Consider the following 139,268-nt stretch of genomic DNA (forward strand, 5'->3'; position numbering starts at 1 on the left):
TATGGCTTGTTTCCCTCGCTCCTTTTTTTCTTTCCCCTTCCCATATGTTCGGCTGTTTTCTTTCTTAAATTCCACATATGAGTGAGATCACGCGGTATTTGTCTTCTCCTGTCTGATCTACTTCACTTAACATACACGGTAGTTCCATCCATGTCATTGCAAATGGCAAGGCTTCATTCTTCTTGATGGGTGAGTAATATTCCTGTGTGTGTGTGTGTGTGTGTGTGTGTGTGTGTGTACGCGCACGCGCACCACATTTTCTTTATTCATTCATCAGTTGATGGACATTTGGGCTCTTTCCATAGTTTAGCTATTGTTGACAATGCTGCTATAAATATAGGGGTGCATGTATCCCTTTGAATCTGTATTTTTGTATCCTTAAGGTAAATACCTAGTAGTGCAATTCCTGGATGGCAGCATAGCTCTATTTTTAACTTTTTAAGGAACTTCCCATACTGTTTTCCAGAATGGCTGCACCAGCTTGCATTCCCACCAACAGTGCAAGAGGGTTCCCGATAAGTACTTCTAATTAACAAGAAGAAAACACTAGGTTACATAATGCAAAAGTGAGACTAAGAATAATGATTCATGAAATTTCCTTTTTAAATATATGTACATGTTTATTTTGTTAACAAGCACAATGAAATGCTTACCAGGTGCCAAGCTTGTCTGATTTTTACCAGTCTTCTAAATTTATGCCACTTATGAATAAATACCTATATGCTATTTACAGCAAGCATCATCCTTGTTACGAATCCAGGAAAGACTCTAACACAAACCAACAATTCATGTGTGTTCCATCTTTCATTGCCCGTGTAACATGAGAGGTGCTCACAGCTAAAGCAATTAGAGACAACTTTGGTCTGTAGGAGAGGAATTTGTGATGATTCCTACCACGATGATGATGATAAAAATAATACTAGTTCATCTTTATTCTTGATTATGTCCTTGTTTCTGGGCCAAGTTCTTTATAGGCATTACTTCCCTTAACCCTCACAAAGTCTTAGCAAATGGTACTATTTCTGTTTCTCATTTTGGCGAGAAAACAGATGCACCAAGCATGTTAGGTGCAAGTTAGTTTTCATACCATTCTCTGCCACAGCTCTAAGGAATATTCACAGCAGATACGGAATGGTGGTTGTCTCAAACCAGAGAATGGAAAGTAAGAGCAGTCATTACATGGCGTGCCTGTTCCGTGACACTAGCCTAGGTGCTGTTGGACACCTTCAATCCTCAAAACCAGCTGGCAACATGTTACATGGATACTTGTGCTGATGAGAAGACTCACCCAGGTTCATACTGCTTATGGACAACAGGACCGGGGAGAAGAGTTCCAGCACCTCCGGAGAGTAGCCCAGTTAGAACCGCCCTAGATGTTAGGTATCAGGAAGGGGACTTAAAGCAAAACCTTCAAGCAGCAGCTAAGACATTATGTCAAAATCTTTGTGTTCCAATCCATGCTAGAGCTACAGATTGGCCAGAATTTGCTCTAACAACACCAGCCTCTTAGAGACCTTGGTGTAGTGTACCTCCTTTTTCCTCTTTGAGAAGAAGGAGGGAAATTCTCCCGTAGAGACAAAGTGATTGGCAAAGTTCACACAGCAGAAGGGAGGCTAAGGTGAGATCCGGGAATAAATTATACTGAACAGGTTTCCCAGTCTTTCCCAGTCTTTAGTTCAGTGTTCTTTCTACAAGACCATCCAGTCTCTAGTAACTCATTCGTTAGCTGCCCCCTCTGCAAATGTCCTCAGCCGGTCTTTTTCTTTTTACGTCTCAGACAGGGATGGAGTCCTCCGCTGCACGCATGCGACAGAATGATATGGAAGATGGCATCCATATCTGCTTAGCACCTGCCCGTCTTTCTTTTTCCTGTAAAATGATCTCCAGGTTCTTCGCTAGTGCAAAGAAGATGTGTAAAGTCATTTTTTTCTCTCCTGGTGTGTCGGTAAATTAATCTAGCATCACAAACCCAGTCACAGAGTTAGGTGATGTGTGTGTAATGGGTTTAGGCAGTGAGTCTCCGGGGCTTAGGCTGTTCAGCATAAAAAAGGCCATAGAAATCTCCCTCTCCGTGAAATCCTCTTGCACATAATTCAGGAAATGTACAAGACAATGAGAATACAGTCAAACTATTGGAATTTCTTTTTGAAGAAAAAAAAATATATCTTGCAAGGGCAAACTGTTGATTACCAACACTGGTCATGGTGGGAGGGCTAGCTACCTTGCAGTTATCAGATGTAAAACTCTGAAGGCTTGGGGGAGGGTTGGGCCATTTAATAACATGTCAATATTAAATTACATCATAAATAATCAGAACTTCCTGCATATTTAACGGGAACTTTGTTGTATAAATTTGGAAATTATCCAAATAGAACAAGCGACTTCTGTTATTACTGACCGCCCCCCCCCACCCCGGGGTTCAACATATTGTGGGGGTTTAGTTGTCGTTTTGAACTTTGGAACTCTTAGCAGAGAGTAAAAAGAAAGGCCCTAAACCAATTTACTTTCGGTGGTCATTCTCCCTTCTCTTTGTCGGTTTTAAATGGATTAATGGTTTTCTTATGCAAATAAGATAAAATAAAATCCAAAGCCAGGACCCAAAGCAAAACATGTGAAGTCACTGTTTAGTCGGAAAATCTTCAACAGACTGAGCCAGCTTGATGATGATACCCTTTGACCAATCTTGCTGTTGCCAAAAGGGACACTTCTTGACATTTGCCACGTCTGTTAGATCATTTCTAGCCCAAGGATATTTTAGAGGCTTAAAACGTTAACGTGAGTTGGTATCAATCCAGACAGTAAGATTCGAGTTTCTAACCTAAGATAAAGTATAAAGATTAGTTATTATGATGACCCAAAGAATAAAGTCTCAAGGTCTTATTTACAATTCAGACCCTCCCTATATGGCTCCAGTTGGCTGACTAACCTCATCTCCCACTGCTCCTCTGCTCTAAGCCCTGGGCCAAGCCCTACCTAGAGTCTTCTACCTGCAATCCTGCTTTCACAGGAAGGAGGAGAATGGACCCATTTCTTACTTCTTTCTGAGTCTTCACCAGTCTCTGAGCTGAGGTTAAGTTCTCTTTCCTTCCTTTTCTAAGATTTTATTTATTAATTTAATTTAATATATTTATTTGAGAGAGAGCAAGAGCATGCAAGAGTAGGGGGAGGGGCAAAGGGAGAGGGAGAAGCAGGCTCCCTCCTGAGCAGGAGCCTGACTCGGGGCTCCATCCCAGGGCCCTAGGATCGTGACCTGAGACAAAGAAAGATGCTTAACTGACTGAGCCACCCAGGCACCCTACAAATACATATTTTAAGCCTCTCCCTCCTAACTCTATATAAAAAGGGCACAGCACTGTGTATGCCATTCTGCTTTGACATCTCACTCCCTATTTTCCATTTCAGGACAGCTCCTAGAGTGCTCGCTTTTATCCTCCCAGTGTTACTGTGATGTAATTGATATACAACATTGTATAAGCTGAAGGTGCACAACATGATTTGATAGATGGATATATTGTGAAAAGATCCCCACAATAAGTTAACATCTATCACCTCACATAGTTATAATTTTTCTTCTCATGGTGAGAACATTTAAGATCTACTCTCTCAGCAACTTTCAAATACACAACACGGTATGGTTCACTATAGTCCCCATGTTGTATGTTACTTCGGTAGGACTTACTTAAATTCCCCCCTCCCCCCACCCGTCTCTGGTAACCACCAATCCGTTCTCTGTTTCTATTAGTTCTATTACCTAGATTCCAAACACAAGTGAGATCATCTGGCGTGTGTCTTTCTGTGTCTGGTTTATTTTGCTAAGCATGAAAGTCCATCCATGTTGCTGCAAATGGTAGAATCTGGAGTACTTTCCATACCAATGCTCCAGAATGTCTTCCCCCCCTTTTCCCAGCTGCATACTATTCCATTGTGTGGCTGTAGTTCCTCATGATGGACACTCCGGTTGTTTTTAATCTGTCCTAAACAATGTTGCAGTGAATGGACCTTTGCATGTAGCATTTTATATGAATGCAAGAGTATCTGGAGGATAAATTTTAAGACTGGAACTACTAGATCAGAGGGGCAAAGCATGTGAAATTTTCCTAAATGTCATCAAATTTTCTTCCCTGGAGGCTGTACCATTTTTATTTTTTTAAAGATTTTATTTATTTATTTATTTGACAGACAGAGATCACAAATAGGCAGAGAGGCAGGCAGAGAGAGCGGGGGAAGCAGGCTCCCTGCTGAGCAGAGAGCCTGATGTGGGGCTTGATCCCAGGACCCTGGTATCATGGCCTGAGCCAAAGGCAGAGGCTTTAACCCCCTGAGCCACCCAGGCACCCCGGCTGTACCATTTTTTATTCTCATCACCAGTGTATGATAGTATGGCACAGGGATTAGCATCCCCATTCTATGTATGAGGAAACCGAGGCACAGAAAAATATAAGGGGACGCCTGGGTGGTTCAGTCGGTTAAGCCGCTGCCTTCAGCTCAGGTCATGATCCCAGGGTCCTGAGATCGAGTCCCGCATCGGGCTCCTTGTCCAGCAGGGAACCTGCTTCTCTCTCTGCCTCTGCCTGCCACTCTGCCTGCTTGTGCTCTCTCTCTGACAAATAAATAGATAAAATCTTAAAAAAAAAAAAAAGAAAAATATAAGATCATGTAGTTACTGTTCAGGCAGGGACTCACACTTGTGCTCTGCTGCCTCCTACTCCTTCAGTGTTTATCATACTGTTATCAGTGTTGTTACTTATTTTATATAGAGATAGGCCCAATCCTTCTAAGGCTTTATGAACACAAGTCCTGATGTTCAGATCTCTCTAGAAAACAGAAATTGAGGCAATTAAGTCAGTGCATGGTGAGAGTGTGGGAAAAGGGAAATGCAGTAGGAAAACTTGGGAAACAAATACAAGGTCACAGCTGGTCACTGAACAGGTGCTCCGGTTCGGCCACCAGGGATGTCACCGGCCAAGGAGGACTGGAAAATCATGCCACTGGGTGGAGGAAGGGAGAAGGAATGTGTTGAGCTCCTCCATGTCCTTCTCACATTCAGGGGGCAGACACACCCACACTTCTGGTTGGGTCAGCAGACCTTCTCAGATGCTGGGGGAGTGAGATCCCAAGCTTTGCAGGCTCCAGGTATAGCCGGAAGAGCCCCAGATGGGTCACTATGATAGATAAGGGTCCTAGAGACAGGCGAGGACAAGGGATCCTGAGGAAGTCCACAGATGTATTTAAATCTAGGCATTTTCTTTAATTTGGTAATTTATGCCGAAAAGGTGCTCCATGAAAGTCTTTTAATGGACACATTAATTTGTAGTGATATTAATAGAGAGAAATATTCTTTATTGTTATCCTTGTACATTAATGGACAGTAATCAAGAGTCCAGCCTCTAGAGCCAGGATACGTGGGTCCGAACACAAGTTCTGACACTGACTAGGGGTGTGCTCCTGGTCGGGACACCTCATGTTGCTCGGCCTCAAGTTCTCTCATTTGTAATACGGGACTCATGCTTGAAATAATACTTGGCATAACAAGTGTTATATAAGCATTAACTATTATTATTATTATAAGATCTAACTTTTATTTATATATCTATTGCGAGACACTAAGTATTTACATGTTTTACCTCAGTTAATCTCTCTAGCAACCCTATGAAAGGAGGTCATATTATCAATCCTCCATGGGGTATTAATATCATCTCACTTTCAGAAATGACGAGAAGAAGACTCCAAGAGTTTAAATAACGTGACCAAGCCCAATGAGGTGGAGTCAGAATTTGATGTAGGACGGCTTGACTCTACTCAGTCTATCATGTTATTCTTAGAGAACCAGTTTTAACATTTATTTTGAATTATAAAGCACCCAGTTCAGATCTAAAAGTCATGAAATGTACATCTCTGTGTCACTTAAGCATCTGTCAACCTTCTATTCATTGTGGGCATGGGCACTTGGCTCATGGTATTTCTCTTAACATTTCTCTCAGTCTCGTCACTGTCTCCCCATCTCTCCAGCCCTGATCCCATAAATTAGGTTAACCCGAAATCTCTACACCACTTCCTCCACCAGCATCCATTAGCCTCCTAGACCTAATCATTACCTGGAACTGTTCCACTTTGGAAATGGTGATCATAACCGAAGACCTGGTGGATTTTTCACTCCTCAATCCTGTAACAACTGCTCTTTAACCTCACAGAAATCTCCTTTTCTTTTGACATCTTATTTTAGTTTATCATTCCTTTCTAGATCACACTGTGGATCCTAGGATTGATGATTTAAATTACTTTCTTACCAATACCCTGTATTATTCTCCTTCTCACACATCACCCAGCAAAGCTCCAAATTTGGATCAGCGTTAGCTTTTTCCTTTACACTTCAGTGGTTACACTTTGATAGAGAAAATCAAACCATCATGCAATGCCTCCACTACGAATTCATGATCCCCAACCTCAGCCAGGCTCTCAGCATCACTCCTTACTCCTGTGATTGATTTTAAACTTTCAATTTTCACCTCTCATTTTTCCTAATGGCTATTCCAAACCCTCACCACCTTCCTCAAGCATCTTCTTTATGTTACACTCCTTGAATTCAGTAAGCAACGTTCCCTCCAAATTCATCAGGATAACTGAGGGCTTTAGATACTGGAGTTTTAAAGCTTGGCCACAACTTTAAAGGTTTCCATAGTCTTCCTGAGGGGATCACTTCTACTTTCACAGCATAAATATGATCCATGCTGATGACTTTCAAGTTTATATCTCCAGCTTAGACTTATCAATCTTGTGGACACCTGTCCATGGAGGTTCCACAAGGACCTCAAATTCAGAAGGCTCAAAATTGAACACACCATTGTTTCTTTAAAACCTGTATCTCACGTAGGACATTACAATCTTCCCAGGCACCATGGGGGTAGGGGGCATGACCACCATCCCCTCAAGCTAGGAGGCTGATGTTATCCTTGAGTTCCTTCTCTTCTTCACTTTCCACATGCAGTTTCCAAGTCCTGCCAAACTTTCTTCTTGTTTATGGAACCTCCCCTCTCTTCTCTGTTATTCTCTTCTCTCTTATTTTATTGTGGTCCTAGTGCAGTCTCTTGATCCAACTGGACAGTCCGGATGGCTTCTGAAGCTTCCCAATTTTTTTGACTTCAGACCTGGCTCCCTCATTCCGTCCTCATCACTGCTGCTAGCTAGATGATGTTTCTAAACACAAACCTGCTCATATCCACTTGCACTTAAGATCTTGCATTGTGTCCCCATTGCCTGCAGAATAAAGTCCCATCTTCTTGGCATGACATGCATGGCCCTCTGTGATGTGGCTTTAGCTTCCTTCTGCAGTGCTTTCATTTACCAATCCCTACATAGTGCCTTAAACTTCAACCACAGGGTAGAGTCTGCAGTTCCTGTGGGCTGCCTTGCTTCTCACTTCTATACCTTTATTCATCATGCCCCCTCTGCCAAGATGCCCTTCTACTCCTTCACCTTTACCTGGCTAACTCCTACTATCTTTTAAGACTTAGTTCATGGGTCAGTTTTTTTCTGGAAGCCTTTCTTGACAAGCCACCTTCCCCTTCCCCCGAACTCCAGGCAGTATTAGCAACACTGCCTTTGGCTCCCACAGCTCCCCTTTGATTGCACTGAAGACATCTCAGCGTACTTACCCATTTATGTGTCTGGATCACAATTACATGATGAGCTTTTTGAACCTTGGGGCTATGTCCTATTTCTCTATATACCTCTTTGCCTAGCAGGGGCATAGAGTAAGTGCCCAATAAGTATTTTTATTTTTTTAATTTCTTTTTAAAGATTTTATTTATTTATTTGACACACACAGAGAGAGATCACAAGTAGGCAGAGAGGCAGGCAGAGAGAGATGGGAAAGCAGGCTCCCTGCTGAGCAGAGAGCCTGATGAGGAGCTCGATCCCAGGACCCTGAGATCATGACAGGAGCAGAAGGCAGAGGCTTAACCCACGGAGCCACCCAGGCGCCCCCTGATAAGTATTTTGAAAGTAAATGTTGCACAAATAAATGCATGACCCATTAATGAAATACTATTTTATATATGAAATGATTTTTCCACTTTATGAACAAGGCAGAGAGTAATCAGTATCAATAAACATTATTTTTTACAACAAAGAGTATCAATAAACTGATTATTTCTCCATCTGATTATGAGCAACTAGAGGCATAGTGATAGTCAAATGGCACCGTGAGATGGGGGGGGACCCAGAGAGGAACCAAGAAGTGTTTACAGTGTAAGTGCTGTGGTGGTGGACAGCTAGGATTCCTACAGAGTAGCCGCCGGAAACCTGCAAGACTTCCCTCCTACTCATACAAAACTCTCTCGGTTAAACCTTCAGGGGTTATAAGTTTTATTTGCTGAATGAGAAATCACTTAATATACCTTAAGTTAAAAACATACAGATTTGTGATTGGAAGTAAAAAAACAGGACAATGGAAAGCAAACTAGAGTTGCTGCTCATTCATCCTGCCCCTCCAGCTGACTTTCTTAGGATCTAATGGTTTCACAAAGACCCAGACATAGTAAGAGCAGAAGACCAAACTGTTTGTCCACCACCACTTTCAAAGCATTTCTTTGTGGAATTCAAGTAAGAAGGTAAGGGAGACTGGCATGTTTTTCTGAAGTTCAGTACTGAGTGTTTTTATTTTTTTTAAGTCGGCTCCACTCCCAGCAAAAAGCCCAACTAGGGGCTTGAACTCACATCCTGAAATTAAGACCTGAGCTGAGATCAAGACTTGGTAGCTTAACAGACTCAGCCACCCAGGGACCCCCGTAGTGAGGGTTTTTGAACTTCAGGTATCACTAGGACTCCTTTTGTAGTTAAAGTAATAATAAGTAATAATGGTGGTAAAAAGAAAAGAAAAGAATAGAATGCTAGTTAAAGTTATTATAAAGAAGTCACAGTCCTCGAATGCCCGGTGAGTGTCAGGTGCTTTTCACTAAGTATCATACTTAACGCTTCACAACAACCTTGACATAGAAATTATTTTTCTCTTTTTCTGTTTGAACAACTGAAGTTCAGCGAGATCAAAGAACTTGAGGCAGGTCCAAAGGACGAGATGGGGAGACTCTGGGACCAAAGGCCACGTTAGCTTCACCAGGTGACCCTGAGCCTCTCCTGGTCACTGAGCTTTGTTACCTGCTCGCGTGTATGTGAGTGCAGGGCGGGATGAAGCTGTCTAAGGAACTAAACACTGAACGTGCTGGAAAGCCTCAGGAGCCACAAGCGGCGGGAAGTTGGAAGCAAGACTGCACAGACTAGGTAGAAGCCAAGAGAAGGGCTGGACTCGCGGGCTCCACGGAGAACTTAGGTGGCGGGGCGAGGGGCGGAGCGAGGGGCGGGGCCTGGGCGGGGCCTGGGCGGGGCCTGGGCGGGCAAACAGGGGAGCGTGGAGACCATTCGCGGACCGGCCAGAAATGCCGCCTCTCCGGGGGAAGCGAGGTGAGGACAGAGTGAGCGAAGGTATTGTGGAGTCTCCGTGAGTTGCTAAGGCAGCTCATCCTCACCATCCTAAACCAAAGCAGAGACCGGACTCCACCTTCCTGGGCCGGCTTTCCCGTAGAGCAAGCAGGAAGGGGATTGGGAGAAGCTCCTGCTCAGAGCGCCCCCCGCCCCCTGGCAGATTGGTACGGCCCATCCCCCCGCCGCTGATCTGGCAGGCTGCGCGCGCACCCTCCGGCGGGGCGCGGGCCGGCGGGGCGCTGCGGCCTCTGCGGCCCGGTTCCCTCCTCCCGCTCCTCGCGTGCTCCTCGCTGGCCCCGCGCCCGCCGGTGACGCGCCCGCGCTCCTTGGCGGAGAGGAGCGCGGCCGCGGGGGCGCGCCCCGGTGGCTCCGCCCCCCCCCAGCTCCCTCCCCTGAGTCCCGGGTGCTCCGCTCGCGCGGCTCGGTGCAAGGAGAGCGGGGACCCCGCGCCAGCCCGCCCCTGCGTCCCCGCCCCGGCGTGCGAGGCGCCGCGCCCTCCCGCTGCCCTGCTCGGTGCATGGAGGGGCCCGTTCGGATCGCAGCCGCCGCCGCCGTAGCCGCCGCCAGCGCGCGGGGGATGACCTGGGGGTGGCTTTCGGAGCCGGCTGCCGCGCAGGAGGTCCGGGGACTGAGGCTGCCCCGCCGAGAGGTGCGGGGGTGGGCCCGCCGCAGGATCGGAGGGAGGGGTGGTCCGGGGACCCCGGGCTTGGGGGCCACGGGGCTCGGGCGCGGGAGGGCAGGCCGGCGCGCCCCGGAGCGCGTAGGGGTACCGGGCTGCGTGCGGGGTCTGGGAAGGGCAGCTGACGGATGCCCAGCGGGGGAGCTCCGGCGCTCCGGATTCTCGGGGACTCTGAGCCACCTCGTGGGAGGAGGCGGGGTGAGGTGTCAGTAACACGCTTAATCTCTTTGACGGTGATCCGCTGGGGCAGGTGAGATCCAGCATAGCCGGGAGTAAGGGGCGCCAGCACGTTTTCCCAAGGGAGCGGGATTCCTCGCCTCTCTCAACCTCCATCCCGCAGAGCGCCTGCGAGAGACAGTGATTTATGTGTAGGGAGAAGCAAGAGAAATTTCCTGCACAATGTATCTTTCTCTGCCTTCACAGACTCAGTGACTTCCCAGCCCCAGGGAGTGTATTTTTCCTTCTTCTCTGTAAAGCTTTCTGTGGATTGCATTATCATTTGCTAAATACATTACAGCTCGCTATTTATTTCGGTCTGCAGCTTACAGACCTTTGTTGCTTTCTCTCCACATCTAGGGATTTCAGTAATAAATCACTGAGGAGGATAGATAGACTCTCTCGCCCTTGCCTTCATTGTTCTCCCTAACCCCACCAAATCAGGTGGAAGGCTCTCCAAAAAGAGCTCTTCTCCAGAATGCCTTCCTTTCCTGGTCAGGACTATCAGAGGGTGGCAGGTGCTTTAAGGGCAGGCTGCTTTCCAATTGAGGTCTAGAATTTAGGGAACACCATTAACAGAAAATGAGCCCCTATGTCCTAAAACAAACGCTGTGAGAAACAGAAAATTGAACCAAAAGCTAACATGAGATTCGTTCTCAGGGCAGTGGCCAGCAAAAATGAAAGAGGCCAGTCGTGTTTCCATGCTTTACTGATACCATTACCCTCCGACTCCTGGCTGACGCTTGGCGTACCTGAAGGGCAGTGTCAAGGAGGAAAAGGTAGGGAGGGGAGCGGAAAAATAAGTGGGTTTATTCTCAGCACAATTCCAAGCGTTCTATGACATTTTATAGCTCATTTAAAATAAGTAGTCTATTTTAGCTGAAAATTGGGGGGGCATTGTTCAACTTATAGGACAAGATGAAAGAAAAAATTTCTGGAAATTTTAAATTAGTGCTTAACTAGAAAGCATTCTTAGGAACCCAGAGAGGCACCAAATACTGTAGTTTCTGTTATGCACATGTTGAAATAAACTGCCTCATACTTTAAGTTATATGAGAAGGATGGAGAAAACCTGTTTCATTTTGTAAAGACGTGCCCTGGGTGTGTGCTTGGCAGTGGGTAGAGCAGAAACATTTATATTTCTATAAAAAACACACAAGTGTATATTGTTTAACTTTCATGCAAAAACTCGGATATAGTATTTGCAAATCTGTCTTTGTTTGAATAGTTTAGTCAACCAGGAAAATCAGTTACTAGAGGTACTGTGCTATTGTTTGTGTAGTAAGTCACTTGGGATGCTTTGATTGATTGCTATGGTTCTCATGAACCTCCTCTTCTGTGGAAAGTACTTAAACAGCTCTGACCCTCAAGCCGGGAAGTACAAAGAACCCTTAGGACTTGGAGCATACTGATCTAGCCTGTGTAGTTTGGCGTCTGAATCAGTCTTACCCTTTGCCTTCTTTGCAAGAAAGGAATTAAGTTCACTTAAAGATGGGACACCCCCCAGCTGTCCCCCCAAATCAGCAAGGTATATATAGAGATGGAGGCTTTGTGTGGGAATAGGAGCGTCTGTCATGGGCCTCTGCTCTAAGGAGGTCAGGTAAAATATGTTGACTAGTTCTCCTGCTTTTCTTTTTCCCACTTTGCCCTTATGCTGTCATAACTTTCTAGATGATTTCATTTATGGGTTTGTCAAGATAGACATTGAAGTAAAAATTTTCCTCTCTAGAAATGTTTCTTTTGCACAAATTTAGACCAAAAATTGGTGATTGTGTCTGAGCGTATCCTGGGGAAATGATTTCAGGAGTTCAGCATTGTCTTAGTGAAATTAGGCTGGGGTAAGAAATTAAAAATAACTAATTGAAAAATTGGTTATTTATAACGTGTAATTACATTAGCTATGGCCTTGTAATTAGCATTTGTACTGTGCAGGAGAATATGTAAGACAGCACATCAGGAGAGCAGATGAGTTGTCTACACAGGTAGTCGTTCTTTAGATATATGATCTTACCACTTAATAGGAACTAATTAGATTAGAAAGAGAATTTGGAGTCTGGTTGCTAAATAGGTTGCTTTGAAGGACTTGATTTTATGGTGATTTTTTGAAGAGTGCTTTTTTTTCTCCCAGAAGTCTTATTAACTTGGATTGAATTAGAGAAGGTTTTATTGTTTTTATTCAAGATTTTATATTGCATGTAAGCATTCCATTTATTTATAAACATTCCATTTATACATTTTTGTTGTGTATATGGCCCTCATTCACTTTTAAGAGACTGAGGAGGAGGGCTTTGATTCTTCTTCAATTAAAATTATAAGATCATGTACAGAATATTCTTCATGTCATTTTAAAAATATTGGATTACAATTAAATGAAAAACTGGTTTGTTGGTTTTTTTTTTTTTTTAAATCCTTCAAGTTTTCTGTCATTGTTTGTGCTCTTTCCCCCATTGTCAGGCTTAAAACATACAGTATCATTGTCATCTGTCCCCTGAATAATGGTCCTGAGGTGATATTATTAATGTGGCTTTTTAAAATCAAACTAATTATACTTGCCTAAAAGAGCCACATGTGTGTGATTCTAGCTGCCTGGTGCCTTTTGAGAGCCCGGGAGACAAGCTAGTGAATAGAGCTGAAAATTCATTCTGTATTTGATTAAATGGAACAGACTCGCTGCTCCTTACCCCAGCAGGGGCTATGAGATCTCTTGATCCCCGAAGCGGCTCCAGGACCCTGGGAATTCCATTAGCGAGCACCTGAGGAATTTCTGCCCTGCAGTGCCTTTTTTGTATGTGTGTATGTGTGTGTGTGGAGAGGGAGTGGAGCTGAGTGGTGATGGGGCGGTGGAGGGAGGGGGGCGGAGAGAGGCTACATTGGAAGACTCCATATGTTAGCAGATCTAAAATCAAGGCATGACTTAACAGCTTATCTTGTAAGAGAAAAGCCCAACCCGAAGGCAGATTGCTAGTCAGGACTTTCCTCCAAGCAGGACTGCGTGGGGATGTGTTGCTAGCCCTGAACTGAGCGCCACTCTAAGTACAGAAAGTCGCTTCTCTGCTTTTCCTCCGAAGCACAAGCATATACACGTTGCAGCCTTGGTAAGTCTTCTTCGAATGATCTTTTGATAAATATGTAAAATTGTGTTACAGTTTGGTCTTGCCTGGAAGGACCGATGTATTGTTCTAATAACTTTTCAAACTGAGAGCAAAATCAGACTTTTATGAGAAGCCAGTTGCTTTACAGAGATGAAAAGCTCATTTGAATAGGCATATTTTAGTGTGCTCTTTTGTTTTTATATCATTTTATTGCATTCTTATTACCTTGTTATAGAATTCAAATTCATGGGCGGTGTATGTTTCTTTCCTGCTGTCTTTTGAGAGTTCTGATTTTTAGTATCTTTTAAGACATTGCTTGGCAGACTTGCTAGAAGCCACAAGCAAATGAAAATATATCTACCAAAAATATTCGTGTAAAATCTTTGGAGCAAAATTTTTGGAAACATGAGTGTGTCTTCCTCCCCTGCCCGCCACCCCCCTCCCCACACACCCACAGCTGCCCCAAATAATTTTTGGATACAGACATTTTTCAGGATATTAGTCCAGTTTGTTGCTTGTGTACTTTTCCAGGAGGAGCAGTTCTGAATCTTGGATGGTATTGTTAATTGATTTTCATATTCTGAGAAGAGTTAAACACGAATGTGAATTCCAGTGCCAGTTTTCAACTGATGCAGAATGCTGTAGCTTATTCGATGGTTAATTTGGTATATTTTGTTCCTAATTAAAATCATGTCGTGTCACAGTGCTTTTCCCCCCTTCCAGCATGTAGTCCTCTCCCAAATTCTCACAATGCAGAGTGCTGGGAAAATAAAGAAGCCTTTTAGAGACCACGTTTAAGTCTTTCCCACCTTACTCCCGGGTATCCCTTTTCTAGTGCCGCCACACTGAAAGGACTCGTGAATGAGTTGGAGTAAACACTGAAGTCAGGAGTGTGCCTGTCTTGGTTCCCAGTGGTTCAGACTCTTTTGCCGTGTGATATATTTTGATGGCCAGAGATCATAAAAAAAAACTACCCCAAAACACATTTTGTTCTGCTACATACCAGTTGGAATGTGCGTAGGACTTCAGTTCTGGACAGCCAGGGATGTGCCTTGCAGTCACAGAATGAAGGAATGGTGAAGTCCCTTGTAACTGAATTCAGAGGGAAAGAAATAGCCGGGTTATAGAACCGAACTGAGATCTAGCCTGCTTTCTGTTTTGTTGCTTATAGCTGCCTGGTCGATTTTATTTTTAGATTACCGTACTAGAAACAGAATGAAAAAGTTGACACATAAAGCTTGCTTTTCAGCTACATACTCATGTTAAGAGACTGGCTCGCTGTTTTTTGGGGGTTTTTTTTTGTGAGCCGGGGCAGTGAACTTGACCGAAATCTTGGTTTTCTCATCTGTAAAATGGGAATAACAATAGTATCTCTTACCACTTGTTGTGGGGACTCCATGGGGTGATGAAAGTGAATTGCTTGGATATACCAAATCGGCCCTGAGGGTTAGCTGCTGTTACTTGTAGTAACTTTTCCCGCACACATTAGTCTATTACTCTGATCCAGAGTAGTTTCTTTGAAGTACTAACTAGTAAGGAATTCTTGGAAGTTAGTACATACAACTATAGTTGTAGTGTGCTCCCATTTTCTTAATTTTGTTGTTGAACTGAAATGTTGCATTTTTCTAATGGATTGTATAATATAATACAATATTGCATTTTTCTAATTGATTGTATAATATAAGAATGTACATGAGTGTACAGTTAATGTACACCGAGCAAACAGCTAGGCGAGGTTTTACATATGCACATATGTGTGGTAACTATGACCCAGATCAGGATCCAGAATATTTCTTTCACCTCGGAAGGTTCCTTGGTGCCCCTTCCCGGACCACCCTGCCTCCCCCAGCAGGCAGTTACTGTTCTAAATAGTCCCACCGGACATTAATTTGGGCTGTTCTCAAACTATGTTTATAAAAATGGATTCATATGGTATATACTCTTTTATATCTGTTTTCTTGCACTGCTCATTGTGTCTGTAAAATTCATCTGTGTTATTGTGTACGGTAGTAATCTGTGCTTTTTAAATTGTTATAGCATCTTTGGTGTGTTTTGAAATTTGTAGTAGTTAATTTTATCGGCACATGGGGTATGTGGCCACTGGGAAGAAAGAAAATAGCATTTCTTCCTAAATTATTTGACAATCAGATCCTCGTGGCTAGCTTAGAAAAATTACCATGACCTTATTTTTGTACCTAAAATTGGGTAAAAGTAGTATAATTATTCTTAGTCATAATTACATAAAGCAAATCCATTAATAACTGTGTTGTTGTATGTGTGTATTTTAGTTTCTAATATTTTGTTTAATTTTTAATTTTTTTTTTCCGAGAGAGGGTGTGTATGAGTGGGGAGGGGTTGGGGCAGAGGGAAAGGAGGGAAAGAATCTTAAACAGGCTCCACACGGAGCTCAGGGCCTGACACGGGGCTCCTGCTCAAGACCCGGAGATCCCTACATGAGCTAAAATGAGGAGTTGGACACCTAACGGACCGAGCCACCCAGGCACCCCTTTTGTGTGTGTATTATTAGAAGGGAAGGAAGAGACCCTCAAAGCAGAGAAGGAGGACCATCTAAGGTAGCATTTAATCCATAATCAATACTTAGAAATGTACAGAAGAAACAACTAGCCCGGCATTAGCGTGATGCTCTTTTAGAAGAGAACAGAACAACACAATGTTCTTTTGAAAAAGAAAAAAAAAAAGCACCCAAAAGGAAAGAAAGTGGAGCTAAGATGTTGTTATGCTACGGAAAAATTTTGGAGAACAGGACTGTACCCCCTTCAGGGAGAAGGTTTTGGCTTCTTCCTTGCTGTCAGACAATGCCTAGATGTTTAAAGTTTCTGTCCGTGTTGTTGGAATTCCCTCATGTGCTAAATAAAATTTATTTCACCTAAACAATGCAACGAGGCTACGAGATGAGGTCACTGATTTAGAAGGCCACTCGTTTGTTTCTTAAATTTTGGAGGGGTTTGTGGTTGAGGTAAATAGCTTGTATTTCTGTTCTTGGAAATGTTGAGGGAGGATTTTCTGGATGTTCTGCTTGAACACAAGCCACTTCTCTCTCAGGACACATTGTATTTTGCAGCTCTTGTAATTTTATTAAATCTTATGATTTCATACTCCTTGACACGAGGTCGTTCTTCACCGACAGCCATGTGCAGGGATGGGTTCCCCTGGACTCCAGAGAGACAAGTTGTCTCCTTTTCTACTTACATCAGACCACCAGGGGCCCAGATTTCGGGGAGGTGGAGAGAGTTGAAATAGTGGTCCGTGATTCATCTTTTGTCCCTAGGGGCGCTCCAAAGATGCAGATTTTGGTTCAAAAGAAGGAAGAACTGTGACAAATAGGACTGCCTCATGATAGAAAATGCTCTTTTGAGGGGACTTGAGCTCCTCTTACTAGACACTTGCTGAGGACACTGTGGAAGCCATTTCTTCCTTCTGTGAGAGATTGAACTGCATGACTTCTAATGGCACTTGCAGTACTGAGACTCCATGAAATGGGCTTTTCTGAAGGAGTGATTTTACATAACCAATCCATGTGTAATCTTGGAGGGAGAAAAATACGTTACAAAGTCCCAAACAGCCACTGAAGAAATACATTTTCTGAGACCAGCCCTAGTTTAAAGTTGAGGACGGCCTCTGCTTGTCAGCTCTTTTCACTCTAAATATAATTCTTCATTTAACACTAATGAGTAAATGTCAGATATTCTGTCTTTCTTACTTAAAGAGAAAATAGGGACTTTTCCAATATTCTAAGTATGTAAGTGTCAGAAGCAGTAATGCTTTAAAAGGATAGTAGTTGCTCCCTTTTTATGGAGGGGCACAGTGAGAATTTCCTTGAGTCCCTCAACTGGCTCAGTTATTTCTTCACTCCTACAACAAGTGTACAGTCAAAATGATTAAATATACATCTTTGCTGTCTGCCGTCTCTCCTCCACCCTACTTCTCTGTACTTGAATTTCAAAAGAGAGATAATTTGAGGGGGAAAGACTAATACTAGTGACTTATCCCATCAATAAAACTGTATTTGGGACATTTTCTGAGGTCCATAGTTATTTAATCCAACCATGTACACATCTTGTATCTGCAAGTATATGTTAATAATATTTATTAATGGATATTTAGAATGATTGAAGGGAGTGTAGAATCCTGAGTCACCAAGATAGTATCTTCCCTATTTTATAAAGCAGAAAAGAATAGTAGATGGAGTTTTCATGGTTTTGTGTTTATGCACACGAACCCTCTGTGCCCTCTGTGGCTCTCAGCAGGTCTCTGTCCTCTCTTCTCTGTTGCTGCTACCTTTTAAGCCTCCAGCATTCTTTTTACAATTTGAGAGAGGAATGAGAGGAGATTCAGAATGTGAGACCAAAAAAAAAAAAAAAAAAAAAAAGTGATTCTGCATGGTAAGCACAGCTTCAAATAACGAAGATAATGCTTTAGGTAGAAAATAGTTAAATGTCACATTGTGATTGGAATTCATGCATGATGTTTTACAATTTTACTTTTTTCTTGAAAAAATTTTTTTAAATTGTAAATGGATGAAGTTTTAAACTTTTTTTTTTTTTTTTTTTTTTTTACATTTAAAATGTGTATTTCTCTTCTGTGCAACATTTGGTGTCCAAAGAGCTGATTTCAAGTCCTGTCTGTTTCTAAGATACTCGACATTGCAGGTGTTCTCTTGGGTATATAGGTACTAAAAAGTGCATTCTGGCTTCTGTCTCTTGCCAGGGAAATGCCTGACAGTTATTGACTTTTTATGGTATCAGAGTAAAAGTAATTAGTATTCTCTATTTTACTATAATGGTGATATCTGTTCAATGAGTGATTGTACACACTGCCGGGTTGGAGGTAAATTTGGCATGGGGACGAATGTTTAATGGATAAAATACTACTTTTATCAGGCCATGAAATTACTCTAGTGACATCAGAACTTGGCAGCCTCTTTTATTCCAATAAAAACAAAAATAGCATCATAAGCTAGGGATAAGACATTTTTCTTGTCCATTTATTTTGGCTTATTTTCATGGTTTTGGCCTCAGGGTGTGCGTATAACAAAATAACAACACAGTGAGTAACAGGCAATAAGAATTAGGGAGTGAAGGTAGTTTCAGCTGAAACAGACATGCTGTTTATCTGTCCCCTTGGTTTCAGGCGTTTAAACTGTTCCTCTCAGTTTGGTGACTAGGCGAGCATTAGGGTGGGTATGAAGAAGCCTCATCTGTTAAATGGAGTTAAACTTCATCATTTGGCTTGATAGGACCTCACTTGCAGTACGTTGAAAAAGTTTGATGATCGGCTTATAAAATTGTCACATGTCTGAGCGTGATTACAAATGCGACAGTACGGTTTTGTAGAAAGGGTGCTATTTAATCCTTTTTATAATCACCAGTGTAAAATAACATCGTGTTACCAGTTAGTTCAATTTGATTGGGTATAGTGTTTCCTCCTGCCTGTTTTACCCTGTTCACTCTTACTGTGAAATTAGATTTTTAGATGTTATCATGATTTTTTAAAAAAGATTTATTTATTTGAGAGAGAGAGAGAGAGGGTGGAGTGGGGAGGAGATGGGCAGAGAGGGAGGGAGAGGAAGAAGCAGACTCACTGGGTGCAGAGCCTCATGAGGGGCTCAGTCTCAGGACCCTGAGATTAGGACTCGAGCTGAAACCGAGAGGTGGACTCTTACCAGACCACACCCCCCAGGTGCCCCCATATGTTCCCATGATTCAATGACAGTGCCTATACCGGGTTTCATTTTGGTGTCCCGGCATCTGAGCAGTAGGTCTGTTGACCCAGGGACTACTAAGCACTGAGAAGATACTTTCATCATTCTTGATAGGTCATTAGACTCCTGAGTAGAACCATACTAATGTCTAACTGCTACGTTCTCTCGTGATTTAACTTGTGGGTTCACCTCACTGTGATCACCTTCTTAAACAAGCTCATTTTATTTCTCCATTAAATCTTTTATAGTAAGGAGAACTATAGTTCTGATGGGTTAAAGTATATTTCAAAGTTTTTTTTTTTTTTTAAAGATTTATTTATTTGAGAGAGGGAGAGAGAGAGCATGCACACACAGAAGGAGAAGGAGAAGCGGACTGCCTGATGAGCAGGGAGCTCGATATGGGGCTCGATCCTAGGACTCTGGGATCATGATCTGAGCCGAACGCAGACGCTTAACTGACTGAGCCACTCAGGTGCCCCCAAACCTGCTTCTAAGTAGCTACTTTTACTTTACCTGTTTTTAAGTCATATTATAGTCAGATTAGAATGGTTCTGATCTCTTCATCCGATCTTTTGATTCCTATTTACTGATGGTTAGGCCTATTTTCTCTTTTTATGGTCAAATCCTTTTTGAGGTTAAAATAAAAACATCAAAATCCTACCTAATTCCAAGATCTAGTCGTCTTGTTTTAGATTTGTACTTTAGTTGGATTTCTCTTTTAAAAGAAATCGCAATACTCATGTTTTGACTGTAGACCTATATAGGTCTTTCATATAATTTTTATCATATATTTTAGTGCTAATTTTTTTTTTAATCCCATGGCTAACTAAAGCCCATTTGAGTCATTATAAGATGGGTTGTTAACTGTGGTCTCCTATTAGGCTAGCAAACACAGTTGTCATTATTTGTTACTTCTTTTGTGTTTGAGGATGCGTTTTAAAAGAGCTATTGTCATAGTGGTTAGGTCTTAAAATAATTTCACATTTGTTACTATGACAGCAGCCACAGTGGGGTTTTTAATCATACAATACAGCTTGTACAGAGATTGATATCAGCATTCTGTGGCATCAAATACATTTTAGCTCTGGGATTTGACTACATACATCTTTCTGTTGTCAGTAGGGGTTCTTGTAGCCAGCTCCCACAGTGGGTTTCTAAAAGTGGCCCTTCCAAGTCTGGGCTGTATCCCACCCCACAGGAAAATAGCATAAATTGTTTTAAAGAAAAATTGTCAATGTTTTACTTATTTTGGGATCTCTCTTTGAGATAGCAGCTAATGGAAAAGATAAGGACATGAATTAACCCTGTAAGACAAAAGATCAGATTCATGTTTTTTTAGTTAGCTGTGCTTAGATACAGAATACTTAATTAGTCGTGATCACACTAACGGATAGGCACTACCTATCCAACAAACTCCTGAGGCCTTCAACACACAAGAAAGAGAAACTGAGTTGAGTTTTTCATTCATTTCTGGGTTGATGAAATTATTCCCCCCTTCATGCTGAAATGTGAGTCATCTGGCAAAAAAATCCTTCCACTTGACATTGGAAATGAAGCCCCCATTTACTTGTAAAAGTTCCTTCTAATTCACTGAGAAATACTAACCTCTTTTGTGTCTGATTTACCCGGAGTGAACGTAGGGCTGGTATACTGGGGCAGTTAACAGTAAGGAGCGTGGTGACGGCAGACGGGCGGATTGCTTTTGCAGACTGGGAGTCTTGTCTTTTTGGGTGCCCTGCAGACGTGCAAGAATGGTGCCTCCAGAGGACTGGGAAAGCAAAGTACTGTTCCGTCTGGTGTTGCATGCACAACACAAGTGGGTGTACCTGGACCACCCCCACCCCCACCCCCCTGTGCTCACTTAGCTCTTTGTGGAGGAGTGACCCGTCCCAGCAATGACTACACCGGTCTTATGGGTCTTTTTATTCCATACACAGAATAATTTTCTCCCGTCTCTGATGTCACCATTTCTTAAATAACTTTTATACAGCCCTTTGTACTTGGCAGAATGTTTTACAGTTTTGGTGTGTGTTTGCTCTTCTGCTTAAATATTTGACGTAGTAAAATTTTCATGGGAATGGAAACCATGAATACAATACGCGATTGAGCATTAGTATCAGATACGAGAGTTTTAATGTAGCTCAAAGTTAGGTGATCTTTAAAATCTCTGGAATGTTGGGAAAGGAGGTTCTTTGGAACTGTAGTCTTTCTAAGCTTTAAGTGGGTTATAATTGCACACTTGTCTGTGCTTAGGAATAGAATAAAATACTTCTAAACTGGTTATTTTTTTTTTCTCTTTGACATTTCTATGCCACAGACTCTGTGTTATACATTCTTTTGACCTAAGGGAAGTTATGGAAGTGAATTTTGCCCAAGGTGAAATTGATTCCCTGGCGTCTTGGATTTTTAAAGTCTTTCCTTTATAGAGGTCACTTTATTTTTATTTCTAGCCACAGGGATGCTTCTTTCTAGTACATTTCTTTAGAGCAGGTACTTATGTGCTTAGAAATTTTGTAATAGAATGTCCCTGGTGAAAATGAAGTTCAAAAGCCCTTTCTAAGCCTATGTAAAGTAAACAAAATAGCAAAGGGAGCTTTTTAGAAATAAATCTCATTTTATATTTGTGCTTTGATTATGGAATGAATATAAAATCTAAATTGATATGCTCTTTCTCTTAACAGTTACTCCATGATACCCTTGTATCCAAAACATGACGGGTGGTATTGAGAGATAATTTGGTTGTTCGTTTCTTGGGTATGTAGGAAAATGAATGCGAGCTTTACAGTTTTCAGTGAGCCTTTTAATGTTGCTTTGGTCCGTTATTGGTTATTTCCTTTTCATTTTGTATCAGTGTGTCATGTTGGCTGAAACATATGTGAATGCTAAAGCATTTGGTCACAGCCAATTTGGGTCATTTCGGTGAAAATCAAACCAGTTGTTAGCTGTTTAATGAAACGATTTAAAAATGGCTTTGATGACCTGGTTGAGAAGGAAAGAAAGAAACGTAGATATTCCTAAAGTCAAATCCTGCCCCTCCTCCTTCATTGGAGTGAAGAGGGAGCTTTAATAACCAACAGAGACCAGCTCCCAGTAAGAGGTGTGAGGCTGTTTATTTTCACTCTGGAGATGTATATACTACAGAAGGAAAACTCTGGCCTTGCTTAACCTAAGCAAGTCATTACTTATCTACGATCTGGCAAGCAATTTGATTAAAGTTGACAGAGCTCATATAATATCAGAACCAAGCCCTCTTAATGATTGATGAAACTTGTCTGTAAGTCTTTTTTTTTTTTAAAGGAGAAAAACTAAATAAGAATGCATACTTGTTCAGATCTCTAATAACCAAGTATAAGCCAAGTCTATAATGTAGTTTTGTCTGTAGTGATTAATAGGTATTCATTTGTATGTTTTTTTTTTTAAGGTCATGATTAAATGGCTTCAAAATAATATTTTTATGTTAGCAGGTTAATTTGGCTTTTACATGATTCAATTCTTGAAATTTTGAAGTTCCTACTTCATATTTTTAACATCTTTTAAAGGTGGTTTTCTTTGTTATTTCTTTGGTATTCTTTAGTGGTAGTTTTGATCAATTAAGAACTTTCCTCTTTGTTCTCTTATCAAATTGAGTTAGTTGAAAAAGTCTTCAGCTTTTTTTTCAACCCCTTGCTCTCTAACAGTGTAAACATTGTTCAGACAATTGTCATAGCATATTTGGACTGGGAAGTGTTGTGGCTCATTTCTTTGCTGCATTTCTTATTCTCGTTCCCAACAGATTGATAGCAAGTGTGACTTGAATGTGCGCAGTGGTTTGGGATGCTTTAAACCAGGATTCTGTGTACGGTGCTGAACCCAACTTAAGAGGATCATTGTTTCATGTCGTCCATATGCTGCCTAGCAGACAGTACTGGACTGCCACACCCTTCCCCCACCCGTACACCTTGTTTTAAGTAAACTTAGCACGTGCAGTTTTCAGATTAATGAAGCAGATTAATGAAGCATTAATGAATCGAGAGCGAATTAGTTTTCTGTAAATGGAATTTTCTTAACCTGGGAATTTTCAGGCTTTGTATCATCAGGGTTTGGATGAGGGTAGGCTCAAGGTGTCAAAACCAGATTCCACTACAGTCTGGTGACACAACCTCCCTGTGCTTTAATTTCTTCACCTGCATGATGGGAATGGATGAGAGCTTACCAGGCTGTTGGGCCATCTCATTTAAGGTTCAGGTCCTGTGATCAGTGTATGGTAGGTGCTCCTGGAGGGTGAGAGTTGCTGCTCTGATAGAATTTGCTGTCCCAGAGATGAGGGTTTATAGTCACAAAATAGGATGTTATTGTGACATCACTGAATTAGACTGTTGAATCAAAATCAAATGAGTGGGGGTTAAATTCTGGGGAGCTACAGATGTGGGAATAAGCTAGAACTGATGATATGTTTCTGTTTTTGGATTGGTTAGAACTTGGTGCATAGTGAAAATTAAAACCTGGTGTGTAGCAAAGAGAGCTAACGGGGATCTTTTGGGTAAATTTCTGTGAATCTCCAGCATTTGACTTTCTTGTTCCATATATTTAATTTTATAACTTTGTAATCCCCTCTTTCTCCTTTCTTTTTTTTAAGATTTTATTTATTTATTTGACAGACAGAGATCGCAAGTAGGCAGAGAGGCAGGCAGAGAGAGAGGGGGAAGCAGGCTCCCCGCTGAGCAGAGAGCCCGATGTGGGGCTCGATCCCAGGACCCTGGGATCATGACCTGAGCCGAAGGCAGAGGCTTAAACCCACTAAGCCACCCAGGTGCCCCTCTCTTTCTCCTTTCTATCTTCCCAAACTCAATATAATCATATCAGTTTAATTGCCAGGAAAATAAAATTCGCTTTGTGAGGGATGTATTTCATACCCACACTTATTGACATGTTCTGAGAAGAAGGGGCTACCTGTTCTTGGAACCCTCTGCTCACTTTTCTCTTGATGATTTTCCCAACAAGTGTTGTCATCTATGGGAAATCCCAGTGCTTTCTAGAATTCTTATATGTATACTGCATGAGCTTGAATCTTATGTCCTTTTACATTCTTTTCTTTTGGGCTTACATATGGTCAGAACAAATAAACCCTTCACTGGGATGGTTAAAGAACACCAATAAAGTGCCATTCCCCACTTGTTTCCAGAAAGAAATAGGATAGACATGGAATCATCAGATGCAAATATTTGACTTGGAGGTGGGCCGATTATGCACACTGTTGTCAGCCCCACCCGGCAGCTCCCCTATGTTGTTTCTAGCTGGCTAGTATAAGTCTGTTGCCCTCAAGTGACTGTTGCAGTCTGAGGGTTCCAAAGAATTGGAGACAGGAGTTGTAGAATCAGTTAAGTGTTGAGAATTCTGTGTGTTTCTTCTACCCCACAGGTTGGCCTAAGTTTTGGATTTTTATCACTGGAATCCAGGTTTTCAGGGAAGCACAGTAATGTCTATAGTGATACTGAGTGTGTTTGCAGGAGAAGACGTTGGGTCACAACTCTGCAAATGCACAGACTTTAAGATATTCCTTCTGGGGCCTATAATGTGGAGGATAAAGCTTGACTGTATTGCATTTATAGAGTTTTCTTAGGGTAGTGTTCTTGGTGGCTATGGAGGTAGGTAGCATTTATAGGATTCTTTTAACTGTTTTGACTTGGGGAACTGTGAATCTTGTGTTTGGAACTGTAATTCTTGTCCTATCCCTCACCACTGCCCCCCCCACTCTCAGCTCAGATTTGTAGGGATGTGTGAGATCAAGGAAATAGCTGTGTTTTTGATTAGTTAACAGAGTGTCTTAACTGAGATGATAATGGCTTGTATTTTTGCTAAAAAGGGGTCAAACTTGGATAATATATGACTTTTTCACAGGGAAAAATTCTTGTAAACTAATGTTGATTAAATTATTTTTATTACTAATCTCAAGTATATACAAAATAAACTAGATGCAAAATTTTTAGAAAACTAAAATTTACAAAATAAATACAAAACTACAAAACCAATATAGTCGAAACATTAAAAGTCCTTGAAATTTTTTTAGATTATCAGTATTGTTTAATATAGAAAGATAGTTATGCTTATTTTATATTTCTCTTGCCATTTGATTTGGCTCTTTTGATTGAAGCATAATTAATATATTTTTTCTTTTTTTAAATAATGACCTTGTTTTTAACTACCGACCCAATATTTTGTGGACAGTCACTTTGAAAGTGCACTGCTCTGTGTGGTACTGGGAACTTTCAAACCCACTGAATGAAATGTATGGGTGTATTAATACTTATTGTTGATGAACCAGAAAATATGTGATCTTTGTAATAAGTGTGTTCGTAATGTGTAAGGCTGATTGCTGTGTCACACGCTTTTCAAGTTTGTCGAACTTACGCTGCCATGAGCTAGAAGAGAATTCACATCTGCTTTCTTCTCACTGATTGCAAAACTTTCTTTGTCCGCTGTATTCTGTAACATCACTTGACCTTCCCATGTCATGGACCTGATCCCAAAACACAAATGCCAGTTGGGCACCGGTATCTTGTGTCCCATCTTCATTGTCTGGCTGATGACCCACGGTAAGCCTACGGTAACTGAGCTACAGCAGGACAGAAACAGTGAAATTCATAAAAAATAATTTTCATGCCGGGACACCCGGGTGGCTCAGTGGGTTGGAGCCTCTGCCTTCGGCTCGGGTCGTGATCCCGGGGTCCTGGGATCAAGCCCCGCATCGGGCTCTCTGCTCCGTGGAGAGCCTGCTTTCTCCTCTCTCTCTGCCTGCCTTTCTGCCTACTTGTGATCTCTGTCTGTCAAATAAATAAGAAAAAAATCTTCCAAAAAAAAATTTCTTTTCATGCCTCCAGCAACCCATCTGCAGATTAAAATGGAGAAAGAGCTAAAACCTGGTAGGCTTGAGAATCCCTCTGGAATGAGAAGTGGCTGTGGATTCACACTGAAGTCAGTGGACATAAAAACAGATTTGTACTCAACGCTTACTCAAGGTAAGCGTAGGCCTGGGATTGCCCTGGGTTCAGACGTTACCCCTGCCATTTTTTAGCTGTGGGACCCCTATCAGAGCCTTCTTCACTGTTCCCTCACTTGTAAAATGGAAACAATACCTATCTTTAGGATTGTTGCGAAGATCAGTAAAAGTACACGTAAAATCCTTTGCCTATAAACTTAATAAATGGTAGTTGTTGTTACTCTTTGGAATAATTAATCTCTTAGGACAGCTGTTTGGTAAGATGTACAAATAGATGTATTTCCACACAAACCACTTATTCCCTAGTGCCTAGTGGAATCAAGAGGCAGGGGTGTGGTGAAATATTGGAATTATTTGGCAAGGTTTTTCAGGCTGCGCAAAGAGCCCGCCTCCTTATTACCATTTCCAAGGGACCTACCCTTACCCCTGGCAATGGACCATTGCTCTCTGGTGCTGGGGCAGGAAGACGGCAGAGTACTGACTGAAGCAGGAGTCTTTCTCTGGTAACTCTGACTTAAATACTCGTACGGTCTTTTGAAATCCTAATTTTATAAATACTTATAAAGATGAACTTATTTATTTATACAAACAAATCAGCAAGTTGAATTGTCTGATCTTGACAGGGAGTATCTAATCTAACCCATGTGCATATATAAATTAGCATTGTGGCATTTGGCTTTAAAAATTTGCTTGTTTTCCTTAGGTATTTATTTACCAAATTCGGGACTTTAAAAAGTGTTATGAAGATGGGACAGATTGACTTGATAGTTTGGGGGTGGGGGTTGGGCAGCAAAGCAAGGTTTATTGAGTGACAGCAAAATGGTAGCACAAAGCTTCCCAAGGAGGAAGGGGACCCAAGAGGGTTGCCCTTGATAATTTTATAAAACTATTTGTGGGTTGACCCAGTTAACTTGGCCAGTACTCTTTAAGTATATTTGAAATTGCTCCTTGAGAGTTATTTTTTAAATTTAATAATGCTTTATGTGGTAGGATTTTGTTTACATGACTTGCCCTTATAAAAATTCATACCACATTGCAGGAAACATGACTATGTATAATAGAAACCCAGATATTTTAGTCTGTAATGCCAGTGTCTGTCATAAATGTGTGAAGAGTCCATTATTTTAGCTACAAATCCTTATAACAGTCCGAAAAGCATAGATTTCCACTTACCCACCGTTGGTCCTGTGCTTTCAGAACTTTCAAGATCACGGTGAATGCTTTGCAGACCCTACTGGGTCATTTCTGTGTGTGAGCAAAGTAAGAGTGCTTTTGGTGTTGTAGGTAGTATCCTTTTCTGTTCAGATTTAAAAGGACTTTTTTTTAATGGCTGCTCTTTAAACTCTTTTTTCTTTTGCCTGTGGCTTTTCTGTAATCCTGGGTCATGCCCTTTGTTTGTCATTTGGGCTAAGTACCTATTAAATTATATTAGTTATTGATTTAAAAATTTGCATAGTAAAACATAAGTAAATATGGGAGTTTGCTTCTATCGAGGACCAGATAAACTCAGTGAACAGGTCATAGACCATTAGTGCTGATTCTCTTAAACTGTTGCTTAGTGATGTGAGGACCATTCTCATGTTATCTCTTTTGGCTTACTAGAACGTACATCAGTCATTTGTGAAATAACTTCATAAGTCCCAGGGAACATTGCTGGGTTTCTCTCAATGTACATTTATCCCTTTATCAACATTTTATTCAACACTCATTTTGTACAAGAAACTTCCCAGGTGTTGGGTAGACTGTCATGAACAAAATAGACATGGTTCATTTCCTTCAATCCAGGTCTGGGTGGGAACCATTTATGTGACTGGTAAATCTCCAGCCTCGTTCTTTTTTCCCAGCGTATGAAGAGTCAGATGAAAATCAAATTCTGTACTTTCTCTTCTAGACGCCTCCTTGGCTATAGTTTTAACCCAGGGGAGGTCAGACTAAAATGAAAATCAAAGTCATTCGTGAAGAAGGAAAGACGTTTTAAAAAGCATGGAGTTTTAGAGTGGCGTGTGAAGAGAGTGTCATGGGAATTTTTTTAGTGGAATGTAGGGGTGTCTGTGTCAATTTCCTGCCTCTCAAATGCCAGTTTCCCAGCAAGGTCTATAAGTCTGGCCTATGTTGAAGAGGAATGTTTCTTTTCTCTTCTTTTTTTTTTTTCTTTTGAAGATTTTATTTATTTATTTGATAGAGAGAGATCACAGGTAGGCAGAGAGGCAGGCAGAGAGAGGTGGGGGGAAGCAGGTTCCCCACTGAGCAGGGAGCCCGATGCTGGCCTGATTCCAGGACCCCAAGATCATGACCCGAGCCGAAGGTAGAGGCTTACCCCACTGAGCCACCCAGGCGCCCCGAAGAGGAATGTTTCTACTGAAGAGTAGGGATCTCAGCCTGGGACCAGTTGAGGATCTTTGAGTGGCAGAAACCTGTCAATACCAGGAAGATTAAACATGCTGCTTTAAGGATATTTGTTGGTTGACATTTAAGATGAAAAGCTTCAGGATGTCTGTGTTTAATGGTCCATTGGGGGCACATGATTTAGCCTATTCTGAAACCAAATGTATTGAGCTGTTGAGATACATATAATTACAGTATATAATTATATAACTGTGTATAACATATGATACATGATAATAATTAATATATATAATACATGCATCTATAATATACATACCGAAATGAATAATATGTAATATGTGTAATACCACATAATATTAAACATACCGATCTAAGACCATGAAAATTTAGCTCTACTGATTAGTTGTTTCTCAGCATTGATTTTCAGAGCAGCATAGTTTGTTTGTTTGTTTATTTATTTATTTATTTTTTAAGATTTTATTTATTTATTTGACAGAGATCACAAGTAGGCAGAGAGAGAGGGAAGCAGGCTCCCCGCTGAGCAGAGAGCCCGATGTGGGACTTGATACCAGGACCCCGAGACCATGTCCTGAGCCGAAGGCAGAAGCTTCACCCACTGAGCCACCCAGGCACCCGAGAGCAGCATAGTTTTTAATGAAGGTTTTATATTTGGAGTAACACGAGGAACGACCAACCAAAAAACATTTAGTAATGACTTCCTAAAGCCACATTTATTCTGAAACAGTGTTTTGCCTACCTGTTTGTTTTGTACTAGTGAGACAGTGACCACAGATGACAGTCTTTAAAATTTTTTTAAAAAAGTATTCTTACTTGGCAAATTGTGGGCAAGCTTACGTGGGACATGCGGGTGCTTTGCTTTAATTTTCAGTGTTCCTGGTTACTGACATCCAGATGTCTGGGAACCGCTGCTGTAGATTAAATCTAGCAAATTCTCAGTATGCAAGTTGTCCATCCTGGGATATGGCTTCTTCAGGGTTTCTCATGCTAGCTGTTTTGTCCATCTGTGAGATTTATGCCCGGGTGTTGATGATGCCTCATTATCAGGAAGGGTTCTCTTCCTTGCTGCAGCAAAAGTTGGCTTTTTAGCCTTCTCCAGCAGAAATGGAAATGCCTCACTTAGTGTTAAGTGCACCTTTATTGTTCCATGTGCTGAGGTCAGGAGGCAAGCACCTAAAAAATCTCGCTATATAAAGGCTGCTTTTTAGATGTTTTATTAGTACTGCTGTTGGTTATTTTAATTAGTAGTATGTTTTATGTGCACCCTGAGGCTGTTCAGGCAAAGAATGTAATTCAAATAAACAAAATAATATCTGATGTTTTGGAACACCCACACCTGCCATCTGGGCCTTTTCTCTTAAGGTGTACTTACTTAGGTTGGCAGGGAAGCTAGGAAGAGAAAAAGGAGATGATTATGTACTGTAATGAAATGTTTTAAACGTCAGTTCTTGGAAAGCTTGATGACCAAGTTTTTAGCTTGGTAATGCCATTTTCTTCATAAGCGGTGGTTCCTTTTTTTAGGGTAAATATGAAGTTTTCATGAGAAGACCTGTCTTTTCCATTGTTTGGCATGTTGCTCACACCTTTTACCTCTTTCTGACTGTGTTTCTGGGGACCTGTGAGTACCTGAGAGATAATTTGACTGTCAAATGGTGGATGGTGCTTTCACAATGCAAGAAAGTTTGCTAGGGTAATTTCCACAGGGTTTTTGTTATGTTTTGTTTTGTTTTACTATAAAGTAAAGGGGCCACCTTTCCCAAGTTTTTACAATGAAATCATAAACTAGTCTCACTTTTTTATTTTTATTTTTTGAGTTTACACAAATATTCTCTTTTCTGTTTGCAAACTGAAGTGAACTATATGCTTTTGACTTAATTTTGAGAACCGAAATTGTGTTGATTTTGGATACCTTTGCTGGATTTTCCTGCCATTCCCTCTTTCATTAAGTATAGTCCTTTTTGGAGTTTGCCAAAGATGAGGCAAAACTTGTGTAAGAGGTGCACCTGACCTTTTAAGTGTGTTGTTTTTTTTTTCCCCCACCTAAACATAGCACTTGTAAAATGTTTGTCATAAAGCTGGAAAAAATTATGGAGGTTTTTTTCCTTCCTTAGAGACGGAACCTAAGCCACACTAAATTAGTAAATGTTCTGCCTGACTGACATTCTCTAGGAAAAAGAAATATATCCATTTAGAACACTAACTTATTTTTTTTTAATATGTTTAACATATATGCTAATATGTTAAAACATTTTATAACATTAAAAAAATACCATTTTTAAAATAAGGGCTACTGCCACTTTTTGAATCTTTTTTCTGTCTCAAAAACAATTTTAAATGCTATTGTTTGTAGGTAACCCAAGAGTTAAAGATGTCAGAGACTTAGGAAATGAGATCATGGTGTCTCTATTGTCTTGTTCTACTCTATTGCCCCCCGCCCTTCTTTTTGTCCCCCAGCTACCTTGAATATAAGTACACAGTACATTTTCTTTGTGTAAGTGAATGAGAAACTGCTTTTTTTGTGTTTTGGGGCTATAGATTCAACTGCACTCACAATCTGGCTTAGAAAATGGATCTAATGAAGAGATTTTAGAGTATTAAGCTAAGGCTACAACCCACAGCACTCTTTTTTTTTTTTTTCTTTTCAAATATTTTATTTATTTGACAGAGAGATTGAGAGAGGGGACAAGCAGGGGGAGCAGTAGGCAGAGGGAGAAGCAGGCTCCCCACTGAGCAAGGAGCCTAATGCAGGACTCAATCCCAGAAGCCCGGGATCATGACCTGAGCTGAAGGCAGATGCTTAACCGACTGAGCCACCCAGGCGTCCCAACCCATAGCACTCTTAAAATTCCAAGACTCACATTAATTATGTCATTATGTAAAGAATGAAACTGTAACGCTCCTGTAAATCTCACCAAAAAACCGAAACAAAACAAGACAAAAACCTCCCCATGTTGTTCATAGAAGCCAATGATGACAAGTCTTTCCAAGAAGAGCCCGGCTACTAGGGTATATAGATGTAGCAACATACAAAATGTATTCTGCGGATGGAAGGTGTGACTATTGTTGGATACATAGGAAATGTTGAGTATAATATAATATAAAAGATTTTAAGAAATATGCCAGAACTTATATATCTAAGTTAGAATCTGTAAGCTGTGTCTTCCATCTCACATTTTTGTTACTGCACCAAGACACTGGGAAACTAGTTATAGCACTGTAAGAAAATTGTTGGTGTTCTTAATTTGTTGGGAAATAGCCATTAATGAATAAATTGTTTGATAATGTTGGAGTTAAGACACTGTAGTTTCGGGGACGCCTGGGTGGCTCAAAGCATCTGCCTTCGGCTCAGATCATGATCCTGGCCAGGGTCCTGGGATCGAGCCCTGCTAGAGGGGAGCCTGCTTCTCCCTCTCCCCCTGCTTGTGTTTTCTCTCTTTCTCTCTCTCTCAAGTAAATAAATAAAATCTTAAAGAAAGAAAGACACTGTGGTGTTAAAAATCAGGTGTGATTGTAAGAACATAGTAAGAATCAGGTTTATACATTGACACTGAAAATAGTTAACAAAGGATTTTCAGGGAGGTTATGCACAGAGGAGTTATCAGTGGGGTAAGTTTTTGTGTCTTCCAAGTGGGGCCAGTCTCCTGTGGTTTCCCCAGTAGTGTATCAGGTGCGTGCGTGCTTGCGTGCGTGCGTGTGTGTTTGAGTGTCACGCGTGTCAGTGTGTCCTTGAATGGTCTTGACCCTCCTGTTTCCTGTTGCCTCAGTGTAATGTCAAAACGCAGACACTGTTTGCTACACACTCAGCCTAGCAGAGTTGTTCCCGCAGGCTTTGCGTTTCTGGGAGACCAGCCGGACCTTCAGCTCTCCCAGCTGGATTAAAATGACTGGCGATATTGTGCTGTGTTTGCAAAGATACCGTGATCTTAATTGATTTTTCCATTTTCTAGTCCACTGGGGCCTTGTATCTTGATCATTTCTTTGACTCTAACTGCCTAGCCAAGTTTTCTGGGGTGCAGGTTTTCTTCCTACAGTCCAGTGCATATTTTTACATATCTAGAGACTTAACAGTCTGAGGTGATTAGGTACTGATTACACAGTCAACTCTGATTGACTTGTGTGTCCATTTGTGAGTGTGCCTCAAGAGCCCCAGGATCAGGGCACAGCCTCTCTTAGACTCTCTGAGAGCTGCGATGGAACTGTGTCTGACCCAGTTCCCGTCACCAGCTGAACAGAAAGCATAGGCAGCTAGGAAATCCAGACTCCTTTAGTGATTTTATGCAGCCATGGTTAAAGGCGGAATGAAGTTATTCGAAACCTGTATCGCTCTGTCCCAGGTCTCTAGGAAGCTTCCAACTGAGCACGTAGCAGAGTATAAAAGTCATTGTGATGGCAGTCCTGTGCTCAGCCAGCATCGATTTCAAGTTTTTTGCAGCATAGATATTTTTCTTAGGTTTCTCATTTTTTCTTATTTTGCTTTCCCCCAAATGTTTGACTGTAAACATTAGAATCCATTGCATGGAAATGAATTTCTCCTTGAGGTTTTATTTCCTTGCTATTAAAATGAAATCCAAACCGAACCCCAAGGAGGGTGAGTCTTTTGGAACATCCAGGAGAACTTTGTTTCATTTGGTAAGGTCTCAGCAATGCGCTGGACATAACAACAGCTATATTAAATTTATTACCTTATCTAGAGCCCCTTTTCAAATGTTTTCATATTCCATCCTGAATCCAAAAAAAAAAAAAAAAAAGTTAGCCAAATGTCTGTCTGGGTCTTTTTAAGATCAGTCAGTTCAAGTTTAACTAGTTCTTAGCAAACTTAAAATCTAATGCTCTTAGCTAGCTTTTGTTTCATGGTTACCAAAACCCTGTTGTTTTTTTTCTTTCCCCGTGAAACCAATGCCAGTGGCAACCTTGAAAAATCTACCGAGTGTTCACCTGTGGCAAGTGCTGCCTCTTTGGTGCCTGCGAAGTAATCCTCTTGAAACTTGGCTATATTTTGTCATTTTAATAATCTCTGCCAAGTCGCTTTGTAGAATTTCGCTGTTTGTCCGCAGCTGTGTTTTAAAATACTCGTAATGCGCCCGTCCAGCTCATGGTGGTTGCCAGAATTATCTTATCTCTGTGATTTTTGGTTTCCTGTGTTCTAGAAGCAGGAAGAAATAGTCTCTTTGAAAGATGGTGGAACAGGAACACTTGGCTTTTTTTTTTTTTTTTCCCCAAACACACACATATTGTGAATAGAACCTAACTCCGCACTTAGACCCCGTTCTCTTTTGGTGTGTAATTAGGACCACACTGACTCCTCCAGCCCCTCACTGTTGCCTTTTTCTGCTGGTGACCTCTGACCCCAGTGACCTTTCCTGGGGTTAGTCCTAGGCCCTTTTCATTGTGTTGGAGCCCAAGCGCCTCATGTGGAGTTGATTATTTCTTTGCTCATTTGGCCTTTTTGGTGCCATAACTCCCAGTCACTTCCATTTTCTTCCTCTGCTTCTGACGGTCCACAGTGAAAGGAAATGCCTTCCGCAGGCAGCAGGACCCGTCTGGGACCCGTCTGTAGGCTCGGCTGCCGCGTCGGAGGCTGGGGGACGTTGGGGGAGGGGTGTGAGGTCTGTCGGAGTCGCTGGGAAGGAGGGTGCGGCCCTTCTGGGCCCATCAGGTGGGCCCTGGGAAGAGCTGGGTGTCCCTGGCAGGGTCCCAGTCCTGGTGGAGGGGGGACGCCCCAGGTCCCGGATGTGGACCTGGCCTCCAGCTCCGCGCCTGGAAGATTTATCTGTTCCTCCCACTGCCTCCCAGCTCCTTGGCAGGTCGGCGCATGCATCACTGTCACTGCACATGACTGACTGCTCTGAGGGAGTCTTTCATTTCTGAAGGGAGGAGGATCACCCCCGTAGATGAACGTGCTGACGGGTCGATGGCGTCTTTGTTGCAACTGGACTCCCGATGGCACTTCGCTGCTTTGTCCTCACCCTCCTCCTGCCCCTACCCACTCCTGCAGTGAGATCACTGAGAGATGTGTGGCAGCTGTTAGTCTCCGTTTTCGAGGCCCCATGGGGACCCCGGGAGGACTGCTCGGATCAAAGGCTGGAGGGATCTCGAGGGAGTCAGCCATTAAAGGGATGGGTCCGATTACCCCAAAGCGGGTGCTGTACCGATGAGTTACTCAACTCTCGGTCTGAAACTAATGATGTCCTACACGTTGGCTAATTGAATTTAAATTAAAAAAAAAAAAAAAGGTAGATGCATATGAAACTCAATGACATTTTGAAACTCATTTTTAAGAAATCTGAGGGTTCATCCCGAGTTCATCCCCCTTTTCTTCTTTGTTTTAAAAGGCTTTATTAATGGTATTGAGCACGTGGATTGTTTTGAATGAGGCATCGCTACCTTTCCAGTGCGGTGGATTTTTTTTTTTTTCAGGATTCTTCCCTCCTTAAAAGGGAGCAAGAGTTTCTTCTGTTATTGTCCCTTCAAATCTCATAGAAGCACTTCAGACTTCTTTCTGCTGGCCTCCTTGATCTCTTTCTTAGAGTTCTTCTTATGGCCAACTCAGCCCATTTTCTCTGTGCGTGAAGGACGCGCTCTCCATTCCCTGCCGCCATCAAAACGGCGACGACAAACCGTGGAAAGCCCTGCTGCTTCTCGTGTGTTTCTTGCACTTGGTGACCGCATGTCCCACACTCACTTGTCCAAGTAGACATCTGGACAGCAGCCTTGTTCCTTGATTTAAGGTCGGAGCCGTGGGCAAACAGAAGTGGACGCTGATGTATTCCAAAGACGTCTGTCTCAGAGACCTTTTCTTTCCCGGCCCAGATCATTCACTATCCAAGGCCTATCAGTGCCACCTTTTAATAACATCCGGTAAATATGTCCGTGTCTTAGAAAAAGTTTTTTTAACCTTTTAAGTCTATCCCCTGCTATTTCTCTAGTGCAGGCCCCCATCCTCTTTCCCCAGGGCCTTCTCAGCCCCATTCCTCTTGTCAGCCATGCTCCACAAGGCAGCGTAAGTGATTTTTTCAAATGCACAAGTCAGATCTTGTCCCTTGCCTGCTTAAAAGCCATTAATACTCCCCTCTCAGGATAAAAGCCAAATACGCTGACCTGATTTATATTGTTCCGTATGCTGTAGCTTCGGCTCACCTGTGCCAGTCCCCCCACCCCCCCTTTTTTTCCCTCCTCGTACTTGGCTCTGCAGCCGTACTCCCTTGCTCCTTCTAATTCTGTGCACACATAGCTCCTTCTCTTTGGGGCACCGCCTCGCCTTGCTCTTTCTCCCTCCCTTCCTCCCTCCTGCCCCCAGACTCGTGCATTCACATTCACCTGATCATTGTTTCCGTGAGAAGTCTTCTTCAACCTTCTCAGTCCGGGTGAAGTGACCCTTCTGTGTTTCCTGTAACACTTCTGCTTTCTTCAGTGGTTCACCCATCCCTCCCTTTTACTACTGTAATTCTGCCTAACCTTTACTTCCTCAAAGCGTTGCTTCTTAGAGAAAACCACTTCCATGGATGTTGATGGGAAAAAATCATGATGGATTCCATCCTGATCCAAGATAGCCTGATCCAGGTAGAAAAACAAGTCAGCTGAGTAATAAAAACAAACTTGTAAACAAACAAGTTGTACAGGTGATAAACAGTATTTTGAGAGTAAATACAGAATGTTCTTAAATACAGTGCAGTGAAGTTACTGTGCTCAGTCGTGGAAGAGAAGGCTGGAGGCTGGTGGCTGGTGGAGGAGGGCCTGGAGGAAGTCCTCCTCCCAAGATGGTGGAGAGGCAGGAAAATGACATTCAGACAGCAGGTCTTTTTCAGGAATGAGCTGCATTCACGCTGAACAGAGTTCAGTGCAGAAAAATCCCTGATGGCAAAATCAGGCTAAGCAGGGAGGTGCTCCCCAACTTCCAGAAACGGGGCACAGAGAGCTTAACCGAAAACGCTCTCTGTCCTCCTGCTCACTTGGCTTCTGTACATAGAGCACTGTGTTTTGGGTTCATTCAAATACAGCAGGCCATTTCCATTCTCCGAGATGAGACTTTCTAGAAAGCTGTGGGGTCATGGACACTGGTGGGTGTATCTTTGCCCGAAACTGTAATATCAAAGTACTGCATTTTCGTTTCTGATTGGAAAAATTGTGATGCCCAATAAAGAAAAGGCGTCCAGAAAGTGGGATGACTGCAGGAGCCCTTGTGGTGAAAAGGCTAATTGTTCTGTGAGGTGAGTGTGTGTTTGGGCCGCCTCATTAGCTGTCACTTCCGTTACCTGAGCACGAGCCGCAGGGAGACAGAGATCCTGCCTATGGCTGAATCCCCAGCAGACCAGTGCATACAAATAGATTCCTCTCAATATATTTCACACTCCTATTGTGCTGATGACACTTTATTCCAAAGCTAATTATGTGCATGCCCTCTTTTCTCAATTAGACTGCAGTATCCTTTAGTTCAGGAAGTATGCCTGCCTCATCTTCCTTAATCTTTGTACCCCCACCCCATAGGTTCTTGCCCAAAGTAGATGCCCTGTGTATGGAATTAACGGACTGTGTATCTTCTAGAAAAAGTAGTGTTCTTTGAAAGCCCGCGCAGAAAACAGTTTAGCTTCCTAGCTAAACTATCCAAATATTCAGAATGAAGAAAACTTCTATGAGATTTATAATTCGATGTGATTAAGGTCAAGGTTGCCTAATGAGTTAAAAAAAAAAAGGGTATGTTTGACTTCCCTCATTGAAATGGTGCTGAATTAATCTTGAGAGAGTTTATTCAAAAATTTTTAGGTAGACATGTTCTATTTTTTCTTTTGTTTAATTACTGCAGAAGACTTATTTTTTAAATCAACAGGAGAAATAGCATGTTATGGAATAGATTATTTGAAAAGAGAAGCCAATCTTGTTTTTAAAGAAGGAAATTACTGTGTCATGCTGAATAAGATGGTTTTTAAAAAGGAAACTTAAAGAATTTTCTGTTTTGAAGACCTGCATGGATCCCAAGCGGAGTTTTTATTCACAGATTAATCACGGTTATTCCCTAAACCTGAAAGAAAACTATAAGAAAGTTTGATATAGGAGTCTAGGGAGGGAGATAATTCAGAGGGACGGCTTTGATCATCCTTAGGAAGGCGAAGGCATTGCTTCAAAAACAAAGAAATCAAATCTAGAAATTCAGGAAAGACTTTTCCCAAAGGATTATTCTGGCAGCATGTTAAAAAGAGGTTATAAAAGCATTAAGTTCACAACCTGAACAATAAGTTAAGTAAATGTTAGGGAAGTATTTCCTTTCTTATTCTAGGACTAGGCATACCTTTAGCTTGCTTTTGCCAATAGAAATGCTGCTAAGCCTGGGCTGGCATAGAAGTACAATAAGTTATATAAGACAGATTGCCTTCTATGTAGAGGTGAAGAAGAGCTTCAAGGAGGCCCGATAACTTAGGACGTATACCAGTCATCTTTAGGAACATCAGGCTAGGACTCAGGGAGCAGCACTCATCCCATGCAAAAGTGGGGAGCCTTCCACTGATTTTTATAGCATGGAGGAAAGAGTTGTGCCCTGATTTGTAGGTTGAATGGGGGTACTACACCAAGCTATTCTGTTTTGGTTTTGGCTTTTTGTACTCTATTAGTCTTTTCCCTGGAGAGATAGTGCTATCAGGTGCTTTCTTGGGAACATCTCACTTAAATCAGCTGCTCACAGCTCCAGTGAAAATAATAGAATCATGTTGACCATTAACTTCCTGTGAAGATATGAAGCAGGTAGAACTTCCTCATGGTCCTGTTAGTTTCTTCGGAGACAGTGAGTGGATAAGCCTCAAGAGTTCTGATTTTCACATAGGGAATTGATCACATCTTTGATGAAGTCCAATAGTAAGACAAGAACAAACCCAATTTAAAATCCAGTTCCTTGAGTTATTTTTATCACCCCAGTACTTTAGGGAAGTAGAGGTGTTTAAATGCTTTATGGCTTTAAATGCTCGGTGGCTCACTTGGTTAAGCATCAGCCATTGGTTCAAGTCATTATCGCAGAGTCCTGGGATGGAGCCTCGCATCCGGCTCCCTGCTCAGCAGAGAGTCTGTTTCTCTCTCTCTCCCTCTGCCTGTGTGCACTCTCTCTGTCTCTCTCTAAAATAAATAAAACCTTAAAAAAATGCTTTCTGGACAAGAAAAGCAATAGGGAAGGGAGAGTAATGTTTTGAAATAAATGGTAATTTACTATTTTGAATGCCAGGAAATATTGCCAGAGTGTGTCTGTCAGCAGTTTTCACATACAAATTTATTTTTAGAGAAATGCATTTTATAAATTAAAATCACCCGGTATAACAACAGTGACCCTGCATCCTACTTTACAATAAATTTTGGGTAAAAAGCAGAGATTTTTGTGTCTGTGGTGTTTTTTTGCAATTGAAAGCTTAGAAACTAACAAGGGTTGATAAATGTCCACAGTGTCCAATCCTTTTACTTTTTAATAAAGATTTCTTTATTTTACAGAATGTGTGCGTGGTGGGGCGGAGGAGGGAAGGGGCAGGGAGGGAGAATCTTAAGAAGGTCTGTGCTGAGTGTGGAGCCTGACATAGGGCTTGATCTCAGGACTCTGAGATCATGAACTGATCCGAAACCAAGAGTCAGATGCTTAACACACTGAGCCACCCAGGCAGGCTCCCTTTGTTGTAGTTATTGTTATTTAAATTTACAAGATTATTTTTAGAAGTCCATGGTAGATTAAATAGTAAATGTTGCTCAGTGCCTTACCAAATACTTTAATTTCTCAAATTCATGTGTAACATCCATGCTTTGCTCACCACAGGGTAAGGATGTCAACCATATTCTAGTGACTGGGAGTCTTCCTCCCACTATGGTGATGGTGGTTATTGGGGGTAGGTTTTACATTATTGCCGTTTTGGGGGAGAACCACTTGACAGTATATATGTTAAGAGTATTAAAAATATTTGTACTGGGGCAACTGGGTTGCTCAGTTGGTTAAGCATCCGACTCTTGAATTTTGACTCAGATCGAACCTCACATTGGGTTTCCCCGTGCTCAGCAGGGAGTCTGCTTCTCTCTCTCTCTCTCTCCCTCTAAAATAAACAAATAAAATCTTTTAAAAAGTTTGTGTTCCTTGACTCCGTAATTCCACTTTAAGAAATCTAAAAATGTAAGTAGAAAAGTAAAGATTTATGGACAAAGATATTTATAACAGCATTATCTGTAATAGAGAGACAAATATACATGGCTACACACCCATATAAAAAAATGTAGCCTAATTACCCAAAAGGGAGTGGCTAAGAAAATTAAAGCACATCTATTCAATAAAGGATCTATGGCTGTTATAGGTTGTTTAATGAGTAAAAATGATCATTAGATAAAAAATGAATAAAGCATGATTTAAAACTATTGCATATATGTTATAATCTCAGTTATGTATATATATATACACATATATGAAAAGGATTAGAAGGAAATGCATCAAAATATTGATGTGTTATCTTTAGGTGGTAGAATTGCGTTTACTTGCTTTTGTTCTGTGCTGAATGTGTAGCGGGTTTTTTTTGGTCAATGAATATTTATAGAAACTTTCTGTTAAGAGTTTTCTACTTGTAAAAGTAACATATTCATTGTTGAATATGTGAAGAAAACTTGAATATTTTATTTAAAATATCATCTGCCTGTTAACTACATTGGGTGCTTTAAAATTTTTTTAAATGAGAAAAACACTGATGTTTGAAACATGACATTGTAATTTAACTCAGAATCCTATTCCATCTGATATGATTTAAATCAGAATTCTGTTTTTAATTGTTGCATGAAAATATCTGGATGTTGTATATGCCAGAACGGAGGTCAAACAGCCTTTGGCGAGTGAGAATCCAGAAACGCTGTGCGGGCAGTGTGTGGGTGTGATCCTTCCGTGGACCTTTTCTCTGCTGCCCCGTTTCCAGATCAGAAGAGAGGGTATGAGGAGGACTGGTTTCTATGCAGAGTTTCTATGCAGTTTCTATGCAGAGGAAATTAAGGTTGCTGTCTCCCTTGCCGGGGTAGATTTCTGTAGGTAAGAAAAGGAAGAAAAGCAATATATGTGTTAAGACATGTAAGAAGACAGTAGGAGCCTTGCTCTGTTGTGGTAAACTTGATCAAAAAAACAAAATTGGGGGCGCCTGGGTGGCTCAGTGGGTTAAGCCTCTGCCTTCGGCTCAGGTCATGATCTCAGGGTTCTGGGATCGAGCCCCACATCGGGCTCTGCTCAGCAGGGAGCCTGTTTCCCCCCACCCCCCGCCTCTCTGCCTACTTGTGATCTCTGTCAAATAAATAAATAAAATCTTTAAAAAACAAAAAAGCCAAAATTGTCCATTTGTTGAAGTGCAGGGGAAATACGGACATATTTACATTATATGTAAATATAAATATAGTTGTTGTTTTCCAGTAACTTCTTAGTTCAATATTAACAGTATCACTAACACTAAGAGTTTCCTTTTTTGGGGGGGGGGACAAAGATAGTACTTTTGGAAGCGACATAGCATTAAACAGTTTTCCAGGAGTGCTAATGGATATACTCTGCTTCGTACATCACCCCACTTTCCTTGCGGTCAGCAGTGTTTATTTGTGAGATTAGACCTCTTGGTGGCTGTCGAGTGTAACTTCAAGCTACCTGACTCCTTTCGCAATGGAATCCAGGTCCTCATTCTCGTTACCACTGTTCTCTAACAAACGCAGCAAGCTTTCCTTGGGTACCAATGAAGTCAACAAATACTTACGTTACGGTCGGAAGTTCTTTCTAGCCTCCCAAAATCAACTGACAGCATGTTGCAAGGAACCCAGTGGAAAGATAGAATTCATACCCGATGATCCTGTGGGATCGTTTAGGTAGCAGTAATGAGCTGTGAAGTTTTAAAGGACAGCTGTAATGTAACTCAGCAGATCATGTGCTGGGGTTAAAGTTGACTCTGCTGTTTGTTTCACTGCTTTCTGATAAATAAATCGTTGAGGAAAGATTTGGCAAAAGGAAGAACGCCCCTCCTTGTCCTCGTTCTCTCAGGACGGCGGCTCCTGTTAACAAGTTGTTTGAATGTTTACTTTGCCTTGACTGCTGACCAGTGGTGTGTCAGTCCTTGCCATTGAACCAAGTGAGAATTCAAATAAACCAAAAAAAGGTTTTCACACAGCTGGCCTCTTCCGCCAATGAGTGGTACCAGAATATCCTCTCCCACTTTTTGAAAGAGGTCAGCAAGAAAAAACTTAACAGGCAGTTCGTGATCTGATGATGATCTGTGATCCAGATGAACTTGAATTGGTAACTCCTAGATTTTGGAGCGCATGGTGCAGAGAAGGAAACAGATCTCGGGAGACGTTATTTGATGAACTAGAAGCCACACTTAAGGCCCTTGCTTTGTATTTCTACCCGATTTTATCAAAGGTTAGAATTGACCTTTGCATACGTGAATATGCACATAGAATTCCCATTTCTAAAATGTCATTCATGTAGCTTTCTCGTTACATTTTGTTGTATTCCGTAGTCCTAGATTCAGTGGCCAGCCCTGACCAAGTACGGATGTGGGGGAGAATTTGCAGACATAATAACCACTCTTTGGATCCCTAGCCCAGCAGGGTGCCTGGCACAGAGTAGTCACTATTAATATTTTCGCTGATTTTAAAAATCACGTATATGAGTGAATGAACAGATGAAGGAATAAAAAATATAGCTAGAATATGCCGCATTCATGTGAGATGACAGGTCTCATTAAATACTACTTTTTAAGGTATTTCTGGGAATTACATTATACTGAGGTATTCCTTTCATTTTGAAAAATGTCTCTTCGGTGCCTGTTTTTGGCGGGGTATTAGAATTTACAGTGTTAAATACTGGCTCCTTCTTGCCTTCGAGGAGGACATAGTTATGTAACCAGATACATTTCAGAACAGAGTGATGAGTCCAGTGGTAGATATGTGTCCAAGGCATAGAGCAGCATAGAGGAGGAATGAACCATATCTGGAAGGTGGCATGGACATTGTTAATTCTAGTAATTTTATTTGTCGTGTTTATTGTCCATTCCCACTAGAGTAGATGGGGTGCATTTTTGCCTGTGTCGCTTACTCCTATTTATATATTTTTAAATTGCTCTCTTACCAGCTTCTAGAATAGTGCCTGGCACATAGTAAGTATTCCATAAGCATTTGTTGCACGAACGAATGATTTTTTTTTTTTTTTTTTTTTTTTTTAAAGAATTTATTTATTTATTTGGCAGAGAGAGATCACAAGTAGACAGAGAGAGAGAGAGAGGAGGAAGCAGGCTCCCCGCCAAGCAGAGAGCCCGATGCGGGGCTCGATCCCAGGACCCTGAGATCATGACCCGAGCCGAAGGCAGAGGCTTAACCCACTGAGCCACCCAGGTGCCCCCGAACGAATGATTTTTGATAGATACTGCAAATCCCTCCAAAAAGAATTTACCAATATTTCCACCAGCAGTAGATGATTGCGATTTCTGCCCACATCCTTTACCAGGGCTGGGTTTTGTGAAACTTTTTTTTTAGCCTTAGCTAAATGTGTTGTCTCTGCATTAAAGAAACACAAAAATGAGCCTTCCCTTGACTGCTGTGTGTCTCCACACATCAATTCTCCCTATTTTTCTGCTTTTATAGCAAAGCTCTAGAAGGAATTTCCTGTGCTTGCTTCGTTTCCTCCCTTCCCATTCTGTCCTGAACCCACCATCAGGTGCTAGTCCCTCCTCCATTGAAACCATTCTTGTCAGTATCACCTGTGCATTATGGTGCCTTCAAGCCTTACTATATTTCTCAGCAGTGTTTCCAGTAGTTGCTCATGCTCTCCTTCTAGAAATAGGTTTTTTCGCCCATTTTTCTCCCTGAACACAGCAGTCTCCTGGATTTCTTCCTATTTCATTGGCTACTTCTTCATGGTCTCCCTGGCTTTTTCCTTCTCTACTTGGTTTCTGAAGAATGAAGTATCCCAAGGCTCCTGCCTGTTCTCTCCTCTCCTATCATACTTTCCTTAGAGCTCATCTAGTGCCGGGGCTTTCATGGGTCTGATGTCTATATTTCTGACATCTATATTTCCAGCTCTGACTTCACACAGTTCTGGACCCCATTATGCACCCGTTGACTTGACAGTAGTACTTGGATGCCTCATGGGTATCTCAGACTTACCTTCCCAAAACAGAATGGATGACTAACCTTTTCAGTCCATCTCCCCCTTTCTGGGTTTCCCCATTTCAGTAAACAGAGCTATTGTGGATTCTGTTACATCAAAAACTAAGAGTTATCCTTGGCACATCTTTAAATCCTACTCTCTAGTCACGTGTTGAACAAATTCTGTCGGTTCTACCTTTAGAATATATTCTGAGTCCACTTTCCTTACCACCTCCTCAGCTGACTCACAGGTCTGACCCACCATGTGCTCATCTCGCTCCTGAGTGATTACATTACCTCCTACTTGGTCTCCCTCTTCCCTTCCTGCCACAGTTCCCTCTAGTCTCACCATAGCGGTCTGTGGGTCTACAAAAAGCACTGAAATGGTGTCTGGCACATACGAAACACTATGTAAATGTTTTTATTTTATTTTATTTTACTGTTTCTGTGTTAGGACTGTGAAGGGGGGGTGCATTTTGGTGGTGGTGAATTTTAGATGCTTACACAAATACTAACAAATGCATACAGGCAGCTGAATGAAGTATTCATGTAAAGTGATGGATTCTGTTATGGAAATATTATCTTAGCGCCTTGGAAGGATGAGCAAAACTCCCATTAGCTTAGTGTCTAGAGATTAGTGTGAATTTGGAAGACACGAGTCATTGAATGCCTTGTATCTGCCACACTCTCTATAGAACTTTCAAAATAAATGGCAGCCATCATGCTCACAACTGGGACTGTTCAGATACAAGATTAAAGCTGTTTTGGGAGTGTAGATGACCTTTTCCTCCTTTCTTTTTTCTGGATGTCTTTCAGTGAGCCAACGCCCGGAAGTCTGTCCTGCCTGCTTCTGTAATCTGGCGCTATGCATCCAGATCCTTGGCCTTTACAGACACTGCTGTACCTCGTTACTCTCACGGTTCTGTGCCCTTCTGTGAATTCAGGTAAGAGCTGAAGAATGGTCGTGGTTTTTTTTTTTTTTTTTGAATTTTAAACCTTAATTCCAGTAACATACAGTGCTATATTAATTTCAGGAGTATGATACGGCGATTCCGCCATTCTCTACATGACTCCGTGCTCGGCCACCATACGTGTGCCCTTTAATCCCCAAGAATGGTCATGTCCAGACTCCCAACTTTTCCTCTTCTTAATCCTATAAAGAAACAAACTTCAGCTTCAAATCCTCACCGGTGATCATGGGTTCCAAAGACATTTCTTTTTTTTTTTTTTTTTTTTTTTTTAAAAGATTTTATTTATTTATTTGTCAGAGAGAGAGAGAGAGAGAGCTAGCACAGGCAGACAGAGTGGCAGAGGGAGAAGCAGGCTCCCTGCGGAGCAAGGAGCCCGATGTGGGACTCGATCCCAGGACGCTGGGATCATGACCTGAGCTGAAGGCAGCCGCTTAACCAACTGAGCCACCCAGGCGTCCCTCCAAAGACATTTCTAAGGTTTCTTTGACCCACCTGAATGATTTAAAAACGGATTCATTCAGCAATTTCAGGATCTTTTGGTAGTGCTTCTGGGCCTCGACAGGCCTTCCCATTATTGTCCTTAAAATTTATTCCCCTTGTTGCCTTAAAAACAAACGTCATCCTATCACGTTCTTTTCAATAAGAGGATATGTTGCAAATGTCTGAATTTGGAAATTATAACGGGAATAAAATGCTGACTCTACACCACTGAAGAAATTTTAGAATCAGCATGTATTAGGACTCAGCTTGGAGAGAACTTGGTTCTTGAAGAGAACTGCCACTTTCTCACGCAACCTTGTCTGAGTTTCTCTCCACTTCTGTTCTGAAAAGCTTAAAAACATAGATTGTTAAATGTGTACATAAGCCCACGCCCAGCACATGGCCCTCAGGCGTATCTTTTAATTTTAGATTCGTGTACAGATTCCTGTAGAAGTCATATAGAAATACAAGCGATGTTTATTCATTAAGTAATATTTATTATCGCTGTTAAGAATACTGTATGATGGGGCGCTTGGGTGGCTCAGTTGGTTAAGCGACTGCCTTCGGCTCAGGTCATGATCCTGGAGTCCTGGGATCGAGTCCCGCATGGGGCTCCCTGTTTGGCAGGGAGTCTGCTTCTCCCTCTGCCTCTCCCCGTTCTCATGCTCTCTCTCTCTCTCTTATTCTCGCTCTCCATCTCAAATAATAAAATCTTTCAAAAAAAAGAAAAAAGAATACTGTATGACTTTTTATAAGCCAAAAAGCTGATCTGCTGGTTTTATTTCTGTTTTTTTTTTTTTTTAAAGATTTTATTCATTTATTTGACAGACAGAGATCACAAGTAGGCAGAGAGGCAGGCAGAGAGAGAGGAGAAAGCAGGCTCTCCCCGGAGCGGAGAGCCCGATGTGGGGCTCGATCCCAGGACCCTGGGATCATGACCCGAGCCGAAGGCAGAGGCTTTAACTCACTGAGCCACCCAGGCGCCCCTTTATTTCTGTTTTTGTTCAACAAGCCACCTCAGGTTTTAGTCAAGAGAGGCACGTCCCTCAATCTTCATTTCTGGTGAAATATCCTGTGAAAGTAGGGTTAGCAACTTACTGATTTTTTTTTTCTTTCAAGTAGTTTATCCCCCCAGATTAACAGTATTCTTGTTCCCCTCACCCTTTTGGGTGGGCAGGGGACATCTGTTTTGATATGTTAGCGCGAGAACGCACCTTCTCCCCCAAGCTGCTGAGGAAATGATGTCACGCATATTCTAAACACCGAATAAAACTTAAAATTGACGCTATACTTGGCTTTATATCCAAAAAAAGGATAGACTTTGTATTTCAGCATGACTGGACATTGTTTTATATTAAAGGGAAGTAGTAAGACCGTAGCCATTATTTATAGAATAGCTTCATCTTAAAATCAAATCCTTGCTGATGTAGGAGAGAATTCTTTTTATTTTGCAAGTTAGCTTCACTTTTTTGGATTCTTAACTTGCATTCTGTAGAAATTCATAAAAAGAGCCATTTGCCATTTCTCCTTACAGAATTGGTATGTTGTCTGATTATATCAGAAGGTTTCTCATCTCTTCTATCCTAATCACTAAGTCCTAGGTTAATGTGTTGCCCTTTTTTCCTTCCAAAAACGGGCATATAAAAATGTTCCTAGAACTTTTATAAGCATTAAGAACGGTAACAGGTATGATGAAATAAGGGCTTGCCTATAATTATATAGATTGAGATGAAATGTTTTCAATATACTCTTCTTTCTCTCTCCCCTTACCTCCTCTCTCTCCCACTCCCCCTGCCCCTTGGCACGTGGGGAATGTTTCCTTATAGGGTTGGCACCTTATTTTATTTCTGAGCCACTGTCCGCTGTCCAGAAACTTGGTGGACCCGTAGTACTACATTGTTCTGCTAAACCTGTGACTGCTCATATCTCATGGTTGCATAATGGAAAAAGACTGGATAGAAACGTGGAACAGATTAAGATTCATCAGGGGACTTTGACTATCGTGTCTCTTAATCCCTCCCTTTCGGGTTCCTACCAGTGCGTCGCCAACAATAGCATCGGTGCCATTGTCAGCAGCCCTGCGACAGTATCCACTGCTGGTGAGTTGAATTTTGTCTCTGATATCTATGCTTTTTCCCAGAATTACCGTTAGCACTTGCGTTGTTGAATAGAGAGAATTCCGAGCATGGGCTGTGGAGCAAACGCATTGGAGTTCTCATCCCAGCCTTGACTCTTGCTGTGTGTTTAACTTGGGGGAAATGTCCTTCAACCTCTGTGAGCTTAACCTCATGTCTTCATCTATAGCGGCCATGGAAATAACTTCTAAGTGGTTAGGAACACAGTTTTCTAATGAGAATTCTGAATTCCTCTGTGAATATTTAAAAGCCCTTAATAGCAACAGCAACAAAAAAGCTGTTGTCTCCTTTGATACTCAGTTGTTTCCTGCAGTCCTTTATCTTTCATATCTAATGGCCTTATTTGTCTTGATTACTGAGTGATTTTAATTTATGTAATTGAAACCAGGCTAAAGAAGCAGGAAAAAAAAATAATTGACCGTAGCAAAAGGAATGTTGAGTATTGAACTTATGGAAAATCTGGAATGTGGTGGTTTTCTTAGTAGGTTTGAGCCATCTGCCTTTCAAATGGTGATGGCTTCCAGTAATGGAAAATGTCTTTGTAAGGGCACCCCTATTTACAGAACAAATCTGGATTCCCCAGGAGTCGTGAGTTTGTCATAACCGAGAAGAGTAAATGTTTTTGTAGAGCTGTGACCCATGGACCGCTCCAAGACACACACTGGAAGGCCGAATTCCTAGTGGCAGGCGGCCGAATGCTTTCAGCCTTGGAGATAATAAAGTGGCTCCATCTGTAGTGAACTTTAAGTAGTGAGAGGGATCAAGAGAGAAATGATACACTGCTTGGTTTTTCAATGTCCTAGGTTCGTTCCTGTGAACCATTTTATTGCAGTGTGAGTAACTACCCACAGAATAAAGATGCATAGGGAAAGTGAGTTTTGATGAGGGACTGGATTTGAAAAGGGTTTATCCCAACAGAATGGGAAGGACTATACTTTATAGTTTTCCTTGACCTTTTAAAATTAATTAATTAATTTTTAAAAAGATTTATTTATTTGACAGAGAGAGTGTATGTGCGCACAAGTAGGCAGAGCGTCAGGCAAAGGGAGAGGGAGAAGCAGGCTCCCTGCTGAGCAGGGAGCTGGACACGGCCGGATCCCAGGACCCTGGGATCATGACCTGAGCTGAAGGCAGATGCTTAACCCATGGAGCCACCCAGGTGCCCCCTCCCCGATGTTTTAAGAGCCGTTTGCTTTTCTTGTAGTCCCCTAGAAGCAGTGACCTCTGGAAAAGGGTGCCATGACTTAGCTCTAGCCCTACCCCAGCTACTTTCTGAGATAAAAAATCACACCACTCTGTAAACGGGGATCGGCTGCCACCAATGGCCACATTGGCAGTTGTGGCTCCTGGTTTTTTAAATTTCCTTTGGGGAAGAGAGTTCAAGTTCACATTTATTTATTTTACTAATTATTTACTTATTTCTTTTAGTTCTTGGTGATTTCGGTTCAGCAACAAAGCATGTTATTACAGCAGAAGAAAAGAGTACTGGTTTCATTGGCTGCAAGGTACCAGATAGTAACCCCAAGGCCGAGGTGCGCTATAAAATCCGGGGAAAGTGGCTGAAACATTCCACAGGTGAGACCTTCTACAAAAAAAAAAAAACAACAACAACAGTGGCGCCCACAGAACAAAATGTCATTTGCCTGCTGTTGAGCTCTGTGTGCTAGGGACTGTGGATACCAAAAAATAATGTATAAGCTATATTGATTGTCTCTGCTCTCCGAAGTGGAGACAAGCACAAGTGGCTATAGTTTATATGTGATTACAGCCCCATTCATTCAGGTCTCCACTCACATATTTCTTTTACTGAGAAGCCCTCTCTCATGGCCCCCATCTAAAATACTATGCCCCGTTGCTCTCTGTCCCCTTTACGTGGCTGCTGCTGCTTCTTTTTTCTACCCACAGCATTGTGTTATATGTAGTTTTGTTTGCTCGTGTCTTATTTATCCCCTTCACTGCCACCCCCATTTCCCGTGCTGGAATGTTGGCTGCGTGAGTGTTAGGCTTTTGTCTGCCTTCTTGATTGCTGTGGGACCTGTGACTGGGCCCTCGCTGGCAGGATTTGTTGAGAAAAAAATGAAAGAATAGACATAAATGGACACTGGGGCATCCGTGCTGTAGGTGGAGGTCTGCTCAAGGTGGTAGCTGTGGTCATTGTCTCTTTTTCTAAATATGCCTGGGCTTTTAGCGTTCTCAACAAACGATCTGTTGTCAGATGTTTCTGCTAGGTTTAATTTTTTTTCCTCTAGTAGTGTTGACTTTTTTTTCCCCCCTGCCTCGACTTTCCCTTTCTTTCATTTAATACATTTTTCCTGATTGCTTATTTGCTGCTCTTCTCACGTCTGAGTTTAAAGCACAACTGTCAACCTTCATTTGTTGTGATTGGTATCTTCTAGAGGCTTAACTGCATTCCCTTCTCTCCTCAGAGAATTACTTAATCCTTCCGTCAGGAAATCTTCAGATTTTGAATGTATCTTTAGAAGACAAGGGATCATATAAATGTGCAGCTTTTAATCCTGTCACACATGAATTAAAAGTTGAACCCATTGGCCGAAAGCTTCTTGTGAGTCGTAAGTATTTGGGAGAATAATGGTAACTAGGAAGAAGTTACCTCAGAGGCCTTCCTTATAAAACATTGGGAAATCAGAGTTCATCCTCTTTGCTTATCATAAGAGAGTCTTATGAAACATTAAATACATAAGTGCATTATGGAATGGTATTGAACCTGTTTTTAAAAGATAATGTATTTTTAGAAGAGAATTTTGGTCAAGATTGACGGAGTGGAAAGCATATGGAGAGCTTGACCCTTCACTCAAGTAAAAAGAAATTACAGAGAAAATATAACTTTATATCCATGGTAATCAGATTGGTGGCTAACTGTGAATTATGAAAAAGTATGTGTTTTTCTCTTGCAGGTTATGGTAGCTGAACTGGGATAGAACCAATAGTCAAAGCACAACAAAGTAGTGGTTTCTGGGCTTGTCAGAAATTTAACATTTTCTCAACCGCTAATTCAGAAATAGCTCTAAAGGGTCACCAAGGGTTTTAGTTTTAATTCTCAACTAAAAATGAATTAGCTGCCAAGTAGGACCTTGTAGCGTAAAGAAGAATAAATGGGTAGGTGGGAAGGTTCTCACACATTTGCTAAGGAAGAGATTGGACGTGAATATTTAATAATAAAAAAATTTTTGTGTTCTTTTTCCAGGCCCTTCTTCAGAGGATTTTCACATTCTGCACCCCACCCTGTCACAGGTATTAGCTGTCCTTTCTCATAGCCCTGTCACGCTGGAGTGTGTGGTGAGTGGGGTCCCAGCTTCTCAAGTGCACTGGCTAAAGGATGGCCAGGACGCTGTGCCGGGAAGCAATTGGAGAAGGTTGTATTCTCATCTTGCCACAGACAGCATTGACCCAGCGGACTCTGGAAACTATTCTTGTGTAGTGGGAAACAAGTCTGGAGACATACAACGTGTGACTTACATGGTTAATGTACTTGGTAAGATGTTACTTATTAAACTGGTTTTTAAGTCAGGCTGATTTCCTGGTCTAACTGATCCTTGAATGGAAGATCTTTTTTTTTTTTTTTTTTTAAGATTTTATTTATTTATTTATTTATTTGAGAGAGAGAGAGTGAGATAGAGCAGGAGAGGGAAGATCAGAGGGAGAAGCAGGCTCCCTGCAGAGCTTGGAGCCCAGTGCGGGACTCGATCACGGGACTCCGGGATCATGACCTGAGCTGAAGGCAGTCGCTTAACCAACTGAGCCACCCAGGTGCCCTTGAATGGAAGATCTATTTGGGAGCTATCAATGAAACAGGGACTAGCTGGAAACACCTATATCAGTAGTCAGAACAAGCTTCATTTTTTTAAAGTCCTGCTGAATTTGGCAGGATTTCACAGCATTTCTTGGTGGCACAGAACATTTCACCTGGGATGCTCGTGAGAACCTCACCCCCAACCTGCTTATGTCATCCAGAGCTTGTTCTTCCTTTCTCATGACATGGAGGACAGAGATGGGAATTCAGGAGGATGGAAGATTCTGGGCTGTATCAGTGTGCAGTACCTGGCAGTAGTAACTAAGAGTACTGAGTGAAAAATGTCATCGTAAAAAGGAATCTGTATCGGAGCGCCTGGGTGGCTCAGTCGATTCAGCGTCCCTTTTGGCTCAGGTCATGATCCCAGGGTCAGGGGATCGAGTCCCACATCAGGCTCCTTGCTCAGCAGGGAGCCTGCTTCTCCCTCTCCCTCTGCCCCTCCCCCTGCTTGTGCTGTCTCTCTCTCTCTCTCTCTCTCTGTCAAGTGGATAAATAAAAAACAAAACAAAACAAACACTATTCGGTTTTATTTTCCCTTTTGGGATGCTTTCACTGTATCTGGCTCATAAAATTGGCATTATTTCCACCCGCATTTCTATATATACACTGTATCTCAAAGCTTCTCCTTTCCTTTCTTCTAGCTACCTACCTCATGTCTAGCAGCAGAACATGTTTTCCGTTATCAAAACAGATTTTCATGCAAGCCAGAAATAGTAGGTAGTAAGTGGTTTCATAGTAAAGATAGTTTTCATAAACTTCTACATGCGTGTCTTTGCAACAATGGCCTGACCTAGGTAACACAGGAAATAAGGAAGGGTATGGTGGGTGAGCTTTAAAGTGCAATGATAATCAGGTCTGATTAATATGCATAATCAAATAATTTGGGCGTATGTTACAAATGTTGGTAAATGATTTGCTTTGTCTCGGTGTAAGTGACTTGATGAATCTTAAAGTATCCATCTAAACTTAAGGCAGGGGGCGCCTGGGTGGCTCAGTGGGTTAAGCCTCTGCCTTTGGCTCAAGTCATGATTTCAGGGTGGTGGGATCAAGCCCTGCATTGGGCTCTCTGCTCAGCAGGGAGCCTGCTTCCTCTTCTCTCTCTGCCTGCCTCTCTGCTACTTGTGATCTCTCTCTGTCAAATAAATAAATAACATCTTTAAGAAAAATAAACTTAAGGCAGAATTGACCCTGGAAAGAATTTAACTTGCAAATAAGCATTCTTCTGTTTTGGCTCTTGTTTAGTGTGAAATCCAGGGAAACTATTTATTTTAAACAAATCACCTGAAACAAAGGCTCAGAGAAGCCCACGGGGTGTGTGTGTGTGTGTGTGAATTAAGTGGGTTGAGAGATCTAGAAAAAGAGACAATTACATATTAGTAACATATGGTTTATCCTATCAGAAGAAAGTCCAGATACACTTCTAATTTCTTCTTGATGACCACAGCAAATGGGAGAATGTGAATGAACAATGCAATTTGGTTTCAACCAGTTACGGGTAGAGGAAAGATTTTCTGTGTCTCGTGTGGTAATTTCAGAAGGTACCTCTTAGGGCCTCGAGTTTAATTGATTTGTTTGATTTTCAGAAAATGCTTCAATTTCAAAAGGACTACAGGATCAGACCGTCTCTCTGGGCGCCACAGTACAATTCACTTGTGAGGTTCACGGGAACCCAACTCCCAACCGTACCTGGTTCCATAACGCGCAGCCTGTTCGTCCTTCCCCACGACATCTCACTGCAGGAAACGGACTGAGAATCACCGGTGTGACTCTGGAAGATTCGGGGCTATATCAGTGTGTAGCAGATAATGGGATTGGATTCATACAGTCTACTGGGAGACTTGAGATTGAAAAAGGTAGGCTTTGAGTCCCGCAATGGTAGGGAGTTTTACTTTTACAGATAAGCTTTTGTTTTGGTTGAAAATATAACATTTTTACTAAAAAGATTTAATCCTATTACCATAACAAAACTAATGCCTATTTCCCACATTCTTTTCTAGTTCCATGATGAAGCAATATTATTTGACCAACCTCATTGGAAAAATTGGTTTTTTTTTTTTATTTTTTTAATTTTTTTATTTATTTGTCAGAGAGAGAGCGAGCGAGCGAGCACAGGCAGACAGAGTGGCAGGCAGAGGCAGAGGGAGAAGCAGGCTCCCCGCTGAGCAAGGAGCCCGATGTGGGACTCGATCCCAGGACGCTGGGATCATGACCTGAGCTGAAGGCAGCCGCTTAACCAACTGAGCCACCCAGGTGTCCCTGGAAAAATTGTTTTTAAGTGGTTTTTTTTTTTTTTAACAATTACTACCTAGTTTAAAAGGCATGTGGTAAAAATCTCTCATTCCTATTCCCCAGCCAACCATATTGCTTTTAGAACTAACTAGTTTTATTAGTTTCTTTCTTTTTTTAAAAAAATATTTTATTTATTTATTTGACAGACAGAGATTACAAGTAGGCAGAGAGGCAGGCAGAGAGAGAGGGGGGAAGCAGGCTCCCCGCTGAGCAGAGAGCCTGATGCGGGGCTCGATCCCAGAACCCCGGGATCATGACTTTAACCCACTGAGGCACCCAGGTGCCCCGTTTTTATCAGTTTCTTGAATATTCTTGTATGTGCATTTACGATCACTCACACATAACATGTCTGTGTGCATTTTAATAACATCTGTTTGTTTTTTTCCCCTAAAAGTTGGTGTAGTCTTCACCTTGAATTTTTCACTTAACGTATCTTGGATATCTTCCCATATTAAAGAGTGTTTCATTCCTTTTTCAAATTGCTGCTTATTAGTATATCATGATATAGTTGTAATGATTCGGCTAGTACCTTATTGATGGCTGTTTCTAATCTTTTGCCATTTTAAGGAGTTATACAGTGAATGTCCCTCTGCATAAATTATTTTACACAGGTGTGAATATCTGTACAATAAGTTCCTAGAAATGAACTTGCTGAATAAAAGCAGGCATGTGTTGGTAATGTGGGTAGATATTACGGAGTTGCTCTGCAAAATTGTTACTGGTTGGGGCACCTGGGTGGCTCAGGGGGTTAAGCCTCTGCCTTCTGCTCAGGTCATGATCTCGGGGTCCTGGGATCGAGCCCCGCATCAGGCTCTCTGCTCAGCGGGGAGCCTGCTTCCCCCTCTCTCTTTGCCTACTGCTCTGCCTACTTGTGATTTCTCTCTCTGTCAAATAAATAAATAAAATCTTTAAAAAAAAATTATTACTGGTCTTTTTACTCTTGCCGACCAGCAACGTGTAACTGCCTGTCTCCTCCTGTCCTCACTAAGGCAGGGTGTTACTTGTTTTTTAAATCTTTGCCAATCTGCTGGGTTAAAAAAAGTACCTTTGGATCTATGTTTCTTCTATTATGGTGAATTGGGCCTCTTTTCATGGGTATAAGTCATTTGAATTTGCTTTCTCATGTATTGACTTTTCATTGTCTTTTGTCCATTTTAAAAATTATATTGTTGGTCTTCTTTCTTGTGGACTGGTAGTTCTTTATATTTTAGGGAAATCAATCTTTTGTCTATGAGTTATAACTGTTTTCAGTGTCAAACAGTCAGTGTCATGCAGGCCAATTCTCTGACCTTCGTGCAATTATTTTAGAAGTTAATAGTAAATAATTTTTAATTGGCATGTATTTGGAAACATAAAATTATACTCCTCAATAGTGGAGTTAAAAAAAAGCTATAATGGAAATTTAATACTTTGGTAATGAAAATGCCACAGATCGAATCAGGTAGGATATAGTAAAAATGGAACTTGGAAGGAAATGTGTGCCCTTGAATGCTTATAAAGAAAAGTTTTTTTCATAAGAAAACTGGTAGGACTGAAAATTAGTGAGCTAAGTGAAATAACAGAAGAGATTTAAAGCAGAGGAAAAGAGATAATAAAGATAGGAGCAGAAATCAGTTGAACAGAAAATGAAGATAAAGGAGAGAGGATCTGTAAAGAAAAAGTTGGCTCTTTGGGACGCCTAGGTGGCTCAGTTGGTTAAGCAGCTGCCTTCGGCTCAGGTCATGATCCCAGCATCCTGGGATCGAGTCCCACAAGGGGCTCCTTGCTTGGCAGGGAGCCTGCTTCTCCCTCTGCCTCTGCCTGTGCTCGCTCACTCTCCCTCTCTCTCTCTGACAAATAAATAAATAAAATCTTAAAAAAAAGAAAAAGAAAAAGTTGGCTCTTTGTAAAATCTAATAGATAAATCTTTGGCAAAATACGAATAAACAATAACAGGAACAAAAAGTAAAAAGTCTTGTAGAGACTAAAAGTAAGAATGTGATGAACTTTGTGCCAATAACTTACAAATATAGGCAGAAATGGACAAATTCTTAGGAAGAATACAGCTTAGTAAGGCTGTGACTTAAAAGGAATTAAAAAGCCTGAATAGTTCTGTACTATCGGGAGGAAACTGATTAGGAGTTTAAAATCTTCCCACAGAGAAAACACCAGGCCAGCAGGTTTTGTGGAGAGTTCTACTAAGCTTTTAAGTAACAGGCCATTCCAAATATTAGACAAACCCTTCCAGAGGAAAGTAGGAAATGGGAACTCTACAGTCAGTATGATTTTGATTCTAAAAATCACATAGGAATGAATGGCATAAGAAAGGAAGATCAAAGGTCAATCTCATTTATGAACACAGATGCAAAAATCCTATGTAAATTAAAAAATTTTTTTTTTATTTCTTTATTCGACAGACAAAGATCGCAAGTAGGCAGAGAGGCAGGCAGAGAGAGGAGGAAGCAGGCTCCCTGCGGAGCAGAGAGCCTGATGCGGGGCTCGATCCCAGGACCCTGGGATCATGACCTGAGCCAAAAGCAGAGGCTTTAACCCACTGAGCCACCCAGGCGCCCCATCCTATGTAAAATATTAGCAAGCCATCCACATATAAGAAAAGGAAATCTATCTTGCTTAAGGAGTTATCCCAGGAATCTGCCAGAAAATTTAAAGTGTCACTCATCCTTTTGATTGAATAAAAAAGGAAAATAATATGATTATATCAACAGAGGTGGAAAAATTTGACATATTTCAGTATCCCTGTTACATGCTCTTAGAAGAATAGAAATAGAAGGGAATTTTCTTACTTTGATAAAAAGTGTCTAACAGAAACTTACCAGAAACATCACTTTTAGTGGTGAAATATTGGAAACATTCTCTTTAAAATCTCTTGTGTTTATTATCATACTCGAGGTTCTAACCACGGAAGGACAAGAAAAATAAACTATATAAGGATAAGAAAGAAAGAGACCAAATCATTATTAATTTATAACTGCTGTGATTGCCAACATAGAGAATTCTCAATTTGCTCACAAATTATTAGAAGTAATAAAAGCATTTAGCAGGGTGGCTGGCGGGAGACCAACAAGCAAGAATCAGTGTCTTTCTATATGCCAGTGTATTAGGTTTCTCCAGAGAAACAAAACCAATAGAATATGTAAGATATAAAGAAGAGGTGATTTATTATAGGAATTGGCTCACATGGTTATGGAGCTGGAGAAGGAGGAAAGCCAGTAGCGTGATGTATTTGTGGAGAGGAGGAGGAGCTGATGGTGTGAGTCCTGACCGAATCCAAAGGCTGGAGAAAGAGAAGGGCTGATGTTCGGTGTCTGAGGGCAGGAGAAGATGGATCAGCTTTAGCAGAGAAAGAATTCACCTTTCCTCTGCATTTTCATTCTACAGGGCGCTCAGCAGACTGGATGGTGCCCACCCATGATGGGCAGTGCCATCTGCTGTACTCTGTTCACCAGTTCTAATGCTGATCTCTTCCTGAAGCACCGTTGCAGACACACCCAGTTATTGGGACATCCCTTAGCTCAATTAAATTGACACATAAAATTAATCATTATAACCAGCAACAAACAGAAAATATAATGTAAAAGTCACCTTTCAGTATTAGCAACATTAAAAAGACCCAGGTAACTTAGAAAGGTAGACCAGTTGGTGGATAACCCAAATTCGGTATTAGATACCTGTCAGGTCATTTCAAAACCTCTTCTGTAGATTCATGCAATTTCAATTAAAATCCTATCAGAATATTTTGAGAATCTTGACAAACTGATTCTGAAATTTATATGGATGAGCAAAGGCCCAAGAATAGCTAAGACATAGGAAAAGAAGAAGAAAAAGAACATGGGGGGCTTGTTGAGATACTAGTATACAAAAATCTGTGGTAATTAAACTATATCGTCCTGGTGCAGGAACAAATAGATTCTTAGAATGAGACAGAGACCACCAAAGAGACATTTGCACGTAAGGACTTGACTTAGGTCACATTGCTGTTGACCAAGAGAAGGCTGTTCATTTCAATTTTGATGCTGGATAATTGGTTGTCAAAATGAAGAAAATGTATACAAAGACAAATTCCTAGTGGAATAAAGTTCCATCTACGAAAGGCAAGATGACCAAAAAAGAAAATAAATAAATTTATTTATTTATTTATCTATAGAAATTTATTTATTTATTTATTTATTTATTTATAGAGCGTGAGCGGGGTAAGGGAGGGGCAGTGAGAGAGTGAGAGACAGAATCCCAAGCAGACTCCCCCCTGAGCATAGGGGGCCCCGATGTGAGGTTTGATCTCACAACCCTGAGGTCATGACCTGAGCCAAAATCAAGAGTCGGATGCTTAAACGACTGAGCCACCCTGGCACCCTGAGATGGCAGAATTTTTGAAGAAAATACAAGAGAGTGTCTATCTGATTGGGTTTCAAAACTTAAGACATTTTGAGCTAATTTATTTTAAAAGATTGACGCAACTCCGTTGAAGATGGAACATCTTTGTTATTAAAGGGTGCCACTAAAAATGGAAAGAAAAGCAATACACTGTGAGAAGGTACTAGTGACATGTAGAACTAATAAAAGAACAGTATCTGGAATTTCTGAAGAACTCTGAACCGTGACAAAAGAGATAAAAAATATGTACAAAAGTCATTTCACAAGGGAGGGAAAATATCGGTGACACAGGTGAAAAGATGTTCAACTTCATTAGTACTCAGGGAGATGCAGGTTATGCCCAGTGAGGCAAGCTGTTACACTGACTAGATTGGCAAAAATTAAGAAATGTGGGGCGCTTGGGTGGCTCAGTGGGTTAAACCTCTGCCTTCGACTCAGGTCATGATCTCAGGGTCCTGGAATTGAGCCCCACATCGGGCTTTCTGCTCAGCAAGGAGCCTGCTTCCTTCTCTCTCTCTGCCTGCCTCTCTGCCTACTTGTGATCTCTGTCTTTCTGTCAAATAAATAATAAAATCTTTTAAAAAAATTCAGAAATGTATTCATACCAAGTGATGGTTTTGTCAAATGTAGGAAGTAGGGCCGGAGGAGGAAAAGGCTGCTCTGGAGAAAATGCCATTTGTAATTAATATTCCATTGTAGGTGCACTTAAAAATAGCTCCAGGGGTGCCTGGGTGGCACAGTCGGTTAAGCACCCGACTCTTGGTTTCAGCTCAGGTCATCTCATGGGGCATGAGATCGAGCCCCACGTTGGGCTCTGTGCTTAGCCCAGAGTCTGCTTGAGTTTCTCTTTCCCTCTCCCTCTGCTCCTCCCTCTTGCTCTCTCTCTCTCTCTCGAATAAATAAATAAATCTTAAAAAAAAAAAAAATCTCCAGGAATGAATACCTACCTAGGACCACAAGGAAAGAGTTGGTGTCACTGTCGTTTGGGAAAAAAGTGTTGTTCATTTATATGGTAAGAAATACGTTCATCAGCTTTTACACAGAACTGGTTTCTCTCCCAGGATTTTTGTAATCAGATACTCCCCTCCCCTGACCCGGGAATTAACTGTGTTTTTGTGAAGGAGTATTATTCTGTTTTATGCTCCTTTGCACTGTTTTCATGTTTAAAGCCTGAGATTTTGGCTTTGCCTGTTCTGTACTTAGAACGGTCAGATGTGTGTGGGTTACATAGTGGAAAGCTCACAACAGATTCCTTTATGTACATCCCTTTTTTCCTAGAAGACAGGATGTCTAAGTAGGAGATGTCTAGGAGCCTACAATGAAGAATTCTACTTTTTTAAAAAATGTTTTTATTTGAGAGAGAAAAGCACAATCAGGGGGGAGCGGCAGAGAGAGAGGGAGAAGCAGGCAACCTGCTGAGGAGGGAGCCTGATACGGGACTTGATCCTAGCACCCTGGGATTGTGACCTGAACTGGAGGCAGATGCTTAACCTGAGCCACCCAGGCGCCCCAAGAATTCTACTTTTTATGGGCAGTTTTACTTGCTAAATTTGAGAAGGGAACTAAAAAGAAGCAAGTTATCTTTGTTTACTATCATTACTGTATCACTCTTTGCACGTGACTTTGCAGAAACTGTTATCTCTGTGAATGAATATGTTCTCCATACTGTTCTGCATGTAAAACACTGCTTAGAGAATTGTTAACTCGATTTACTGCGGTGATCATTTCACAAAGCATATATATGTGTTGAATCATTATGCTGTGCACCTGCAACTAATGTTATATGTTGATTATAACATAAATGTTGATTTAACATTCAGTTAAAAAAAACACTGTTGAAGAAACACATGTATAAAGATGCATTGCAGACTGCTACTTGGTCACAACATTGAGAACATTTATGCAGTAAGATGAGTTGATGTTATTTTGCATTGTAGATACAATGATGTTCTTACTTTTTCTGTGTGTGAATTACTTTTTTAACAGGCGGTGGACTCAAGCCAGTTATAATTACATCACCAGCCAGTGCGCAGGTGGTAGACGGAGACTTTGTGACTTTGTCCTGCAACGCCACTGGAATGCCAGTCCCGATCATGCGCTGGTACGACAGGCATGGGTTGATAACCAGCCATCCGTCTCAAGTGCTTAGATCCAAATCCCGGAAATCACACTTACGACCTGGGGGCTTTGATCTGGAGCCGGTCTACTTCATCATGTCCCGCGCTGGCGCGAGCTCCCTGTATATTCAGGCTGTCACTCAGGAGCATGCCGGGAAATACACCTGCGAAGCTACCAACGAACATGGCAGCGCACGGTCAGAGGCAGTCCTCTCAGTGGGTGAGTGGCCTTTCTCGTTTTTTCTCAGGTGATCAGCTTCCTCCAATGGTAGGTAATAAAGTGCTTTGAAGCATATTATTCTCATGAGTCCAGCAATCATCCCCCCCCACCCCATGATAGTGAAATACAGAACTGTAGTTTTTGGTATTTGGTCTTCACATGAACCGATGAACCTTAATCTCCCTTTCTGATCTTTCTTGTTAGGGCTGTGGTTGTCTTGTGGACAGCTCTCCTTTGGGAGCAAGCCCTAGTTATGACCTCTTTGCGTGATTAATGCTTTTGGTTTTCTAAACTACTGAAAACGGTCATTGCAGACATTTTTTTCAAGGGAGCCCTTGGTAAGTACAGTATCTGGAGTCTCGAGCATCGAGAAAGTGGAATCGTGGTCCTATCAAACAGTACCTTTTACTCAGAGTTACCTTTCTAATGGAATGTATAACATTTATTCTTTTTTTTTTTAAAATTAACATATAATGTGTTATTTGTTTCAGGGGTACAGGTCTGTGATTCATCAGTCTTACACAATTCACAACTCTCACCGTAGCACATACCCTCCCCAATGTCCACCACCCGAGCCACCCTATCTCTCCCATCCCCCTCCCCTCCAGCAGCCTGAGATTAAGAGTCTCTTATGGTTTGTATCCCTCTCTAGTTTCGTCTTTCATTTTTTCCTCTCTTCCACTATGATCCTCTGTCTTGTTTCTCAAATTCCTCATTATCAGTGAGATCATATGATAACTGTCTTTCTCTGATTGACTTATTTTGCTTAGCATGATACCCTCTAGTTCCATCCACAAATCATTGCAAATGGCAAGATTTCGTTTTTTTTTGTTTTTTTTTTTAATGGCTGCATATATAACATTCATTCTTGATCTTCTGATTTTTGGTGAGGATGTCTTAAAAGCTTTATACAGTTTTTGAGGAACTAGTGTATAGAGTATCAATATTATTAAGGTTAATTCAAATCCAAACCTTCTGCCAGGAAGTACTTAGAACAGCCTTCTCCCGCAGGTGGTCAGTGCAGTGGAGACTGTCCCCTTACTTATCATGCAAGAGGCAGCGTACTGCCCGTAGTTTTGGCAGCTGAGGGCCTTGCCGTGGGCTGCTGCTTTAGAGAGCTTCGTGTGGCCTTCTTCTGCCTGGGCCCTCAGATCCCACAGGTCAAAAAGTCCACGGGGTCAAGGGGTTGTGCTTACCCAGAGCCTGGCACCCATGTTCCTCCCTCCGTACAGCAGGACGGGGCTCTGGGATTCCTTGCTTTCATTAGTTCACAGTCTGGTTCCACACAGCTCTCTCTCCGTGGCCTGTCCTTCAGAGTGCAGGCCACACCACCAGTGGCCGGGACCGTTAAGCCAGGAGAGTGGACAGGGGGGCAGTCTTTTGCACAGGAGTGAAGGCGAAGTAGACAGAGGTTGGATGTGTACACGTGTATTTCCATTCACATGCACACAGGGACCCTCTAGCTCTAGATGAAGCTGGAGGTGGGGAGAAGTGGGGAAGACCAGGCACTTCCATTATCCTCTTGTGCCCCTCTGTGTGTGCCAGAGGTGGAGGTGATGGGGGGGGTTAAGCCTGTACGCTGGGTTAGCTTCCTGGCTGTGCCACTTCGGAGCTTTGAGACCTGGGGCAAACTGTTGAACTCCTTTCTGCTTATTTCCTCATCTGCGTAACAGACAGAGCAAAGGCCCTCCCCATCGGGTGGACGTGAGAATTGAAGGAATTCATAGGAGTGAAGTGTTGAGAATGGTGTCTGGCAGTAGAAAACCTTCAAATGCTAAGTATTAGGTTATAATTATTGCTATCTAATGAATAGTACATGGTAATTACCCCAGGTAGTGATTAGGGACAGAAGGAATAGTTACTGATTTAGTCATCTTAAGAATCCTCAAAGAAGGTGGTTGAGTGTTGCATAAAGGTATACATATATAAAAATGGGTGTGCGTATGGATACAGGTGTGTGTGTACATACTGCTAAGCAAAAGTAGGAGTGGGTCTACTCAAAATTGTTAGCTGTAAGACAGGTGTAGCCCAGGCACTGCTTGGATGGGGTCATTGTGTCATGTAAATACAGGGTAGCAGCAGGCATAGACGGGATAGTTGTAGCTGATGGAACTAGATAGTTTGTCTAACTGCCTCACTTTAAATATGAAAGATCTGAATGCCTTAGAAGATGCATAAGCTAACTTCTTTAGGCTAGGACTTTCTAGAGCTTTAAGACCCCCCCCCAACCCCTGAGGATTTTAAGTCTTGATAAATGCCATTATCATGTGTAGTAAGTCACCCCATCACAGACATCCTACCTAAGTGGCCCTTGCATTTCCTCTTTTGCATGCTCTGTAGTTCTTAAGATCCAGGTGAGTTCACCAAAGCTCACAACAATATAGAACAACCCACTTCTCTTTACAGGAGTCTGAGCCTTATCAAATTCTAACATACTGAGAGCTTATTTACTTTTTTTTTGTGAAGAGGGGAGTAAGCAAGGTCAAAGAGAGAGATGAGTACCCCCTCCCCCCTTTTCTCTTAGCAGAGACCTTGGGTTTTGAGGTCTTGGGTGTACAAATATTTATAGAGTGGGTTGTAACTCTCAGAACTACAGTGGAAGTTGGCCTGGGACAGTCCAGGGAGGGTGGCTGGCATGAGTGGTCACAGTGGGAAGGGCTTTGACAGGTTTGGTTATATTCCTTGTTTAATTAGTTTCAATTCAGAGTCATTAAATTCGTCGCCATTAAAAGTAGTGTTTTTATCAGTCTCTTTTCCAATTCAAAAAGTGTCCTACCTTTAAAAAAGATGTCTCATCTGACCATTTCACTTTTTTTTTTTAAGGTTTTATTTATTTATTTGAGAGAGTGTGTGAGAGAGAGAGAGATTGTGAGCGGTGGAGAGGGGTAGAGGAGGAGCAGATATCCTGCTGAGCAGGGAACCCGACACGGGACTTGATCCCAGAACCCTGGGATCACGACCTTAGCCGCAGGCAGATGCTTAACTGACTGAGCCACCCAGCTGCCCTCACAGAGTTGTTTTGAAGATAAGTTGAAGTAACATATGTGAAAAAACTTTTGAAAGTAGCATTGAGCCCTTATAAATTGTGTCTAGTAGCTCATGAGTATTCAAGTTATATTATTGGAAATAGTAGAGGGGAAGGAATTGAATCTCCTTCTTAATAAAAGTTACAGAAAGTCTCACTGCATCCTAAAGAGCAGAAGTGGAATTTTACTTCCATATGGTTAGACCCCAGTTGGAGCACAGTTTGTCTCCTGCCTCTGGATCAGTTGAGGCCTGTGGTCTTTAAACTCTTGTCCAGCCAAATGCCATTTCCCAGTGGTTACCAGCTCAGGAGATCCATGAAACTGCTAATGATAAGAAGGTTGTTCTGCCACAAGAGCATGGAGATTCCTCAAAATTTGAATATAGAGGGGCGCCTGGGTGGCTCAGTGGTTTAAAGCCTCTGCCTTCGGCTCGGGTCGTGATCTCAGGGTCCTGGGATCGAGCCCCGCATCGGGCTCTCTGCTCAGCGGGGAGCCTGCTTCCTCCTCTCTCTGCCTGCCTCTCTGCCTAGTTGTGATTTCTCTCTGTCAAATAAATAAAATTAAAAAAAAAATTTGAATATAGAGCTACCCTATGTCCCAGCAATTGCACTACTGGGTATTTGCCCCAAAGATACAAAGGTAGTGATCTGAAGGGGCACCTGCACCCCACTGTTTATAGCAGCAATGTCCGCAATAGCCAAACTGGAAAGAACCTAGATGTCCATCAACAGATGAATGGATAAAGAAGACGTGGTGTACATATCTACAATAGAATACTATGCAGCCATCAAAACCCCCGAAATCTTGCCATTTGCTAAGATGTGGATAGAACTAGAGGGTATTATGCTAAGCGAAATAAGTCAATCAGAGAAAGACAATTACTGTATGATCTCACTGATATGATGAACTTGAGAAAAAAGACAGTGGGTCATAGGGGAAGGGAGGGAAAAATGAAACAAGATGAAACCAGAGAGGGAGACAAACCATAACAGACTCTGAATCTCAGGAAACAAGCTGAGGGCTGCTGGAGGGGAAGGGAGTGGGAGGGATCGGGTGGCTGAGTGATGGACACTGGGGAGGGAATGCGCTATGGTGAGTGTTGTGAATTGTGTTAAGACTGATGATTCACAGACATGTACCCCTGAAACAAATAATATGTTATATGTTAATACAAAAAATTTAGTAACAAAAAATAAAAATAAATTAGAAAACTAAAAGCCATTCTCCCCACCCTGAGCCCCAGCTGAGTTAGCGCCCGTTGCTCGAGTCCCTCTGGCCGCAGCAATAGCACTAGCTCACCCTCTTCCCAGCCAGCCCGTGTTCTGACTCACTAGGTAAACACGGGCAGCTCCAGAAGCAATATTTTGAAGTTTGTCTCCATGAACTTAATTAGTTTTCTCCTATATGATTTTCTCTCTGGCGTTTTGTTTTCTTTAATGGAGGACGCGTCTGGGATACCTTTTCTCTTTTAAACTGAGAACTGACCCTACACTGTTAGCTGTGTTTTGGGGGTTTTTTGTTTTGTTTTTTGGGGTTTTTTTTGGCTGCTTCTCTCCTGAACTGGCGTGATTGTCCTAAAAACACACCCACCTTTTCTTTTTTTTTTCCTAAACCAGGAATCCGACCTCATTGTGCAAAAGAAAGCCTTTCACATTGTTTCCCCTGCTCCCTTCCTCTACACAAGTGGTCAAACATAGGAGATGTTTTTGTCGCCAGTACGAATAGCACTTTAGAGAAAGCAAGCTGTCAGTACTTGGGTTTCGTGGTGCTGGCCGCATACTTGTTTTCCTAGACTGCTTTCTCGTTTTTGACAGCCGCCCTGCTGACAGTCTTCTGCCAGCTCTTGTCACCATCTCCCAGAACCTTAATTTCTTCATCTGTAAAGTAGGAGTGGTGCTATATACCGAAGAATGTTGTTTGGGGAATTTAATGAGATTATATTCCTTAAGAGTGTAGCACAATAATTGGCACGTACTATGTCCTCAGTAAATTTTGGGGGGGGGTGATAAATGCAACTTATTTATTTTTTCAGTGCAAATAAAAGTATTTTTCCCTTCTCTGGATGTTGTAGATGGTTTTAGTCGTATTAAGACTGTTGGCTTGTTTTATTTTTCTTTAGATTGGCAGTTTTTTGTTTGTTTGTTTGTTTGTTTTATTTACTGGAGTGGCAGTTTCTTAAGCCGACCTTTGATTCTATCCAGAAAGAGGACTTGCTTTGGAAATAAGTAAACTCTTCTTCCATCTTTGCTAGTCTTGTTTCATTTCTCTACTCTTGTTGAATATAAACTGTTTTGCTTGTGTAGGGTAAGTATTTTAGTTCTCCAGTAGCCTCTCTATTTATTTATGTTTTAAGATGGATTTATTTATTTGAGAGAGACGGAGAGAAAGCGAGCCAGCGAGCATGCATAGGGGGAGGGGCAGAGGGAGAGGAGTTGACTTCCCACTGAGCGTGGAGCCCAAGGCAGAGCCCCATCTCATGACCCTGAGATCGTGACTTGAGCCGAAACCAAGAGTTGGACACTTAATCAATGGAGCCACCCAGGCGCCCCCTCCAGTAGCCCCTCCGTCATCTCTTACGTTTCTGTGGGTTGACCGGATGTAGCTGGGCAATTCTGCTGGTCTTGCTTTGGATCCCTTATGCTGTTGCAGTCATATGGCACCTGGGACTGGAACAGCCAAAGTGGCTTCACTCCCATGTGCGGCGCTTTTGTGAAAGCTGGAATCCCCAGCTGCCTCCCCTTCCTTCCCTCCATCCCCCCGCACCCCTGTAGTCTCTCTGCGCGGCTCGCTTGGCTGTCTGTACGTGGCAACACAAGAGTAGAAGTGCCAGGCCTTCTTAAGACTCAAGGCTGGAAGAGCACAGTCTTACTTCTGCCTTCCATTGGTCAAAGCCCCTCCTAGGCTCAGCCCCCATTCAGCGGGGAGGGGACCGCCCGAGGGTGTGAATGCTGAGGACTGTCTTTGGAGACCCGCTGCCCAGTAGGTCATAGCCTCACTCTTGACTCTTTCCTTACTATTTAGTTCACCTTGTCCCAAAGGGAATGCATTGCTTCATTACCAACGGGAGTTAATGCTCTGTGTTCTCCAAATTAAAATCTTCCAAGGTTAACTTAGCAAATTGTTGTAAAAGGGAATACTAGCATAGAGCAAGAAAGAATAACGTCCTTCAGATCACTCAACTGTGGCATCGTGACATTGATTTTGCAATAAGAGGTTGCTCCTGGAGGTTAGCTGTTTCCATGAATTACAAATTGAGATGCTCCTTCTTTTTAGTTCTTGGGCTCAGATTGTCATTATCCGTGGGGCCAGTTAGATGGCTCTGTGGCAGGCCCTGAAATAATGAATTTCCTCAAGCGCTCTCTTCTCTCTTCCTCCCATCCTCTACAGTTCCTTTCGAAACAAATACCAAAGCGGGACTGGCCACAGCTTCAGGTCCGTCTCGGAATGATAAAAGAGATGGTTCAGAAGCTGGATCGTTGAGCTCCTTCCCAGTGAAGGAGCACCCCAGGGCAGTGGACTCAGCACCAGAGAAAAATGCTAGTGCAGCCACCGTCCCGGACGCCCCCATCATTCTGAGCCCTCCGCAGACCTACACAGCTGATACGTACCACCTGGTCTGGAGGGCCGGGAAGGATGGCGGGCTGCCCATCAATGCCTATTTCGTGAAGTATCGGAAGGTAATCTCTTCTCATTTGCCAACTTTCTCTTCATACGCCTTAACGTTGTGTGTGGAACATGTGCTTATTATCTTTGACTTTTATGGAGCAGCAGGAAACAGAACAGGAGTGTTCTAGGACCGAGTCTGGGAGAGCTGTCCCAGCAGTCATGCTGGACTTACCAGTCTTATAAAAGCAGTAAGAATGAAGGATGCATAATTTCCCCCAAAATAGGAATTCTAAGAACCCAGTGACTTCTTGATGTTTTTTATCAAGCATTTTAACCCCTAGGGTGCAAAGCTCTAGAAACCGCTCTTTAAAAAGTCATCCCTTCTCTTTCTGAGATAGTAAAATACAGTTTATTTAGCAAATAAAGCAGTTTCTTATTAGAAACTCTGAACAAAGTCCTCTGGCCTAATTTCTGACGGTTACGTTTACTTCATGTTATCCTTCTTCATTGTATTGGAATGTGATGTTGTTTGGTGATTTATTCCAGTGAACCTTGATCCTCCCCATTGATTTTTCAGTGTTTATCCTTCCAGAGGCTTCTATTAAAGCAAAATGAGAAAATCTCCTTTTTCTTTTTTTTAAAGATTTTATTTATTTATTTATATGTCAGAGGGAGAGAGCGGGAGACCACAAGCGGGTAGAGCAGCAGGCAGAGGCAAAGAGAGAAGCAGGCTCCCTGCTGAGCAAGGAGCCCGATACGGGACTCGATCCCAGGACCCTGGGATCATGACCTGAGCCGAAGGCAGCAGCTTAACCAACTGAGCCACCCAGGCGTCCCGAGAAAATCTCCTCTGTTTAATGAGACTAGTAAATGAACCAAAGATGCCCTCCTAGTTAAAATACTTTTCTTTGTCCAAGCCATTTTGGTACCCATTTAATATCTGGAAGAACGAACATGGTGATATTTGAAAGTTTATTCACTGTTTCTAACCTAAGGATTCCGGGTAAAGAAACTTTTATTGATATTCTTACCCACGCAAAAACTTCCATCCAATGTCATTTCCTGGTTCCATTAACTGAGACACAGCAGATTAGATCTTTTTAAAATTTATTTCCTCCAGTACATGTGGAACGTGTCAAGATAGGAAGAATGCTGGACCTGGATAATGGATAATTGCAGAACTCATATGTGCATACGTATTCTAGTTTATTATATATTATCATTAATACAGATTATTATATACTTATTTTATGCTTCTATTAGCACAATAAGAAACGAGTATTGTTTCCTTCATGAGTAAAGGAAACAAACTCTGGGAGATCAGATAACTTTCTTGAGGCTATAAGTTAGTGGTAAGTAGCAGAACCAGGAGTCTTTTTATTCCTAAGAATTCCCAAGTTGTCGCTATGTGTCTCCTTCTATTTATTATTATGAAGAAGTATTACATCTCTTTTGCTTGCAAGGGGGATATTCCATACCAAAATTCATGTGAAACTGAAGATTTTCTCCAATTTGAACGGAAGGTTTTTCCTCCCCGAATCTCCTTTTTAACGGCTTATTTTCTCTTGAGTAGCTAGATGATGGTGTTGGCCTCGTGGGAAGCTGGCACACGGTTCGAGTCCCAGGAAGTGAAAATGAGCTCCATTTAACAGAACTGGAGCCCTCTAGTCTCTATGAAGTTTTGATGGTCGCAAGAAGCGCAGCGGGTGAAGGCCAGCCCGCCATGCTCACCTTCCGAACGAGCAAAGGTGAGTATCACCTTCCTTAAGAGGAATGAGCTGGCCGGCCGGATGTCACTTTATTAGTTAAGTGTCCTTTTGGGTCATAGAGATTCTTTTTTTTTTTTTTTTAAGATTTTTTAATTTATTTTTTTGACAGAGAGAGATCACAAGTAGGCAGAGAGGCAGGCAGAGAGAGAGGGGGAAGCAGGCTCCCTGCTGAGCAGAGAGCCTGATACGGGGCTCGATCCCAGGATCCTGAGATCATGACCTGAGCTGAAGGCGGGGGCTTAACCCACTGAGCCACCCAGGTACCCCGAGATTCTTATATATAAATTCCCTAAATAATTTGATGATCATGCCTTTTGGGGCCATGCATGTTGTATTATGCCATCCCATCCAGTGTTCTACAAATATTTCTCAGGGTTTATGATAGGTAAGGCATTAGGGTAGGTGATATAGGGAAAACAAAGATGCTCAAGACAAGATCCATCCTAACGGGGCTTCTCCTTTGCTAAGGAGGGTAAGACATAAATAAATAGCAACTACAGGGCAGGATTTCAGTTGTGCTAATGTTTACTGAATGCTCTCTGTGTGCCAGGCCGTAAACAGAATCGACAAAACTCCTTGCCCTCATGGAGCTCACGTTCTAGCTGGGAGAGACTTACACCTAAGTTATAAGTACATTAGAAAGTGATGAATGCCGTAAGAGACGTAAGTTAGGGGATGGATATAGGAAGTGGGTGCCATAGCAGTTGTCACAATTTAAGCGAGGTGGCCAGGGAAGTCCTCAGTGGGCAGTCAGCAGGGGAGCAGAAGGTCCAGGGTGAAGTGGGAAGGCCACATGGTTATCTGGGGAGAGAACATGCCAGCTGAGAGAGTAGCAAATGCAGAGACCCCAGGGCAGGGTGCGCTTGAGGTACCCTAGAAACACTAAGAGGGCCCCTGTGACAGAAGTAAAGTGAGGAGGCTCTAGGGGAGAAAGCTCAGGGAGATGACAGAGGGGCCAGGCCACACGGTGCTTTGTCGCCCCTGCCAGGACATTGACTTTGACTCTAAGTGAGCTAGAAGCTCTGGAAGGTTTGAGCTGAGTTGTGACACTGTCTGCCATATGTTTCAACAGGGGACTCCGGCTGTAGGGTAAGGATAGACTGGAGGAGGGCACAGGTGTCAGCAAAGAGGCCAAAATATGACAAGTAAAGGACTTAGAAGATGCTGGAGGAGTGCAAAGAAAGGATGTTCTTTCTGTGGGTTAGCTTGTTGAGGGTAAGCTTGATTGAAAAGATACCATTATAGCTTGGTCATCAATGGACAAAAAGACCAGTGAGTGGAGAGGGGAACGGGGCGGAAGAATATTTTAGTCTGAAGTAGAAAATAAAAGGGAGGTATGATCGAGAAGAAATTTATTTATTGGCTTTTGAAAAAGACCCTTTCATACTAATGACCGAGTCTAGCTCGAAAAAGAATGAGTATTTCTTATTTGAATTCTGTTTTGAGTTAATTTTCATAATCAGCCCACAGTTGTTTATAGAATCTGACCTATTATAAATACTGAATAATAAGCACATATTTCGGTTTTATAATAATCACCCATTTTCACTTTTTGCCTCTTGGAATTTTCAAACTCAACATCATAATTTTCCCATAAAGAGACAGAAGCTCTTTAAGCATGAATTTTATGCTTTGGAATTAAGAAATAGGTAGAAGAAAAACGCATGAATAGTTTGAAAGCCTTTACTCATTTGACTTTTTTTACTTTGTGGTGTTTATTCTGTGTATAAATGAAAGTCTGCCTGATGAAGAAAGACACCTTTTAGTTTTCCCTTAAAAAGGCTATTAGAAAAAGACAACATAATTTTCAAGTTCGATTCCTCGGATTAGCTACGTATTTACAATGTGGGTCTGAAATTTAGACCCTGTAACAGAGAAGCTCTAATATCTGTATACCAGTTGAGTTTTTTATAGTATCTTTTCTTACTTTACATATACCCAGAAGTTTATGTTGCAGTAGATGAGTATACATCTTCTAACTTTTCTAGAGAAAACAACCTCATCAAAAAACACACAGGCATCCTCACCCCCCATGGGCGTCCCTCGGCGCCCCGTTGTTTCAGAGGCTGCGGACAACTTCGGAGTGGTTCTTACAGATTCCTCTAGGCATAGTGGAGGTAAAGTGGAGAATCTTCATTTTATTGATTTTGTTTGTTTACCAGTGGACCTGACATGTTTCAGATTATTTGGGGGTTGGAGTGGGAGAGGGTGTTTGTTTGTCATTTGGATTATAACCTCTTCCAGGTCCCACTTCAGCCATTTTTTTAATGCTCTATACTCACATCTTGGTAACTCACTGTCATGATTGGTATTTAAGGTAATACACTCAGATTCAAAATGTTCTGGTACTAAGGTTATGTAACTCATAAAAAGAATTTTTCTGCTTTCTCTTTGGCAAAGAAACCAAATTTATACTTTGAAAGTCTGATCTCTCTCTCTCTCTCTTTTTTTTTTTTTTTTAAGATTTTATTTATTTATTTGACAGACAGAGATCACAAGTAGGCAGAGAGGCAGGCAGAGAGAGAGGGAGAAGCAGGCTCCCTGATGAGCAGAGAGCCCGATGCGGGGCTCGATCCCAGGACCCTGGGATCACGACCCGAGCCGAAGGCAGAGGCTTTAACCCACTGAGCCACCCAGGCGCCCCTACATTCCGATTTTTAAACTCCAACTTGTCTTTGTTTTATGTCACACGCTTTCTCTTTTAGATCTTGATGATTCTCCTGTGTAGAGATTCTTTTTCCTAATAACCTTTTTCTGTTCAATCTGTGCTGTTTGTCCTTGGGTGAGTTTTAACCTTCTGGGAATCAGTTGGAGGAAGTTGTTGGTTATCTAGGGCCAAAAAAGAGATTCACTAACAGTTCTATTCATTCTGTTTCCATTGCTTTCTAACTTGAAAGGAATACAGTAAGTATCACTCAAAAGTTGCCTGCTTTGAATATTTTCCTCTTTTTACCCAGTATGCAGTTTGTTTTTTAAATGCCGCCATTTTCTCCATAAAGGTACCATGGGCAACGTCATTGTGTTCTTTCTTATGTATTTGTGTTGGGGCTAAAGAGGTGTTGAGACAGAGTGGTCTTGCTTAAGGAATGTGGCACAGGCTAGACAGCAGGGCTCCCTTAGTGACTTATCTAATAATCTGCAGATCATCTGCTGAATGTGTTATAGCTTGGGTGGATTAAGAAAACATTTAAATAAAATAACACCCAATTTTAAACATTTACTGTAAATTATAAGCAGTCAGACATGAGGCACCGAGTAATAATTACTTTATACACTGTTTAGCTATGAATCCAAAGTAGCATGGTCACTATTCTCATTACCATTAATTTTCAGTTTTTTAGAGCTAATTCTCAAGTTTATATATCTTATTTTTCCTTCCTTTAATTTCCTGTTTTTGGCCATTTCATTGCCTGTTAGCTTTTAACAGAGGGCGGGAAGATAGTTGTGATGATGTTACTAACTCTGCTAATAAGTTTGGTGATGAACCTTTAATAAAATGTTGCTTAGGAATTTATCTCTTTCAGTTTATTTGAGTTATTCTTGTCTCTGACACTGTGGGTTATTGGAATGGATGTTTCCGTGTTTAGTTCCAGAGGCACCTGACCGGCCTACCATCTCCACGGCATCGGAGACCTCTGTCTACGTCACTTGGATTCCTCGGGCCAACGGGGGTTCTCCAATCACTGCCTTTAAGGTCGAATACAAACGGATGAGGACAAGTGATTGGCTGGTGGCCGCTGAAGATATCCCTCCTTCCAAACTTTCTGTGGAAGTTCGTAGCTTAGAGCCAGGTAGTAATACTCAAACATTTCCTTTTTTGCCATCTGTGCTGACTTTATTACTATTTTTTTTTAGATTTTATTTATTTATTTGAGAAAGAGAGCATGAGAGCCAGAGAGTTTGAGAGAATGAGTGGGGGGAGGGGCAGAGGGAGAAGCAGACTCCCCGAGGAGCAGGGAGCCCGGCATGGGTCTTGATCCCAGGACCCCGGGATCCCCACCTGAGCTGAAGGCAGATGCTCAACTGACTGAGCCACCTAGGTGCCCTGTGCCGACTTTAGATGCCTATTTGTAATGATTTTGTATTCCTCTAGTTGTTAAAGTAATGGGAACCTATTCTGTGAAAATTTGAAAGGAAAGAAACTAGAGAGAAGAGAAGTCACACGAAACCTACCCATCCAGAGATAAGCAATGTTTACACTTTGGTATATTTTTTGTAGCCTTTTTTGTTTTTTAATCATACCACAAATCATGCCAGGATCATGCCATAAATACTGTTTTGTGACCCCATTTTCCCTATATCACAGGCATTTTCCAGTATCATTAGAAATTCTTCAAAAACTCAGTTTTTTAATAATTCTCTATGTACTATATAAGTATATTATAATTATAATTTTTTTCTGGGTTTTGGATTATCTTTAACTGTCAGTAACTTAGAAAGAGCTTTGCGATGTCATCTTTGTGTATGTGTGTGTAGGTGTTTTGCTATGATTACATGTTTTAAGAGGAAAATTGCTTGTTATTCGACTAAAATTGTTTGCTCTAATGATGAACCTCAGCCTCATTATACTTAGCACTTAGGCTATGGAAACGAGAGAACACCTAAGGCTTCCTTGCTCTGTAAGTCTCATTTCAGCAGAAGGAGCCCCCCCTCCCCCACCGCCACCCCACTATCTTGAGGCCTCGTGCGGGAAGTTAAACCGCACGAGAGAAAAGCCGTCATCACAGATACATTTGCGTGGCTTGCATTTATTGGGTTTCTTGACCATTTTGTTTATGGACTTTTAGATGTACTTAGCAGCCAATGCCTGTGTTTGTCTGAACAGGTAACATGAGCCTAGGGGCCTGTAGGTATCGTTGGGAGAAGGTGACAAGTTTTAAATGAGGGTGAGGACTCAATAGCATTTTTAGGCGGAAAACACCGTCTTTGGGAGCCCAGTGGTTATGTCTGCGCCGTCAGGAAACGTGCTGGAGGAGTCTCATTTTTTCTTCAGATGCAGAGCTTCAGAAGCTCACAATCCTTAGAGCTTTTCTTTTTTTAAGTTCTTAATATGTAATACAAATAAATGCCTTCTGTTGTAGTTTAAATCTGCTGCTGCTTTTTTTTTTTTTTTTTTTAAATCTGCTGCCTCTTACCCTGTTCTTGGTGAAATCAGAGTGACATCTGCTGTTACCCACACAGTGCCCCTTCCGAAGCGTATTCGCGCTGTTAAACCTCGCTTCGGTGGTTTCTTTCAAAGGGAAAAGACCCTGGTTTTGAGCACTTATACTTCAACTAATACTGTATTTGATGGTTATGACTTTAGAACATGACGGAGAAGAGTGTAAACGTGCTCTTTCCCGTTCTCTACCCGCCCCTTCTGTGACAGACGTCATTCCTCTTCCGTGGCTTTGTCTCCCGGTCACTCCTCCTAAGCTCTTGGAATCTGGGTCATCATAAACACACACTGCCGGCCGACAGAAGCTGGCAGGCGGGTTGGAATCAGTTTACCGTATAGGCTTCAGAGGATGTGTTTGTTAACATGGAGACTTGAGTGCAGTTGTCCTGTTCTGACTGTCATGCCTTCAGCTGTCGTATGGCCATTTATTAAAAACTGGGGTTTTTTTTTTTCCTCCTTCAAAAGGTTCAACGTACAAATTTAGGGTCATTGCAATCAACCATTACGGCGAGAGTTTCCGGAGTTCGGCGTCTCGTCCTTATCAGGTGGCTGGGTTCCCCAATCGTTTTTCTAACCGTCCAATAACGGGACCTCATATCGCGTATACTGAAGCTGTCAGTGATACCCAGATCATGCTGAAGTGGACGGTGAGTGGGGCGTCTTCTCTATCGAGATGTGTTCTCGTTCGGCCAAGTTGACAATTGACTTAATGTTCTCATGACATGGTATTATGATTAGTAAAATGTTTTTAACATTAATGTTAATGTTAAAATTAAAAGTTAATTAAAATTAAAAGTTAAAAGTTAAGATTAAAAGTTAACGTTTTTAACTTTTAAGTATTTGGCCATGTTAACGATCGATTTACTATTCTGGTGACAAGATATTATGAATAGCAAATGTTTTTTAACTTTTAAGTCGGGGAAAATTGAAGGGCACAGATATTTGTCTGAAAGCACATGTGGGTAAGTGGGGCAGGGCTAAAAATAAACCTGTCTCTTTAGCTCTCATCCAAGTGTTAACTTAATTGCCCCTTCAAGATCTGTTTCTTCTGAACCAAATGTCCCTTTCTGCTTCTGAACCTTGTGAAATATACTACTTTATTTTTGCTCAGCCCAGCAGAAAAACTAAATGCTCTTTGACTACCTTTGAATTAACTTCAAAATGGCTATCAAGGATGTTTGCAAAATGAAGCTAGAAAAAGATCACCACACAGATAAAGGGATCTTCATGACTCTGAAAGTTACATATATTTTTGTCCTTCAAGTCTTTGCTTCTCTTTTTTTTAGTACATTCCATCAAGTAACAATAATACTCCCATTCAAGGATTTTATATCTACTACCGGCCGACAGATAGTGATAATGACAGTGATTACAAGAGGGATGTGGTAGAAGGTATGTACCCCCCCCCCCCCAACAAGCTGGAGTCTCAGTAAAGAGCTTTGGATGGAAGGGGTTTCTAAATATTACGAGAACCATCATCCCAGGTTAAGGTAGAGAAAGCATGAACTGTTATGTACACTATTGCTTTGACTTTTTCCCAAAGAAAGACCGTTTTTCCTATTTAATATATGCAGTAACTTATATTTTGGTCATAGAAACAATTACCGAAGTATGGGGGAGATACCATTTGTCAGCAGTTCATCTGAAAAAGAATTCTGTTTTCTGTTTCATTTAAATGAATGGTAACCTGGGTATAAAAGTCACTTGCAACTGCTACTGTATTTTAAAAAATAAGTCTCAGTCCCAGTTTCACTGACGTCTGTACTGGAACGAGTGCATCTCGAGCATGTAATCCGCTTCTAGGGATGCTGAGAAATTGGAATATACGTAGAGTAAAAACCAGCCGAGACAGTGAAGGGTGCTGAAACTGCCTTTCCCCTGCACTTAAAATCTGATCCAGAGCTTTGCATGTGGTCTGAAGGCTGCAGGTGGTCTGCTGGCTACTGTCTACACTGGCCGCCAGTCTCGTGCACCCTTTCCCCACCCCCCTGCCCCCCACCGTGTTTCTTTCGTGACACACTGGCCTTCTGAGTTTCCTTGTGTGCACCAAGACCTGTCTTGCCTCGGGACGATGACATGTGACAATTCCTGCTACCTCCTGTGCTCCTCTTCCAGTGTCTCATTTAGGTCACTGCACTTTTCTGCTGTGTGGTTCGATGTCATTTCCTCAGATAACACCCACCTCTGTATGTGAGCTACCTTGGGTGTAATTTCTAACTGTGGTCTTTATGGTTCTGTTGTAGATGTCATCACGGTTGCTGTGTAAGGAGTGGGTGTGTCTGTGTGTGTGTGTGTGGATATATGAAATTATTTACTTAGTTTGTCTCCCTCAGTAAATCTTAGCCTCTCTGTAGGCAAGGAGCCTTTGCTTCCCGTGCTATATCCCCAGCCCCTACAATGGTGCGGTGTTTGGGATTTATCGAATGAAGGAACGATTGGAGTCCAGAAAGAACAAGGGAATGTCTGGGGATGATGAGGCTGGAAATGGGGTGATAAACAAGTAACATGGCAGCTGTCTTCACATCCTGACTGACTGTTAAGTGGAGGAGAAACTCTGCCGGTTGCAGGGAGGGGAGCCAACAGGAAGTAGCATAAAGAAGACCCCTCTGTGCAGCATTTTTAACAAAATAAGAAACTCCCTAATGTTGGAGCTGTTCAGTAGAAGCTGGATGCTTATTTCTCGGTGGTGTCTTGGAAGGGGTTCTTGCTTTGGGAGGAAGGCTTCTTCAGAGGGTTTTTTGGCACTCCAAGATTCTGACTCTTTGAATTGCTAACATCCCAAATGGGTCATATCAGAAAACAGCCCTAGGCCAAGGTTATTTTCGTGTGACTTCTTGACATCAGATACTGCCTATCGTTTTTGGTAGAAGCAGCCTTATAATAAATTAGTTTAAATATGCTCAATCAGGCTTCTTTAATTATTGTGGCATTCCTTTTAATGTTTATCCAGTGGAGTGTCTTTTGTAAAGTAGTAAAAGGTTATCATCTGAGTTTTAATACCTGTACATGGTAGGTGCTCAGTAAATATTTTTTGAATCAAAAAGTGATTATTTCCCTTCATCTGGAAAAGTAGGAAGCAAATCAGTTTCTAAAATGTGCTTTAAACGTGAAGAATTAAGGAAATGAGGTAAGAGACTTGTCAGTGGCCAAACTATTCTGAGAAGTTAGGATAGTTGCTGTCTTGAGAGAGAAGTGACCAGAAGAAGCATGCGGGATAGGGTGCCAGTACCGTTTCCTTTCTTGACCTAGGTATCGGTATCGTGGGTACGTTCAGTTCATGAACTTCAACAGACTATTCAGTTGGGGCACTTTTCCGTACGCTCATTTCACTTTCTAGAAAGGCTATCCAAGAAGAAGAAACGGTTAAGAGTTGTTAGTCACTGTTTGAGATTCGAGTCCTAGTGAGGTCTTCATTTTAGTTTACTGGGGTTAGGAATGTGGGGCTGTCAGACTTTCATTTTTAAACTCTTTTGACAGAGGTTAAACATTTGCTATAAAATAGTTCTAAACAAGGTAAATAAGTAAAGCGAACAACTCTCTCTCTCTCTCTCTCTCTCTCTCTGTCTCTTTTTTCCCTACCTCTCCTGGTTCCACTCTCTAGAAATATCCACCGATGACCAGTTTTAAAGGATACTCTATAGTTAAATCTTTGAACTTTTGCGAGCTTGTGGGGTGAGAACATAGTGTGTGGAACTGGGAAATTACTTTATGGGAGCTTCTATATCCACTAGTAGTGTCTGCAAATGTGAGTTTTGCCTTCTGGTTCACAGAGAACTTGTTTATAAACTTAGTAGATGAAGCAGTTAGATGTTTAAGTGGGCTTCACTTGCTGTGTAATTTGCTTATTCCCTATTTTCAAGTTTATGCATTTAAAATTCTTTTTGTGGCAGTTTTAAACTATTGGGCTGTTCTCCCAAACCAAGGAACAAAAGTATTTACCCTTTGCACGTAACGTTCTCTCTAAAGTTTTAGATTACTTCTCTGTATTGACTCGGAATTGTTTAAGCTTTTGGGAAAAAAGTCTGAAATTCAATTACAGTGTTAAAGAATCCACTAAGAGCAATGATATTAAGTTATCCTATCTTCTGAATTAAGTTCCACATTGGGATAAACTGTAAATGTTTCTGGCAGACAGTGCCTTTGTGATGAATATTTGTGTCTTACAAAGTTGAGTTTCAAATAAATGAAAGCATCAGGCAGGCATCCTAATCTCTAAGCCTGTTGCTTTGGTTTCTCACCTTTTCTAAAACATCCTTTGAGAAAAAAATTACCCGTTTAAGCACATGTTATGCTGGTTGGTTGACTTTCAACCTGATAATACACTTAGCTGTCTTATTCATCAATGATCGGTAAAGACTCTTTCTCTCTACTAGTGATTTCTGTCGTTTAGCCATTCGAAGAATTACCCTGACAGTGGAATCCTAATCTAACAAGATTTGTGTTCTTTTAACAATTTTCTCTCATTTGTAACATATCAAAGGTGTAGTTTAATTCCGTTTTGCCTAGGGCTTTGAAGAGAAAACTTCAAATCTGGTGTGGTAGTTATTCGGGAGAATGTTTATAGTTAGGTAAGGGTAGGACTGGGCAAGAAAGGACCCAAGGACAGAGAAAAAAATAGAAGTCTTTGAAAACGTTTGTGGAATTTCGAAGTAGATCTATTCCAGTCTTTGAGTCAAGGTTTTGAGTCAAGTTTATTGTAGGACCCTCTTTATACTTATAAAGGGGGCATAGAATTCCTTACTTCTCAAGCCTTTCAGAATCCCTTGGTCCTAGAACAAGCAGATTCTCTTCGTGTAAACTGTGGGTCTTTATGAAAAGGGATTTTGTGATGGTGACCTGCAAAAGGGGTTGTGTTTCCGGTTTAGAGTATTTTTGTCTGTGTTGAATTAGAAAGAAACCTAGTGCTCTTGGTCCTGTCAGCCAAGTAGATTTATACTTGGATGCTTGGTTCCGTTTTGTTTTTCCTCCCCCTTCAATTAAGTCTTGAATCAGTAGGTGGTATAGTTGAGCGTCTCAGGAACTGTGGAAACAGTTTGAAGAGGTTATTTTCTAAGAGGGGTTAAAGGTGCCTGAGGAGTTCACTGAAGCTGGCAGACGTGTCCCTGTTTGTTAATGTTTGTCACATGCTCATGGGAGTGAACGTGGAGAGCGATGCATTCAGGAGTTGCTCAGTTGAAGAGTGTTTCTAGATGAAACACCGGCCGTGTGCTGTGGATAACAAAATCATTCTGTTGGAGGTATTGTGTGGCTTGGGGACCTTGACTCAAAAGAAGAGAAATAGTGGGAACAGGAACCCACAGGTTTCCCTCGTAGATTTTGCTTTTTGATGATTCTCAACCATTTATTCAGGCACAGGCTGAGCTGTCCGTTCGTGTCACGTCCTGTCCAGTGGGATGGAGAGTTTCTCTAAGACCTGTCTTGTAAATAAATGGTCACTTGTCCTGGATAAGGCACCATTTGTGGATCTCACGTACAGTATTCCTGTCTGGTGGACAGAGTAGATTGACTCACTAGGCTAAAATGGGGCATCAGAGGACTTGAGGGTTTTTATTTTTCCTTCACCTATGCATAAAGTCAACACATATTTTATGAAAGACTCACCACTGTTTATAACAAAGCAGAGTATTAGTACCAACGCACAGGTATGGCTTGAATTCAGTGTACCTCTTGTCCTTTGTTTCGTGGCCCATAAAAAAATGCTGTTTATCTGGGGAGTATTACTAAAATACATCTATTTAGATGGTTTTCATTGCACAGACTGACTCTCCGGTGATACATGCTATTCCAGTCTTGTTTTGAGATCACCTTGCAGGTCGTACGATACGTAAAACTTCTTTTATATTTTTCCATTCTAGGTTCAAAGCAGTGGCACATGATTGGCCATCTGCAACCAGAAACTTCCTACGATATTAAAATGCAGTGCTTCAACGAAGGAGGAGAAAGCGAGTTTAGTAACGTGATGATCTGCGAAACTAAAGGTAGGAGAGGAATGAGAGCTCGAGCTTTGTCCCGGATGGTGCTGGAATTCCAGACTCTGCATTATTCCTTCTGACTCTTGCTGTGTTTACCTAAGGAAGCGTCTGCTTTGGACCGTTTCCTAGGTGTAGGCATTAAGACCATCCCAACAGAAAATAGAATATGTCGGCTTGAGCACCTGTCTCATTAGTTTACTTAAGCATCAATTGTATTCATGAATTTCTGTGTGATGCCCAGTAAGTCACTTCCCTTCTTTTTTTTCTGCACGAAGAGAGAAGTGTTTGCTGGATAATTTCTGCAAATTGGAATTGCTGCAAGAATTAGAACACTTCAAAACAAAAGTATAGTTTTCAGGAAGAGCGCTTTGTACGCTTAAAGTGGTTTCTTGCATGACAGTTATGCATAACACTGTCTACTTCCTAAGCATGGTGGTTAAGTTCAGCATCAGCAGTGTGCTAATGCTAAATTGAAATTCTTGACTCTGCCGATGCATGGATTGGGCAGTGTCTTCTGTTTTTAGGATGGCAGTGCTACATGTGAATGATAGAAACAGCTACGTGGCTTTTTACAAACTCACGTCCAGTCTCAGTTAATCGGACCAAAAAAGGGACTGTTTTAACTTGCGTCTGTTTTTAAGAACAAGAGGAAATTTCCCCAAATCCTCACCTATCCCCCAACCCTTCTAGTCTCAGCGGTCAGAACTCAGTCACACGCTCCCCAGATCATTCCCTGGGAATGGAATGATTGACCAGGACCTACTCGAGTTATGTGGGGTTTGAGTGGACAGCTGAATGGAAGTGGGCTCTGCTAGTGTGGGAGGAAAAGGCTGCTGAATGGCAACCTTTTGTGCCTGCGACAGGTGATTTTATGATGCTGATTTAAAAATGAAGAAAATGAGGCTTGGAAAAATGGAATTGTAAAGACAAGACATAGTTCCATCTTTTAATGCTAAGTCATGTGACTTTCTGCTGCAAAACCCACATATTAAATCTACCTTTAAGTCTATATATACACCTTTAAGTCTATATATTCACAGACCTCTAGATTTACTTTGGTTAGTATATATTTGAGGGGCTTTTTGTCCTAGTCACTGTGATATGTTAATGGACATTTCTTTCTTTTTTTTTTTTTTAAAGATTTTATTTATTTATTTGACAGACAAAGATCACACGTAGGCAGAGAGGTAGGCAGAGAAAGAGGGGGAAGCAGGCTCCCCGCTGAGCAGAGAGCCCGATGCGGGGCCCGATCCCAGGACCCTGGGATCATGACCTAAGCCCAAGGCAGAGGCTTTAACCACTGAGCCACCCAGGCGCCCCTGTTAATGGACATTTCTTACTTGCCTCTAGAGTGTTGTAATACTTGGGGCAAAATTAAATAAAAATGAAATTTATCATCTCTGTCCCAAGACATTTAAGAATCTAGCCAGGCAAAACACAGACAACAGTGTAATAACTGTATTGTTTAAATAATGTTATGGTATAGCTGTGTCTGTAATCATATGCCTCATTAATTGCTGGAGGAGAAGACTTTGCTGGAGAAGAAAAGGTTCTACCTACAGACTTTCCGGTCACTGACAAATGAAAACACCTCTTTAAAACATTAGCCGTTCATACTGAATAACTTTCTCAAATGTATGACACAATTCCCAGCCTGTTTAAAGAGAAAACGTAGGATACACACTCTCTGCTCTTAAAGAAATGAGTCAAGGTTCTTGTTATGAACAGTGATTGTCTTATCTTTAGTCATTCAGTAAGGTTTTCCAAGAATGACAGAGGTGCCGAGGCCAGCCATTTCCCCCTGCCCTTAAAGATCATAGACTGTCATGATTTTTCTTTGGTTCTTTCGTTTCTCATCTCACTTTTCTTGTTTCATGGTCTCAGCCTCTTCTTCCTCTTCTGCCTGCTGCTGATCTCTCCTCCCTTCCCTCTCCTCCTCCCCGCCACACTCCCCTCTGGCTCCTCCCCCCGGCTCCTCCTCCTCCTCCCTTCCCCCCTCCTCCCCTCCCTCTCCCCACCTGCTCCTCCTCCTCCCCACCTGCTCCTCCTCCTCCTCTTCTTCCTAGTGCTAACTTTCTCTTATTGCTGTTGATGTCTCTGTCTCACTCACCATCCACCACAGAAATTTTTAACTTTAGCAGAGACTGGCAAAATGGTCAAGCTTGGTGGAATTATGAATAAATAAAGAGTAAATGAAGAGTGAATAAAGCCGATGGACTTCCCCGTGGGTAATTGTGATCTTTAATGTATGATCTGCAACGTCTATTTTGCCTCAGAAACCCGTTTGTTTTCTTTAGAATTGGCAGGGACCTTAGAATTGTCTAATCCAACATCCCACCTGAAGTAGGAATTTCCTTTAGAGTCTCTGCCAGCTATTCATCCACTTCTCAGGGTTGGAGACCTCTTTCCTTTGGAAGGTGGCCTCTTCTTTATGGATTCCTAGCTCTGTTCTGCACAGTGGTGCTAGAAAATTGAACCCCAACATAATGTTGAAGTAGAATTTTTTGAAGTAGAATTTTTTAAGGACTGCTCTGCTCCACTGGGTCGTTTGGAGCCATAACAGGAAATATAATATAATAGCTAATAGTAACAAAATTGATTGAACACTGCCATGTGGCGGCTAAGTGCTTTACGTGATTAACTCCTTTACTCTTCATTACAACCTTGCTGTAGAGATTTTATTTTTATCTCTAGTTCCCAGATGCAGAAACTGGTTCCTGGAGGTCAAGGTCATGCAGCTAGGGATAAGTGGTGGAACAGAATATGCCCCCGGGCCGTCTGGTTCCAGAGAACAGGCATCGGCCACTGTGCTTTACTGCTTTCTATGGCATTTAAAGCATTAAGAACATATTATTTGAGGACAGAGAAAATGGGGTTTGAGTCCCACCTGTTACTAGCTTTTGTTGTCACTATTTTCCAGAATATCAACGAACTAGGATAAAGAACTGCATTTATGTGGACCCCAAAGGTCAATGGTTTTGGAATGCTTAACGTTAAGCGGGAGGTTTTTGGAGTTGTATGTAATTGTTTGGTCCAAAGTCAGATCTTTCATCTCAGTCACATAAAAGAGGCATAAAATATGTAATCTTGAATCTTACTCAGCTCAAAGTGTGTCACATAGAGAGGAGTTTCGGTCCCATCTATAAGGTTGAGCAGGTAATCAGACAGCAGTTTGGGTTAGGCCAAGGGCATTTCTTTCTCTGACTTGATGATTTCTCTAGTATTCATGGACCGAGACTTCAGCACATCAGATTTTTCAACTTTGGAGCCCTTGCTGTGACTCACTGGTGGTCAGATCATCCCAGTAACAAGTGTAAACAGACTGGCTTTGCATTCTTACCCAGACCTCCTTCAGAGAGTAAACCATTTCACAGTGTCTGTATTCACTCTGACATCATGTTTTCCTTTGTATGTCAACTAGTGAAACGCCTTCCTGGAGCTTCTGAGTATCCCGTCAAAGACCTGAGTCCCCCTCCCAGTGCTTCGGGAAGTGGACGAAACGCGGGGCCTGCAAGCGGCCCCAGCAGAAGCAGCGACATGTTGTATCTGATCGTTGGCTGTGTGCTCGGTGTCATGGTCCTCATTCTCATGGTCTTCATCGCCATGTGCCTGTGGAAGAACCGCCAGCAAAGCACCATACAGAGTAAGCCATGCATCACTCTTTCCTTGTCTTTTTCTAAAGACGGGTAGGAACATATTGTCAGAATAAATATTGATCCCTAATACCGTTGTGGGTTCGTGTCACGGTATAAAGTGCGTCAGCTGCTCTGCAGTCAGGGGAGGTGGCTTTAAGACTGTTTGAGCTGTCAGCCGGAGCAAGTAGAGCATCACATAAAATTGCCCAGTAGAAATAAACAACAAAGCCAAAACCGGGCAGGTCTCTAAGTAAATAGCGACTCTGTGCTGGGAAACTCTGGCTTTGTCAGACCACCAAAGAGCTTGAGTTCTTGAAGCATGGGCTCTGGAATTGTTGCGGAAACACCTCCGTACTAGTGCAGGTCTTGGCAATAGGAGTAGGAAAGGCTGGAAACGAGGGGGAGGAATACTTTTCTAAGCGACTGTTACGGAATGACCTCAGTTAAGGTCCTGTTTCAGTCCCTGATGTACCAGTACTGCCCCAGCCTGGCCTCTCTTGCCCCCTACGTGGGTCTGGTAATGGGAGTGATGGTGCTGTATGAAAACAGATAACCTAGAACCCCTTTTCCCTCTTCTTTCCCTAGTTTCTCTCCTCCCCACCTTTCTTGATAAGACAGGGGGATCAAATCAGGCAGAGACTTTAGTTTTTGGTGGGAGGAGGTTTTTTGGTTTCCCCTTTGACTCCAGAATAAGAGAATCAAAGCTAATAGCTCAGGGGGAAAGAAAAGGTGATTTGTTTCTATTAAACTGGTGCTTTCTAGGAGATAGACAGGGAGAGAGGTGGTGGTAGTGGTGGTGATAGGCTGAAAGAGTTGGAGAACGTTTGACTGAGTCTTTTTCTAAATTGTTATCGTGTCGTTGACTTTAATCGTGTGAGTGTGCACTCAGTCATTGAAAGAGAAGTGCCGCTCTAGTCGTCTAAGCAAGCTTGATCTTGTTAAGGTCATTTTCCTTTGTGACTTGGTGATATGTTCAAAGATGGAAATTTATGATAGTGATATTCATTCAGTCATATTCAGAAGATACTCACTGATTGTCTTTGATGTGCCTGGCACTGTGTTAGACAATGGGGATACAGTGGTAAGAAACTAAACCTGTCCTCTGCCCTGACAGCTTATAGTTGTTGGGGTTTTTTAAAGATTTTACTTATTTATTTGACAGAGAGAGAGAGAGAACACAAGCAGGCAGAGAGGCAGGCAGAGAGAGGGGGGAAGCAGGCTCCCTGCTGAGCAGAGAGCCCGATGCGGGGCTTGATCCCAGGACCGTGAGATCATGACCTGAGCTGAAGACAGAGGCTTAACCCACTGAGCCACCCAGGTACCCCTGTCAGCTTATAGTTTAACGGAAAAGATAAGCAGGTATACCGACGATAACTCACCTGTGCAAGAAGTTGGGTAACAGGAGGAAGGACACCTCATCTGGTACTTGGCCTGCTCTGAGACCTTTGAAGAATTTATCAAAACTTCACCAACAAGTCCTGTACAATTTAAGTGCTGTATTTCCTAAGGGTTGTTCCACTTTTTCTAAATATGTCTAGCAAGTATGCCCCTGGAATTTGGAATTTGGGGGCAACTATTTAAGTATTTTCATTAAAGGAAATGGAATCATTAGCCTTTTGCCTTTACTACCCCACCATTTCCACATGGGCTGTATGAACCAAGGAACTGATTATCAGTGATACACAGCTCCCTCCTTCATTTAAAAGTGTTGTTTATTACAATTTAAAATATCCTACCTTTTGTTGTTGTTTTATAATTTCCCTCGGCACTTTGAAGTGTGTGGGAGTTTAAGCACTCTCGTTTAATGTTGCCGGTACTCAGATGGTTACAACTTGCACGATTTATGAATTCTCTTGAGTAATTTCTCTCTGGTTAATTTCTCTTCCCACTAACAAAGCCTTAATTAACTCAGAGTTCCTAGCTGTCTCCACACAAGGAAAGAGCAATAACTTTCTTAAAGCCTATCTCATAATTAGACTTTAAGTGAACACATTTAGGGCATTTTATTTTAGTGTATTTGTAGTTTCTTAGGGGTTTATTAATAAAACTGCCTAAGCAAGAAGATTGTCTTTTTCATTATCTTACCTCCCCCCCACTTTTTGTTCTCTCTTAACAGAGTATGACCCTCCAGGATATCTCTACCAGGGGTCAGATATTAATGGGCAGATGGTGGAATATACTACTCTGCCTGGCACAAATCGGATAAATGGGAACGTTCACGGAAGCTTCATAAGCAATGGCGGTCTCAGCAATGGCTGCTCCCATCTTCACCATAAGATCCCCAACGGAGTCAGTGGAATCATGAATGGGAGCTTAAACGGAGGGCTTTACTCGGGGCACACAAGCTCACTAACCAGGACACATGTGGATTTTGAACATCCTCGTCACCTAGTAAATGTAAGAGACCTAATTATAAATAAAGCCTCCCCATGCCCCGTGGTGCCAGGGAGCGAGAACAGGGTCAGCCTCCTTGGCTTTTGTCAACATAGAAACCTGGGTTTATTAGACTGAAAATAGTCTGTGTTACCAGCAGCGCCGTGATCCAGAGTAATCTCTGTAAGCGTTCTGTTGTCAGGTGATAGTTACGTTCATCATCATGTATAAATCATTGGTTTGTATTTTAAAATTATTTCACAGTGAAAGTGGAATCCCACTAATGAACTGGCTGGAAGTTCTTCTTCTTTTTTTTTTTTTTTTTTAAGATTTATTTATTTATTTGACAGAGAGAGAGAGAGATCACAAGTAGGCAGAGAGGCAGGCAGAGAGAGAGAGAGAGAGGGGAGCAGGCTCCCTGCTGAGCAGAGAGCCCAATGCAGGGATCAATCCCAGGACCCTGAGATCATGACCTGAGCCGAAGGCAGAGGCTTAACCCACTGAGCCACCCAGTCACCCCTGGAAGTTATTCTTGAGAGTTTGAAATACCATTGGGCGTAGAGTGGACCCAGTATTTAAATTTGCTTTATTTAGAGCAGAGTCTGAAAACTCCTAGGCTTTAGAGGAGCCAGGTAGATTGTGAACTTGAGCAAAGCAAGCGGAGGTGGTCGCAGCCCGGAGAGCCCTAGCTACAGCTCATGCCAGTTATGGGCACACAGGACTGAGGGCCTGCGGTTACTGGGTTTTCTGATTTTTTTTTCCAAAATATCTTATAAATCTCGGCAAAATTGCCAGATTTTTTACCTGTTGGCAACTACTTCCAATTTTTGGAAGCATTGCATAGGCCACATGGAACCTATCTGCAGACCACCAGATTGTGACTTCCAACCTATAGTGAGTTTCTTTTGTTTGTTGGGTCCCATGTGCAGTAGGGTTGTTGCCTATAAGATTTTTGCCTTTTATTTATTTATTTATATTTTTTGTTATTTTTTTAAAGATTTATTTATTTGAGAGAGAGAATGGAAGTGCAGGGGCAGAGGGAGAGGGAGTCTCAAACAGACTCTGCCCCAAGTGCAGAGCCTGATGCGGGGCTCAAGTTCACAACCCTGAGAGCATGATCTGGGCCAAAACCAAAAGTCGGGTTTTTCACCGACTGCACCACCCAGGTGCCCCGGGATTTTTGCCTTTTATAACATTAGTATTCTTTAGCCACAAGGAGTGATAGACCTTGAAAAACGCTTTATTTCAGGGAGAACTCAGTGATACAGTTTAATTTTTGAAATGGGAATAGAATGACTAGCATATTTTACATTTATGCTGGTTAAAGAGGTTCTCTGCATTAGGAAGTTTGATTTATTACACTGTTTGGCTGTGCATCCACGTTATTTTTCAATCAAATGGGTGATACGTTTGGTTGCACTCATTGTGTAATCAAGCACTCTTTGCCATAACCCACGGAGTGCTAAAATCTGAAAAAGTTCAGAGTTTTTTCCTCCTCAACTTCAACAAAGATTTATTAAAATATGGCATTTGGAAAGCAAAACTGTAATACATATTTGTATCTTAGAGCTGGGCATCTAATGGGTTTTGGGTGATCTAGTTTCAGTGTATTGTACAAAAATACCTAGTTTGCTTGAGTGCATCTCATTACCAAAAGAGAATAATGATTTCATTATTTTACGTGGAAAGACATGGCTTATATTCAGACTTTGTAAACTTTTTTGGTCGCCATTCCTAGTCCAAACTACGAACAGTGTCCAAGAAACGAAAGGAGAGAACATTAAGGTTTGAATAGCACATGCTGTTTCCGTAAGAAGAAAAAAAATAAATCTGATGTTTGATTGAGGATTTGGACACGGCAGTTTGGGTTTTTTTGAACAATGAATTACTATTTAAATAATAGTTGCCCCTTCAGGTGTACAATTTTGGAGGCTCTCATCTGTGGTTTTTACTCATTAGTTTTCTTATCTTTTCTGGGTGGGAGGAAGTGGGGAAATTTTCAAAATACTGGTGATCATAAAAATCATCGAATTAACTTCGATGTGTTTGGTGATTCAAGTAACACATTACCCCGTAGGCTGACTTCATTTTGTGAAGCTTTGGAGCTTCTGCTCACAGACTGAACGTAACAGAAGCTATTCTTTCTCGCAATGTTTTCTTTAAAATTCCTGTTGCTAGTTGGATCAAGAATGTTGAGGGACGTTTTCAGTACTTTTGGTTTGCTTAGATTCTGGCTGTTGTTACGAGATGAATGGAAATGGAAAGTATTCTGGGAAAAACAATTGCCTGAACTTTCCTTAACCTTGAAGAACTGCCCTGGGTTTGGGTGCAGTGTGACAACCTCTCCCACCCTTATCAGACTCGGTTCTGCTGTTTTTCATCTGAAAGCAGAATTTTTACTCTGACCGAAAGGCTGGTTCAATTCTGAACATCATTTGTGGAGAACTCTTGACATTGTATATGTCAAGCAAGCGTTTTACAATGAGGTATGTGTTAATCTGGGCATTTTTCTTAATTGCCGGGCAGTTTCCGCCAAAAGCAACATCAAAATATTAATCCTCCCCTCCAAGTCATTGCTGGCTGAGAATCTACTCCATCTGGAAAAATATAACGTGTTTTAAAACTTAGTGGAGTCAAGTAAACAGACCTAATCGAAATAATTACAGGAAAATGAAGATGGGTTTATCTTGTGACATCATTCAAACAGACTTCCACCCTGTTTCTCCAACTGGCATCACGTGAAATCTCTCCTTAACTGCTAGAAAAGTAAAAATGAACAGGAGGTTCTAACGTACAGTGTGTTTAGGGCCCAGTAGATTTGAACCACTGAAGGGGAAGTGACTAAATTTCTCCATTTCTTTGGCTCCTTTCAGGACAAAAATACATGGAAAAAACCATGGCAGTCAGTTTGTAAGGTGTAGTTTCAGTGTTGTATGGAACTCACTTGTAACCGTTGGTAAAGAATGATAAGCGTAACCTTGTTTGAGGGTTGGTTGAAGTAGACCGTGTAGCTGTTTATCACTGGCCTGGCTTTTCCATTTGGGGCTGTTCAATTTCAGGTCTGTGGTATCTTCATGATGTGTGTTTCTCTTTCTCCCTGTACTTCCGTCCCTGACCAGGGTGGTGGACTGTACACAGCAGTACCCCGCACCGACCCGCTGGAGTGCGTTAACTGTCGAAACTGTCGGAACAACAACAGGTACACGGCTCTGTGTTTGTGTGGGTTGCTGGGAAGATGGTGTAGGGCTCTTGTTTTTGCCCCTTCCGCCCAAGGAGGTTCTTGACAGTACCTAGGCTACAAATCTCAGAATTTAGAGACTTAAGTGGAGGGCTGCTACTAATTTTTTGGCCCTGCTTTGTAATCTTCACCTTTCTGGGCCTTGGGGTCTTGAGATAGATGGACAGTATTAAAGATACTGTTTCCTACTGAGATGTTATTAAAAGTTTTGATGTTTGTGAAATCTTTAGAGTCATTTCTATATACAGACTTTGTCTTTTTTCACCTGTTCTTTTCCACTCTGTGTTATGAATGAGAGCGTGTTTGAATGTTAGGGGATGGATAAGTGTATAAAGTAATGTGTCTTCATAAATTTTCTTACCGGCTTATTCAGTACCTTTTTTTTTTTTTTTTTTTAATTCTTAAAACCTTGCGATAATTAAGTAGCAAAATCTCGCTTTTTTTTTCTGAAGCTTTCTTTTAATTTGGGGGATTTGAAAAAATCATTAAGTGCACTTAGAATATTTCACATGAGATAGAAAAATGTAAGTAACATGTCCATTTCAATTTTGACAATATCCAGGAAGCTTTCAGGCTGCCTCTATACATAATAACTCCAAAAGAGTATCAAATTTTCCATTGTATTAAAGTTGTGTCCTTCAGAAACCTTAGTCCTTTTTCTCCCATAACAATGGTATTGGGTGACATTGTCTCAGAAGTCCTCCCCAGCCCTAAAACTCTACAATTTAGCAATTGTGTTAGAGTTAGTACATTAAATAAAAGTATGGACTGGAGTTTGGGTATTTCATTATTGAAATGGAGTGGGACCTACATTTTTTAAATCATTTACGAGGTTAAGAGCTGTGTCTGGAAGTTACCAAAACCAGAACTTGGAAGTAGCTGGTCAACTACAGATTGACCAGTACGTTTCTCAGCGTGTGTTTTGAGAGTCACGTAGCAAAAGCAATACAACTTCTGGAGATCTGTCCTCATCTTTTACTTAGCCCATCTTAGGGTGTCTGTGTTAGCAAGAGCTATCTGCCTGTTTTGTGTACTGAGTTGTTTGTTGCATTTTTAAAATTCTGTCTGACCCTAGCTAAATTTTAAGTTGTTTATAACATTGAAACCATATTTTTGTCCTGAGCTGGCTATAGGCTTTATCACAGTTTGTTAAGAACATGCTAAAGATGTTTCTTACACCTGGTAAGTAATCAAATAGACCTAATTGAGACAAATGGTATTGCCTAAAGACGTAACGTATTTTTCTATGTGATTGTGGCCATCGGCAGATCTCAGTTCAACACTGGCATTAAAGCGATGTTACAGGAGAACCTCAGGCTTGAGAATAAGCAGACAGACATAGGCTTTGCTGCTGCTTAAATCTGCAATCTTGGGAAAGTTACATAATCTCTCTGTGGCTATTTCCTTATTTGAAAAATGGAAAATTGCCCTAGGAAATGTAAAATCATCCCAACATACTCTGATAATAGATGATGGTAATTTGCTGCTAATCACGTCTTTATGACAAAGTTACCATCCTGGTACCAAAAAGACATCCCATTTCCTTAAAAGAACTTTTATGAGCGGTATCTACCATCTTGCATTCATGGCCATTTGTATATTTGTGTGGGTGAATGTGTGTTGTGAGTGAGTATATGCATATAGTATTGGGGGCTTTTGTTATACGTGTTTTTTTTCCCCTTTTAAGACAATGGGCAGTTATAGTTCTATTACTTTTTCAAGTTGATGACTTCTTGCATTTCATGTGTGGGGGTTTTACTCTTATCTAGGAACATAGGTGTGTTCTCTTTAGTCTGAGAAAATCAGCTTCTCTTTGTCCCTGGCTTAAGTTTACTTCTTTCCTACATGAGTGTCTGCCTGTTTAGGGCAAGTCTTGGCTTGCCTGCGTTGCCTCCACGGTTAGCCAGATGTCTCCCCTGGCTCCCATGAGCCATTATGTGATTTTGATGCTTAGCGATCTGCCAGATAAATATCAGTAACTACCTACCTTCAACTCTGGAAAATTGGAATCCTTAAATTTAAAGCTTCTAACTCTTTTGACTTTGAAATTGAAAACAGCTCTCTTTGCTCAAGATACCCCAACTGACAAAATCGGGAATAAGCTTTGAACGCTGAGAGGTAGAGAAGCACAATTTTAGTGCATTTACACTTTTAGAATGTTGACATCACTAACAATACCTTTACATCTCCGAATGCTCGTTGAAAACTAAGGTGGACACACTTAAAGGCATAATGTCAGTTACGTTAGATGAGGGCTTACCTAAGGGTGAACACAGGCGTGCCTCGTTTTATTGTGCATCTTCACTTTATCACACTCTGTGGATACTGTGTTTTTGTGGCTACCGTGTATCACGCAAGTCTGTCGATGCCCATTTGCCAACAGCGTCTGCTCACTTTGTGTCTCTTTCACATTTTGGTAATTCGGGCAGTATTTCAAACTTTTTCCATATTCTCTTATCGTAACCTCATCAGGGATTGTGACTCTCTGAAAGCTCAGATGATGGTTAGCATTTTTTTTTTAAGCAATATTGTATTTTTTAATCGAGGCATGTATGTTTCAATAATAAAGGTGTGGGAGGGATGTGAGTTTTTTTTATGTTAAGCAGAAGTGGGGATATTGGTTAAATGTTGAAAAACAGTGGGTTAATTGCATCGTATTTCTCTGGAATATTTTTGAGAAGGGGAGCCCTGTATTCGAGAGATGTCTTTAGACTTGATTAGTGGTAGCAGGACACAGTGGGATTGCAGGGAAGAGACCAGCCTGATGGTTTCTGTAATGAAGACCCTAGCTTTCGTGCAAGGAACTGGTACAGAAGGGAAGAGATGGGGGAGGTTCTAGTGTGGGAATCTTTTTTTTTTTTTTAAAGCTTATTTGTTTATGCGAGAGAGGGGTGGGAAGGGGCAGAGGGAGAGCGAGAGACAGAATCTCAAGTACATTCCCCACTGAATGTGGACCCCAACGTGGGTCTCGATCTGTGATCCTGAGATCATGACCTGAGCCAAAATCAAGAGTCAGATGCTTAACTGACTGAGCCACCCAGGTGCCCCTAGAGTGGGACTCTTTAGGACTTGGCCGTTGACTGATAGGGATCTAGAAAAATAAAGGAGATTCAAAATGAATAGAAAGTTTCAAGCATGGATGGCATGGTAATTGCCATGGTAATAGTCATAGAAATGAGGAACATAAGGGGCGCCTGGGTGGGTCAGTGGCTTAAGCGTCTGCCTTCAGCTCAGGTCATGATCCAGGGTCCTGGGATCGAGCCCCATGTCGGGCTCGCTGCTCAGTGAAGAGTCTGCTTCTCCCTCTCCGTCTCCCCCCCCCCAACTCGTGTTTGCTCACACTGTCTCTCTCAAATAAATAAATACAATCTTGGAAAAAAGGAAGGAAGGACGGACAGATGGGGGAACTTAATAAAATGACATATTGAGAAAAAGGGACGGATTTGGTTTTGGGCATTTAGAGGTCCAAGTGCTGGTCGGCTGCCTAAGCCAAGGAGACAGATGAAAGTGCTGGTGTTGGGTTCAGGGGGCAGATCAGGACTATGGACATATTCGGGAGTTATTTGCATCTAAGTGATAGAACTTAAATATGGGTGAGATCTCCAAGGGAGACAGTAGCCATGGCTGATTATTTTTAGTTATTTAAGGTGTTGTTTTGCCCTATTTCATAATTATTTAAAGTGATTAGCTATCCTTATTATAAGGCAGTCTCTTTTTTATTATTTTTTGCTTGTGGGCTTGAACTGTCTTTGAGAAGGAGCACCTGAGTGGTTCAGTAGGTTAAGCATCCGACTCTTGGTTTCAGGTCAGGTCTTGATATCAGGGGCATGGGTTCAAGCCCCACATTAGGATCCACACTGGGTGTTGAGCCTACATTAAAATAATAATAATAAAGCGTCAGGTCCTGGTGTTGTTATTTGAAATGTCTTTGAGGAGATGATAAAGGGGTAAGATAGCATAAGGAGAGTGAAAGGAAAAAGCGTTCATTTATTCATTCAGCAAACATTTGTTGCAAGTCTGTAGTGGGCTGGACACCCACCTAGGTCCTGGGACATAGTAAGCAAACTAGGCATTGTCCCTGCCTGGTTTTGAGCTTATAGTTTGATGGGGAGACATACCTTTTTTCAAAAGGATACAGATAAGTCATAAAAATGACTATATACTTAAAACTGGATGTTTTAAAGGAAAAGTAAAGAATGTATTAGAAAAGAACAGCCTTCCCAAGCATGTGACATTTTGCTCTGAAGCTGTGAAGAATTTGTAAAACTAGGTGAAAGAGGAGGGGATAGGTTTAAAACTTTCCAGGCAAAGACACGGTACCACATACGCAAAATCTGTAAGCAGAATGCCAGGATTCATACAGAGCTTCAGGACGACTAATGTGGCAGGAACCTCACAAGTGAAGGAGCCAGAGGTAAATGGTGAGCAAAACCAGGTCATGCAGAGCCATGGTGAGTCAGCAAGAGATTTTAAGTAGGCTAGCATTTTGCTAGAACATTCTGGATAGAGTTTGGAGAATAAATTGGATGGGGCAAGAGAAGATACAGGGGACCAGTCAGATGGCTATTGCAGTAGCTCAGAGCAGAAGCTGGGTGCTAGTATTGTTCCAGTAGACAAGAAGAGAAGTAGATAGGTTTGCGAGATTTAGAAGATGCCAATTAAAAAAAAAAAAAAAGAAAAAGATACGAGGGATTGGTTGAGGAGGCAGGCAAGGGTTATCTAGGTAACTTGGTGCAACCACTGAGCTAGGAATCACTGCAGGAGATGAGGAGAAACTGCTTACCCCTTAGCACATACCCTTGGGAGTCATCCTTCTAGACCCCACATCAAACTCACCTTTACACAGGGTGGATCTTATATTCCACAGATGCCTAAGAACTAAGGAAGTCTTGCTTGGTGCCTGACCCCCCTGCAATCTTAGCTACATAGTGTCCTGCCATGCCTTCTTGGGTTGAAACGTAAATGTATTTTGTAGAGTGGGCTCCTAAGAAACAAGTCAGTGCCAGCCTTAGACCCCTTTTATCATCCCTCTGTTTTGGCAGTAGCTACCTGGAGAGAAAACATTGCTTTTATTGTCTAAATTGGAGTACTGATGTGAAAATGTGAGAACAAGTAAGAGGGGAAGGAATGTACGTTGCAGCCATCTGCGGAGTTTTATTGATTCTCGCGCTCTCGTGGCATGTTGTAAATGCCTGCTTCACTGTATTCAGCTAATCTGAACGCTTTTCACGGTTTAAGAGTGATTTGTAATAGCTCACCACGGACAGCTAGAAAGAGGCATATAGAATGTGGCTTTGTGGGGAGTCCATCCCCTCCACTAAAGACTTCATTGAGAAATCCTTGTGCATTTCAAGAATGTAACAGATTTTAATCAAATAAATCAAAAGCTCTCTATCCTCCTCCTCCTCTCCTCCGCTCCTCAATTTAAAAGGCAGTGGCACGGTTCTGGATATGTAATCAACTGGGGTTTTTGTCAGTTGCTTGGCTAGCTTAATGGGAAAGGATTGACGTTAAATCCTGCCTGTTTACCATCAGTCTAGATAATTTGTAAAAGAGTAGAGAGGACACTGATGGAATTCACAGATGAACGGAGAGGTCCCATCAGGAAGGAACAAGATATTAAGGGTCCTAGAGAGATTGGAAGTGGGCAGGAAGTAGCCAAGTAAAAATGAGCTTGGAAAAATGGATATAATCCATCTGGGGGGAAAAGTGCAAGCTATACGTGGCTGATGGTCAGGAGGAGAAAGAAAGTTAGTGCCTTAGGAAGCGCAAATACCATGAATGATCTCCGAGGTTTTGCCTGATGACGACCTTTAATGTCTGTGTGTTGCTGGCCTTGGGGACACTCTTTCACCCACTGGGAACCTTCCACTGGGGTCAGATATATGCGGATAAAAATAGTGTGTAGAGAGGAGCATGCGAACGTTTCGTTAGAGTACTGGCTCATTCTGGCTTACGAGTTGAGCTACCCAGCTGGTTTGTTAAGTATGAAAATGACTACTTGTTGAGTATGCCTAAATTCTTTCCCCCAGCAAGTGAATCTTTTAAAACTCAGTCTGTCTCCTATGGCTGATCACATAGCTACTTCAGAACTAGCCATAAAAACCAGAGGCAGAAAACACACAAAACCTAAGACTTGGTTTCTTTCCCATCTGTGGTAATCTTGCCTCGTTCCCTAAGAAAAAAAATTCAAAGCACTGTGATTTTTTTTTTTTTTTATTTCATTTATTTGACAGAGACACAGCAAGGGAGAGAGAACACAAGCAGGGGGAGCAGGAGAGGGAGAAGCAGGGAGCACCAAGAAGGGAGTCTAATGCGGGGCTCAATCCCAGGACTCTGGGATCATGACCTGAGCCGGAGCCAGACGCTTAACGACTGAGCCATCCAGGTGCTCCTGTGTCTGATTTTTCAAATTGCTCAGCACCTTCCTTTTGGGGAAGTTCTATATTTCCTACTCATAAGATGGAGACTAAGGGCCCGTTTTCAGGGAGTTAGGTGGTTAGGATAGTGTTTTTTGGTCTTTTATATGTACGATAGTGTGCCTGTGAGCTTGTCATGTTCAGTAACGTAGTCATTTATTGTCACCTATTATGTGACAATCACTAGTAAACTAATTCCCAAAGGGCAGCTCCCACTCTGAGACGGGCGTCATTGCATCCAGTAAAGAGTATACGATGAGAGTGGGGGACAGCCATGGCCCTGGGGGAATGTCATCAGGGTGCTGTTGCGTAGTAACTGATGAGCCTCCAAAAATAAGCCTGGGTCAGCAAACTGACGGAGACACTGAGGCAAGAGGAAACAGAAGTGAGCAGACTAGTAAAATAGGCCACCACCAAGATGTGACTGTTTCAGAAGTCTCAAGGACATACTCATGAATGTATGTGTCATATATCCAAGAGATTCACGGAGAGCCAGTCTTTGCCCTCTCGCCGTAACCAAAAGAGGAAACTTACACAGGTAATATTCTGTTCGTAATCGTGCTTATCAAATATCCAAATTCTGTATACCCATCAAATTCTGGGTATACAGAAATGGAATACTTCGCTAGAAAATATTTTAGGGGTCCTCGGTAGTTTTTCTGGAATGTCCAAAATACATTTAGTGAAATACTCATGCAACACACTCATCCAAGCGCAATTCTGTGCCAATCTCTTACTTCCTAGTGTGTGCTCCTCAGATGGTTGGTTCAAGTTTATGACACTGTCATAGTCCTTTTTCTGTCTTACAGGTTTGTCAGGTCTGTCCTATTAACTGAAAACATATCTGGGTAAACTAACAGGTCTCAGACCACCTGAATGCGTTTTAGCACATATTTTTGTCCATGGCAAGATGCCCAGAGTTCTATTTACTCAATGTTTTTAAACTTAAAATTAAGAGAAGTCGTTTCATTGAGCCAGAGACAACTCCGTGAAAACCTTCACTCTACCTTAAGCCAATAATAACTGCAATTGAAGGATTATCTGGGAACCCTCAGGCAGTGAAATTATAAACTCTTTGACTATATGAACTGTAAAATGTGCAGTGGAAGAGCATCTTGATGAATGTCAGATACTTGCAGATAGACTCATTTGACCTGTTCTGTCTCTCCCTGCCTGTAGATTGGGGTCTTTATAGATATTCTTTCATGTGATTACCTGACAGCTTTAGAAATTTTAGTTCAGGGGGTGCCTGGGTGGCTCAGTCGTTAAATATCTGCCTTCGGCTCAGGTCATGATTTCAGGGTCCTGGAATCAACCCCCGCATCAGGCTCCCTGCTCAGCGGGAAGCCTGCTTCTCCCTCTCCCACTCCCCCTGCTTGTGTTCTCTCTCTCACTGTCTCACTCTCTCTGTCAAATAAATAAATAAAATCTTTGAAAAAAAAAAAAAGAAATTTTAGTTCAGGTATTAATCAGTAAAATTGTTTTCACATGCTGTATTCCTAATTCTATTCAGAACAGCTATGATATATTTTTTTTAATTTTATTTTATATAAAGATTTTTATTTATTTGAGAGAGAGCGAGCGAAGGAGAGAGAGAACACAAGCAGGGCGGAGGAGCAGAGGGAGAACGCAGGGCTCAATCCCAACACTCCAGGATCATGACCTGAGCCAAAGGCAGACATTTAACTGACCGAGCCACGCAGGTGCCCCATTCCTTTTTGTATACTTTGTCCTCTATGCTTGTGTCTTAGCACATAAGTTGAAGCCATTTTTATGCCAACACCTGTAGATACCTGGGATAGAATGAAATTATTTACATCGGGTTATCTAAATGGTTAATTCCTGATGATTAGGAGTTAGGATTTAGTGTACTGGAGAATTTTAAATCAGTTTGGTGTATCCTGTTGGAAAGTGGGTCATCTAACTAAAAGTATGATCTTACTGTCAACACCGTTCTGTGAATGGAGAGTCACGATTCAGAACCAAAGTAAGCAGCTACTGCCATCCTCTATTTCACTTTGCTGAAAAATAGATACCAAAGAATAGGGAACGGTAAAATTGTACTTTTTTTGTTGTTGTGAAATATATGTTATTTCTTTTAAAACCTCTTCTGTGTTTAATCTGCGTGTTTGCTCCGGCACAGAAGACCAGGTTATCATCCATCATAGTTGGCCATGGCCCCTCTGTCTTGGCCATCCCTTGGGTCTGCCCCACCGTGTGATTCACCTCGGCTGCCTCACAACGGTGCCTCCCACTCAGACTGTCAGGGCTGCCCCCACACTTCATTTAAAAATCTCATCCTTCGCTTTAAATGAAAGAAATGAACAGGAAAAAAGAAACTAAAAGGAAAGAAACAGAAAAATTTAAGGCTTCTTACTACTCGGTGAGTCTTCATTATTTTATGTTAACATTATGAAATTTCATTCTTCTTCTGTGTACCCAAACAAATATTAATTTATAAAATTTTGTTTTTAGGGAACTTCCCTGGTTTTTCTAATGCTGGCAAGTATTTTTTTTTTTTCTTACAGTTTGACTTTGCTTCTTTTAAATGAAAACTTTTCTTTCTGACCTGATGACCCTTTTTGGTCTTTTGGGTTTCTAGGGCCTCTGTGACTTCCAGATTCTTGCAGAGAAATGAGGCATCAAGCCAGAAGCTCAGTTAGTTAATTTTACAACATCATCGTCGGGCTTTTTGTTTTTTTTAAAGGACAAGACTGTGTGTTGTATGTCTCATTGTTTTAAGAGCTTTCTCTGACACTGAGGCTAAGCATTGCCTGCCCTCATGGAGATTGAAGTTGAAGTCAGACGACTTTGAAACCAACCAACAGATAAAAGAAAACCCAGACAACAGAGCCAGTGTTGAATGAGGACACAGATAACTACTGCAGGGATACAAAAATCTTCGAGGGTAAGTGTATCTGTTCATTCTCCCTTTAGTGGACATGTCTCACCTTAGTACTGGGCATTAACAAGGTATTACAGGTATTTTCCAATTAGTTTAGTCATGGCCCCTCCGTGCCCCTGATAATGAATTTATTGCTTAAGAAAAAGGATATTTAAAAAAATCTGATTTTTTTTAAGATTTTATTTATTTGACAGACAGAAAGAGAGAGCACAAGCAGGGGGAGCAGCAGGCAGAGGGAGAGAGAGAAGCAGGCTCCCCACTGAGCAAGGAGCCCAATGCAGGGCTCGATCCCAGGACCCTGGGATCATGACCTGAGCCAAAGGCCGACGCTTAACGACTGAGTCACCCAGGCATCCCAAAATCTAATGTTTTAATGCTTATTAGTTCAACATTTTCGAGGTCCTGCTTTGTGCCATGAACTATGTGCGTGGTGCTGGATACTATGACTTTAATCAGAGTCCCATTTACCTCAGTTCTTTACTACCTCCTAGACCATTTTTTTTTTTTAAGATTTTATTTATTTGACAGAGATCACAAGTAGGCAGAGAGGCAAACAGAGAGAGAGAGAGAGAGAGAGGGAAGCAGGCTCCCTGCTGAGCAGAGAGCCCGATGCGGGACTCGATCCCAGGACCCCGAGATCATGACCCAAGCCGAAGGCAGTGGCTTAACCCACTGAGCCACCCAGGCATCCCCCTCCTAGACCATTTTAACTCCATTCCTTCTCTAGGGTTTTATGTTATTTTTGTTACAGGTTTTCATTCTACAAATATTTAAAATCCTCTAAGACATTACAGTTACTGTTTTCTTGAAGTCAGTATTTATTCAGAATTCCTGACACTCCCCTTCTTTGTTGCTCCTGTTTCCTTTCTGTATATCCTTTCTCGCATCTGCTGGCAATCATTTCCTTCAGCGTGAAAAACTGCCTCTGGTATTTCTTGTATTTCTTATAATAACAGGTCTGAGGGTCACAGAGGCTCCCAGCATTTTGGTCTGAACATGTCTTCAGGTCATCTTCCTTTTTGAGGATCCTTTTTACAGTTCATTGAATTCTAGGTTGGCAGTTACTTTCTTTTTGTACTTTAATCATGTCGCATTATTGCTTCTGTCATTTCTGGTGAAGAGTCATCTGTGCAGTTAGCTTGTTCCCTTTCAAAGTAATAATGTCTGTTTCTTCTGGCTGCTTTTATGATTTTCACATTGTGTTTTGCTTTCAGCGGTGTAATTGTTCACATCCGAAAGTGTACTTGTCTTTGTATTTATTCTGAATAGCTTGGGGTTCATAGGACTTCTCATATCCGTGCTGGAGCTTTCATCAGTTTTAGCAAATTCTTAGCCCTTATGTCTCCAAATATGGCTTCTGTCCCATTCTCTTTTCTCTCCTTCAGAGAGACTCCAGCTGTATATGTTTTGAGCTTTTCACTTTCCACTATGCCTCAAATGTCTTTTAAGCTTCCTTCTCTATTTCCCATCCTTTTTGTCTCTGCACTTCAGTCTGGATGGGGTGCGACCCTGCTTCGTGTATGTGGACCTCTGTTCATCTGTGCCCAGTTAGCTCATCGCCCCGTGTATTCAGTTCTCAATTTCAGTTATTCTACTTTTTAGTGTAGAAATCCCAATAGTAGGTCTAGGTCTCTACTAAAATTCTTCGTCTTGTCATCTGTTTTTGTGAATATATGCATCCAGGTCTTTCAAAGTCTGCCTCGTAACTCAGTATATGCATCACTTATTTTTCCCTCGTTCCTTTCTCTTGATAGGCTTGGTGGTTTCTTATGAATTCTGGGCAGTGCGTATAAAAACTCACAGAGGCTCTGGAGGAGGAGTTCTTTCTTCAGAAGGATTGGTTTTGGCAGGCAGTTTGGCAAGGGGCACATCACTTTTCCCCAATCTGGAACAGAGCTGTTTTACTGCTGAGCTTCCGTGGCTACAAAAGCATTGTCTATTTCTACGTCACCATTATTTGTACAGCGTAAATCTTCAAGGGTCCCAACGGAAAGTGTTTCTCTCTTTAGGAGACTCAACTCCAGTTTCTATCTTCTCAGTGCCATGAATGTGCTGGGAGGCCTGCTCAGCATCTTAGCTTTGTAGCCACCACCTTCTACTTGATGTCTCAGCCGTTTCTTTTTGCACTGAATCGGGCAAATGCCTCAAGAGGAAAAGTGGTATTGAAACTCAGGTTCAACATTTACCTTTTCCCTGGAGAGCCAGCCGTTCAGGTGCTTCCTTTTTTGGGTAGTTGCCCTCTGATGACGTCAACAGATTTAAAGTAAAAATTTCTCCTTGGCAGGAGAGTCGTGATACAAACTATAATCAGTCATAGCCAGAAAACAGCAGAAAACAGCAATTTAATTTTTCAAAAGTTACTTCCAGCAAGTCATGGTAGCCATCTAGATTCCCCTGATCGGAGATATTTCTGGTTTGGGGAAATCAGAATCCTCCTTATTCTCTAGCTCTGTAATTGCTACCTGATGTAATTTCCTTGACTCTAAGACAGTTGAGTCTGAACTCGTAGGAAAGAATAGACACTGGTCTCTAGCTGGTCACATGGAAAGTACTCTTTCTCACCAGCCACACAGCTATTACCCTTTACACAGGTGAGTGCTGACAGTGTCTTTTATATCTTCCGGTATAACCCCACGTCACACTGTAGCCATTTGTTTACTTGTCCCATCTCCTCTGCGTGACTGGAAGTTGGAAATCTGCTGTATTTACCTTTATATTTTTAGTGTCTACGTCAGTGTCTGACATTTAGAAGTTGTTCAGCAAATGCTTTTAAAATAAAGCGTTCTTGTATGTAAGGTTATTTATATAAATGGATAATATCCATTAAATTTTTATTAGTAGTATCTGAATTCAGAAAGGTAGGGTTTCTGTGGTTTTTAAATTTTTTTGTTTTGTTTTTCTTGTTTTTGCCTCTGACCATGTCCCACATTTTGGGTAAATACCTTACTTAGAGTCTGTATTTGATCCCGATGAACTGAAAATATTCAGGGGGATTCTCAGGTTCCCTAGGTATTGGGACAGTGGAAGAGACCTGACAAAATCCAAGAAGGAAAGAACCCAATAACACAGACATTACTAAATGGCTCAGGAGATCAGTACTCACCTTCGCCAGCATCCCAGGGAAGATTTTAAAATTTAGAGTAGAATAAGATGTAGCATGAGACAAATAAAGAATACCATACTATCCTGGAATCATGATCTGTCTAGCCCAAAGCTCTGATTCTGTCTCCAGCAAACTTCCTTCTATACTAATGCTTCCTTCATTTTTTATTGGTTTAAGACATGCATGGAAACAGTTGGGTTTTATTTGAATCAGGTGTATATTTTTTCTGTGTTATTAAAACTTAAAATATAGTCCTATGTCTTTTACTCAAACTATTCTGTGCAAATTAATGCCTCACATACTTTGCTTTCATTTCAGGTGGCAAGTGTCTGAATTCCACTAAAGGTATAGTAAGTATATTTCTCTATTTGAAATGAATGTTGGACTTAACTTAAATTAAGGATCTGGTTTTCTGACAGATATCTTACTCTCTTGCAGGTTCAGATCTTTCTTCCTGGCTAGCATTCAGTATTTCCAATAATTTGAACCAACAGAGATGCTAGTAACATTTTCATGGACTTCCTTGACTGATTTTCATTTGCCCCAGAAATGTAATATTCCATGTTAAAAAGGTGGAAATCCAAAGAATTCTTACCTTTATTCCCTAACTTTGCCTAGCTACATCATACTACCAGTCAGTGCTGTGTGTTTCCTACCTAACATGCCCAAATCAAAACCAAATGAAATGTCTTCATGAGAATCTTCTTATAATTGTGGAAATAAAAAGTATATTTCTCTAATTCCAGCTTCTGTTAGTGATGGACTAGCTCGATCATCCACAGGTAATAATGATGAAATCTGGACCATTTGGAAGTATTGGAGAATAAACAGAAGCAGGCAGAAACTGAATAAATCTAACTTGAAAGACAATGTCTGACAGTTCATGGATTTTTGCTGGAGGGCATTCTCCAGTCTTGGGTCAAGGACCCAAACAGAAGGTGTCAGAGGGTGGAGTTCAAGACCAACAGAACAACCAGAAAGTTAGAGGGGGGGAAAAGCCAGTAAAAAAAAAGCTACTATATGGGTAAAGAAATAGGAAAATAGGATACTTAAGGAGGAAAATGTCAATAGAAAAAGACCCTGAGGTGACACAGATACCACAATTAGCAGGCAGAAACTGAAGGCAGCTGTTATAAATATGTTCAGGTACCTAAAGGAAGATAAACATACAATGAATTCACATAGGAGGGATTGCAGCAGAGAAACAGAAACAATAAAAAGGACCAAATGGAAATTCCAAGCTGAAAGGTATAATTAACTGGAATGAAGAATTTACTGAATGAGCTTAACAGCAGATTGGAGACAGTAGAAGAAAGAATCAATGAACTAGAAGATCAATAGAAATTATCCAATCTGAAGAACAGAAAGAAGAAAAGAAAACACGTATCTTAGATGAGGGCAAGAAATAAACGTAGAGCAGGATTGAAATGCTCAGTGCTAATAAATTCTAGCAACTGATTATGCAAAGAAAAAATTTAAAAATAAAACTTGGATTTTGAATGTTTAATCTGTGTAGTGTTTTTTCCAAGGGTGAGAGGGAACGTATTATCTGATTTCAAAGCAGTGTGTGTTTGTTGGCTTTCATAAGATTAGTCCTCTCATGTGGCCCTAGGTTTCTTAGCTTTCTGTTCTCTTCTTCCTCTTTTTCTCCCCTATTTCTTCCAGTGGCCAATGGCCTTTTTCTTCTGTGTGCTATATTCAGGAACCAATTAGTTGTAAAAAGGAAGACACCGTCAGACACGGACCAAGGCAAAGGAGGCCTGTGAGATAGGTCCTCACATATGGTTTTATTTATTTTTTTAAGATGTATTTATTTATTAGGGGAGGGGAGGGACAGAGGGAGAAGGAGAGAGAGTCTTAAATAGACTCCATGCTCAGAATGGAGCCTGGTGCAGGGCTTGATCTCATGACCATGAGATCTTGACCCTGAGAGCATGACCTGAGCTGAAACCAAGAGTCGGATGCTTAACCAGTTGCGCCACCCAGACGCCCCCATATATGGTTTTATTCTTAACTGGTGCATTCTCCTGCTGTATTCCATTTTAACTGTAATTTTTGAGTTCTTACTATATCAAATCATAGTGAATCATTTCATTATTTTTAAGCACTAATCTTAAGAACCTTGGACTACAAAATACCAAATGATATTTCAAAATAAGTGTCTTTTAATTATTAATCCCTCTAGACACAATCCTGGTTTTTTGGGTTGTATTTTCTAGGTGTTTCACGAAAACTAACAGCACTTTCAGCAGCAGCCCCCTTCCTGTGGTCCCAGTGGTAACACCTTATCCTCAGGATGGTTTGGAAATGAAGCCCCTCGGTCACATGAAGATGCCTGCATGTCTGGCTTCCACAGTGTCCGACTGTGGCCAGTCGCCTGAAGAGGACTTCAAAGATGACATGGCGCCGAGACCTGCCCAGCATACTTGCTGTCAGGACAGTAGGAGTGAGATCAACTCTGAGTGCACAGAAGATACAGCAGAGTTCAACAGAGGTACTAGGCGACATTATAAATCTTGAGTTTCTAGCTGGTCTTTAGTTAGGTAAGATCTGTATGAGGGCAGTTGCTTTCAGGACGTTCTCTCTGTGATCAAGTCACATATTTCTTAAATACTGGGTGGGGGGTATTGGGTACTTCAAAAAAGTTGACTGTATAAGGAATTCTGTGAAATTCTGTTATTCATATCCTTCATCTCAGGATGTTAATCCCATTACAGTTTGGAGAATAAATCCAAGGGGGTTTGATTGGGTTTGTGCCTGAACAGTAGAGTTGCTGAAAGAATGTATTGTATCATCACGGGCCTCTTTTATCATTTGAATTGCTTCTGGAGTTGTTGCCTTTCCTTAAAATGCTTATTTGTGGGGTTTTAAGGGGTTTGCTTTAGCCCCGAGGTGAATTATACAGCTGTTCATGAGAGCTCAACCTTATTTTAAATCTCTAACACCTACTTTCTTTCTCAAAGTCAAACTGAACATAACTGGGCTCCACATTTGCTCATTACTCTTCTTTATTGCTCAAAGTAATGTTGTGAGACTGTTGTGTAAAAATCCGCCTTTCTGATTTCATAATGCTCCCAAACCTCTGTGTTTTTCAGGAGACAGCTGTGTCCATTCAGAAACAGAGAACAAAATTTTAAGTTGGAATCCTCTTATTTTGCCTCATGTGTCCAAGGACTGTACTGAAAAGACCACCTGGTCTCCTCCTGGCATTCCTTTAGACAGCCCTGCAGGGGTCCTTCAGCAACCTCAAGAAACCTGAGGGTGTGCAAACGACCAGTCATGTTCCTACTTCAAGCCAGTAACTGCACAAAACAGGCCTGGGGATGGACTGTGTGAAGGACATGAATTCAAATCAGAGAAAATCATTATTTATTTTTTTGTAGTAGTAATGTCCTATGAATGTATCTTAAAATGTGTGCCCTTTTATATTATTTATGCCTTAAAATTTCCCTCTTCCTTCCTCCCCCTCGGTAGGAAGCAACCTAGTTTTGCGTAGTTTTCAATCATCTGAGAGTGGTGGCATCATTCCATGTTTCCGAGAACCTCAGTGACCAAAAGAGCTCCTCCTGCAAGGATCCAGCCTATTGGCCAGTTCGGCTAAGAGGGAACTGAAGTTTTCAGATGGAAAGCTGTCTTTTGGTGTATTGTGTTATCAGACTTCCTGAGAACATTTGAAGTCACGCTTGGTGGTAACTTAGTGTTTGTAATAGCAGGTGTCTTATGAATTTGAGTGCCTTCCACAGAAGTGATAGGTGACCTGTTGGCTTTCTGTCTTTACACGGGCACAAATGATGTTCAGTTTTCTAGGCAGTAGTCACAGATGGTGTCATGATCATGGTTGAAGTTAAGGTCTATGGGGTATATAGACAGGGGATCAAGGCTAGAGAGAAAAAGATAGCCCTCAGGTCCCACTGCATCAAAATTGGGTTGGCTTATTAAATTGTCACTGTAGGGCTCATTTTGACTGTTTCTAAGAGTAGGAACAAAATGAGTTTAAAGTGGAAAGAAAGTAGACTTGGAAAGAAAGAGCCCCATTGTGCTCCCGGTGTCACACCACCTGAAAATTACTATTTTTCAAGCTTCCAGCATGGGCAATACTTGGACGATGTGAGTGTCAGAAAAGATTTAATTTGGAGGGAAAGGGGTATGGTTTGAAATTTCCTGACTTTTTTCAGAATGTCGTCATTGTAAACACACACCTGAAGCTTTGGTTAGTGTAGTTAGTGGAGCCCATAAATCACAGTTACTGCTCCCTCTGAGTGACAAGGACATTTGCAGCTGCCTTGGGAAGGCCTTTCTTCTCCACATCAAAAAAAAAAAAAAAAAAAAAAAAAATCCTACACACAAAAAAACACTACTCCTATTTAATAGCTATTTTAATAGCTTGAGTCAAACTTCAATGGATGACTGCTTGTTTTTGGATTGTGCATCCCTTTGGGGGAAAAAAATAGAAAATGATTCTCTTTATGTAGAGTCGAGCAGTTCAGCAATAAATAAGAAAAGTTCACAGTTCCTCAGAATTGCAGTGAAATAGACTAGAATACTATGTTAATCAACTGTTTCTGTAAATGCATCAGTATTCCCTTATGTATGCCTACGTATCTTATAAGTAGAGCTGTTAGCGAAGTACGCTGTTTGAGGTGGGTCACTCTGCAAGAATGACTTTGAGTAGAATGTAGTGAGTGTAATTTCAGGGTCAGGTATTAGGGATGCTGTAGAATCGAGTACTGCATTCCAGATCGCCATACTGAGAGTATACTGGATTTATTCTTTCCGTGGTGTAGATGCCATTAGCTTTGCAGGGGGATAGCTGCATCCTTTACTTCTGTGACTAGCAAAGGACAGAGTCCTTGTGCACAGAATATGAAAACATACCATGTTTTGCCAACTGAGACACAGCCGTGCTGTCACAAAGGGAGTTTTAGAAAACTGGGGAGCAGACGTTTGTGGGCAGTCATTTTGATTCAGGAAACACAAGTGTACTAGCATGAGCCTTGGGTCATAAACTGCTTTTAAAGATTGAGTTTGAATATGGGATTTGTGCACTAGGAAGAGAAGATGACTTTACCTTTAGGGCAATCTTACTGTGGACTGCTTTTATTTATATTATTAGTAACGCTGTTTTAAGTGTTATCCCTCTTATTGTATTTTATTTATAAAAAATGCCTTTATATATTGAGACGTATAAATATAAATATATAAATATATATATAAAATTGCCTTACCGTTCAGGAGTTATGCATCCCCCCTAACCTTGAGTCGTTCTGAACTTGTATGACCTACCCAGTCACCAACAATAGTCCTGCCTGATGTCGCTTCCCCAGGAAGTCAGAGGACATAGGAGCATCTCGTGAACCCTCACAACAGATCTCCAGCACAGTCCCCCACCACAGAGCTGGCACTTCAACCCGATTTACCCGGAGCCGTAATCAGAGCTCCTTTCAGTTTTCCAGACTGCTTTCCAAACACATGCGGTTCCCTCTTGCCGTAGAACCAGCTCGGTTCCGCGTGCTCTCTCCCGCCTGCCCCTGCTGCATGCTTCCTCTGACTCAACCCCACAGCCCAGAAGCTGCCATCTGTCCATGCGGGCGGAGCTCGGTGCCTGTCACTTGGTCTTCCCAGAGTCCCCATATCTCCCGGTGACAGCCCTCACCACCACCACCCCCAGCCTGGGAATGGGATCTTCCCTGGGCTCAGTGAGCATGACATTGGACAGGCCTCCTCTGTTCCTTCTGGTCTTAGAATTCTCTGTGGTTTTTTGTTTTAGCATCAAACTCCGCCCCCGCTCCTGGTGTGTCATTTCACTGTGTCCTTTTCCCCCCATTATGTACCGATCGTCTGCTCATAGGTGCTGTACAGGTTGTGAGTGAACTTGCCATGTTCTAACACCTTGTGAAGTGGTCTTTTAGGAAAGCATTTCTTTCTGGGTTTTGTTTTTGTAGAGTGAGTCTGTGAAGGCCAGTACCCAGAGAGCTCATTCCAGAGAGAGTACTGCCAAGAACTTGACTTCATGGCTGGATTTCACCTGTGTTGCTCTGTTTTTTTTTAAAGTAATGGCTTTGAGATGCATGTTTTTGTATCCTATTGAAAAGTATGTTTTATTTCCCTGAAAGTTGTAATGTTATGTTTGGAACTGTACATATTCTAAATGATGTAGCGTTGACAGGTTTTGTCTGGTTGATACGACTTTATATTAAAAGAGAGCGCTGCTTTCCTGGAGAGTAGCGTGTGAAGATGGGGACCGTCAGACACTCCCTGTTTGTAGGAAGCTGCTTCTAGTTTGTGGTCGGGGTGGGTGTACGTCTTCCTCAGACCTCCATCCCCGTCCTCTCCTGAAAATCCCCATCGCATGTCCCAGAGCCACGTGAGTTAATCCCTTCTGTTCTGACCACAGGGATCCGGGCCCTGAAGGAGCAGGATCTAGGACAGCCCATGTTTTATGGGAAGCCTGGGAGAATACCTGAGCCCCAGGGGGTTGTGTCCGAGCAGGCAGACCCCCCACCCTCGGGGGGACTCAATGTCTCTGGAAGGAAGCGAGGAGGGACGAGGAGGGACGGAGAGGAGCCTGGGGGGCATGGAGAGGAGTGAGCCCTCCTCTCTGTTGTCTGTGCTGACCATTGGACCATCTGTGTGAACCCCTGGGCAGACATTTCGCCTCCTCAAGCAAAGCAGCCCTAAAAAAAAAAAAGTGTCCGGGCTGCTTTGACCAGAAAGCCAACAGGGTCTTCGGCATGGGGTGGGGCCTTGTTCTGTTTTATTCCCCGTGTTGAAATAAGCCTCCCTTAAACCTTAGCTCCAGTCCTGAGAGCCTGGAGAGAACTTGAAATCCCTTTTCTAATAAAGTCGAAATCTGTGAGAACCTAAGAAGCAACTTCAGTTTCTGTCCGTTTCCCGTCTCCTTTCAGGCGCCACTTATTCCTGGCAAGATCGTCCCCTGGCTTTCTTGCCATTGCTTCTCGTCCGAGTCCCCTGCCGAGGCAGCTCGGCATCCTGACGCTTCTAGTCAGTGGAACAAGCATTCATTTGTGTTCACCCCGATTTCAGACACACACACACACACACACGCACACACACACACAGGAGCCCATGAGTCATGCTGGCAGCAGACAGAGTGCGACGGGAACGGCCCCGTCCCCCGCCAGCCAGCTCCCCCGGGCCTGGTGGCAAGCAGCAGCACCTGGTCGTGCTGACACAGACTCCTGGAGACTAGTGACCATGCCTCCCTCTGGCCGCTGCGGGCTCCGGGATATTCCTCCACCAGGGGGAAGAGAGAGAGACCCAGGGATGGCCACCTGGCCCGCCGCCCCTCTGATGAAGCCAGTCCCATAACTGAAGCTTGTGCTCTTGGGGAAGGAATTTGAGATTTGGGGAATAACTTCTAGAAGAGTGCATTTCTTGCTACAGTTGAAAGAAGGGAGCACATACCTACATCCCATCTCCTAGCCACCCCGCCAGTAGGAGAACCCGGGACCCAGCTGGCGCTGGGGTCAGCCTTTCCCTGTGGGAACTGCAGGGGGAAATAGCCCTCCCCTGGTGATAGCGTCTGGTAGGATTTATTTAGCAACTGCTCAGTTCACAGGCTTTGTGCGGAAGTGGCTAGCTTGCTCATAACGCACCAGGCACCGTGCCCAGAGCCACCCTTCTCACACGGCCTTGGACACCCGGTCATCTTTTCTCCAGTTGTGTGTCTTCCTCATCCTTCCACTCTCCCTTCCACAAGCTGGGCCAGGCTGTCTCTTGTCACCAGGTCACTGAGAGGTGCTGCGCTGAGCCTTGTCCTTACTGTGAAGGCTGGGTACGAAGGTGGGAAGGGGGAGCCATGTCTTAGCCATCTTGGTCTTAAAACCAAGTGTGACAGAGGGATCTTTCCAACTCCCACCTGTCTCCTCTCTGCGTATTTGGGGCCCATCTTGGGACCTCATGGTGTTGCAGTCACAGTGATGGTGACATTAACTGGGGCATCCGTGAGTTCTTGTGCAGGGTCCGAACCTGGGTTGGTGGGTGGCGGTTCGATGCCTACAGGCACAAGCAAAGGAGACAGACGCTGTGGAGGTGTTCCTGATTGTTCTCAGGACCAGAGACTGAGCATTGTGCATGAAACTCAGGACTGCCGTCCTTACGTATAAGTAATCATCTTTGGAATGAAATCATGCTTACCAGCCTGTGCCTCCAGGCCTTCCCTTGAATCCCCGTATTGGTGGCTTTGCTCCCTGAGAGCAGAGTGGGAGAGTGAGGTTAGTGACCACTACACTTCCACGGCCTTCCCTTCCAGTTAGAGGACAATCCCAACCCCCAGAATGACTGGGGTTCTACACTCACATGGGAACCAGCAACTGACCAAGGCCTGTAGGAAGGAAAGAAAGTGCATAACTTGAGCAACCCAGCATAGGTTCTGCGAAAAAACCCTCCCTTTCCAGATAGACTCTGGTCCTAGAGACCCCAGAACCCAGAGGGGGTGGCCCCAGATGCCTAAGGTTGGCAGTTGGAGCCTGGATGGACAGCTAGCATTGGGGAGAGGACACAGTTAAGGAAAACCTGAGATACCTTGCCCAGGGCAGGGAGGGGAGGGGTCTACATCTCTCCTTGGATAGGTCTAGACCTGGCCCCCCTGGAGTCAAGCAGCCTTGCCCTTGAGCGTCACACTCACAGGGGAAAGTCTCCGGGTGCCGGGCAGCATACTGGAACACCAGCAAGGAGGCCACCGTTGCCACCACCACTCCTGTGCCCGCTGCACCTAGCACTGCTGGATAGGCGCTGAAAGGGGGGTCCGCTAAGAGTCGAAAGCGCTGGTTACATGGCTTCAGAGCCACTGCTGAACTTGACAACAAAGGCTACGAGGGCAGCAAGCAGGCAATGCCCCGTGGTGGACAATCAAAAGCAAGACTGGACCCCCAGAATCCAGAGGTCAAGTCGTTCCCAAGGAAAGAGGTGCTCTCTGCATGCCTCGTGCTCTTGAGCTTTTGCGTCCCCAGCCAAGTCTCCCATTTCTGCCGTAGAAGGCAGAGGCCAATTTTCTTGGCAGCTTGGGGGTGAAGGAAGGACGCCACGAAACATGGAGTTCCCAGAATGGAGAGAGAGGGGCAGGAAGCTGAGAGCCCGCCTGTACCCTGGGAGGTGAGACTGAGGCACAGAGTTGGGCCCCTCCTCTTACTGAATCACCAGCACCCCACACCCCACCCCATCAGCATTTCTTCTGATTCAAACTGAACTGTGACTCCTATCCCCAGGCCCGGGGCCTCCAGGGCCTCCCAGGGAGAGATGGGAAAGACAGCAGCAGACGTGACCTGAGGGGAAGCTGGAGAAGAGGAAGGAGAGGGGGATGGAGGCATTGGGTGGGAAGGAATGGAATGGAGTAGGGGATGCCCTGTGAGGAAGAAGAGGGATCTGGGTTTGGGGTTCGATCTTGGGGAGAAAGGGTGAGTGCCTCTGTGGCCGTGGCCTCAGCACCTGGTGTCTTCACCTCCGAGGGGTGTCCAGCCGTGTGGTGATTCAGAGCCAGGACGCGGAAGGCATAGCGGACACCTGGGTCCAAGCCGCCCAGTTTCCGGCCCCTGCTCTCAGGCTCGATGTTCCTGGCCGCCGTCTCCCAGGCCCCGGCTCCTGGGCTTGGGGCGCTGGCCCTCCGCTGCACCAGGAAGCCCGTCAGGTTCCCGGGGCCCTCGACGGCCCAGCGCAGCTGCACCTCTCTCCGGTGCCTCCCGTAGGTCAGGCGGCGGATGGTGACGTTGGGAGGAGCTGGGTATCCTGAGGGAGGGGGCGGGGGCGGGACACACGAAGACACCTGAACCCCTACAACCACACGGCGTGCATGCACCCGGGCCCCCAGCTTTGTTCTCTTATTGTGGAGAGACAGCCAGTAGCGTGGCACCACATTGGAGCGTGCCCTTCTGATCTGTGTCACCCTGGTTTCCTCATCTACAAACTGAGCGAAAGGTGATTGCGACACCAAGGGGAACCGCTGGCCTGCATTCAGGAGCGCGTCGCAGCGCGTCGCAGTCGCATTCACACGAGCCTATCTGGGTCCGCGGCTGGGGAGGGCCTGTCGGTGCCCGCGGAGCGCACGTGTCCAAATTTGGGAGCAGAGGAGGATTCCTGTGCCTTCCCCCCTAGGAGTCACCTGCCCCTCGCCACACACAAGCGCCCGCTACACCTGACTCACTCCGGACCTCCAGCAGGACGCTCCGACTGCTGCTGCCCAGAGCGTTGCGCGCCACGCACCAGTAGGCGCCCCTGTGGCGCGCGGGGTCGGCATCCCGGATGCGAAGGTGGAGCTGGGCACCCTCGGGGTGCAGCGTGAATCCGGAGGTGCCGCCTTCCAACTGCCGTCGCTGGGGCCCCAGCCACAGGAGCCGGGCTGGCGGCGTGCCCCCCAGGAGGGCGCAGCCCAGCCAGGCCTCTCCGCCTTCCAGCACAGACACCTGGGACTGAGCCACTGCCAGTTGCGGGGCTTCTGCGGGGACAGAGAGAGTCAGGCTGGGAGGGTCTGCCCCACCCGGGCTAGTGGGAAGGCTGGGCAGCCCTGGAGGGGATGAGGAGGGGAAGAGAGCCAGGAGACAGGGCCAGCGGAGTTGAGGGTGAAGCTTGTCTCAGGCTAGTCTGCCGCCTCTTCCAGGCTCCGATTCTATGCCAGCATCCTACCACCATCTGCTCCAAGCTTTCCTGACAGTAACAGTGTGCCTCCATGCCCCTCAGCTACCCCACTCCAGTCTCAGCTCCTACAGGCGGGCCCCTGCCTTACTCACCTCTGTATTAACCGCCTCCCTCCCAGCATCTGCCAGTGGGGCCCCCTTCTCCCTAGTGGCCCACCAGTTCCTTGCCCCAGGCACAGGGCTGGGCCCAGAGCAGGTGCTTAGTTTTGATGTACTGAGTCCTAAACACCCAGCGTTTCGGGTGTCCGTGAATGTCCTGGGATGGAATTTCCAGCCCGGAGACCGAGTAATAAGGGAGGGAAATATTCCCAGGGGAGGGTCTCCTGAGAGCGCCCAGAGACCAAGATATGAATTATTTTGTGAGAACTGTTATATGTGCCTGCTCCTCTGTGTGCTTTTCCCACATTTTTCACTTTAATACTTAACTCTTTTTTTTTTTTTTCTTGATTTGACAATAAATAGGACTGGCGGGGGCCAGATGAAGGCAGAAAGAAAGCAGACCCAGAACCCATAGAGGCAGTGAGAGAAGCAGAGACCTCTGGTGCCTGAAACATGGATGCAAGGCAGGAATATAATCAGGCATCTCTCATGCAAATTAATGCAAATGAGGGAGACAGAGTCCCTGGCCAGCCAGACGGGAGCTGTCCAACAGCCATAGCCCAGCCGCATGTGACTGTTGAACCCTCGCAATGTGGCTGGCCCACACCTACATGTGCTGTAACTAATCACACCAGATTCTGAGGACAGTAGACTAGGATACCTCATTCATAATTTTTAAAATTACCATACATTGAGATAATCATATATTGGATATATTAAGTTCAATAAAATGTTTCTCTTGTTTCTTTTTGCTTTTTCACATGTGGCTACTAGAAAATTTAAAATTCTATATATGGCTCACATTGTATTTTTATTGGACAACACAGACCAAGACAAAACGCCCTGATTTTATGGATCAAAAATACTTGAGTCCCTGAGAGATGAATTGGCCCCAACTCACTTTGCATTCCAGCACAGACAGCCCCCAGGTCCCCTCCTCCTGATTCCAAAGGGGCTGCTCTCGCACCTCAGCCAGAACCAGCCTCGACTCACCCAGCTGGAGCCGGCAATGGGGGTCAGGGACCCTGAGTGGGTGAGTGCCCCGGCAGGTGAACTCTCGGCCAGCCAGGTCTTCCTGGGCCTGCAGGAGGTGGACAGCCAGCGAGGGGCTGCTGCCATCCAGGGGCTGCTGCTGCCCATCCAGCCAGCTCAGCAGGGCAGGGGGCTGGCCTCCAGGCCACTCACAGCTCAGCATGATGAACTGGTCTCCGACTGTGGCTGTGGTCCAGCAAGTGGGGCTCTGGAGGGGATCCCCTGGACAGGGAATAATGGCTCAGCAGGGCTGTACAGGAGGACAAAGGGCTTTGTAGCCCTACCTCTTCCTTCTTCCCTTCTTTCCTCCCGCCTTCCCTCCCTCTCTCCCTTCCTTCCTCCCTCTTTCTTTCCTTCCTTTAGATTTTATTTATTTACTTGTTTCAGAAAAAGAGAGAGAGCGCACAAGCAGGAGGGGCAGAGGGAGAGGGAGAGACTCTCAAGCAGACTCCCCGCTGAGCGCAGAGCCCGATGCAGGGCTCAGATCCCATGACCCTGCCATCATGACCTGAGCTGATACCAAGAGTCAGATGCTTAACTGAGCCACCCAGGTGCCCCTCCTTCCTTCACTTACTGCCTTACTCACTCGCTCATTCATTCATTCACAGTTACGGAGGGCTGACCATGTGCCAGAGCAATCATGGGAACAGACACCAAGCAATTACAATATACTTTGATGAATGCTCGAGTACAGGTACAATGACAAACTCTCTGGGGCTTCAGGCAGAAGGACTTTAAAGACAGGATGGTATCTGAACTTCATCTTGGGTGGTGGGTAGAAGTTTTCAAGGCAGAGAGAAAGCTAAAGGCACATTTCAAGAGCAACATGCAAGAGGGCGGTAGTAGTCTAAGGTCAATGACAGTCTGCTGTCCCTGGAGGCTGAGAGACAGGAGGGTGCCACAGGGCTCCAAACCCAAACTGCAGAGGACAGGGCAGAGTGGTGGAGACCTGGTTGGGGGGAGAGCAGTCGGGAGGGAGGTCTGAGCTGAGTGCTGCCCACCTCCTTGTTCACGGCAAGTCTTAGAGTCTGCGATCTGGAGCCCCGCCCCAGATCCCAGGGTTCCTCGAGAGCTCTTCCCTGGCCCCTGCCCACACCTGGAACATCAGCGCCCTGCTGTGTCCTGAGTCCACTCACACAGCGTGATCCTGCAGAGGGCGGGCAGCGCCAGGGCTGGGTGCTGGCCAGCACAGATGAAAACGCTGCCGTTGGGGAGCTGGGCGGCGGGCTGACTCCACGTGACGTTGTTGAGGGCGGTAGGGCCGGCTCCCTGGGGCCCTTCCCATTGCAGCTGGGCAGCTGGAAGCCCCCCAGGCCAGGTGCAGACCAAAGTCACAGCCCCGAGGGTGGCGAGCGCAGCACAGGAGGGCTGCCCCTCAGGGGGATCTGGGTGGAGAAGTGGGTGAGGATGGGGCTGGATAGACTTTGCTGCTGGGACACTGTGGTCCCCAGGCCCAGCTGGGGGCCTGGCAGCCACAAGGCGAAGGTAAGAGAAGTAGGGAGAATTGGGTGGGCGGGGAAAGATGGATTCCTCTGAGCGGCTGGAGAGCAAAGACTCTCAGATCAGGGGGCAGGGGCTGAGGGGGTGAGCAAGAGTTCGGTGCCCCTGAGCAATCCCGGAGGCCCTTGGAAGCGCCCAGCTGGGTAGGTTCCCCATTGCCCAGTTTCTCCTTTTTGCTGCTATGTACTTTGCCTCATGGTCATTTCTCTACCCTTCTCTGTGCCTCAGTTCAGTCCCCAAAGCCAAGGGAAGAATCACTTGGGGAACAAGGTCTGAATATGGTCAGGGGTTTCCCCTCTCCCTGCCCCTTCCCACAGATTTCACAGCCTCTCCCCCTGCTCAGCAACCCCGTCGCTCCCCCACCCCCATCCCCGACAATGTCCGTGCTGCTTCCCACAGGGCACGAGGCTACGGCGGCCCCCGCCCACACACTCACGGTAGATGGTGAGCCTGGCGGTGGCCTGGGTGCGCGTGTCCAGGCGGCTGTTGCGGGCCAGGCAGGTGTACAGGCCTGTGTGGGCGCGTGTGGCACTGGCGATGGTGTAGGCAGGCCCGGTGTGGACCTGAGTGTGGTCACGGAGCCACACATAGTGACTTGGGGGGTTGGATCCGGCTAGGCAGCTCAAGGTCACCTCTTCCCTCTCCTTGGCCCAGAAACCCTCCTCGCTGAAGCCCAGTGGCTCCACGGAGATCACAGGATTGTCTGGACCATCTGGAGGGCAAGGAAGACTTGTCTCATCTCTCCGGGCTTCATTCCTTCACTCACTTGTATAATCTTGGTTGCACTGACCATCCAACGAGCCTGTGTTATGTGCCTACCCTGTCAACCAGTGGGTGAGGGCCCCAAGGAAATCAGGGTCTGGGGGCCATAAGTCCAGTCAAATGTAGGTGCTCAGGGTCCGTGGAGACAAGCTCCCTAGGCTGTGGGAGTCTTCCCAGAGGGACTGAGGGAGGGGGACGGCAAGAGCTGGCTAGGCAGGAGAAAGATAGGGCACCAACCTTCCCGGTTCACCCAGGATCGAGGGGCTTCCTGGGACCGGGATGCTTGGCCCCTCTAGACTGGAGAGGGCAGAACACAGGGTGTGACGATGAACCAACCATGATCCCAGGGCCAGCCCTTCTCACTTCTTTGGGTCACTGCCTTCCCTTCTTTCCTGTCTTTCTGACTCCCAGAAAGAACTGTATCCTCTGCCTGCCATTCTTCTCTGTCTTTCCCAAGAACTGCTCGCCTGTCTCCTCCGTGATCCTGAGTTTGCAATCCCACAAACCACCACCCACAAGACAGGACAGCATGAGTCCTGGCTTTTTAAATCCTCTAGATCAGCATTGTCCCACAGATCCACAGATCTTTTTAAATTTTCCAATTTTAAATTTCCAAATCTTAAAAAAGGAAAAATGGCTAAACCCAACCAAGCAAAACAGCACCAGTGGATTTTAATAATTTTAATAATATTTTGTATTTAACCCAATACATCCAGAATATTATTTCAATGTATAATCATTTATAAAAATTATTGATGAGCTATTTTTTGGTGATTTTTTTTTTTGGTTTTTGTTTGTTTGTTTGTTTGTTTGTTTGTTTTTTTAGACTCAGTCTTCAAAATCCAGTGTGCCTTTGGTAGGCTGAGCACACCTGTTTGGTTCAGGCAAATCTGCAGGGCTCGAGCTCCAGGAATGGCAGCCATGTTGGACAGTGCGGCTCTAGACCGTCCTAGTCTTCTTCCTTTCACACAAACTTCTAATTCCATTTTTAAATTACTTTTTTTAATTGCAAAATTTCATTAGTTTTATTGGTTCTCTTTACTGAAAGAACTACTCTGGTCATTTGTTCACTTCTGTATTAGGTTGTATTGTATTGTTTGTATTAGGTTCTTCACTTTTGTATTAGGTTCTCCCTCATTGCTTGTTTTGGAGCTCCTTGTAAGTTCTGAAAAGTAATCCTTTGTTGCTCTTCATATGTTTTATTTTCTTTAATTTTTATTTATTTATTTATTTGAGAGATAGAGCAGGAGAAGGGGAAGGGGCAGAGGGAGAAGCAGACTCCCCACTGAGCAGGGAGCCTGACATGGGGCTCGATCCTTGGACCCTGGGATCATGACCTGAGCTGAAAGCAGACGCCCAACTGACTGAGCCCCCCAGGCGCCCCTCTTCCTGTGCTTTAAAGACAGACTTCTGATTTCTACCTTGAGGCTCTCAACTGTTGACTTGGGACCAACTTGCTGCCCTCTCTGTCCACTGTGTCCCTCCTTCTGGTTTCCCCAGGGTCCAGTTGGTCCCTGCGAGGCCTTCAGGCTTAACCCAAAGGCTGGCTCCTCAGACCACCCCTTTTACCATAATTACGAGTAAAATTGTGACGCTGAATGTATGTGCATTTTCCTGGGAAGGGAGGCTCATGACCTAGAAAAGGCTAGAACTCCTGTAGTAGATCCATGTCTGATACGGGGAGTGGGGGGGCCCACAGTGCCCTGAGGCTCCCGCTACTGGAGCTGCTCGGCAGGCTAGGTGCTGCTGGGGGGCCCTAAGGCGTGTCAGGAAGCAGGGTGCAGAGGGGAGGGGAGGTGCCAGCCCTGACCACGCACCCCCATGTGACTCACAGATGACATCAAGGAAGGTGCCATCACTGCTCAGCCGGCTGACGGCGTTGTGGGCACTGCATATGTACCAGCCCAGGTGTGTCCTGTTGACCGGGTCTAGCCGAAGCCACCGTTCCATCTCTTCCACCAGCTCCACCTCCCGGCCTTGAGGTGCCCGATGTTGCCAGGCAAACTTCACAGGCTCTGTGCCCTCCCGGACTGCACATGTGGCCACCACGGAGGTCCCCTCCACGGGGGACAGGTCACTCAGCCTCACCCGAGGCTTTGATACGGGCACTGGCCAGAGGAAGGAGAGGCCCTGCATTTGTTATCTTGGACCCAAGCCTGGCTGGGGGTTTGGCCTGTCCACAGGGCCCTGGCCCTCCCTTCCTTGCAAGCCCAGGTTTTCTCACTCCCCGGGGGCAATGTCCTGTGGCACCCGGGCCCAGCCCAAGGCAATGGGAGGCACATGCAAGTAGAGGCAAAGCAGCACACAAGGCCACTCAGGTCAGACCCGTCCCAGCTCGGCCCCTCACCCAGCACGGCCAGCGCGAGGTAGGAGTAGGTGGTGTGCAGCTGGCCCCCGGCCGCGTGCAGGGCCTGGCACAGGAAGTGGCCTCGGGCCCCCTCCCGCAGCTCCCGCAGCACCAGGCTGCTGTTCCGTAGACTAACGGCCCCCAGAGCCGAGGCCCCGGCCTCCACCTTGGACTCCGCTCCATTGGTGACAGCCACAGGCCGGGGCGTCAGCGAGCCCAGGGGAGTGAAGCTCCAGAAGACCACGAGAGGGGCCAGTCCGGAGCCACAGGCCAGCTCCACGGAGCCACCCCGCACTCCTTGGATGGACGTGGCCTCTTCGTCAGGGGCTCGGTGGGTCGGGTGGGGCGGCCCTAGGGACAGAGCAGCAATGCAGGACGTCTGGGCTGGCCTGGGCTCTCCTGCTTCCCCTCGTTGGGCCCTCGTTGTCCTTCCTGGAGTGGGTTTGAGCGAGCTCTGGAGTTTCTGCTCCAGCTGTGCTGTGGGAGCCGGGGGCCTGGGGATCCTTGACCAAGATCAGGGAACAGACTGGAGCCGAGGCTCCCATCCCCACGTGCCATCAGACCATTCCAGAAGCTTGATAAAAATATATTCTCCAGGGCCTCATCCCAGACCACAGAGTCAGCATCCTCAGGGCGTCAGGGCCCAGGAATCTGTATTTTCAGCAAACATCCAGAAGTCGATCTGATGATCAGCCCAAGACTGGGAGATCTGCATGGCCAGCAATTCAGGCTCGGGGTCGGGGGGGGGGGGTGTCTCTGCATAAAGATTCCAGGGGGAGTCCAGACCCACTGCAGCAAGGGGAAGATGACAGCCACCTGCTGGCAGCCCAGCCAGCATGCAGTTGTTAGCCGCTAATTATGGGGTGCCTGTCCCCATACCAGGCACCAGGGTTACAAGGACAAATGAGCCACCCCACCCCTGCTCTCGGGGAGCTTTCAGTCTATGCAGTTCTTTTCTGCTCAGGACCCAGCATGTGCCTGAGTCCCGTGTTCTCCTGTCTCCCGTGCCCCGGTAGCTCTAACATGCTGAGTTTCAGCACACACAGATGATGGTAAGTACCTCAGATGACAAGGCACGGGAATGATTCACACTAGCTTCCGTTTGTTGAATGCGTTTGTGCGAAGTCCTGCACATGCATTACTTGTTGACCTTAACTGTCACGGTAATCACATCCCCCAGAGACTCTAAGCATGAAGTCACTTCATCTCGAACCACACGGTAGGTGGTCGAGCTGGGAGTGGAGCCTGGCTGCCCATCTCAGGCTCTCCCCCACTGCTCCCAGCTCCTCCGGAGAGAGAAGGGGCGACAGGCATGGAGGTGGAGGGCAAGGGCAAAGTTCTGCCACTCCATTGATCAAGAAGTAGAACCCTTAGCCCAGAAGCTGCTTCTTCCCAGCTCTGTGGACACTGCTCTGGCCCAAGCTGCCAGCATCTTTCCGCTAGACTGTTGGTCTCCCAAGTACTCTCGGCAACCTGAAGACCTTCCACTTTGGAGGGAACGTTGGGAAGCCCAGATGTGACTATGTCGCACCATGCTTACTACCCGACAGTCACCGACAGGATGACCCCAGACTTGGGAGGGTAACTCCCAAGGCCCTGCCTCCCACCCCCACCCCCACCCCCCCACCCCCCGCCCCGGCACAGAGCAGTGGCTCAGGGCATGCTGGCTAAGCCCTAGCGGATAAAGAAAGCTGATGGACTTCATTGAATGGCTGTGCAAGCGTTAAAGGGAGATCCCAAAGAAGGCAGCGGGAGAAATGGCAGGATGTGAGTGCGGAATGGTCCACCGTATGGGGTGACCGGAGCATCACTCACCTGAGGCCCCTACATGCAGAAGGCAAAGAGGTGTCAGCAGCAGGAGGCTGAACGGTCTGTGCAGAGCCCTCCGACCTCTCCATGGCCTCATCTCCCTGGGTGGCTGTCCACCTGGGGCTCCTGCCTGACACTCGGGTGCTCTCTCTCCAGAGCAAAAGCCTGGCCCCCGAAGGACTGGGGGTCTGGCTCGGGTTGCCAACCTCAGCCTTCTGCCACCCCTTTCCCCGCTCTCCTGTTACCCTTGCTGGCCTGATGACAAGTGAATTATTTACCAGATGATTCACTCCATCCATAATGCAGAGTTGGGGAGGGCAAGACCTGGCTGGGACAGATCTAGGGGACACGCCCTGAGCTCCCTGCATTTTCATCTTAATGATAGTATAAAATTAGGCACCAAGCATAGAGTTGAAAAAGGCCCTAGTCTCAGCGAGTCCAACCACTTGCCCGGCGTGCACTCCTCCAGACCTCAGGGGCGAGGAGATTCAAACACACCTTCAAATGCCCTTCCTCCCCCCTTGTGTTTTGCTCCTGTTTTATTGGGAGAAACTGGTGGAGGGTGGAAGGAGCTCGGGGGTCAAACACAAAGTCAAGGTTTGACTGACCGACTGTGAAATCAGGAAATTTCTGAACCTGAGTTTTCATTTCTTTGCAGATAAATGGGGATAATAATACCTTCTTTCCTGTAACGATTATTGTGGGTATTAAGTGAAACCTTTTATTAGCCTAGGGGAACCTTCTTGGGTGCTAGTAATGTCCTATTTCTTGCCTTAGGTAGAGGTGAAAGTTCATCAAGCTGTGTATTTTTGTTGTGTAAACTTTTACGTGTGTTTGATAAAATTCTTTATCTCTCTCCCTGGCACAGACACATGTACACTTGCACACATGCACGCACACACTCGGGCAAACAGTGCCCAGCATGTAGCTGGCGTGCTGTCCTTCGTGTCCCCAGTCAGAGCTGATCTACGAGGCGCAGACCCTTGATACTGGAATGGAGACCAGCTGTCCCACGGCCCTGGCTGTCTCTGACAGACAACCTGACATGAGGTCAGTTTTCCATCCTCTGGTGTTGGGTGTAGGTGAGAGTCCCAGACCCCAGTGAGATGGGGGATCTGATGTCTGGTGTCAGGTTCATCAGGGCTCAGCTGGGACAGGAGCTCTCGGAGCTGAGTGCCCCACGGGCTCCTCCTGGGCCCAGAGCGGCCCACCGTGGCTCTCTCGGCTTCTCCCTTGTCCTAGGATAGTGGATGACCCCTGTCCCACTCTCATTCAACCACGGCCAAGGCTCTTCCATGCCGAACCCCTATTCCCTCCTAACTTGGCTTTGAGCAGAATGGCAGGTGGTCCCTGGGATTTAGGCTCCCATGTAAGGGACACTCTGGAAGGGAGAGTCAGGGAAGAAGATGTATTAGGATTCCCAGAGAAACAGAACTGGTAGGATGTGTGTGTAGAGAGAGATTTACTGTCAGATCTGCAGTTAGCAAGCTGGAGACCCAGCAGGGCTTATGATGTAAGTTCTAGTCTGAAGACTGGAAGCTTTAGACCAAGAAGAGCTGATGCTTCAGCCCAGGTCCAAGACTGGTGTCTCAGTTCAAAGCAATCAAACAGGAGGAGTTCTTTCTTATTTGGGGGAAGGTCAACTTTTTGTTCTACCCAGGCCTTCAACAGATTGGATGAGGCCCACTCAGATGGTGTGGTTGGGCAGGGGCTGGGGGGACAATCTGCTTTACTCAGTCCACCTATTCAAATGTTCATCTCATCTAGAAACGCCTTCACAGACACTCTCAGAATAATATTTGGCCAAATATCTGGCCACCCCGTGGCCCAGTGAAGTTGACACATAAAATTAACCATTTCCCCCCCCACCCCACGAGGGCAGAGCTGCGGTCCCGTCTGGAAGGGAAGAAGAGGCATGACCAGAATGGGAGAGCAGGTCCAGGTCTCCTGTCTCTGATGCTGTGGGAACTCAGGGGCCAGGAGACACAAGGTCCTCCACTTTTTGAAAGACAAGAAAGTACAGTGGTCAGAACATAGCTTTGGCTCTCCATTATCATGTGATCTTAGCATGTAACTTATCCCCTCTGTGCCTCCGTTTCCTCCTTTCTATAATTGTTTTCCTGAGAAAAGTAAATGAAGTCACACATACATAGCACCTGCCTATTAAAGTTATTTATGCACCTTGACCTGAAGAATGTCAACAATTAATTCATCAAACATTTCTTGAGCATCTGCTAAGTGCAACGCGCCATGTTGTATATAGCAGGACATCTCTCTTTCTCCCTTCCCCTCCTTCCTGAAGAGTATTGGCCAAGCCAGGGTACCCTGGCTCTGTGATTTGCTCTGGGCATGCTCAGAGTCTAGGCCCAGGGGCAGGTGAGGCTGTAGGCTCCCCAGGTTTGGGTGCCTACTTCCCACCTTCCCCTCCTGCTCAGGTGGATGCAGGCCCCCTCATGGTGGGGCTTCCATCAATAGCCTACCTGGGTCCCAAGGGCTCACATCAATTCCTGCCTCGTTGCTTTGGGAGATCCTGGAGGGAGGAAGAGGGGTTGGTGTGCAGTTAGGAACGATGAGAGACCAACCCTAGAGCGTTGTCTCAGCTCAGCTCAGCTCAGGAGAGAAAAGGTTACAAGGATGGACATGGGGACCCAGCCTCTTGAGCTGTTTGAATGGAAATCCTGGAGAACGACGCTGAGGGCTCTGAATGGGTGAGGTCTGCGGCCTTCTGGAAAGATCGCCCTTCAGCCCTCCTGTTGACCAGCATTGTCTGGGCACCGCAGGAGTCGCGTGACCCTGGGCAAACAACACGTCCTGAGCTTCCTCGTCCTCATCTTTCAAGTGGGCCTAACACTGACGACACCTTCAAGCTGTTGGACAGATGAGACGCGACCACACGTATCCAGCGTCTTGTAAGCCCCAGGACCTTGTGTACACTCAGCAAATGTTCATTCTTGCCTGCTTTCTGCGTACGGTGAACTGGAATCTGCTTCCCTCATACTTCTAATCTCTGGGTTGAGTTCTTTCACCGAAACTTGGCAAAACAATTCATAACCTTCTTCCAAATGAAAGTCATTCGAAAATTGAAACAGCATGTGCAGTCCTTTCATTCTCTGCCGGAATAATAATACAAGTTACCATTTCTCTCCAGGCATGTGCTGTGTTCTCCACACTCCATGCGAAAGCACTGCTATGCACATTTTGCCAACAGGCTTGGACTCCCTCCACTCTTTCCCCCGCACTCCTGGTACCTCCATCCCTCTGGGCATTCTCCAGCTGATCCCCAACTAAGACTGTCCCCTCGAGGCTGGCCAGGGACCCATGGAACCGCTAGGTCCCTTTCCTCTCTGACAAGGCCCCAAATCTCTCTCAGTTACACCGCGTTGGAGTTCTGTTCATCCATCCAGTTAACATTTACTTCCGCGTTCCTGAGTCCTCACTCAGGCCCATGAGGAAGTCTGGACAGAACTTCACATTCTGAGAGGAAATGGCGGCTCCATGGGGGCTCCCCAGGTCTTTAGAGGAGGTGGTGGTCCGGCGACAACGAGCGCTCAGGTTTCCTTTTGGGAAAACTTCGGCCTCACTGTGGGCAGTGCTGCATCACGCTTCTCCGGCCTCTTGTGACCATTTTGCATCCCGGTTCTGAAACCTCCAGCTTTTGGGGGAGCAGAAGGTGGAAAGATAGGGACAGCTGGACTGGAGCAGAGGAGGCAGAGGTTCCTGGAAATAAATGGCTTTTCCATGTGTGTCCATGTGTGCCTCGTCAGAGGCCAACCAGAGGCCCTTGGGAACCCCGGCAGGAGATGAGCCGAGGGCTGGAGAGGAAATGGGCCAGAGGCTCTCAGCCGACATGGCTCCCGCTGTGTTCCTGGCTGAGAGGACGAGGGGGAGGGCAAGAGGGCCAGAGGGCCCGGCAGGGGTCACTGCTTAGTCACTTTGTTAACTGCTCTTTGGAGACCAGAGAGGAAATGAATGAGGCCCTAGATAGAGGGGTGAAGAAAGGGAGACCAACAGACAGAGGAGGCAGGGAGGCAGGAGAGGCTGAAGTTGAGGTTACCCATGGTGGCTAGAGGCCCTGCTGGGGCATGGGAAGGAGGCCCGGTTTCCGTGCCAGTTCTGCCTCCCAGCTAACCCTCTTTCCGTCTGCTTTGCCGTGTGAACGGAGACTTTCAAAGCCAGCCCCCCTGCGCCACTGCAGGCAGGACACCCCATTGCTTCGGGCCTCTGTTTCCTGATCTGTTAAAAACGGGGTTGTCACGTTGGCCTAAGGGCTTCCCGGGGCTCTTGTAAGAGCTGGAGGAGTGGGTGCACAGAGGGGAGGTGCAAAGCAGAAACCACCGTGCAAATATGGGGGTGTGGAAAGAGCAGAGCTTGGAGGCAGGTCAGTGTTCAGATCCCGGCTCTGTGGCCCACCAGTCGAGGGAACCCCAGGCACGTTCCTTCTCCGCTCCAGGTCTCAGATCTTCCCTGTAAATGAGACTGATTCTTGACGCGACAACACTAGAAAAAGGTTATTCATTCTGTTTTGTGAGATAATGGTTTTGCCATGATGTAAGACAGTGTTCCTCCTTTTCTTAATACTGAAACATTCGGGCATGAGATGTCATGGTGTCTTGTGTTTGCCCTACAAGACTTTTGCAAACATGGATGAAGCTTTAGCCAAGTCTTGGGTTCTGCATTGCCTCGAGGATGTTTGTAGAGCAGACACCAAAGGGGCTTCAAACCCAAGTTCACATTTTTTAACTTTTGAGAAGCATGAAGTCACTGAAAAGTTGTGTTAGGTGTTCCCCGTGGAAGTGGTAAGAAGGAGTAAGGAACGCGCCTCTGGTGGCAGTTGAAGAGACTTCCCTGAGTTTGGGGACAGGTCAGAGGTCCCTGGGTCCCTGGAAGAGGATGAACCTCGAGAGGCCAGGCCCGTGACCCACAAGGGCAAAGAAATGGAAAGTCCCCCCAAGCTCAGCCAGTGAAAAGGTCAGAAGCAACCACAATGGACCCCGGGTTAGAAGTGTCTCCCTGGTTTTGGTACTTTGTACATAAGCCTCGAAGATTCTGGTGGGGATCTGGGGTGGGGGCAGGGCCCCAGTAATGGTGACAGCTTTATTTGAATTTAATAGAGTGAGATTCACACCCACTTCACTGCCATTATTATTATTATTATTATGTTGCTGCTGTTACTATTATAAAATAGACTGGAGCTGGGGCCGTGACACGAGGCGTCAGTGTGTGCTGCTCCCTGCTGCAGTGACAGGAACATGGGAATGGCTGAGGCTCCTCCCCAGAAAAGGTTCCAGGCTCTTCCTAGCTAGCAATGGGGCTCCCACCATGCCTGGAGTCACGGGGGGAGGACAGGTTTCCGTGGCTCAGGGCCTGGTTGGAGAACTCGGCCTTGTCTGGACCCAGTAGGTATCTGTCTGGACAGGGCCGGGGGAGCTCGTCAGGTACCGGGGGTCCGTGGAGGAAACCAGGGCCCAAGGAAACCGCTTGTGTCTCTCTCTCCATCTGCAGGCCTGGTCAGCTCCCCTCGTCCGCTCCCAAGCCCTGCCCCCCAAACCTGGCGAGATTCTCCAAGTTCCCTGGCTGGGTAGCAGGAAGGAGTAGGGAGTTTCCAGAATGTCTCTGTAGGGCTCGAGAGGGAGGCTTGCAAACTGGAAATTGTCAGCTGTCTCCTTGACAACCAGCAGCCAAATAATTCTGGGAATGGAGGAGGGAGGGGAGTTCCCTGCGGGGCGGCCAAGAGAAGCAGCCCTCAGCCCCCAGAAAACTTCCATTCCCCATTACCTATCTCAGCTGGGGTCCAGTCAGGAGACAGAAATCACACCAGTCAGTTGGAAAAAGGATAAAGAATTGATAACTAGGTATACGCTTGTTCATGAGGTAACAAGAGAATGCTCAAGTGTCCTGGGGAAACCAGACGAAGAGATTGCAGCCACTAGCTCTTAGACCTTTGAGGAGGGACCCAGAGCTCTGCGGAGGAGGCTCTGTGTGGAAAGAAGGACCCCGGGGGCTTGCACCCAGACCTCTGAGGAAAGGGCACCTGGAGCAGGAGTGTGGGGTGCGTGGTGGACGGTGAGGCCGTGAGCGTTGGAGAGGCAGCAAGCATTCGGCTGCTACTTTGGGACGGGCCTGCTGCTGGGGTGAAGGTGGCCAGGCTTCTGCTTACAGGGAGCACTCAGGCGCAAAGGGAACAAACGCGTTCACCCTTCCTCTTCTGGCCGGCAAGCCTCCCTCTAGTGGCTCGGTCGCAAGGATCAAATAGGGAACAGCAGGCAAAGCAGAAATGGCATTCTCTGGGCCTGAGGCCACCTTCGCAAAGCAGCGTATCGAAGACAGGACTGGAGCCGAGAAGCCAGAACCTTAAATTATTATTAGTCACTGCAGTGTGGGAAATTCTGGCCTTCCAGCTCCAGCGTTACTGAAAAGAGCAGGACATATAGTAGGTGCTCATCTAACATCCTCTGGGCTCTGCCGTGGTTGGTTCCTGAAAGCGCACGTGAGCAGGCTTTCCTGGACTTACTCTGGTTTGTCTTGAAAAATTACTGATACTCACAAGCTGTGATGGCTGGAAAGGACTTGTGTAATGGTAACGATGAAAACAGTGAAATATTTAGGTAAGAGTGGCCCGAGGAACACTGACTCGAAATCACTGTGACCAAATCATACACTAAGGGTAAAGGACAAAATAAATAGATCCAGGGGACAGAAATAGAACCAAGTCCAGAAACTGACCCCAGCACATATGGATAATATACAATAAAAGTGGGGAAAGGGATGGTTTATTTAATAAATTATGTAGGCACCCCTGGCTCCCTGAAAAAAACAGAACAAGCTTCATCTCTGTACCTCACCAGTTACTGAAACTAAATTTCAAATAGATGAAAGATTTAAATGTATTTAAATTTACACATGTAAAACAATTTCTGTGTTGTTCTCCATATTTAAACAATTTCATGGGGAAATATTTAAAACAATTTTAAACACTGTTTGAAGCAATTTAACACGGAAAACATTAGAAGAATATTTATACAATGTCTGGTTTGAAGAGATTTTTCTAAATAAGACAGAAAATCCAGAAGCCAGAGAGGAAAAGATAGATGTGTATCTTTTTAAATTTTCAAAGGATTCAAAGATCACAGAGTCAAAAGACAAATTACAGACTGGAGACAACATTTCAAGATCTACTAGCAATAGAGAGTTGGTATCAGTAACACACAAAGAGCTCCTCCACACGATGAAAGAGAGAAATAAGTCAGCAGGAAAATGGACAAAACATACAAATATGATGCATCTGTATTTCTGTTGCAAACAGCCAATGCATTTAGGGAAAAGCGCACGACCTCTGCAATAGTTAGAGAAATGTACACTTTATTTTATTTTATTTTTTTTAAGATTTTATTTATTTATTTGTCAGAGAGAGAGAGAGAGTGAGCACAGGCAGACAGAGTGGCAGAGGGAGAAGCAGGCTCCCTGCGGAGCAAGGAGCCCGATGTGGGACTCGATCCCAGGACGCTGGGATCATGACCTGAGCCGAAGGCAGCCGCTTAACCAACTGAGCCACCCAGGCGTCCCGAGAAATGTACACTTTAAAAACGCGGCATCGAGTGGCTCAGTTGACTAAGCACCTGCCTTCGGCTCGGGTCATGATCCCAGGGTTCTGGGATTGAGTCCCACATCAGGCTCCCTGCTCGGTGGGGAGTCTGCTTCTCCCTCTGCCTCTGCCCCCTGCTCATGATCTCTCAGGTGCTCTCTCGCTCTCTAATGAATAAATAAAATCTTAAAAAATAAAATAAAAGCATGACACGACTTTTCCTTCATCAGAATAGCAAAACATACAAAGAGTGAGGAGGGTCAGTGCTGGTGGAGATGTTGGGGAAGCAGCAGTAACAGCTGTGAGTATGGGGATTACCCAGACTTCTGGAAAAGGGATCTGGATAAAACCTAAAAGTACGTATCTCTCTGATCCAACAATTTCATTTCTAGTAATTTATCCTACAGAAAAATAAATACATACATACATACACACGGGCAGTAAACTCCAGGATGCAAGGATACACATAAAAATTTTTGATAGCATTTTCCTTTTGCTGGGGCAAAAATACTAGTAGTGGCTGAATGATAGACATATGTCCCTATACCGTAATGTTATGCAACTATCAAAGAGAGGAAATTCAAAGAGAAATACTGTACAATTCTACTTTAGAGACCTCCAAAGTAGTCAAACTCATAGAGACAGAAAGAAAAGTGGTTGGGATGCTCGAGTGGCTCAGGCGGTTAAGTGTCTGCCTTCAGCTTAGGTCATGATCCCAGAGTCCTGGGATCAAGCTCCGCGTCGGGTTCCTTGCTCAGAGGGGAATCTGCTTCTCCCTCTCCCTCTGCCTGCCATTCCCCCTGCTTGTGTTCTTTCTCTTTGTCTCTGACAACTATGTATATAAAATCTTGAGAAAGAGAGAAAGGAAGGGAGGAGAGGAGGAAGGAAGAAAGGAAGGAAAAAGAAAGAAAAAACTGGCTGCCAGGGGCTGGGGTGGAAGGGGGAATGGGGAGTTGTTGAATGAGTACAGAGTTTCCATTTTGCAAGGTTAATTCCGGAGTTCCATCACACGACAATGTGAATATCCTTAACATTCATGAACTGTACACTTAAAAGTGGTTAAGATGGTAAATTTTGTATATTTTTTACCACAATTTAAGAAAAAGAGTACATTGGAGAGATTTTCACGACGTTAGGTGAGAAAAGCAGCTTGCAGGGAAATCTAGGTGGGATCTGTGAAATAAATGACATATTTATATGTCTCTACATAAATATGAATAAATGTCTGGTGGGCAACCCAGACCTGCCCGGTGTGACGTGAGTCCTCTGATTCCAGAGTGCTCTCCGTCTGCCCAAAGCCTAGGATTCCAGCAGGAGCTGGCATTGAACTAGGCTCCCTAGCTTTCTCAGCCTTCTGGTTCCAAAGCACCTTTTGGACTCACGCCCTGATGTTTCCCAGTTTCAACCCTCCTCCCGCAAACACCAGGTCCCCACGGGCTCTGGCACCGCCAGCCAAGGCCCACAGCTGTTTCCAATATTCTGCACAAACTTTATTGAAATGAGAAGCCCCGTTTATCATCCCTCAGGCCCCAGCTCCTCCTGATTAGGTACGTATGACCTGACCTGTCAGCAGGGCCGGAGCCAGCAATCAAAGAAGAGATTGTTCTGAGCCAGGAGGTAAGGGGGCAGATGCCTGGGGAGCTGAAAAGGCCCCCAAGGGGTTTCTGACCAGCCAGGGGTGGATGGGGTATATTCTCAAGCGAGGGGAGGAGGGGAGGGCAGGGCTGGGTAAATTCTTTAAGGGCCACTGGTCTGCTTGTCTTTTGGGCCGTGTCTTCTCTCTCCAGCCTCCACGCCTCTTCCAAAAGATATATCTTAGAGCAAGACGATCTCCCCATCCCAAGCTTCGAACTCAGCCCCAATTTCTCTTTCCTTTCACCTCTGAGCTGTACCAGGAAACCCCTCCAGGCACAATAAAAAACCCTACTCCTCCTAGAGCTGCAGAATCATCAACACTCAAATACTGAAAGTAGAGAATGCTTTAAGTCTCAGCTCCCTCTCAATGTTGAAAATCCCTCCACCGGGTCAGGTTGGTTGAGACTTGAACCTTCTAAGCCATGTGGTCCAATAGGATAGTCCCTAGCTGCGTGTGGCTATTTAAAAATAAATCTTGGGGCGCCTGGGTGGCTCAGTGGGTTAAAGCCTCTGCCTTCGGCTCGGGTCATGATCCCAGGGTCCTGGGATGGAGCCCCGCATCGGGCTCTCTGCTCTGTGGGGACCCTGCTTCCTCCTCTCCTCTCTGACTGCCTCTCTGCCTATTTGTGATCTCTATCAAATAAATAAATAAAATCTTTAAAAAAAAAATCTCACATCCAGGTATACATCCAAAGAAAGTGAAATCAGTACCTCGAAGTTCTATCTGTACCTTCATGTTTACTGTAGACTGAGTCGCAATAGCCAAGATATGGGAACAACTAAGGGTCCACCGAGGGATGAATGGATAAAGAAGAGGCAGTCTAAATATATAATAGAATATTTCTCAGCCATAAAAAAGTAAATCTGGTCATTTATGACAACACGGATGAATCTGGAGGGCATTATGCTAAATGAAATAAGCCAGAGAAAGACAAATACTGTATGGCTTATATGGAATCTTATATGTGGAATCTATAAAAAGGAGGTGGGGGAAGTCCAACTCAGAAACAGTGTAGAATAGTGGTTGCCTGGGGCTGGACGGTGAGATGAATAGAGAGATATTGATCAAAGTGTTCAACCTTTCACTTATAAGGTGAATATGTTCTGAGGAGCTCACGTACAGCATGGCGACTATAGTTAATAATCCTGTATTATATACTTGTAATATACATATATATTAAATACTTGTATTATATACTTGTAACTATATATATATAGTTAGTAATCCTGTATTATATACTTGATATATTATATATCCTATATTATAGATGCTGAGAGTAGTTCTTAAGAGTCCTCACCAAGGGGTGCCTGGGTGGCTCAGTGGGTTAAAGCCTCTGCCTTCGGCTCAGGTCGTGATCCCAGGGTCCTGGGATCAGTGGGAAGCCTGCTTCCCTTCCTCTCTCTCTGCCTGCCTCTCTGCCTACTTGTGATCTGTCTGTCAAAGAAATAAATAAAATCTTTAAAAAAAATAAAAGAGTCCTCACCAAAAAAAACCCCCAAAACCCAAAAAAACAAAAGATACCTATGTGAGATGATGAATATGTTAATTAAGTCATTCACAGTGATCATTTCACAATGTATACTTAGATCAGATCATCACATTCACTTTAAATATATACAGCTTTTTTGGTCAATTACACCTCAATAAAAATTGGGGGAAAATGAACTCAAACTAAAAATTCAGTTTCTTGGTCACACTAGCCACATTTCAAGTGCTCAGTAGCCACATGTTGGACAATGTGTTGAGGAAGGTACAGAATCTCAGATCTTCCCGTAGGTGCGAGCTAACAAGTTAATCTGCTGGTTTCACGAATGCTGGGAGAAGACAAAGGGCTTTCTTATTTACAGCAACATCAGAAGCCGGAGTATCAGCATTTTCTTGCTCCGGTTTCCTGAGCTCTGGTTCTCACGAAGAGGGCCACCTGATACTTGTACACACAGTGGGTAGCAATACAAGCGAGGAAACTCCAGTTTCGGGAACCCGAATATTTTATAATGTGTAGGAACCCGGCTGGTTTTTTTGTTTTGTTTTGTTTTTTGTTTGTTTGTTTGTTTGTTTGCTCTAGAGGAAGACATTATCTCTATTGTTCACGACTGTCGGCTACACAAATGTTCTTGAAAATTGTCCAGAAAAAGGTAGTCATTCTGAAAAATGTACAGAAACGCAAAAGATCCGTGGAGAACTGTCTCCCAGCACCATGCTGATATTGAACATCTCCATCCCTGTAGAGAGTTCTGCCAGATGGAACTGCTCTAAACCATGAGGAGCCAGCTGCTTTCCTAGGTCCTACTTGTCAGTTCTGAATATGGACCAGAGGAGTCAGAGAGAAATGAGCCAGCACTGGCTCTCTGCACCTGTATGTGTAACTTTCACATTGTCTTCCTTGATGCGGGTGTTGGTTGGTTATCACACTGATTGTCTTTCTTAACTAAGCTGTGAAAGGGTCGGAATTAACATCTATGCATTATGTTAACATCCCAGGGCTGTTGTGTGCTCTGCAGTCATGAGGACACTGTGAGAGCAAAGGAGACACAACCAGAGTGTTCCTGAGTGGTCTAACGCTCCAGGGTAGTGGTTCCCAGCCTTCAGCAAGCCCGGGAATCACCTGGAGGGTTTGAGAAGAGAGCCTGCTGAGCCCCATTCCTGGAGCTTCAGGTTCAGGATGTCTGTGGAAAGGTCTGAGAATCTGCATTTCTGAAACATTTTCAGGGGATGCTGATGCTGCTGGCCTCACACCACACCATGAGAGCCACTGTCCTTGTGGGATGAGGGCGCTCTGGACAGCATCCAAGGTGATGCTTGCATGACGATTTTTGTCTCATGCATATTTGCACTTTAACGCATGTTGGAAAAATATAAACAGCACACACCAAACCAGTTCCATTTTTAAGGGAAAACAAATCGATTTAAGGATATATTTATACATAGAAATCACAACCTGTCAGCTTCCACATTTATAAAATGGCATTACTATGTTCCCAAGGGAGTTTCCCAGGACTCCTTCCTTCCTTCCTCCCTCACCTCCCTTCCTCTGGAGGAAGGCACAATCCCCACACCCTTATGGTCCCTTACAGTCTAGGGGACACATGCTGCCACCTTTAAACACCAAGAAATTGTTAGGGGTTATTACAGTCCCAGGTTCCCAGCCTAAGACAGAAGCCACCCTTCCCTCTGGCTGAAGCCCGAGGACTCTAGAAGGAAGAACAAGTCCCAGCATCGGGGAGAGTGGAGGGTCACTGCAGTGGCTTCCCAGATGGCCCATCCTGGGCCCTCCACCTAGCCAGCTGCCCTCTGCCTGGGACTAAGCAGCACCACACTTCCTTTGGGGGCAGCTGCCTGGAGTTAATAACAAAGCATCCTGAGCCCCAACCTTTAAAGGGATGGACCTGAGCCTAGCCTGGACAATGCATCCAAGGCAGAATCCACGTTCTTTTTCTACAGTAAGGCCTTGTCTCAACGGGCCCAGTCTTAACCGTCATAGGGCCGTAGGAATGACAAAATAGGACTTAAGGGAAACAAATACTCTTGTGACCATTCGTGCGAATAAACCCGTCTCTGGGAGCCCCTTCAAGGAGCTCTGGTCAGACCAATGGGTCTTGCTCCTGTCTGAAGGGCCGCTAATGGGGGAGACAAGACGGGCAGAGAGGCAGCCTTGTAAGTGAACCCCTAAATTCAGGCTTTTGGCTGAGCTCTGTGGGCTTCGAGTGGTGTTTCCATCACACCACTCATTCCACAGGTCTTTCTGCTCCCTGCCCTCCTTGTTTTAATGATCTCAGACAGACATAAAAACGGCTGAGCTCAGCACAAGTGACTGAGACATGAACGTTGCCTCAGGGTCCCCATGGACCCCAGCTGGGTACCATGCCGCCCTCAGTTCCATTTTGACAGGATAAAGTGAACTCATTTATTCAGTTGTTTTAAGTGAGCTCACACTAGGCAGTGCCAGAGAACGGAGACATAAATCTTTCCCAGCACATGGAGTCATTGCCAAACACCTCGGATAAAACTTTCTGCTTGTTCAAGACAGTTTTTCCTCCCCTCTAGAAATGAGGAGGGAAACGCACTAAAAATGGAAGGGAATGGAGGGAGGGTGGTAGCAGATTCTGGGAATGACAAACTTGTCAACGCTTTGGCCTAATAAAAATTCTTCCAGTAAGAGAGGCAAACTTTTAACGCAGAGATTTTCCTTCGTGCTTTCGGTGGGGGTGGAGGGCGTCACTGGTCGTCGGGTCTGGCTGTGGGTTAACCCTAGATGAGGAACGAGGGATTTTCTGACATCTCTAAAGGCTGCGTCTTCACCCTTCGGGCAGGGGGTACAGCCTCAGATGCTTCCAGACGAGAGCAAACCCAAGCAGGCTGTTTGAAAACCGCCCTAGCCAGAAAGCAAGCATACCTCGGGAGGACAGTCACCCAGAGAAAGGACAGTGAGTGGTGTCGCCTAGCTAATCCTTTGTGGGTGCAGGATGAACCGCTTTTGTTTTTCCTGTTCGCTAAAATATTTCTTTTACAGTTTTTATTCTTTGCAAACATTCTAAAGCTACACACATGTAGAAGAAAGTCCTGGGGCATCTGGGTGGCTCAGTGGGTTAAGCCTCTGTCTTCGGCTCAGGTCATGATCCCAGAGTCCAGGGATCCAGCCCCGCATCGGGCTCTCTGCTCTGCGGGGAGCCTGCTTCTCCCTCTCTCTCTGCCTGCCTCTCTGCCTACTTGTGATCTCTCTCTCTCTCTGTGTCAAATAAATAAATAAAATCTTAAAAAAAAAAAAAAGAAGAAAGTCCCATAATCTTACCATCCCGATAATGTACCGAATGGCTTTGTGTTTCTTGTCTATACACATTGAAAGCACAATGGTCATCAGGAGTCTAGGCACCCCCAACCCCAACTCACCTTTTTTTTTTTTTTTCCAGCCAAGAATTCCTACATAGATATAAAACTTTCCCACATAGTTCTAAAACTTTGCTACTCAAGGTGAGGTCTGCAAACAGCACAGGCGCCATCCAGACCTGCTCTTCAGAGAGCTGCAGAATCTCCAGGGGATTTCTGTTTGCCCCGCAGGCTGAGACCCAGTGCCCAGAAACGCATCAGCTAGGACAGAGCTCTTCTCTACACTGGGGCTGCACGGTTCCGCCCTGCACCCCTTCTTCCCGTCAGCACGGAACACCTGTGAGGGCTTGGCCCTTGGTCGGGTGCTGGGATCCATAGGACCTGTGAGAAGGGTCTCTGCCTTCCTGCCCCGTGGTCTAGCAGAGGTGAAGCAGGAAGAGCACGGTGGGGTCTTCCGCCAACACGGGCCAGAGGTGAAGAGGGTTTTAGAGCTGGACGAATCCTCGGGGGCCGAGGCCGTGGCAGGGGAAGTGGCTTTGCCCTGGCACAGAATGGGCTAACAATATTCCAGGTATCAGATGGAGTATGCAGGTATCCTGACCTCCGCAGGGTACACCGGTCTCCCTCACCTGGACTCCCTCTCTGGCAGACAAGTCAGCATGCGGGCCATGCCCAGGTACAGCCCAGGGAGTCCTCCCAGCAGCCGTGCCCCCCAGCGATCCCAGCCTCCCGGCCCAGGCCATGCCCAGTCCCTCTGTGTCCATGCTCCTAGCATGCCTCTGCACATTGAGACAGAAAAGACCTACCATGTCATTAAATATGGCAAAGAAGTCAATTCTCCACAAGTTAATGTGTGGACTGAATAATTATTACTGCCAAATGGATGCAGTCAAACCAAAATCCAGAGGGTGTTTTGGAAGTTGATAAAATGGATCTACAATTACTATCGAAAAATAGAACCGGTAGTGGTATTTTTTTTTTAAAATGAGGAGGGGGTGCCCGGGTGGCTCAGTGGGTTGAGCATCTGACTCTTGATTTTAGCTCAGGTCGTGATCTCAGAGTTGTGAGATGGAACCCAGTGTTGAGCTCCTCGCAGAGTCTGCTTGGGGTTCTCTCTTTTCCTCCCACCCCCGCTCGTGAGTACACGCTTGCTCTCTCTAAATAAATAAGTAATCTTCTAAAAAATGAGAGGAACAAGTAACCAAGAGGAGGAACAACTCCTTAAAAACACATCATGCAACAATACTTAAAACTGTGGAACCAGCACAAGAAAAAACTGGAATTAAGTAGGTGGTCAGAATCCTGTTAAATGTGCATAGATGTGGGACACCTGGGTGGCTCAGTCGGTTAAGCCGTTGCCTTTGGCTCAGGTCATGATCCCAGGGTCGAGGGATCGAGTCCCGCGTTGGGCTCCTTGCTCGGCAGGGAGCCCGCTTCTCTTGCTGCCTCTGCCTGCCTGCCTGCCTGCTTGTGTATACTCTCGCTCGCTCTCTGACCAATAAATAAAATCTTAAAAAAAAACAAATGTGCATAGATGTGTAGAAATACAATAAGGGAAATATCAGAAAAAAATGGAAAAAGGAAAGGATCTCTCAATAACTGGGTTGGAATTATTAACATTTTTGAAAAAGGGAAGATGTGATCGATTTGATATGCCTCACACCAGAATAAATTTCAGATGGATTAAAGTCAAATATCTTTTTTAAAGATAAAAATCACAATAATAATAGAGAATAAGACTGAATATTTTCTAGAGCAGTGCTAACATTCTAGAACCAGCAGTCAGAACTCACAAAATTATTGATGTATTCCACTATAAAAATTGATAATTTTGTGGGTAAGCCATAATATAAACAAAAGAGGCAAACTGGGAAGATGTGGTTTAGGAAAAATGGTTAATATCTTTATTTGGAAAAATAAATTTGTGAATGTATTTCACACAACTTGATAAGGACATTAAGCTCGCATAAGATAAGTGGGCAAAAGACACCACACATGTTTTCCAGACAATGAACCATATTTTAAAAAATCCAATCTTGTAAACCAGAAAAAGTCACCTAGCAATTTGAAAATGAAAATACTGCTTGCTGGTAAGGTGAGGCAAAATCAGAGGGACGGTATAAACTGGTGTGGTTTTGGCCCTTTGGAAGCAATTTGCCGTCATCTATTAAAAGTCATAAAAATGCACCTGTTTTTTACCTAATACTCAAACTGAACACTTCCTGTCCCAAGAAATAATGCAAAATAATGGGCAAGAAGATTTACTGCATTATTTATAATTACAGTATGTTGAAAAACTGGACACCACATATATGTTCAACAAAGCTAGGAATATGCACTGTGATATACTCACTGGACAGAATAGTCAATTATCATTTTTAATAATTCCAAAGACAATGCAGTGATAGGAAAAAAAAACACTTGAATGTTTCAAGTAAAGAGACCTAACATATATGCACTATGATTAACTACAAGTAGTCATACTAAGATGGAAAGGACTACATCAAGATGATTGTTATGATGAATTAATGGTATTTTTGGTATTTCCCCCCCCTACTACTTTTACTTGCTGTTTTATCGCTTTTATAATTAAATATTAAGTGAAAAGTAATCCACATTCTGCGTGAGTTGATGAAGATAGGCATAGAGAGATTGTCACGTGGGGAAGAGGCCGGTGGATCTGCAAGTTAAGACAGGATGCAGTTAGAACTTAATCACTCCATTTTCTTTTCCTTTCTGGAAAACAGTCTTCCTCTGCCCAAGGCTTCTATGGCTCATGGTCTTCCACGTGTGTAGCTCTGCTGTCTGCAGTCATGGAAACATGGTATTTTAGAATGGACAGAGCCTCTGAGATCATTGTATTCCAAACTCCCAGCTAATTCAAGCACAAGAAGTACAGTCTCCATTGCAAGTGACCATAATGGAGGCTTCTGATCGATTGAATAGTTGTCCCATGAATGGGGAGCTCACTACTTCACAAAGTAGCCTGCTCAGGCTCTGCCTTCTAAATCATGCCTGAGGCTGTTATACTTGACCATGCCTCTAAACCTCACAAAAAGTGGGGCGTCCTGGTCAGTCATTTCCTTCCAACTGGGATTCCAAGCCACAAATCACAAACTACAGGACTCGAGTGAAACCACATCATTCTTCTGAACATGATATCAAGCTCAAAATAAGACATTAGGGGCGCCTCAGTGGCTCAGTTCGTTTAGCATCTGACTTCAGCTCAGGTCATCATCTTGGGGTCCTGGGATCGAGCCCTGAGTTGGGCTTCCTGCTCAGCAGGGAGTCTGCTTGCCCCTCCCCAACCAGTGCTTTTTCTCTCAAATCTTCACAAAAAAATAAGACATTATCCCCACTCATGAAAAATATATTCTAGAAATTCTGTAGAAACCCATAGCCATTCTACTGAATAGAAAAAAATCATGGGCAAAGATGAATTTCCAAAGAAGAGTGTGAGATAGTTGCCCACCCTTCCCTCTAAGGACTAAAGACTTTAGATCTGTAAAGCTTCTCACTTAGAAAATTCCTTCATTTCTTCTGGAATACAAGAGTGCGGGAGTCACCTTTTCAGTGCTCATCTTTTTAAAAATACATTAGAGCTTCTGGTTGTCTCTAACCCAAGTAGAAGTTGAAGCTGGCTAACTGTGGGAGGAGGGCTGACAGCTCCACATGGGCAGTGGGGACTCTGAAAGTTTTCAGGACACACCGTTCCTTCTCTTCACCAAGAATCATCCCATCTCTGGTGTGTTCCCTGTCTTATATTGGAAGGATCTACAAGCTGGCTATTTAGTGGTGGGGTGGGAAACCACATTATAAAAGGATAATGGTGCTTCAACCTCTCCCCAAATTTTTTAAAAAAGATTTTATTTATTTATTTGACGGACAGAGATCACAAATAGGCAGAGAGGCAGGCAGAGAGAGAGAGAGAGAGAGAGAGAGAGAGAGAGAAGCAGGCTCCCTGCTGAGCAGAGAGCCTGATGCAGGGATTAATCCCAGGACGCTGAGATCATGACCTGAGCCGAAGGCAGAGGCTTAACCCACTGAGCCACCCAGGCGCCCCCTCACCCTAATTTTTAAATGACAGTGAATGGAATATTTTGGATATCAATATGGATAATTTAAAAATGATAGATTGCAAAGTGTGATTTGGCAGGTAGGACACAATGTTTGTTCCTCAACCCTACCTCAAATTCTTATGTTGAAGCCCTGCTGCCAGTGTGACCATATTTGGAATCAGGTCAGGAGGGAGGGGCTCTGGTGGTGGGATTATGGGATTAGAGACAGCGGAGAGTACACTGGCCAGCTCTCTCTCTCCCTGCCACACGAGGACATCTTGTGAAGGCAGACAAGCATCCTTGCCAGAAACTGAATGCTGCTGGAGCTTGATCTTGGACATTCTAGACTCCAGAACTGTGAGCAAAGAAATTTCTGTTAAGCCATCCAGCTTGTGGTATTTTGTTATGGTGCCCAAGCTGACTGAGACATAAAGCAATAGGGAAAACTAGGGGAAGAGGGCAGTGTCTCAATACCGTGGCTCTGACAGCCTGCCTCTGAGGGGCACCAGGCAGCATAGCTGGGGTGGGAGAGAGGGACATGGAAGGCTAGAGCCTGGCTGACCCATCCCTCCTTCAACAGGAGGGAGCACAGAACAGCTAAGAGCCCAGGAGAATGCAGAACCTAGAACTGAAAACATTAGTGGACCACGGGGTCAGCAGACAGAAGAAAGAAGGGCAAGGTCTAACTCTCCTCTCAGCCATCGGTTAAAACAAGTATACAAAATTCTGGGGCGAGTCGTTTTTGGATTCTTCCAAGAATAGAAAGTTGGTGTTCCTTGAAGCATAGCCTGAGATATTTCAAGCAAGACCAAGATATTTCATAGTCCATGGATTACAATGTTAGGAGTATCTTTAAAACACGTGGTTCCCTGCCATCATGGCGGGGGTGGTGTTGGCGTGAAGGAGGATGTAAGAGGACCCAACTCTTCCGTTAGTCCTGTGGTAAAACTATCACAGGCCCACCTGCTGGACCCCACATGCCTTTGGGATCAGCATGCATGGACCTTCCATACCACAGCAGGAAAGAGCAAAGGAAGGTCCTCGAGCTCAGAGGGCAAAGAAGTGCAGGCCCACAGAGAGGTCCTTGCTCTGAACTCCCATTTCACCTTCCAGTGCAACAGCTCTGTCGTCTCTGCTCGGGTCCTCTTTCCAGTGGCGTCCCTCCTTGAATCAAAGGGAAGGAGACCGTGCCTCTCAGAGGACCAAGAGCAGAAGCAAGGATGGACCCAACCAGCTTTCTCTCCCCAGAGCTGGAAAGGTCCTGCTCATGTCCCCTTCCGCCAGCAATCCTCTAAGACTTTCCACTGCAGGTCACATGTGCAGAGACCGCCAGCGGCTTTCATTGGGACCAAGCTTTGCTGAGGGGGATCGACACTTTCTCATGACCAAAAGCAATAATGTCTCTTGAGAAGAGCTGTCAGACATCCTACCAGACTATGACCAATGCGTTTGCCTTTCCCATTATTCATAGTTGCCTTCCATCCAGCACCTAACATCATAGGAGCTGGGCCCCAGGTGAGGTGTTCGCTCACAACTCCCACTGGGAGTCACAGCCCTGCTCTACGTAATTGTGAATTTCAATATGCTAACAGTATCATGCCGGCCAAGATCAACTTAATGGATTTGGTTTAGTATTTGGTGCCAAGTAATACACAGCTGATTAACCCAGCACACAGATGCACTGAAATCATCTGGTTATTCCTTGCCTCTCCATGGACTCCCTCCTCAGGCAGGC

The 139,268-nt window shown here is 43.8% G+C and overlaps 2 protein-coding genes across 3 annotated transcripts; one reads left to right on the forward strand and one right to left on the reverse strand.

Moving 5' to 3' along the window:
• Positions 1-9,139: 9,139 nt before the first annotated feature.
• Positions 9,140-105,545, forward strand: CDON (cell adhesion associated, oncogene regulated). 2 transcript variants are annotated; one of them, XR_013967604.1, is made up of 23 exons: positions 9,894-10,126; positions 44,454-44,581; positions 46,915-47,187; positions 48,652-48,798; positions 49,650-49,793; positions 50,429-50,716; positions 52,618-52,887; positions 59,681-60,031; positions 66,445-66,734; positions 68,237-68,411; positions 70,421-70,549; positions 72,020-72,223; positions 74,056-74,237; positions 74,877-74,982; positions 79,446-79,568; positions 82,984-83,205; positions 85,314-85,594; positions 88,690-88,769; positions 97,371-97,610; positions 97,703-97,729; positions 97,830-98,135; positions 101,554-101,580; positions 101,674-102,739. XR_013967604.1 is itself a non-coding variant. In XM_080817697.1 (20 exons), exons 2-20 carry the CDS (start codon positions 44,503-44,505, stop codon positions 104,492-104,494), a joined length of 3,783 nt encoding a protein of 1,260 aa, XP_080673823.1. In that variant the 5' UTR covers positions 9,140-9,276; positions 44,454-44,502; the 3' UTR covers positions 104,495-105,545. The 2 variants fall into 2 exon arrangements, 1 of the variants encoding a protein (XP_080673823.1); XM_080817697.1 differs by lacking the exons at positions 9,894-10,126; positions 97,371-97,610; positions 97,703-97,729; ... (1 more) ...; positions 101,554-101,580; positions 101,674-102,739 and adding exons at positions 9,140-9,276; positions 103,455-103,729; positions 104,331-105,545.
• Positions 105,546-109,153: 3,608 nt separating this feature from the next.
• VSIG10L2 (V-set and immunoglobulin domain containing 10 like 2) lies at positions 109,154-119,530 on the reverse strand (the record flags this gene model as incomplete). Its single annotated transcript, XM_080816376.1, has 12 exons — positions 109,154-109,251; positions 109,393-109,445; positions 109,555-109,579; positions 109,883-110,005; positions 110,683-110,979; positions 111,395-111,685; positions 112,977-113,237; positions 114,152-114,400; positions 114,952-115,227; positions 117,110-117,385; positions 117,625-117,975; positions 119,440-119,530. 12 exons carry the CDS (start codon positions 119,528-119,530, stop codon positions 109,154-109,156), a joined length of 2,391 nt encoding a protein of 796 aa, XP_080672502.1.
• Between the last annotated feature and the right edge of the window lie 19,738 nt (positions 119,531-139,268).

The sequence above is a fragment of the Martes martes genome, assembly GCF_963455335.1.
Source record: "Martes martes genome assembly, chromosome: 10".
Taxonomy (NCBI): Eukaryota; Metazoa; Chordata; class Mammalia; order Carnivora; family Mustelidae; genus Martes; species Martes martes.

Bases quoted from the DNA above. Each gene is read 5' to 3' on its own strand.
- CDON (XM_080817697.1), top strand. From the start codon at position 44,503: ATGCATCCAGATCCTTGGCCTTTACAGACACTGCTGTACCTCGTTACT. The intron at 47,188-48,651 runs GTGAGTTGAATT...TATTTCTTTTAG, and splicing joins TGCGACAGTATCCACTGCTG to TTCTTGGTGATTTCGGTTCA. The intron at 72,224-74,055 runs GTAGTAATACTC...CTCCTTCAAAAG, and splicing joins AGTTCGTAGCTTAGAGCCAG to GTTCAACGTACAAATTTAGG.